General features: G+C 46.3%; 2 protein-coding genes across 6 annotated transcripts; one reads left to right on the plus strand and one right to left on the minus strand.

Moving 5' to 3' along the window:
- Positions 1-605: 605 nt before the first annotated feature.
- On the plus strand, positions 606-38751 carry VILL (villin like). 4 transcript variants are annotated; one of them, XM_037383958.1, is made up of 22 exons: positions 10132-10619; positions 11908-11950; positions 13632-13713; positions 15241-15315; positions 17378-17574; positions 19410-19518; positions 19829-19939; positions 21879-22078; positions 22166-22244; positions 23617-23715; positions 25960-26113; positions 27127-27227; positions 27906-28043; positions 28560-28718; positions 29616-29795; positions 30536-30681; positions 31390-31534; positions 32195-32383; positions 34616-34684; positions 35307-35318; positions 35567-35824; positions 37037-38751. In XM_037383958.1, the coding sequence occupies exons 2-22, from the start codon at positions 11922-11924 to the stop codon at positions 37148-37150; spliced, it is 2646 nt and encodes an 881-aa protein (XP_037239855.1). In that variant the 5' UTR covers positions 10132-10619; positions 11908-11921; the 3' UTR covers positions 37151-38751. The 4 variants fall into 4 exon arrangements, with proteins under 4 accessions (XP_037239858.1, XP_037239855.1, XP_037239856.1 ...); XM_037383961.1 differs by lacking the exons at positions 10132-10619; positions 11908-11950 and adding an exon at positions 606-895; XM_037383959.1 differs by lacking the exon at positions 35307-35318.
- Positions 38752-40630: 1879 nt separating this feature from the next.
- On the minus strand, positions 40631-96636 carry PLCD1 (phospholipase C delta 1). 2 transcript variants are annotated; one of them, XM_037383963.1, is made up of 15 exons: positions 96348-96636; positions 82306-82470; positions 71205-71433; positions 66199-66328; positions 62120-62348; positions 60801-61002; positions 58679-58823; positions 57481-57630; positions 50554-50721; positions 48582-48738; positions 48150-48266; positions 46103-46281; positions 45444-45576; positions 42191-42340; positions 40631-41816 (listed from the first exon to the last, which is right to left on the minus strand). In XM_037383963.1, the coding sequence occupies exons 1-15, from the start codon at positions 96379-96381 to the stop codon at positions 41725-41727; spliced, it is 2280 nt and encodes a 759-aa protein (XP_037239860.1). In that variant the 5' UTR covers positions 96382-96636; the 3' UTR covers positions 40631-41724. The 2 variants fall into 2 exon arrangements, with proteins under 2 accessions (XP_037239860.1, XP_037239859.1); XM_037383962.1 differs by lacking the exon at positions 96348-96636 and adding an exon at positions 87232-87509.
- Positions 96637-107402: the final 10766 nt, after the last annotated feature.

A 107402-nucleotide genomic window follows, 5' to 3' on the forward strand; every position in this document is an offset into this window, starting at 1 on the left:
GGAGATGGTTTGTCTTCAGGTCACCCTCAGCCAGAAGCATCAGGGCATCTGTCGGAAGAGGTAGCTGCGTATTACAGCTGCCCTTCACAGATACTTTTTTTCTTAACGCTAAGCTATGACATTGCAATGAGTATCAACAGGTGCAGCTTTCCACTGCAGAAGGTGGCTGATGCAAACGCTGCCAGCTCCGCTGGGTTTTTCTGGTTTATCATTCATCACCTTTCTCCCGGGAGGGCAGCCTGGTTGCATGCTCCAATGCTCTGTCACATCCCCGTGTCAGCCAGGCACCTTGGTGACAACCCTTACCCCTGCTCCCCATCACTCTGGGCTGCTGCACACCCAGGGCCCCAGCCAGGCCCAGTTTGGCCTTGCAGGGAGCGCAGGAGCCAGCTGAGCCCCTCTCCCCTCAGGCCAGCTGTGCCAAAATTCTGGACAGAGTCAAGGACGGGAGCTGGGACGTTTGGCCCCAAGGGTTGGTGTGGCACCGAGCAGCACCCCACCGTGCTTTGTCCAGCAGAGACAGAGAAAAGGGAGGCGGGGGAAATCCTCTCCTGCCCTTTTCAATCTGGACAAAACAGGTTTCTAATTAAAGCAGCACTTAATCATTATTGCCTCGTGAATGCAGAGCTGGTGGATATTTGATGCAAGCAGAAAGTTGGTTGAAACTCTCTCACACCGGCTCCCTCTGTGAGCCTGGGAATGGGTGTGCTCTCCGGGTAGGAGTGTCCCTGCGGTTAAGTAGAGGATTGAATTACCGAACACTGCTGTTCCGAGCTGACAAGGTAGCAGAACAGCAAACAAAAAGTGCCTTGGAACGAGCTCACTGAAGAGGACAGAAGGCACGGGGGCTGTGGAGGAGGAAGACCTGCGAGGACACCGCGCGCTTCCCAGTGAGGTAAGGAGCTTCCCTGCACCCCTCTTAGATTTATTTCTAAAGGCCAGAACTGTTTAAGGACTTTTGTTCTGCGGGATAGTAAGAAACAACAACAAAAGATAATTAATGGATTTCATATTTTGTTAAAAACTGCTCACCTGGCGTAAGCCAGGATGTCTTTACTGAAAGCAGTGAGCCCATCCTGGTCCGCGCTGTTCAGGGCTGGAACAAGCAGCTCGCTCAGCTTGCCAAGAACCCACCCGGGCTACGTACGGGCTCTGAGGACACATGCTTTTCATTTAGCTCTCTGCACAAACTGGCTTTGATTTCATGCAACGAGCAATTAACAGCGTTCTGTTTTGGCCTGGTTTGTTCTATGCCTTGCTGCTGTGGGGATTTGCTTAAAGCTCACCTGTTTTTTCAACCGGTTACACGGCCAGGCAGTGACAAAAAGCTGTTGGAAGTTCTCGTCAATAGGTCGTGTTGTGTCTAATCGATAGATCTGCTAATGGCTGAACTGCTGGGCTGGTTCGCTCTATAAGCACAGAGTGTTTTCTCATCCTGTTCATTTGAGATGCAAATCGCACTGAGATAAAATTGACTTCTAATGGCGTTGAGCTGCGGGCTTACTTGCCAGTATTTTTCTTAGGTGTGCCTATTAAGAACATAAATATTTAACACAAAGGAGAACCAATATGAATTAGCATCCATGGGAGGTTCACACTTATTCAAGGCTACCATAGCACAGGTGTAAACAAATGTTACGACAGCAGAAGGGAACCGGCCCTACCAGAGCAACACTTGGGCGGTGAATCATCCAGGTGCTCTTTACAGGCTGCCACTAAATGTGAAGAACAGAGCCTGCAAAACAGAGATTAGACCATCGCAGAGCATCAGCCTTCCTTTTTGGTGGGGTTTTACCGTTCCCAGCTGCATGGGCTGAGATACCAGTTGGAAGCAAATGCTAGGACAGGCAATAGCCTGCATGGTGCACATCAGGAAAGCCCTGACAATCTTCCCTTGCCTTCCTCCTGGCAGAGCCAGGTGAACCTCACAATCTCCTCCTACTCCCTGCAGAAGCAGGCTGCCCCTTCCCACTGGCAGACTTCCTGCCTAGGAAGTAACTCATGATGTTACTTCCTAGGCAGGACTTTGCAGCAGCAGTTGCCAAGGTCTCCCAGCTGGGAGCAAAGGTTTCATGCCATGGCCGCAAACAGTGTCACCCTGGTCTCCTGCCTTCCCCTGTATCCTGGGGCTCCCGGTTAGTTTGAGATAATAAAACTCTGCTCTTGCATGGCCAAATGAAGATGCTCACAATGTCTCCTGCTCCTTACTGTGGAGCTGCACAAGTGTTTCTGGACTTTAAGCAAGGAGGTTGTTAGCTTTTCTGCTACGGACCCTCCGGGGAGCTGTGGGACACGTCATGTGGATGAGATGCACCATGGATTCTGTGACTCGAGGCTGGACCTGCCCTGCAGCCCGGTCCTCCAGCACCACCCATGCTGTGATCATTCATCCCCAGCTGAGGAGGAGACCGGCTCAGACACCTGCCCCATGTTTGGAAGATGCGGGGGCTCTGCTCTGTACTGGGCATGTCCTGCTGGACCAAGGGCCTTCCCTCAGTTTTAACAGAGCTAAATACCTGGCAGCCCACTATCAGAGCCCTGGAATGCCCTGTGCAGTGAGGAGAAGCTCCAGGCACAGTGAAAGCCTTTGTGCTACCTTTGTTCTACCTGGCCCGGTGGCACTTTAGCCACCCCTGGGGAACACATGTGCCACCACCATCCCTCCTCAAGGTCCCTCCTTCGTCACAGGGAATGGGCTCTTTTGCAGCCCTCTGAGATTTGTCCTGGACTGACACAAATCCACAAGTTGGGCTTTCTATGTATGAAAAGCCCAACAGCACAAGGAAGGACTCGACACACACGCCAAATATCTCTGCTCCAGCTCTTTGTTTTTTCACATATATTCTTCACCTTCTGTTGGCTCCTCAGAGAAGCAGATCATACAGTCACAAGGGGATATACGCTCCTACGACTCATTAAAACCTCTCGTGTCCTCCCTCTCCCCATAATATAACCTTGGAAATGGGCCTAATTATGATTTATCCTGGATTATTATACATTTCATCCCATTCTGGGTGTAAAAGCAATGCAGAAAGAAGTGCTTATTGTCACTAAGTCTTTGCCATCCTTGTCTGAGAAGTCCTGTGAGATGTAATGTTAATTTCCAGCATCAGATGATGTGCATTTGATTCAGTTGCCTTGATTTCCAGGGACCTCTACTTGAAACAGAAATCCTACCGTTTGTTATCTGTCTTTATCTGAGCCTATTCATGCTTATCTGAGGCCGTGCTGGGTAGAGTAACAGTGAAACTTGTTATTACTTTATATCCACATCAAAGACATGAGACACAGGGGATGTTAAATCCTATGCTTGAGCTCCGTCCTGGGCAGTGCCTGTGGAATGAGCTATTCAGAGCAGCCGACCTCCCCTCCCCTACCTAAAAATGTCCTGTTGCCATGCCCTGGGATGAAAGAATAGGTTTCTGTCTGGCCTTTTATTTAAAACTGCTCTTAAACTGAGCAGGGTAAGAAATAGGCAGCACTAGAAATCATGTTCTTTTTTGGGTGATGGAAACTATGTAACCACTCTCCCTTTGGGAGAGTGCTAGAGCCTGAATTACTATGCTTTGTTGCTGCCTATGAAATAGCTGTCTGGGTCCGGGTAAATCCCACCCATCCCAGTCTTTCAGATGCCTGGTTCCCTTCCCTGTGGTCAGACAAAATTCCCATTGGCAGCTCTGGGCGCGAAAGGCCGTTCCGGATGTATGACTCTTTCTAAAGCTGTTTGCAGGATTTGCAGGGATGTTTTATTCATTCGGCTTTGTGCAGTTGACGTGCTACTCTCTCAAAGCTTGCCTTCATTTCTGCCAAGAGGGGATCACACACGCTTCCCACGCTCGTGGGCTGTGGTCCTGCGTGGACGGAGTTTCACTCCTTATGCCAAGCGAGTGCCAGACGTGCAGCCCCCCGGGCCGGGGCTGTGCTCCTTGCTGTGCTGTGAGTGGAGAGCTGTGCTCAGGTGTGCAGCAGCCCCAGAGCTGGGCAGCATAGGGTTTAGCTCACAAAACCTTGGTGCACCAACACCATCCATCATACAGCACATGATACCACAGGGGCAAAGTTACACCTCCTTATTGCCCCATGTCCCTCTGCCTCTCATTCCCAGTAATCCACCCCATCTCCATTTACCCCATTGTCTCCCTGGACCCTTTTCCTAGCACAAGAGAGAACAGCCACCAAAATTCACCTTGGGAAGGAGACACAACCATGGGGACTCTTGAGGATGAGATGGTGCTCCTCAAGGAGCTTAAAGTGAGGAGAGGCAGGTGGAGACTGAGTGGCACCCACAAAGCCACAGAAGGACCAAGAGTGACCTTGCAGCTCATCCTGGGCTGGAAGGGCTGGATGAAACAGTAACAAAGACATGACATATGTGGTGCTGAATGCAAGCCTAGAGGTTAACACTAGTATGGGTGACTGCTACCAAAAAACTGGGAGTTTCTGGTGTTCCCTTGAGAGAAGATGCTGTGAAGGGCTGGCTCTGTTTCAAAGACTTAAAAGATCATGAAAGGCAACCCATACCTTGGCTCAGCAGCCCGTTCTAGTGGAAGCCTGGGTTGGGTTGGTTGCTACCTATTTGTTTTGGCACAAGCATCATGGTTTAACCCCAGTCGGCAACTCAGCCCCACACAGCCGCTCACTCACTCCCCCCCAGTGGGGTGGGGTAGAGAATGGGAAGGGTAAGGTGCAAAAACTCCTGGGCTGAGATAAAGGCAGTTTAATAGGTAAACCAAAAGCCATGCAAGCAAAGCAGAACAAGGAATTCATTCATCACTTCCCACGGCAAGCAGGTGCTCAGCCACCCCCAGGACAGCCGGGCTCCAGCACCAGTAATGGGGACTGGGGAAGACAAATGCCCTTACTCCAAACATCCCCTCTCTTCCTTCTTCTTCCCCATCTTTATGTGCTGAGCATGACGTGGTATGGTATGGAATGTCCCCTTGGTCAGTGGGGGGCAGCTGTCCCACCCGTGTCCCCTCCCAGCTCCTTGTGCCCCCCAGCCAGCGCTAGTGGGGTGGGGTGAGGAGCAGAAAAGCCCTCGGCTCTGTGTGGGGCCTCAGCAATAACAAAAACATCCCTCTGTTACCAACACTCTTTTCAGCACAAATCCAAAACATAACCCCATATCAGCTACTGTGAAGAAAATTAACTCTACCCCAGCCAAAACCAGCACAAGAAGTTCGGTGTCTTTCCGCAGAGGTATGTCAGCCAACATACACAAAAGGTGAGCTTTCCTTTGCAGCTCGAGAAACAAACCTTCCCCCCTGAATAAATCTGTTGCATTTCATTGGGCCAGCGATGGAAATGCAGAGTTACGCACAGAGCACCATGCTTAGGTTCAGGTCGTTTCATTTGCAATCTGAAATGTAAACCTGGTGGGGTTTTTTTCCAGAAGTCTTGGGTTTCTCTTCCCAGTTTTCATGTGATGCTTGCAGGTCTGACCTGGAGCAAAACTGCAACAGCCCCTTCCTTTTGATAGTTAATATCAGTCTTGCTGCTTTCCACTGGGAAGCCAATGCTGTAGGAACCAGTTCTTCAGCTGGTCTGAGTGGAGCCAGACTAGCACCCCTGCTCCATCACCAGCAAACAATGGTCCTGATAGCAAGGGCTTATTCAGCTCCACTAGTTAAACTGTGCACCAGGGAAAACCTGCTTTTTATCTTGCACACGTACATGTATGCACATACACACATGTGTGCGTTCTCACAGTAAGTATAAAACTTAGATGCAGCAGCAAAAATCATAACTCATACTTGGGTTTTGAGAAGGATGGGCCAGGTGGGCACCGGTACTTGGGTTTAACTGCAGCTTTATTGACGGTGTTTGGCTGAGTTCACACTGACAGGTCTGGCAAGCAGAGTCTTGGGGCATGATGGATGGGATGGAGCTCCCACACCCGGAGGTGAAGGGCAGCCTGGCATGTTGGGCTCTGCACCCAGGGGGTCCCCATAGGCCAAGGGGACAGTACGTCCCCCCTGACCAAGACCCACTGCATCTGCCCTAGACTCAATGTCAGGATGAGGTGAACCACTCAGGGAGAGTCCTTCTTAGACTTAAGCACCCAGAATTAAGAGGCCCAAGTGAGGATGGATGAATCCCAGCATCTCTCCCCCTCTCCTAGCCTCCCTCCAGGCTCTTTTAACCCTACATAGGAAGCAGTGGCCTTTCCTCAATTTCAGCTGGAAAAATGCCTTCTTTTGAGGCTCTCTCCTCAAGTCCCAGCTGTCACACCCTTCCCCTAAGCTTTTGAAGTTCAGGTGCTCCCCAAAGCTCAGGTAGGTCTCACACAGGTGACCCAAACACCCATGCTCTCCTCCCTGATGTCTCAGCTCTGGCTTTACTTAGCTGCAGTCATTTGCTTAAATAATGCTCCATTAAAGTGCTGGTGTAGGAGAGAATTGTAACTTTTTTCTTGGAGGCGGTGAGTCATTAGAAGTTAGTTTGTGAGAATATTTCTAACCTTAATGACTTCTCTGGAAACCAGGAAGAGGAATTAAAATGGCTTCAGCTTTGTTTTCCTCCTGCGTGCATCTCCTGCCCTCACTGTGGCATGAAGCCCTGCCTTCAGATGCAGTGCTGGTCCCGAGTCAGCGATCTCTCCTTCTCAACAGGGGAGAAAGAGCTGAAAGAAAGGAGAGATTTGTTCGTAACGAGTTGGCAAGCTACACGCTTGCCTTTCCCTTGGGATGGCTCCATACCGTTACTGACTCAATAGCCTCACAAAGAGGAGCCAGAGGTGAAATGGATACCTCTGAAGTAGGTGTGTGCCAGGCTGCATTTTATTATTTGAAAAGAATTCACCTGGCACCTTAGCAGAGGTAACGCTGCTGCAAGGCGCTTGCACGCAGAGTAACAGCTTCTTGTGCCACTGTTTTTTTCTCATGGATCTTCAGAGAGAGGTGGGTTTGCAGCAAAAGAGTTTGTTATCGATCACTGGGGCCGATCTCGGGGGGAAGTTACTGCAGCTCAGACTCTGCTGCTGCTTCTGAAAGCTTTGAGTATAACAGGGTTGCCCTCGCCTTGCAGAGATGCTACCTGCCTGGGAGAGCATGCTGCTTTCAAAGACATCCTGGGGAAGAAGGACTTCCCAGGAGAACAGCCAAGAGCTGCATGGGTGCTCTAACCTTCTTTATAGGACACCCAGGCAAGGACTGCCAGCCTCCACGTTCAGCCAGTTTGCTCTCCCTTTCCCAGCGCCAGCCACTGCTGAGCACTGGGCTGTACATCCAGTGGGATGCATGTGGAAACTCAGACTGCATGACTTGGGGGTTGTGGCTGGTGTTAAGGCTTTCTGATTTAATTGTCAGTACATTGTTCTTACATTGTTGAGAAGTTTGCTGGGACAATACAGCTCTACTGTTCCCAGGACAAATAGTCAGTTGTTAAAATTTTAGAGGGGGGATTCAGAAATAGCAGCAGTTCTGGAAAAAACTCCTACAAATCAGTTTCCCAAGACCATCTGCTTGAAGATCAGACTGCTGGAAAGCTACCAGCACTGAGATAAATAGAGAGGACAAAGGAGGTCATAAAGAGAGGTGTGGAGAGATGAGAAAGATCTTCTGGATGGAGTGAAGCATCGAGCTAGAATTTATGGCAGGTGGAAATTAGGCAGCTGCAGGGACTAGTCAAAGTCAGAGGAGATAAATCGTGCGTTGCCTGCCCTTTGAAATCAGATGTCCTCGGAGAAATTTGAGGAGACAGATGAGATACAGACCAAGGGCTGTTGCAGCTGGGAAAGTGGTTATTCCCCAGGAACCTAGTATTTCCTTGTGCTCCTTGCTTTTAAGTGAGGATCGATGGTAGGATAGGAGAATTAGTGCCCAGCCCATCTGCATGTGGCTCACAGGGGGCTGAAAGGGAAAGGCTCAGCACCAGCAGGTTTCTGGGAAAAACTATGTATACACTACTAAGTCAGAGATGCCAGAAAGACAGAGGGCGAAGGCACGGGTTGTAAGAAGACACCCTAAGCTAGAGGTCTACTTCTTGGGATGGTGGTTGGAGATGGGGTGGATTTCCAGGGTTCAAGAGACACACCAGGTGGGTCCTGCAGAGACTGGTCAGCTTTTTTCAGACAGGGCAAAATGGTTATTGTTCTTGCAGAACTTGAGAAATTACTTGGTTAGGTGGATCCAGGTTTGTGCATCCTTCAAATTTACTGAAAAGGGAAATCAAACATCTCCTGGGATGTAGAGCCCTTCCAGTTTGAAAGGCCATTATTAGCATAAATTCATCTCAGTGGTTCTCTTCACCCCAGGCTTTTCGATCTTCGCTCACACCCTGAACAGACTTTAGCATCTCAGTCCTCAGCATCCCAGCCCTTGCCCCATGAGCAAAGAACAGAAAAGACCAGTCACCTGTGATGGCAGGTAGCTGCTTGGATGAGACGTGGTCTTGTGATCCCTGGCAGCCACTCATGGAAAAAGGCAAAACCTGCCCATCTGAACCCAGTGAAGTCCCTTCTTAGCTCCAGAGCCACTGAGCCTGAGAAGGTGTGCAAGAAGCTTTTTCACAATCTTAGTTCATCCTGTCCAACACCCCATCTCAATTTTTGATCCACCTTTACTTAAGAGAAGACTAAAAAAGCCCTTCAACCCCTTTCATGATCCACACAGATGATTTTGGTAGCATGGATAGGGGATCTTTTCTGACCAGTGGGGGCAGGTGAAGCATGAAGGTCAGTCCATGTTATTGCCTTAATGCCAACCTGATGGGAGGGCAAGGCTTGCTGAAAGGGCAGTATCTGAACAGGGGCTCACAGTCACCGACCCCGCGGAGCCGAGCCAAGAGAGCACATCCCAGCCATTTCGCCATCTCATTTCAAAGACATTAAGTAAAGGCAAGCCTGCCAGCTTCCCTAATAGGCTGTTCCAATATTTAATTGCCCACCGTGACCAGAAATGGCACTTTATTTCAAGGCCTGTTTTATGTGAATTTTAGCTGCCATGCAAGAGCTCTTCCCAAGAAGGCTGAAGTGCTCTCTGTGGTCAGTCACGAGCGTTTGTGCAGAGCCCTCAGCATGCTGGCCACACTGAGCTCCTGAACCTTGTGGGACTTAGAGGAGGAGGGTGCACCGAGCTGGGCTTTTTCCTCTTTTGCCACTCCCCAAAACTCATATCCCATTCCCTGCCTCATCATCGTGTCCCAGCACATCCAACATGGGTAAGGCAATTCAGCTTCTCTGATTGCAATCCTGCTTGTGATTGTGCAAGAGGGTAGGAGCCGTCACCGACACACACATAGGCATATGGATATGTATGTTGCAGGTGCTCTTGCCTATGCAAACTTCGCCTTCCTGCCAAAAAATTGGAGGAGGATATTATATGACGGTGTGACAACACGGGAGAGAAGCCCCATTGCTGAGCCTCTCTCCCTAGCATTTCCACCTGAGATAAAAGCTACTTTTTCTCCCCTTTGCAACGAGAAAATAAGACAGCTTCCATTGGCTGAGTGCTGTACTTCTGGACAGTCACTCACTAGGGACAGTCACCGTTCAAAGCAATAGTCCTGAGCTGATGCTGATGAGCCACACAAGGTAACCCAACGCTGAATTTCATTCCTCTGGGCAAAACAAGAGTTAACTGCTGTCCTCTCTGCAAACAAAAACATGGCACCTACTTGGGCCCAGATGCCCAGCTATAATGGAGACAATGAAAGCAATTCAACAGCCCTGGTTTACCTCATCTAATGCCAGTCCAAGTATTCCCAATAATTAGGCCTTTCAGCCTGGAAAGGCTGGAGCCACAGCTGCTTCCTATTTTCCCGAAGCTGTACAGAGCATTAGTCATTTCACTGGGGTTTTTTAATTACCGTGACTACAGCCCAGTAAGTGTGCCGCCAAAACCCAGACAAGCCAAATCAGGCTTAATTCAGAATGTACTTGGGGAGTTTGAAATTATCTTCTATCCCCTTTCAGAGTCCTTATTTTCCCTCCCCACCCAAACAGCCCGAGTCTCCGTGAAGAAATGTCCTGCTAGGTCTGCTTTCTCAACACATACCAGGTGGACAAAACGAGGTCATGAATGCTGGCACTTCCACCCCAACTGTTATTCATTAACTGATCTTGGGAGTGACCTTCACACTTAATTAGTCATCTAGTCCTTCCTAAAGGCAAAGCTTTTCCCCACGCTGTGCTGACTGGAGAGGGGATGGAGAACATATTTAGCAAGCAGGAGCATGGCTGTGGGTTTTGGCAGTGGGTGAAGGGGAGTGGGTGTAGCAGAGACCCATCTGCCCTCAGCCACCAGCTTTCTTACCTAGACCACATCAGGGAAGGCTTTGCTTTTAGCTCTGGAGGCTTCAGGTTGTCCTGGCTGTGACATCCAGCTAAGAGGCCAGACACCAACATTTGGTTTCCAGGTCCTCAGCCCTCACCCAACAGCAACATTTGCTCTCTACAGTTTGATTTATACATCTTCACTGAGGGATGGTGACCCAGCAGAGCAGCTCCAAGCCAGAAGTTGTCTTTGCTATGTAGTGGCCATGTCTCAGCCTGTGCTAATGGTGTGAACCTGTCTCTTCTTACCGTGGTTGTGGGAGTCTCTGAAGATGGTGAAAATAGAGTAGGTGGCCCTGGAGGTGGATATTGGGCAGCTGCATATTACTAACATGGAGGCAAAGAGGTAAGCTACAGCTGCTTTAGTCTCTCTCTCCCCTCTTCACAGGTAAAGCCGTGTCTGTGTACAAGGAAGCAAATGTCCGTCCCCGTAACCAGTTTTTTTGCTGGTGAATTCCTGCCCCAGAGGCAGTTGGCTCCTGCTTCTTGCCAATCAGCATTTTACCTGGTGCTGGACCAAACTGGTTTGATTGCACTGACTAGGCCAAACTAGGCACTGACCCAGACACTGCTGCTTAAACCCCACAGTGAACCCAAGCCTCTGAATACCCCCTTTTTATTTTTTTTAAATTAGAAAAGTTTCTGCCCTTCCTCCTGAAGCACAGATGGGAAGTTTGCACTCCATAAATACTGGGTTTTGTGTCTGGTCAGGAGTTGAATTATGGGATCATCTGATTAAAAGCTCACATTAAATCGTTAATGAAATGAGCTGTCTGATTATATAAGTCATATTCCTATTATTTCTAACTTGGCCACCAACTGAAAGAAGCTGGGAAGTCCAAAGAAACAGCCAACCATGTCTGCTTCACGCTCCCCCCAGCTTGATGACTAAGGAGCAAGGGAGGGACAGCATTTCCCAGAAAAGTGGGGACCAGCATTAATGGACAGGTTTCAGGAGCAGAGAACATCCAAGATTCCTGTTTTGAGTCAGAGGTTTGGGTGGGAATTGGTAGAACACTGCTGGCTTTCAGGGGGTTTTGTCCAACGTAGCTGTCTCCGCTCAGAGGAATCTCAGCATCCTTTGGGTTAACTTTTCCAACGGGAGAGGCTGGGAGAAGCAGGGAGCCAGCTGTGTCTCACAGCTGGCCAGCTGCTGGTTTCCTGCTGCCTTTCACAGGGAGCAATGTCAGTTTTGCTGAAAAACTTTACCCCCCTGCATCCTCCCTCACATATAAATGTCTTTGCTGGCTTTGTTTTCAGATTGTTCCTATTTTGATGCTGGAAGGAAAAACCCTAAATAAATGTAAAAGATGGCTGAGGGAAGGAGGCTTTGCTTGGGTTTTTCTTTGATAGGGACTTTTTGAATGCCATGCTAAAAGAAAGGAAAAGTCTTTTCGTTAAAGATCTGAACAGGGATCATGTTTTTGGCTTTAGTTTCTGATAGCCCTGGGCTTCACAGTAGGTGAGTCAGGATGCCATTCAGAAAAGTGTCTAGGTCCTCTGCAGGCGCTGAGATACCTTCCTGGATCTGGCTTTTAATCTGTGTAGCTCTTAATTACCTTTCTGGGAATTGAAATGAAAAATGTCTTTTTTCCTCCTTGCTATTTGTCTTCTTGCCTGGATCCTATCTGGAGGACCTGAGAGGGAGATGAAGGTTGCTGAATGTGCTCCTGATAGGTACATGAAGACATGTGGACTCAGTCTTCCAGAGTCCTTCAGATCTGTGTTCAGGACGGAGTGAGTGCGTCTGACTCCTGCTACAGGGCGCTGCCAGGCCGTAGGTGCCGGCTCAGTTCACACAGCGGCGCTGGGGCTGTGCTCAGCAATGACTTTACGGTGCCAAGTGCAGCACGTCTCTCCATGCTCTCGTAACACGAGCAATAAAGGCGCTTTCTGGCAGGGGATCATCTGCCTTTGTTCTTTTCCTCCTTCAGAAGTTTATTCCACGGCTTTATGCAGTTTGGTTTTCATCTTATGGCGGCTCCGTTGCTGTGCCGAGCCGTGGCACCGTTCCTTCTCGGAGGCGGTCTCCTACAGCTGAGCAGAGGAGCGCGGGGGGGGCTGTGGCCTACAATCAGGGCAGCCTTTTCATCCAGAGACAGAGCAGAAAATGCAGTCAATCAAGTTGTTTTTCACATAATACAATCGTTCCGTCTGTCATGAGCAAATGCAAATCAGGGGAGCGCACTGGCGAAGCGAATGAGTACAAAACACAGGAATCAGTGAGCCGTGTTTTCTCTCGAAGCCAGGCCTCGATTTGTGAGCAGGATTGACTCATACGGGAAAGGCTGATACGGGTCTTGCCCCTACACAAACACAATGTGTCCCGTGGCCACTGCAGCGGAGCAGAGCTGCTCAGGAGGCACCTGCGAAGCCCCCTGGGCCAGCCAGCTCTGCTGGGGTGTAACTCACTGTTTTCATCTGCGTTGGGCTGGGGTTCAGTTTGTTTCAGGAGCTTCCCCTGTAAACAAGCTGGGTTCAGAAATTGCTTCTTGAGCAAATCCTCTGCTATCCAAGCAGTAGGAACAGGGAGCATTGTGAATGGTAGTCCTTTTTTCTTTTCACAGATAGTAGATAGGAGAGAGGATGGATAGGAGACCTTTGCCCATCAGGGGGGCAGCTCGAGATACCAAAAACATGTCGAATGGCCCCAGGCACCTTTGTACAGGCAACTGAAAGCCACCTCTCGCCCATACAGGCAGCAGAGCCTAGGAAACTGCTTGGCTATGTGTAAAGTAGACACCTGGGTCATTATTTGGATCACTCCATATGCTCTGGTGACTATGCTGTGCCCATTGACCTTTACGAAGCTGAGAGCCTGGTGCCCTGCCCTGAGATACCTGTCTTAATTTGGACCTGAATGCCATCCTGAAGTGGAAGGGCTTCATTCCTTAAGCTCCCAGTGCCCCAGGGTACCTGACCTGACCTCCAGTGACTGCTCCAGGAGGGCATGGGTCTCCTGGAGGTCCACTGTTGTCTCTGCCACCCCTTGTGCCATGGTGGGAACAAAGCAGTCCTGATGTCAGGTCCAATACCCCAGCAAATCCTTTCAACCTGTTCAAAATCGCACACCAGAATAACAGTATCCTATCCAGTCTTTGCTGGGCTGTGGTCCCACACTTTGCTTGCCCCACCTTGAGCATGGATAGCCTGGGAATGGGGGTTCATCCCACCTAACTGTTGATAACTAGAGCTGTGCTCTCTTCATAGTCAGCACATAGATATAGAGATACTTCAAGGTGTGGATTATCTGTAGTAAACCTCCACTGACAGTAAGAGGAACCCAGCCGGCTAGCATACTTACTGTTGTATCCAATTATATAGTTATTTTGATTTTTCTTCTTCCTTTCCCTTCTAGCTCAGACTGCAGGATGACAGACGGTGACACAAATCTCCCAACTATCGAGAGAAAGCTGGGACTGCAAATATGGAGCATAGAGGTATGTCAAGAGGCAATGATTACATATGTCCTCTGTGTGTGTGTTTCAAGAAAGAGATACTCCTGAAGTAATCTGAGTAGGAAAAGAGGGTCTTACAGACAAGATACAGGCGGGAAACAGGAGACCCAACGTCTCCCTGGGCAACTTTTAGCATGTTATTGCTTTGGTTTCCTGCTCTGTAAAACAGGGATAATATTGACTAAGAAAACATGAACGTGGTGGGAGTGAAGCTGTTCCTCCAGCACTGGAGGCTTTCTCACCTGCTTCGGAAACCAATACAAGGCTGCTTTAGCACACCAGAAGTAAATTCCCTGTCTGGCCAAGAGGAGGGGTTGTGAATAGGTAACCTCAGCCTATACCAACAGCTGCTGCGGGGGAGGCACCCATTTTTGCAGCAAAGGCATCCCGTGGGGTTTATTTGCACTTCATCTTTCTCTTTCCCACTCTGATCAATGGATCATTGCATGGAGGGATACTGCAGCCTGCAAAGTCACCTTCTGCTTGCGTGGTGGTTGATTTTTGGATTGGATGTGGGCTGTGCTGAATTCTGCCTTTTTCTGGCCCCATTCACCAAGAACATCCCCCTGCAATAAGAAGGGGTCCCCTCAGTGAGAGGGAGCACATACTGAGGTGCAGAGTCCACTCAGGGGAGCAGTGGGAAGGGGCATCGACACAGGTCTCCAGGTCGTGGTGGCCCTCTACAGGTCCCACTTATGTTCCAAATATCACCGGGTTTTTGCCTTTCCATTTCTCTCCAAAGCACTGTACTAAGCTTCTTTCCAGAGGATCTGTAACTAGAGACGTGTTGGTTCACAAGGGTCAAGCTGGTATGCTGGGAAACAAGTCAGGCCACCAGAAGAATGTATGTCTCTAATTCCAGGGAACCACAGAGCCAGTTCAGGCCCAGGAGCTGCATGTGTACTGGTGGGTGGCACATCCAGGCACCTACAGTGGGCAGGCATGGCTGGTTAATTGTGCACTTGCACCAGCTGAAGTGTGCAATTAGGGTCTGGAGGGGTGAGGCACATGATGGTGACCTCAGGTCTGTCTTTTCTCGGCACTCCTAGTTGCTGTGAATCCCTGGCAAAGTGGTCATCCTAACAAAGCTCTGAAAGTTATCCTTGAACTTAAAGGTACTGAGTAAAAACCATGTCACAAAACTAAACTTAGGATGAGATGTGCTCACTCCCTTGGAAAATTCCCTATAAATGCAAGCTCTGGAGCACTCCAGCCTGACTTCCAGGTCTCCTTACTCTGGACATACAGGACTGCAGAAGGGCAAGGAAACTAAAAAATACTTGTCAATCTGTCCAAGCAGCATTATCATTCGCCCCCTCTTACCCCTCAGTACTTCGGCATTTCCCCCAGAAGTGGATTTTCCCAGCTCACAAGCACATTCCTAATTCTTCTGTCTCCAAACCCTGATCGTCACCTTAATATTTCATGCACCCCAGCTGTCTTGCTTCACACACATCAACTTCTGGCTCTGAAGTACTATCAATGACCCAAACACTCATTTCCTTACAGAATATGAAGATGGTTCCTGTACCTGAAAAGGCTTACGGGACTTTTTTTGAAGGAGACTGCTACATAATTCTGCATGTAAGTAAGGCTGACAAGCATTGGTCTCTTTGGTGGGCAACTGGGTCGACCCTTTTCGTTTAGCTCCAACTTGGATCCTAGGTACCCTCACTGTGGGTAAAGTGGTTGTGCATGTACATCCACCACCTTAATCATGCACCTGAATTTAATGTGGCTGTTGCAACACCACCGTGTGTTTAGTAAATCAGAACTCCAGAGAAGCCATTAACTCAGTAATTAGTTGATTAGAAGATATCTAATTGTAATGGAGTCATGTCCGGACATGGCGAAATGGCCAGTACATTCCTGGCAAATTAAATAAAGGCCCACATTTGCATGGCTTATTGGGAGTCTTTTGAGGATGTGAGAGGTGGCCAACTGGAGGGTCTCATTTTCAGCAGATGATGTGAATTATGGAAGTGTGCCACCTACTCTGCATCATGCAAGCAGCAGACAGGCTTGCAGCCCCTCTCATGTCCCCATTAGGATGCTTCATCTGTCCCACCCAAATCTGATCCAGACCTACTTGTAACCAGCTAAACCCAGGCTAGCCAGAAGCATGAGGAACTTCTGAGAACTAACTCTACTCTATGACCTTGTGTTCCCAAAGCTCTGTGGAAGGATGATGTGTTGCACTCAGCTGCTAGAATTCTTTCCAAATCTCTTCATCTGCATAGAGAAGTCCAGGCCCCCTTGTATCAAAAAACATCCGTACAGTGGAAATCAGAATCATTTCCCTCTTCCTCTGTCTAAGTGTCCCTCCTGCAATTGTCTCCATCAGTCGAGACAGCAAAGCCTCCCCTATCCCACAACAAACAAATGCACATCTACTATATACATCAAGCTGGGATAGCAACGCAGAATGAGTTTCCTGCTCTAATTCACCATGTATGTGCCTTTATGCTGCTGCCTTTCAAGCGCTGAATCAATGTGGTGGCAGGTACCCAAAGACATGCTTAGAGCAGAATATGAATGTCCTTACAAGGAGCTGACTGTAGATATTGGTATAGATTTTGATGCTCACAGACTCGGCTTATGTTGCAACAGCTTCCCCAGGTAGAAGAGCTTGTAACCAGCCCACTCCTCTCTTTTGCCCCTGCAGATGGGAGGGTAAAAATACTCATCTTTGCATTCTCATCTCCACTGGAGGCCCTCCAAACAAAGATTGTCCACAGCACAATGGGACTTTGATCATCTTCAATAGAAAAGTAATAAATTGAGTGATTTTCCCCAAAATTAATTATCTGTGCCTAGAGGAACAGAGGAGCTGTATTTTATTCTTCTACTGTGTTTCGCTGTGGTATCGCTGCATAAAGCAAATAAACAGAATTTAGTGTCAAATCCAGTTTATAAAATGAGCTTTTATTGCCTTTCCCAGATGTCCATGATAGGGTTTAACACAGTAGGTGCTAAAAAATAACTGGTACGACTCGCATAACGAAACACACACCTGTTCTCAGAACACTTGCCTCCTCTTTCTAGGCTGTTGGGTTTTTCTGTAATAAGGTGCATCACAGCATGCACACACAGGCTCAGCTTCATTTGGAGTTATGTCTGTTTTGCAAGTCAGCAGGATTTCAGAGGCAGTTTGTGTTACTATGTCCTGTGACATGAGAAAGAGAACAACAAGAAAGGTAAGAGAGTATCTCCAGGCAAATAAATAGCAGTGTACATAACTTTTTAAACGGTGATCTGTGAGAAGAGTAAAGTTTAAACATCAAACTCTACAAAAGTAGGACAGGTTGAATGCATTAATTTTTGTAATTGCACAGGTGCTCAGTTTTCCTTGATAACAAGAGTTAGAAAAGAGGATCAGACAGGAACACACTTCAGTTCAATATGTACGTAAAACCCACAAATGCTCTCCTGAGCAAGGCCCCTGGCTCCAGGCTGAGCTCCCAGGGAGCATCCTGAGGATCCATCTTGCCTCCCCTCGCTCAAGACAAAGGCAGAAGTGGGAAAGGCCCTGGGAAAATGCTGTATGGTCACTTGGTTTTGCCAGGTCTCCCTGGCCAGAGATATTATTTGGAACGTATATATGTGCTGTGTCTTCATCCCACCTCATCTTTCCCACCTCTTCCAGACCAAAAGAACCTCTCGTGGCTCTGCTGTGGACTTGCATTACTGGATTGGCAAGAATTCATCTCAGGATGAGCAAGGTGCCGCGGCCATGTACGTCACCCAGATGGACAATGCGCTCAGGGGGAACCCTGTGCAGCACCGGGAAGTGCAGGAACATGAGTCTGAGACCTTCCGAAGCTATTTCCGCAACGGCATTATGTGAGTAGCACAAAATACCCTGCACCATGGTACGTCATGGTCCCTGGAATTCCCTCTGCTTCTCTACATCTCAGCCATCAATAATTCAAAAATCCAAAAAATATAGATCAGCACTGAAGTTGGTCAGAATTCAGAAGGAAAACTTCCCATTTTGAAAGAATTATTAATAAGCATTGAGTCTGGAACCATGTCATTCTGTTCTACTGGTCATTTTCCCAGGTGGTTGCAGTAAGTGCATCTTAACCTCCTTTTTGCTCACCCTAGGGTCATCCTCTCCTCCACACACTTCATATTAATATGCTTGTACAGGGTACTTCAAACTAACATCCACCTTGAAGAGAAGTGCTAATTTGGTTCATAGTGGGAGTAATAGTCCTGTAGTGGAAGGAAAGTTTGACTCTGAACTTTTGCCATCTAGAAGATACTGTTGAATCCAGCCCTGTGGTCTTTCCTCACTTTGAGGTCTTCAGCAGGTGACTCAGATAGCCATCCTCCAGGAGGACCTTCACTGGCAATTAACAACCAGAGTGCTGTGCTTTTAAACAGCTGAAGAAAACTCAGATGAAAACCCATCCTTGGTCAATACCCTATATCCCAGTCTGACTTCTGCTACTCTGCATTGTGCATCTCTGCTGAGTTTCCTTAGGACTTTTGTGAGATGGAAGAGTGCTTTTACCCTCATCTTAAGGATTAATAAGGGACAATGAAGAACTAAAGTTCAGGCCTTCAAAACCACGTAGGTTTAGAAGTCTATTTGGAAGCCTATCTGCCTGTGAAATGAGTTAGACTTCATCTTGGTCTAAACCACATCCTTAAGGTCAATTAGGAAGCCTGAGGCAGAATGAGAAATTAAAGCAGGCTCTTTCCACAGCTTGATAGGTGGAGTAATCACCAGAGTATCCTTCTGTGGACATGTTAAACTGTTCCACACAGGTCTAAAGTACTGTGAATCACTCACATGCCTGGCCACATTTGCCAGTCTCTTCTTAGCTGTGATAAAATACATATATTACCCACATGGTGAAAACTATACGACTCTCAGCAATTGTCTCTTTTTCCCATAAATGGCCATTATGTTGCTTCACTTATTACTGTAGTATGAACATTGGATCTGTTTTTTACAATGGTCTAGAATATGTGGAAGTGGGTTAGACTTGCCCCAAAGCCATTTTAAAAGCTCTGGGACTTCCCCGGGGGACTGTATCCTCTCACGATGTGATTATGGCTTCCTTGCAGAGTTGCCCAGAAAGCAGGGAATGGTGTTGTGCAGCGAGGCAACACAGTGCTAGCAGCAGCTAGTGCAAAGTGTGTGTTCAAGGATGGAAGAACAAAATTCACAGATTAAATCTGAAAGTGTTCTCTACCTGTTTATGATAGCATTTTTCTGTTTATGGCAACAATTTCCTATCTAAGCTACTTTTAATAGAATAGCTATTTTGAATAAAACCAAATTTTAGCAAAAAGTATGTTTTCTGCAAAATCAATTCAATTTCTTAATTGAATGTTTATGGAATAGTTCAGTGGTGAGATGCCATTGCCATGGTTATTGGGTTCTTCAGTTTGGTTGTGTTATGTTTCTGTTGCCATCCCTGACCTTCCTGTCCATCTACACACCTTCTCCCAAGATGTTCAACAGCGACGCAACACCCATAACAGCTGCATGGACACCATGAGAAGTCATGGTCTGACCAGGGACCATGAACAGTAGAATAAGGCAACACAGCATCTGAAATTCTATTTTTAGGATTACGTTGGCTCTGGAATTTTTAGTTGTTGCCAAAAACTTGAGGTATTTTCTAACCAGCTCTAACTCTTTATTCCCTGCTACACAACAGCTACAAGAAGGGAGGAGTGGCTTCAGGATTTAAGCATGTGGAGACCAATATGTACAACATCAAGCGTCTTCTTCATGTCAAGGGGAAGAAGCACGTGTCAGCCACAGAGGTAAGAAGAAGAAACCTCTTTCCTTACAGATCTTTCCTCTCCTCCTACACTCATTTTTGACCAGGTTTGCCTGCTAGATAGCTCAAGAACCCCTACTACAGGATAGTTTTCAAGACCTCATTTGGGGGGTTGGTATTGCCATGAGAGAAGCCATTGGGTTCAGTGAATAGCTGAGCGCTAGAAAAATGAGCATGTCATTGCAGACCACTTCTTACACACCCAGGGGCAAGTTTGCCATGGCTGCAACATGTCTTCTGCAGCTCTTGTTGTGCTCCCCAGCCTGCCAAATGCTTTCATTTCCTTGTGACAGGTAGCGCTTTCCTGGGACAGTTTCAATAAGGGTGACGTTTTCTTGCTGGACCTCGGGAAAGTGCTGATTCAGTGGAACGGACCCAGCTGCAGCATTGCTGAGAAATCCAGGGTGAGTACAGGCAAAAGCCACTTCATTTACCGGCGGTCTTTTTTAATGCCTGGGGGAAAAAAAGTAGAAAAATAGCACCCAGTGTTTGCACAGTGAAAATCTCAGTAAAACCAGCAGCACAGATGAAAGTAGAAAGTAATTGAATCATAGAATCTTCTGTTGGTTGGAAAAGCGTAGGCTGGAAAAGACCTTTAAGATCATCAAGTCCAACCATCCACCAAACACTGCCAAGCCCACCACTGAACCCTGTCCCTAAGCACCGCAACTACCTGTCTTTTAAACACCTCCAGGGATGGTGATTCCACCACCCCCCTGGGCAGCCTGTTCCAGTGCTTAACCACCTTTTCAGTGGAGAAATTTTTCCTAATATCCAATCTAAACATCCCCTGGCATAACTTGAGGCTGTTCCCTCTTGTCCTGTCACTTGTTACTTGGGAGAAGAGACCCCACCTCACTACACCCTCCTTTCAGGCAGCTGTAGAGAGCTATAGGGTCTCCCTGGAGCCTTCTTTGCTCCAGGCTAAACCACCCCAGTTCCCTCAGTGGCTCCTCATCAGCCTTGTGCTCTAGACCCTTCACCAGCCTCATTGCCCTTCTCTGCACATGCTCCAGCACCTCAATCTCTTTCTTGAAGTGGTAAATCTTGGTAAAAAATCAGCCTAAATCTTTTACTTGCCCATCTGCTGGTATCAGAGGCTCAGGGAAGTGCTGTGTTCCAGTTCGAGCCTGGCCTTAGCTTGGGTTTCGTGGGCAGCCATGGGCACATCACCAGCTCCAGCTCCAGAAAGGCATCCAGCTCCCTCTGGAGAGAGGTCCATCTCCATCCCTCTGTGCCCCGCAGTTTGCATGACATGGAACTAAAAAGTCAGCAACACTAGTAGGTTTAGCTGCAGTCACTACTCCAGGAGTAGATGAATTTTAATATTTTTTTTTACAGCATCACAGGGAATTCCAGCTTGGTCAGTATGAGACAAGTAGGAATACATAACCCAAGTGGTGACATGTCAGGTCCTTTGCAAAAGGGGTCATTATCCTTATCTTACTGATAGAGGAACTGAGATACAGAGATGTAATAAAACATGATATGTCATCAGCAAAGCTGGTGGCCAAACTCATAGCCAATTATTATAAATATTAAAAGTCAGGTGGGTCTGCTCTTCACATGGTGTCACTTGATGAGCTAGGAAGGGGGAGGCCTCACAAGGAAGGCAATTTTCCAGGAATCAGTGGCTAGAGAAGATCCAACAGAGTGGAGAAGAGACAAAGAACCCCTCAGGATACAGAGGAGGGGGAGCAGGTAGAGGAATGGCTGCAGTGAGGACCAGGTCATGGTTCATCTCAGGCCTGGCAACCAAGCAGGTTGTTTCCTAGGTCTAACAAAGAGGGGCCTCTTTCAAAGCTATTGCGGTAAGAGTCATGGGGAAAAAAAAAAATCAATGGAAAATGGAAATTTCAGCCTAATTAGTTGCTTGGCATTTCACGCTGCTTTTTCACAGAAAACATCCATGGTTTTTTGAATACTTGAATCATTTAAATATAAAATGTCACCATGGGGCACCCAGGGTCCTGCAGCTCTGCAGCAACAAGCCTTGCTGTCCTCAGCGTGTGTGCATCTCTCTCCCAAACCATCTCACAGGATTATTGGAACTGCTTATGTACAGTCGTACATTGGCAACCCCTGTTGTGGCTACCGCACGCCTGTGCCCGGCAGGAGCAAGCACTGGTAGTGACTATAATGAGCAGTATTTTCCTGAGAGATAGTTAATAAGCAGGCAGTACAGACACATCTGCTTTGTAAATAGCTAAATTTGGAGGACACTAGAAGTTTCAGAGAGCTGTGGTAATCTGGCTTGGAGCAGTGGTGCTCAGTCATTGCTCTAGGTCAAAGCTCACTCAATTTGTCTGCATCAGGATTTACCACCCACTGATCTTTGTGCAGGGTCTGGCGCTGGCTCGCAGCATCAGGGACAGCGAAAGAGGTGGCCGTGCTCAAATTGGCATCATTGACAATGAGAAGGACTCCCCGGACCTCATGCAGATCATGAAGATGGTGATGGGTGAGAGGCACGGGGAGCTCCGAGATGCCATCCCAGATACCAAAGCAGATGAGCTGCAGAAAGCAAATGTCCGGCTCTACCAGTAAGTCTGGGGGTGGGCTCCAAACCCTGCCCTTCCTCATGATGAACATTGTGGAGCCTGACTCCACTCCGTGGCTCTGTCTTTCAGCGTCTACGAGAAGGACAGTGACCTGGTGGTACAGGAGATAGCCACCCGGCCCCTGACACAGGATCTGCTCCAGCACGAGGTGAGAGAAAGCCACCAGCCTTTACAGCGGGAAAAGGGTGCTGTGGCTTGCTTTGTTTTCATCTGAGCACCTGTTCCAACGGGATACCCCATTTCCTGAAAATTATCAGCCCTTGCATCGTTCAGATTTGTCAGGTGTCCTCTGCAAACAGGACAGCTTAGCCCTGCCACAGCCTCGGTGGCCAGAGGTCGGTGGTGCACTGAAGCTGCTCTAACAAGAGATGGCAAATTGGTCTTCTCAGCCGAGGATGTTATTAGCTTGGCAATCAGAGTCAAGGAGAGCTGCAGGCCCGGAATAAATTCTAGATGGAAATAAGGCTTCTTAATACTTGATGTCTGGGGATAGCCCTCCTCCATCTGCAGAACTCGGAGCAAATAAATATTCTGCTCACAAAATGATGGAGATGTTTTCCTGCAGTAGCAAGTGGCTGGTCTCACTGACCCACCCTGGGAGGACACTCCTTACAGACCCTCTGTCCAAACGCTTTCAGAAACAGCGGCTTTCCTAATATCCTTCTGGCTAAAATCTGGCAAAGAATTGCTTATCCTTAATTCTCTGCAGTGCAAACCAACCTATTCCAAAACAGCGTTGTGCTGCAAGGCTCCAGCTCCCTTATCCATCCTAGTGTCAGCCTTGTTAAATCTCAGTCTCCTTTTACAGGCATATGAAGCTTTTACTTTTCTTGTCAAAGTTCAGTCTGAAAAATGAGAAGCCTTTGGTCGCACAGTGTGGTGTTAGTTTGGAGCAGCAGCTCTCTGCAGCGGAGACAGGCTGCCTGGCAGCCATCTCATCCCCTTCGGGTTCAGGATCCTACTGTGTTCACAATGACGGAACACTTCTAGCTCCACATCAAGGACACAAAATAGACACGCAGAAGATATCTAATTTGGACTTTTCCTGCTCCTTTAGTAGCAGATGTAGATTAATGAGCACTACCATCAGCAGAGCTGAAGCACAGCAGGCTGAGGCTGATATTTCAGCGTGCGCTTCTCCTGGAGCCTATTGGAGCTGGTGTTTCTGTTGGTTTGGGACCATCTCTCATGAGATGGTAATGGCCAGTTTTGAGCAATGCCTAAGAAAAACACATATTTTAACTCATTACAGTTAAAGTGTCCTTGCAAAGGTGGTGTATCCCCAAACCCCTGCCCTGTAGGGTTGGTGGTAGCTGTAGTCCTTTTATAAACCACAGTAAATCCATCCTCTGTTGCCTCTGCTAAGGGCTGCACCAGGCTTAGAGCTCTGCAAGACAAGCAAATGAGCTAGATCTACATCTAATCTAAATCTTCAAAAAGGATCCAACCTGAGTAGGCTACACATGAGGACCTTTGCCTGCACGGAGTTTTTTATGCCTGTTTTTTCTGTTTAATCTCAGGACTGCTACATTTTAGACCAAGGTGGTTTTAAGATTTACGTCTGGAGAGGAAAAGCCTCCAGCCCAGAAGAGAAAAAAGCAGCCTTCACTCGAGCTGTGGTGAGTTGTAATATATGTCATATTGTATATAAGTGCTAGTCTAGGTCTGACCACTAATTACAATTAAGCGTAGGTCTTGAGGAGCTGGTCTGTGTAATAACAGAGAGAGAAGTTAAACCTCTAAGGGAGGCATGATAATGTAAACACACAATTATCAGTCACCAAATTGCACTAGAGCTAAGATCTGCCACTAAAACTAGGAAGAAATTTGTTAAAGAAAGTACAAAAGAAAATACTTCATTACACAGTAAATGGTGAACTTCTGAATTCATTGATTCAAGAGATGGTGGGGGCAGAGAGTGTCAGCAGAGTCAAGGTGGGATTAGACAAATTCATGGTCAACAGGTCCATAAGGATATATTAAAGGGGCTCTTATATCCTAACATCCATGATCCAGTACTGGGGACACTGGGGAGAGTGAAGACATCACAGTGAAGACAGCCACCAAGCCCATGGTGTGCTCACTGAACGGCATCTCTTAATGCCACTGCTCAGACCCTGAAAGGCATCTCTTGTGTTCCCAAGAGTAACATCTCGGGCAAGTCAGTGGGAACCTTGATTATTTGGGCTCTCAGGAAAAGCCAGACCTTTTATGTAGGTGCTACAGTCCTTAACTGCAAGTCCATCACAGGCAACAAGTCTTTGCACACCATCAGTGGGTCGGGGCCCAGGTTCTGCATGTGAATTTGAAGGTGATACGGGGCTCTTCCTCTGACTGGGTAGAAAGAGATCTGTTATTAACTGCTATTAATTCAGATTGGCCAACCTGAGGCAAGACCAGGGCTCATGTTCAGGTAGAGCACACCAGCATCGTGCCCTGGTACACATGCTGCTCCTCCAGATGAGCTGCCATGCAGTTATTTTCTGGCTCAACACCTCCTTTCACAAAAAATTAGCCTCAAGGGAGGCTTAGCAAATGAGGTATTTGGTAGTTAAGTTGGCAGGCTGAAGTGAAGGCTACAAAGGAACTTAGCTTTTAATTCATCTGTTCACTTACATGAAGACCATAAACAGCCTCATCTTCAATGAGATCTTACCAGGAGATACTGAACTTCGCTGGCCCCACCTTCAAAAAAGTCTTACCTGGAGACACCCAGCTTTAATACCAATCACATCTATTGTCTCAGAGAAGAAAAACTTAGAAATCTTTGCCTTAAAACTTATCTTACAGTCCTCTATGCTCCTTTCAAAAGCTTAACTCAGATGCTTTTTAGTAGGCAATCAGCTCTGCAAATTCTGGCCCTGAGCTACACATGTAGAACAAAAGAGATCTCTTTCTTTCAGTGTGGCAGGTGGGAGGGATGGGAAGACCATCTGCTCTGCTTTTCCCTGGGGGTAATGTGTGGCTGCAGTATTTACAACAGAAGATGAATGCTCAGAAGCCCATGATCAGGCTCCTTCCCCAAACCAGGGCTGTCAGCACTGTACCTCCAGATCATGCTGGAGCCCGCTGGGATAAACAGAAGAGCATTTCCCAAAACCGAACAATGACTTTGGCATTGTGGCACAATGCAGATAATTCTCTTCCCTTTCATATTTTATCAAGCACCTCTGTTGAAGTAATCTTTAAACTCAGTAGTAGCTCTCTTGCAAAGAAATAATTTCTTTGGGGGGGTGGCAGGGGGAGCTGCAGAACAAAAACCCAGAGACTTGTGAGAGTTTAGCCCCTTCAGGACACACATCATGCACTGGAGTACTTGGCTGCCTCCATCCCACCACTACCTTGGCATGCATGCTCTCTACCACACTACAGGGAGGAAAGTCTTCCCTGTTTGAGAGGGACAAACAATCTGGAAAAAAAACTAAGAACTGAACCAGGCTTTTGGGTGATGGGCACACTCAATCGCTATTCCCTCCTCTCTTCTAGATCCATCACTAGAAGCCATCTACAGAGCTGTCTGAGATAGAGGAGGAGGCTATTCATTAGACCTATTGAGTGAGATTTTTTTTCAAGACTAAAGTGCCAGGTAGAGATTAAGTTTAGGATGTGATCCAGGTCACCAGCCTCTAGGGAAAGGGGTCAGTCACCTAAATGCAGAAATAATGGATGCTGCAGTGAGAGCTTGCAGACACCTCCATTTATAAGTCTGAATGCAAGTCTTGGGGTGAATCCTGCTCTTGGTCATGCCACTGTGTTCAGTGGGGGATGTTCACTCTTTGGGCTGATTCAGGTCCACATCCCTCTTCTCATGTCTGTAAAAAGCCCAGTGTGTCTCCACTAGCATGCTTTTCCAACCCCACTAGGGTTTTATGCAAGCCAAAGGCTATCCTTCATCCACCAATATTGAAGTAATCAATGATGGAGCAGAGTCAGCCATGTTTAAACAGCTCTTCCAGAGGTGGACAGAAAAGGACGAAGCACAAGGACTTGGCAAAGTCTACACTACTGGCAAAATTGGTGAGCTTGTTTGTCCTGGATTGGGCTTTCCTACCTGTGCTAAGCAACAGCTGAATCCTTCACATTAACTGTCTCCTGCCTTTAGTGTCTTGAAAATCCAGTGCACATGCTTCTCATGCCTTGTATTTTCCACTTCTTCACTAGATGCAAAGGATTCAGGAACTGAACAAAGTTCAGAAGTGCTGAGGCTTCTTATATGAACCAAACTGCCACTTATTCCAAATGTAAATGTTGGCAGAAGATCACTCTTGTCTGAAAAACTTCTGCAAAGTTTCACCTTTGCAGAACTTCCTTATTTTCTTTATAAAGGGCTAATGCTGAACCTGATAAGGAAGTGCTGAACAATATTCTGCTTTCATTTACACTGGCACCCACCCAACACTTTCCTGACATCAATAGAATTGTTCCGTATTTGCACCAGGTGTAAACGGTGCCTCAATTTATCATGCTGCTGAAATGAATATGACAATGCATTAACCCCAAAGAGTAAACAATACCAAAGAGAGAACCTGTTGGTGAATGATGGGATGGTGACAGAGATGCCGAATGTGTCCATCAGTAACAGTACGAGAGCTGCAAATCTCCTTCCCTTGCAAGTTCTCTTTTAATTTTTTCCTCTGTCTCTCTCGTTGCTGCCCATAAATACTGTTTCTTTATCATGAGCTGGAGAAATATAGCCATTTTATTTCTGAAAGCAACTTTTTAAAAGGAGGGACATATGTATAGATTTTGAAAACAATTATGATTTTTCAGTCAGGAGACAAGTAATATTTTTACAAGCCAATCATCACTGGAACACACTATATGGCCAGTTGCCAGCCTGTAACAGACCAACACGGGAATGTGTGAGCTCTTGCATATTCCAAATTCAGCATTGGCTTGCTGGCTTCTTGGAACCATGGACCAGGTTTTTCTCGCATGTGTAACGATTGCGTGCATGAGGGTGATGCAGAGGGTTTGTGTTTTATTGTACATTCACTGGGTTCTTGTTTTTATTTTGCTGGTGCATGCAGCCAAGGTGGAGCAGGTGAAGTTTGACACCACGCAACTCCACGCCAGACCAGAGTTAGCTGCTGAGCAGAGAATGGTAGATGATGCCTCTGGGGAGATAGAGGTAAGAGAGGTCCTTTTACTGACAGAGGATGCAATAATCAGTGTGTTTCCAAGCATCTCTGCCTTTTCACACACAGCAGCTGTACGGAGCTGGGAAGGTGTGCCCAGCTACCCTCCCCAAGGCAAGCATGGCTGTGGCCAGAGCAAAGTGCTTGCAGACTCTAATGCAGCAGTTACAGCAGTTCAGGGGCATTTCTCCTCCATCCCATGACCACTGGAGCAAAGCAGTCACCAAGATGACTCCTCTCCTGCCATGTGCTTGGGTTATGAAACCAATACAGTCAATCTCCTTCTCATGCTATCTCCCAGTTAGGTCCACACCAACCAAACTTGTGCAGAGCAGAGGCCCCTCTCCAATTCTTGTGGCCTCCCATGGAAGATGGAGCTGGTTGAGAGATGGTCTGTGGGGATGAGAGGGACCTGGAGGCTGCTCCTCCTTGAGGGCCACTGGCTGCTGAAAGTCCATTAACGGCACATGTATGGCGACAGTCACTGGAGAGGCCCAACTTGGCCAGCAAGCACTTAATCAAGCCAGGGGAACATAGGTGACACCCAGGAGAGAGAGGAAGTGTTGTCTTTTCACCTGAAGACCCAAACTTCAGTGGTCTACTAGCAAAGGGGCTGTGCTTTGTCTTCACGTTGACTCTGCTGCTGCTCACCAAGATGTTTGTTTCACTAGGTGTGGAGGATTGAGGACTTGCAAATGCAGCCGGTGAATCCCAAGACGTACGGGCAGTTCTACGGGGGTGATTGCTACCTGGTCCTGTACACCTACCAGAGATCAGGCAGGCCCCACTATGTCCTCTACATGTGGCAGGTATGTCAAACCGAAGCAGAAGGGACTGAGCTGTGTCTGCTGGAAGCCTAAAATTGACAGAAGCAATTGCACACAGGAATCCCAACCCAAGCATCCAGAAGAACTCAGCCACCCTTCGCTCAGCAGTTGTCCATTGCAAATATCCCAAGCTGTGCTTTGTAGGCAGCGTGGACACTGAGCCCAAGCTGGCATCAGACAGAATGAGTGATTATGGGGTCTTACAGTGCTGAGGTCAAACTTTGCAGTCTTTCAGATTGTCCCTTAAAGCCTCAGCTCCTGGAGTCATGTGGGTATATGAATTAAAGTGTATTTTCCTCCCCGGAATGCAGAGAGAAGCTTTGAAAAATGGGATGCTAAAGTCTCCAAAAACAGAATGCAAGTGAAATTTAAACATCTGGAAGTTTTAACTTTGGTCTCATGATATCATATGCAGGGCCTGGTGTTGGCAAGATGTTGTGCAGAGCTTCATACCCTTCGTCTCGCCACACTGCACGTGGCATCTCCCTCTCCCCCCAGGGTCGCCATGCCTCTGTGGATGAAATCACCGCCTGTGCCCTCAATGCCATCGAGCTGGACAAGAAGTACGGGGACGAGGCGGTGCAGGTGCGCGTGACCATGGGCAAGGAGCCCACCCACTTCCTGGCCATCTTCAAGGGCAAGCTGATCATTTACGAGGTAAGGTGGCTTTGTGCGCCTGGGCAATGGAAGGTGCAAGCACCGACGGTGGCTCGGCAGTTGCAATGGAAATAGTCCAGAAAAACAGGCTGATACTCGGGAAAGGAGCCTGCCAGGTCTTCATGGGCTGGCAGATGGAAGAGGTGGAACATTTCTGCTACTTCTCCCAAGTAGTCTGAATACTGTGTGTGTAAAAACAGTGCTGGACTGACCCAGACTCAGCTGTCCATCCCCAAGCTCCAGCATTAATGTGCGATGTTTTTTCCAACTCCATCCCCAAATACTTTGCAGTTGCAATAAGACAATCATCCCGTGAATTAGATATCATTATCCAGAGAGGGTCCTCCAAAATATCCTACAAACAGTTACATTATTTGAATTGTCCCTGCCTGAATTACATCATGTTAACTACTAACCCACTTCACCTGCTGCTTTGGCTGCCGACATCTGTGGTGGAGACATTGTAAATGGCTGGAGAAGAGGGGGATTGCCCCCAGATCTCAGTGTTGGTTCCACCAAACAGGATTCCATGGCAGATGTTCAGCTAACCCCAGCACAACTGGAAATCAGAGTCCAGCTGCCTTGCCCAATTTACAGGGCAAATGCCTTGCAGTCACTAAGATCTACTCACATTGAACTTGAGCATCTTGATGGAAGCTGGTCAAGAGTCAGAGTAATCAGGGAGAAATGTGGAAGTTATGCCATGTGGGTTTTATTCTCACCTGGAATCAGAAGTTATTTGGATTTCCTCACCTGCTCTGCACAAGACCATGGTCCGTCATTGCAGCAGCGTGGAAGGCTGTGAGCCTCAAAGCCTTCTTCCTCAAATCAGTTGTGCCCTGGATTTGCATGTCCTCCTCCCCTCCCGATAACATCCTTCCCTCTGTTTCCTTGCAGGGCGGCACAAGCCGGGCTCAGAAAAGCATGCCCGAGCCAGCAATCCGCCTCTTCCAGGTGAGGGGCACAGATGAGATGAACACAAAAGCCACAGAGGTGCCAGCCCGGGCCTCCTCGCTTAACTCCAATGACGTCTTTCTGCTGACGACCAGCCAAGTCTGCTACCTGTGGTGCGGGAAGGTGAGGATGCAGTGAGTCCAGGGGAGGAAGCCAAAGGGAGCCAAAATTGCTGATGTGGGGCTTGAGTCTCCACCTCCACGGAGCTGTGGATGTGCCTCCTTGGGTACATAGCCCGTTAATGTCAGTGGAGAAAGGTACATCCAGGAGAAGGCTCTGTCCGTGGAGGATCAGCAGTAAGGCAGCCCTCTGTCTACACAAGTAATCCATCTTGGGGTTCATCTCACCTCATTTTAGATGTTCACACAGCTTTCAGCTGAATAAAGCACCCCAGGTTCTCTAGCTGTAAGAAAATAGCCAGGATTTGAGCGTACTCATTTGCCCTGCTTCAGTCCTGTGTTTCAGGATGAGATGGTAGATGAAACCAAAGCACAAAGAGAAGTTGCAGATGCACCATCATTTCAAGTGTTCATGGCCAGGTTGGATGGGCTTTGAGCAACCTGGTCTGGCAAAAGATGTCCCTGACCATGGCAGGGGGGTTGGAACTAAATGTTCTTTAAAGGTCCCTTCCAGCCCAAACCATTCTATGATTATCTGAGTTTTACTCTAGATGCCATTGGCTGCACTGAATGTCCCCTCAAGGACTAGAAATGGATTCTGAGTAACCAGCTCAGATGAGACCCTCAAAAGCATTCAAGCAGTTCTGAAATTCTCCAGAGGGTAGGACCAAGCCAGCTTTTACCCACAGATAAGTTTTGCCAGTCTGTCCCTAACTCCACCTCAATCTTATGTCCTGAACACAGGGATGTAGCGGAGATGAGAGGGAGATGGCAAAAATGGTAGCTGACATCGTTTCCAAACGGGACAAGCACACCATTTTGGAAGGACAAGAGCCAGCCGAGTTCTGGGAAGCCTTGGGAGGCAAAGCACCTTACGCCAGTGAAAAGAGGTAATAGTGACCTGCCTGTTCCTCTGGGCTTGGCCAGGCAACTTTAAGCAAGAGATCAAGGCTTTGCAGGGAGTAAGCACTTTGATACCGTGTCCTTGCTAAAGGGAGCATGAGGTCACAATATCCCCAAAAGCTTGGTCAGAACCCACACTGAGATGCCTCTTTCCTAGTTTTTGGGTCAGGCCTTCTGTGAAGTAGGAGCTGCAGAATCAAACCCTGCAGTCAAGGGTGTGCTACATCCTCCTTTCCCAGCAGTAAATCCATCCCATACCTTGTCATAAGGGCCACATGAGCCACATGCTCCATTTCCAGCCTTTATTAGCTTTATGGGCAGCCCCAGAAGGTTCATGAAACTAAATTTGCTTGTGAACAATCTGGATTTCTCCAACCCTCTGGGCAGGTTGATGGGTTTCTTTGCAACCAGGTGATCTGATGTGGCTTTCACCTGACACCAAGCTCACCTCCACAATGAGAGAAGGGGTCTGCTTTTGCCTTCTTTGGATGGAGAAGGAGATATCTTTAAAAACTGTTAAAATGGTCTGAGAATCCCAGAACCTGACATTGCTGACCTTCAGGCCCTTATGAGTGTTGCCATGTTCCCACCTCTTCCATCAAGGTCATGACAAGTAGCGGCAGGGCCCTGCAGTAACCACAAGGGAAAGGTTTCCATCTCTTGTGCTTTTTCTTTCCCTGCCATGCATGAGGAAGGTTTCAAGAGCAGACCACACACTACCAACCTCGCCTCTTTGAGTGCTCCAACCAGACGGGTCGATTCATCATGACAGAGGTGGTGGGTTTCTGCCAGGAAGACTTGGATGAAGATGACGTCATGCTGCTAGACACATGGGAAGAGGTCAGCACAGACTCCCCCTTCCCTTCTCCCCAAACATATTTTCCAACAGTTTTTGAATCCCTCGTTGAATGTGAAACCAAGAGCAATATATCTTCTGCCCCATCTCCAAACCCTCCACGACGCTTGGTCAGACAAACAGGACTGTGCCCAGTCCTTCTCACCCAGGTGCAGAACACACGGGTGAGGTAGTGTTGCTATCCCTGTTTTGGGATGGAGGAAATGGATGCACCTGGTCCATGCCTTGCTCCAAGGGCAGAAGAACTGGACCTGCTCCAGTCTTTGCTGCCTCATACAACAGGGTGGCACACAGGAACTCTCCCCCTCCTTTCCCAGCACCGGTGGTGACTTGCTTTAGACTATCGGAAACTGTCTCCATGTGGTTCATTTTCTTAGTTGGAGTTTTGGCCCATGCAAAGACTGGGTTTAGCTACCTTGAAATGTACAAGAGCTGTTTCCTGAGTTATTTATGCTTTATGCCTGTCTCAGAAGTAAAATCTTTCTTGGCTGGGATTAAATCTGGGATCAAAATCCCAGGGGACCATTGGGAAACACCATTTCAAGTGGGAAACACTTCTCTCTGCTCCAGCTGGCAGAGACAAACAGCCACCTCTGCACAGGTCCTAACTCCTCACTGATCTTCAATACCTTCTGTCCTTGCAGATTTTCCTTTGGATTGGCAAAACCTCCAACACATATGAAAGGAATGAGGCAATTGCCTCAGCCAAGGAGTATCTCAAGACCCATCCAGCAGGGAGAGACTTGGCAACTCCAATAATTCTAGTGAAACAGGGCTATGAACCCCTCAACTTCACAGGATGGTTCAACGCTTGGGACCCCTACAAATGGAGCGTAAGTTACTGGAAAAGCCCTGAGACATGGACACGTGCTCAGCGGTGCTTGAAGGGTGTTATTGTCGGCGAGCACATCCTCTATGGTGCATGGAACGAAATCTCACTGTGATGGTCCTGAGCTTCATGGTTTCCTGGTGCTACCTGAGCAGCTTCTAACACCTTCACCAGCAAGAAGTACCTGTTTAGTGAAAATGAGGCTTTTGTAAATACATGTAAACGTGCTTGAATTCACAGTATTCAGATTTTTATTTTAAGAAAAGATCAGGTTCCAAATCAGGTTTGTGATTTCAGCCAAAAATGCATTGGGGCTGCTAGTAGTAAAATCAAGTTCAGAGTGAAAACAGAAGCACCCCACATCATAAAGAAAAACGAAAAAAATATTTATTTTTCAAAATGCAGCCACAGATAAAAAAATATGATGCAGTTTGAAGGGCAATCTTCGATGAAATGAAAGATACGAGCAGACAGGTATTGTGTCCAGGTTTGTATCTGCCCATCCGAGCCCAGGAGCTCCCGAGCAAGGTCCCTATAATATACAAGCCTCCTTTTCAAAAGCTGATTTACAAATTTACAAATACCAGCTCTTTGCTATATAGAAATGGAGACCTGCCACATGAGATGCCTGGAAAAGAAGAAAGTCTTTTCTCTCTTCTCTCTCAAACACACAGGCTTCAAATCATTTCAGGAGTATAATGCGGAGCTGAGATTTGCTTGTGTTGCACGAGGCCCCACCGTGCGCTGTCAGGAGCTCCATGCAGACCATGCACCAGCTGCTACAGCCAGCCTGGGGACTCTGTGCTGCACCACAGGGTATATTTGGAATAAAGAACAATCCTGGAGGGGCTTTGGTGGTTAGGAGAGCCAGAGCATCAGTTTATAGTGAACAGGGAGGTGGAAGCAATGCTGCCAGGCTGTGCACCTACATTCGTGCCACCCGATGGCACTGGTGCGCACGGCTTAAGAGGAGGGGAAAAAAAAAAAAAAAACCCACAACCCACCACCACAGAAAAAACACAGAAGATGATGGGCAGTTGTGAAAAGCTCAGCTCCCAGGTGGTGTATTCCCGGAGCCTTCCCCAGTGGGCTGCCACTGATTGTCCCTTCTCTCTCCTGGGCTGTTTTTTTTCTGTGAACGTTGGTGTTCAGCCAGTTCACAAGCCTTCCCATCTTCTAGTTGCCCAAAGGGCTGTAAGTGAAGTCCCACGCTGAAGCCTGCGGGTGGGACAGCTGGGACAATAGCGTGAAGGTCTCCAGGGGACTTCACACTGCAGGAAAATTCATACAGAGTATTTTATTTCCTGTCACTGGGTTTGCATCGTCTTTCTTTACAGCTGGTGTGGTGGTACAGAGCCTGTCTTGACAGCAGGCTTTGGACAGATAAGACAGCAACTCCCAGAGCAATGACCCTTAAAACAATGTTGATGCTTAGAACAAAGGTCAAAACCTGATATTTTTTTTCTGAGGAACTGCTGAAAAACAAGGATACAGCTCATAAAATATGTGCCTGTAAAAATATCCCCTGTAGGCAGCTTCAGCAACTGCAGAGAAGCAATCCAAATTGTTGACATCCCAGAAACATCTGGTGTGTGTGTTCATTGCTCAGTTTTGGGTCTAAATCTGTTTGCTCTGCAGTCCATGTGTTTATGTTGTTTGTTCTTGTTGGGGAACTTTGTTGGATGATTCTGCTAAGAACTGACATCTCCTGGCTGCTTAGGAAAACACAGTCGTGAGCTTTGCCAATGTATCTAGCATATTCCTATTTTCAGGAAAGAAGAGGTAGCTGGTAATGCATGGCACCAAATTACAAGAAGTCAGGGACTGAGGCTATGAAAAATCTGTTGCTTTAGCTAAATGAGTCAGGGAAGGGAGAAAAAGGAATATTATTTTATCCTAACATTTTCATGCACTGCAAGATTTACTTCAAATGTAAAAGATTTAAATCCAGCAGTAAATAAGATTTCTCTTCATTTGCCTTCTGCTCTCTGAAGTCTTTAAACTTCCTATTTTCACAGACTGGCGAAAGTCCATTTGTTTTTGTTTTCTAGTGAAAGCTCAGATTCTGGCACAGTCTCCTGATTCCAGGAGCTGGCATTTGCAGGAGGCACCAACTGCCACCTCAATGGGCACCACTGGGCTTTAAAATTCATAAGATCTCCTGATCTCATTAGAGAACAAAAGCATGTGCTAATTAAAGGCAGCCCATGCTTCTTACAACTCTCTTTACCTTTAGGATGGCAAGTCCTATGAGGAGATGAAGAACAGCTTAGGAGATGTGTTGGCTATATCCGAGATCAAAGTGGTGAGTTGCTCCTCAACCATACAGGTGGGAAATACCTGAGTTTCAACTCCCCTGCATCCCCCCACCAGTTTGCATGAAGGAGAGGGCGTGACAAGGGGACCTCAGGCTGTCAGGGTCAGGCTGCTGCGCTCCTCTGTGCAAAGCAGAGGGAGACGGGATTAATAACCCCTAAATGCACCCAGATCTCCTGGGCCTTTTCCAGCCTTGTGCAGAGGCATCTGTGAGCAGGAGGTCGGCCAGCTGCTTCCCAAACTACACACGCAAACCAAAGCGTGCACAGCTTTGTGTGCTCAGCGTTGTGTGAGCACTGCGCAGTGGTGGGGCTCTAGAGACGCCTGACAAGGGGCTCCTGGCCAAGAAGGGCACAGCCCAGTGAGGGATCCTACAAACCACAGAGAAAACAAGGTCCCAACAGACCCGAATGTAACAGTCACATGGGATCGGTTCTGCCCTGGCCAGGGGCAGGAGGAAGGCTGGAAGGAAGTGTCAGGGGCTTTGAGCAAGGAGAAATGGCATATCAGGGAGGGGTATGCAGGTAATGCAGAAGTTTTAGACATGGTTGATATCTAATCTCACCTTCTGTCCTCCCACATGTACCTTCCCCTGCTGTTATCTTGAGAAGAATGAGACGACTGTAAGTATTTTCAGTTATTTCTAAGGGCTCTCATCAGCGCTGTGCTTTTAGCAGTCCTAACACCAAGATGCAGCACTGATGGAGGTGTGGGACTGGTGGTTTAGCTCAGAATTTCTCCTTGCATCTTTGGACCAACAAGACGGCCTGTGCCAGAAACAGGGGCCCCAGCAGAGAGAAAGATTGTGGGATAACCCCCAACTTGCTCTGCCAGAGCTTCTTGTCTTGACATGTTTTCCTCCATTTGACAGGACCTTAACAACATCAGCCTGAACCAGAGGACCCTCAGCATGACCAGCTTGGCTGGTTCAAGTACAGCAAGTGCTTCCCCAGATTATAAATCACACTACAACCACAGCGAGAGCAACAGCTACAGCAACAGCAGCAACTACAACAGCAACAACAGCCCTTCCCTGGTGCCCAACGGTGAAGGAATTTACTCCCGAGAGGTGCTGATGAACAAGACGGTGGATGAACTTCCAGAAGGCGTGGATCCCACTAAAAAAGAGGTGACAGCATTGCTGGTTTGATGCCTTTGTAGCTTAACCTGGAACATAGTCATTGCCTAAGTGCACTAGTACTTTATTAAGTCCTGCTTCAGGCTCAGGGAGATACAGCTGGACACGTAGGTCTCATCAAAAAGCAGGAGCTTCACATGAGAGGAAACTGTGGTAGTTTTACCCTAGTTGAAATATTTCTACTTTTTTATGGCAGAAAAATGAATTTTAAATAGTCATTTAAAAAAAAATATTCTGGTAGAGTTGTTTTATCCTGCCACCCAACGTCCCTCCTTGGAGGGACAGAGAATCAAAAGCACCATTCCCCTGCGACACAAGGTGACACAGCTGAGAATGAAGTTTGGTGCGGGTGGGGGGGTGTCAGAAAGCTTGCATTTCAGCAGATCCCATCCAGGGGCGGGGAGGAATGCCACATCTCATATTCTGATCAGCCCAAGGATTCTGGCAACACCTGTAGCTGAGCCCAAGCAAGCCGATGAGAGGGACAGAGGGGCTGAGTTCCTCTACTCTCTACAACCCACATCTGAGCAGTGTCTTGCCCCAAGAGCTCTCCTGGCAAAGGCCGATACGTGCAGCCAGGGAAGCTCATCCACAGCTGCGCCAGCAGCCCTGGCCCATGGCAATGCCCACGTGCTGATGGCTGTACTTCAGCTGGGCTGTGCAGAAGAGCTTTCTTCTACCCAAAACGATGCCGAAAACTCAACCTCCATCTCCCACAGGGTCTTTCTCAGTATCACTGACAAGCCCGCTATCTACAGAACTTTCTTTCTTTCCAGGAATAGGAGTGAACATTTCCAGTCGAATATTTTGGGGGGCTGGGGGTGTAACTGAGCGAGGGGAAGATGCTTTCATAGTGAATCACTACCCAAGAAACCACTCAAAGCTTCACCAATGCACCATGATTAATCCTGGCCTCAGTATGTTTAGCAGGGACCGAATTCCAGCCAGAGCGTGCTAACCCCTCAAACCGAGCATTGCTTTGGGCTGGTGGGCTTTTATTCCCCTGGTGCTTTGGGAAGTGGGATGCAGAATGGTTGCTGGGATATCCCCCCATGAGGACAGGCAGCTGGACAGGAGGACAGGAGCTGCTGGCCTGGAGTCAGGGCTCAGCACTGGCACAGTGAGGAAGGGATGCAGCTGATGGAGGTGTCCCAGCCTCTGTAAAAGCCAAAGCTGACCTCTCCTTGCTCTCTCCCGCTGCAGTACTACCTCTCTGATGCTGATTTCCATGATATCTTTGGGAAGTCCAAGGATGAGTTCTACCAGATGCCCAAATGGAAGCAGCAGAACGAGAAGAAGCAGTATGGACTCTTCTGAGACCGCAGGGGCCATCAGGACTCTGGGACCAACCCTCGCTCTCCTAGGAGCTTCAGGGAAGAAGTACAGACACTTGCTCAATGAACCCACTTCGACATCTCAGTCAGGCCCAGATCCGACGCAGTTATTCCAGCAGCCACTGCTCAGGGGATGGCTCCTCTCTCCCTGCAAACCCTGAACCTAAGGAGGCAAAACCTTTTGCAGGAATGATTTTGCAGGATGGTTTTGCCTCTTTTTGCCACTTTATTGCTGATAGCCATGAAGACATGCACGTGTCACACAACTGCATTGTAGCCTCTTCTTTCCTCTCCCTTTTGCAAATTGCCACGTGCACAAGGTCGTTATCTTTCTTCATTTGTAGATGTCTAAAATTGGGTAAGACAAGGGCTACTTGCAACTGCTATGTAAATCCTGGGTAGGGAGAGGACAGGGGGAGCCTTGAGGTCAGGAAAAGGTGATGGGGTAGCCAGATGTGTGATGGGAATGCACATGGAGTGACATCAGGCAGTTCTGCCACTTCTCACCTTGTGGAAAAACTACTCGCCAAAGAACAGCAAGAATCAGTTGTAGCACATGCATAGCCCAGTGCAGGTAAAACAAATGAGAACCTGGCCTAGAAAAAAAACCACTTATTAAGAATATATTTATTAGCTGATCTGTTTCAAGGGAATGATGAGCCTGAGGGCTAGACACAGCTGTTGATTTTGACTGCCAGAGAAGACTCTATTTTTTTATTATTCAGACAGCATCTCTAATCTCACCTGGCTTCCCTGAGCATGACCAGGTGAATGTAAGAGTCCACCTGCCCACAGACCAGAGGGTTGGGGAAGCCAGGAGAGATTTGGGTATGACCTGAGGCAGAGGGTGTCCCAAATGAAGGTTTTACCAGGGCTCCATCCCTGTGATGTCCGTGGGGCTGAGAGCGCTCATTCCACGGTGCGAGCTCAGTCTGACTGGGGAGGGAGGGCAGGGGGAAATGTGAGCAATCAGTGTTTAAGGGGTACAACTGTAAACTAAAGGCAGAATCACATAAGTTTAAGAAGATGTGGTTTTGCAGCTTTACTCCATTTCCCACCTGATCAGTGATTTCAAATAAACAGCCAGCATCAGCACTGTAAGTGTCCTTGATCAGCATGTGGGGTAGGATGGCAGTAGATGAAAGCTCTGCAGGGCCACCAGTCCTTCAAACACCTGGTCTTTAATGGAACTGGGGATTTCTTTTTAAAAAGAAAAGAACAAACAGAGGAGATGGGGCCCCTTCTGTTCCCAAACATGACATAGCCAGAACCATTTCTCTCCCCATACTCACACACCCTGCTCCTGAAGCCCCCCGTTGCCCATGAACAGGACTACTTGGCTGTGCAGCGGTTGGCCTGGCTGCCCACCACTGCTGCAGGGATGTGGGCCTGGAGCTGAAGAGCTGCAGCTTCCTTGGTTGAGGAGCTAAGGGCTTTCACTCAACACCCAGGACCATGCAGTAGAGGTGAAGTGTCACCATCTAGACGGGCTGGAGGCAGGGGCCTCCAGGTGACGGGGTCTTCTGGACAGATCTTTGCGTTTTAGAATTAGTACTTGCTTCAAATAAACCACAATGCCATCGTTACCTCCGTGCTTCTGCCACCACTGCAATCCCATTTCTGCTTGAGGGTCCAGCCCAAAGCCCACTGCAACCTCCCCGTGCAGAATAAGGTAAGAGTCAAGCAAAGGCACAAATCAGCTGAATTACCCACGTGATTGCTCCTGTTGTGTTCACGCTGAATACAATCAGGGCACATTATCCCTGTTTCAGCCTCTATTGCCACTGCTGGAAGCAGCAATATTGGCAGGAGCATGCTGCAGCAGGGCAATGCAAGCTCCGAAATTAAGGAATTGCTTGTGCACCTCAATAAAAGGCAGGAATGCCACCTACCAGCCCTGGCTGCGGGCCCAGCGAGCACCACGTGATCAAATGGAGACCAGCGGAAATATAGTCGGATTAGGGAGATTAGGCTGGTTTGCTACAAATTGCTTTAATTCCTGTTGCCGTGATGCTCAGCCACACACGAGTGCTCCTGCTAGGACTTGGAACCAGCATGGCATTTTACAGATAATAGATCCTTTGGATATCTGGGCCTCTTGGAAACGGCTGCTGCTCTTCTCTCCTCATGGGCAGAACTGTTCATACTCTCTGCCTCTGATTTCTAAAGAAAAGATTCTCACACACATCATCCCTTTCACGCTGTGGTGTCTGGTGGGCCATGTCCCACTTCTGCTGCTCCCCTCACCAGAGCTCTTCCCTGTAGTGGGGCTCCTGTGCATCCTAATCCGATGATGAGTTCCCTTGACAACAGCATGGACCGTGTCCCTTTCTCTGTGGACCTTGCAGCACTGTCCATCCCATCTCCACCTCAGCTACCTTCCCACCTGGCTCCAGTAGTTTTCCCCCAACTGTGCCCACCTGATGAGGGATGTTCTCTCTTCCCACTGATCTTGCCTACCTGTAAGTGCACAACAGGCAGAGGAAACCCTGGCCTCTCTATGCAGTCCATCTAAGCACACCCTGGCCCTGGATAGTGTGGTCCTGCCCTCACATCTCTCCCCATTCCCTGTCCCCTACTCCTTCAGTACTGGCCGCCGCAGGCAGGTAAGGGCTGGTTTAGCTCGATAATTCAACCCAAATCCAATCCTGCAACACCAAAAATGCAAATAATTTTTCTAAGCCAACTCAGGGGGCTGATCTGACTCACCCCACAAGAGCTGGTACCGACACGAGGGGGCAAGAATCCCCTGATCACGCCCACTCTCAGGCTGCATGGTGCAAGCTCCCTCCATGGTACAGGGCAGACCTGGGTATCCTTTGTTCATGCTTTTTACCCCATGTCTCCTTAAAACAAAATGCTCAGAGCATCCAGGGAGCAGGGACCGAACGTAGGCTGTCTCTGAGTTGGAGTCAAGGATGCCCCGGCCTTCACCTTCAAATGCATCTCCTGGTACAACACGCCCCATCCCAGAGGTGAGCTGAGAGCCAGCCCATGTCACTGCAGGACACCCTGTTCCACCTCGGTGGCCACTGCCACTCTTGAACTCTTTCAACCGCTGGTTGTTAATTCAATATGAGCCTTGGAGTTGTGGATATAATTCACATTTAATCTGGTAACAGCTTATAACATCACACAATATTGTAGTGAAGAGGAAAAATCAATGTGCCCAGCAACGCTTACTGCAGCACAACGAACTCCAGGTAGGACTAAATGACACGCAGTTATGCAGTGGCCCCAAGGCTCACTAAATCCAGGCTATTTTGGACTCAAAAATAGGTGGGGGAGCGAGTTGACTGGAATATGTTTAAAGGGACATTGGCCTCTTTGATAACAGCTCATCCTCCCCACCATCAGGCATGAAAAACCCCAGAAAGACTGACAGCCTTAAGAAATTAAGCAGGTCTGTCTCCAACTTCATCTTTGTTGCGTTCAAGTAAGAAAGGCAAATAGCGACAAGTAATTGGACGTCTCCAGATTTTTTTTTTACCTTTAATAGTCTAACATGTTGTTAGTAATATAGTTGGCACTTCAAAATATATATTATTTCAACAATATTCCCTTAACTCTTTAGTTGTACATGAAGAAAAATCACTTGTTGCCATAAATACTGTGTTGCTGAACACTCCTGCCTGCTTGTGCCAGGTTACCTCAACAGCGCAGCTGGGACCAGGCTAACATTTACGACAGTTCCTACTGCCACTTCCTCTGTGTTAAAAAATGACGTTTTTTCTACAAAAACACCAAAAAAAAAAGTTCTACTGCATTAAAAATAAGTCCCACTGTCAGCTGAGCGTATTTCCACTGTCACTGGCAAAAGGCATTCTCTGAGGTCCCGTTGAGTGGGTTTTGCTTTGGGTTAGAGGGAAATTTGCCGTTCGGCAGCCTCTTTCTCCTTCCACAGGACGAGAGCCAGGCTTTGAACGCAAAGCAACCTGGCTGAGAGCCAGGCACACAGGCGGAGAAGTTTTCATGTATTTTTTATTATAATACAAAAGGAAAGTTGAGTTATATAACATGGGCCTTTGTAGTGCAGCTTTCTTTTTTAATCTGCTACAGAAAAGAGGAGAATTGCGTCCCCAATTTAAGACTTCATACAGTGAAAGATGGCTGACATCTGAAGTTACAAAAAGTCACCTGGCATCTGGCCACTAATTTCAGTGGTGGGGTGGATTCTTTTCTTGCGCAGATGTTGGGTGTTTTGTCCAGATGTCTGACCAAACCCAACCCAAGAGCTGTACTTTGCTAAAAAGGAGTCCCTATCCTCTCGCTAAAAGCAAAATTAAAAAATCACACTAAATAAAGTGAACTAAAAACACAGCTGGATTGGTCAAACTGGTACAAAAGGGTTAATCTCAACAGCAGCATTAGGATGTCTCCAGCATGCAGAAGGGAGAGGGTCGATGGCTATTTCACATCGGGGTCCTCTGGAACACCATGTGCTGCTCCAGAGAAGGCACTGGGGATTTGACAGGACCCTGACACTGGCAAACTTCACATGCTGAATTCCTTCTAGGTCTGTAACCAAGTTCACTGTGCCCTAAAAGAGCTGGGCTGCTAATCACAGTCCTGGATATTGATGTACACAAAGAGGGTGGAGGAGGAGTACGGGTCTCCATTCTTGGTTAGAAGATGGATGTGGCGGTACCCTGGAAGCAGAGACACAGATGGAAAGTGGCTTTTAGTCCAGCTGGAAAAGTATTCGCTAGCATTTGCCAAGACCCTGCAAAAACATCTCCTTGCCTCAGAGCGTTTCGCTCCCAGTAGCCCAGAGAACAGGTAGGTCTGAGAGGCATGGCTTTGAGCATTGGTGACATTGTGCCCAAGGCCACTGGTGACAAGAGGATCCCTTCCCCAGCGACAGTGTTAACAGCTGCCCAATAAACCATTTATCACTTTGCTCCTACCCTAGAGAGAGGACCTGTTCTGACTCGAGGTGTGATGGATCTGGACCAACTCATCTAGGACACTGGAGCCCCCCCAAGGGCTCAGGGGTTGTGATGAACAGGGAGCAGGGCCTTACCTTGCTTCAGGCTAGTGAAGGGAAGGGTGTACTGCCCGATGAAGTCATTCTTGGTTGACATGTCAAAGTCTTCCACCACAAACCGGACCAGGGCAAGTGCAGGGATCTCTATATCGAATGTAAACTCTTCGTCCCATTTTGGGTTAAAACCTGGGCAACATAGACAAGGATGGAGGTCAGAGCTGCTCACGGTCAAGGAAGGAAGGGAGAGATGCTCACAAGCGAGAACGGAGGTCAGAGGTGCTTGCAAATGGATGGAGACTTTGCCTGACTGACAACCTAATCTGACCCAGGCCAAAGGTCTTAGGAGGTGCCGAGACCATTGTTCCCAGCTCTGATACCGATTTTCTACCTGGTATTAATAAATCCTTCAGCTCAGGCTGCTCAGACCTCAGCACCATGGCCCCAGAAGGCAGTGAGGAGCAGGAGGGAAGTGAGCTCAGCTCCGCTCCACAGGATCTTGCTGGCTGATACATGGACGTCTTTGGTTGCTATTGGACCAGCTGCAAATTCCTACAGCCCTAAACCAGGGGAAAGCAGAGAGGACAGCTGTGCCTTTGTGTCATGACAGCCTTCTGGCACCTTAAGCCTCACTGAGTGCTCAAGGTACACCCATCTGTCAGCACTCTGTGCCTCAGTTTCCCTGTCTGTAAGAAAGGTTAATGAGGAGTGTCTGATTACAAAAAAAGCAACATCAAGTCTGTGGACAAAATGTTTTATGTCTCCCTGTATAAGGGCAGTGGCTGAGACAGCCAGATTAGCCCCACTTCTGTTACGGATAAGGATCTTGTGGTCTGGACTCAGAAAGCAAACAAAACTGAGACTGTCACATCAGAGGAGAGATGAAGAGCAATCTCCGTGCTCGCTCTCCAGGTCACGGCAGGTGCTCTCTGCAGTGTCAATAAACCACTCCCCAGAAACAAACAGGAGGAGAGCACATCCTGTTGGGAATCCTGCTGCCCTTGGCCCAGCCTGTGCAGAGCAGATGCCCAAGGACAGCAAAACATCAGCTGAAGCCTGTCGGTCATGGAGGGTTTGTGGATGATTCCGGAGGAGGCAGGGATCTTTCAGCTGACCCTGAAGGTGCTGAGATGGGCCTGTGGACAGTGCTGCAGCAGAATACCTGTGCTGGGTTGGTGCACTTTATTTGGACTTTCATAGGATTAAATCAACTGGACTGTTCAGATAACATACATCTGCTCCTGACCTCCTTCATCTTTGGGGAAAAAAAACAACCCAGTGTTGTTGAGTCCACGGGAGCAAATCATGAAAGCTGAGGGAAAGTCATCAGCCCTGGGACAGCAGGTTTCACATCTGTCGGGGATTTTCAACTCATTCCAGAGTCATAGCAAGACGATCAGAGCTGTTGAGCCAGCAGGTTCCCACAGCCTCTCTAGCTCCATGGCTGCACCACTGTGACCTGATCTGTGCCCACAGCCTTCAGTCCCACCAACACAGCTCATAGAATCATTTAGGCTGGAAAAGACACTTAAGATCATTAAGTCCAACCATAAAATATCAAACCAGGTGAGCTGCTGAAGCATGGTCACATACCTGAAACCTCAGCCCATGAAACGCAACCCTCTCCCTGCAGCTGCTCCTTTCCAACATTGATGTTTTCACTGTTTGATTCACTTTCCATTGGACAACACTCTTCACACCAGCATGCCTCCAGTACCACTCCAGTACCGCTCCAGCCAGCCAAGGGCTGGCTGTGGGGCTGGGTGTGCTAAGCAGCCCTGAGGAACAGGCCTGGCAGGTCTGCAATGTTGCTTACACAGCTTTGACTCAAGACATTACAAAAATTATTGTAGGTGACGGAAACGGCTGTGAGCTTTAGGAGCTAGGCCAGATTTACTCAAACAGGAAAGAGGAAAAGGGAAACACTGTTGGCAGGGAGGAAAATATGCGTTGGCTTTCTAGTGCTTGGCTCTTACTCTACACAGAAAATGGGGGTGGGGTGGGGGTAGGGGGTGGGGATGTCTGTGTGTACACACATGCCTGTGTGTTTGTCAGCGGGAGGGTGAGGACGGATTTCTCAGACTCCTACTGTCTCGTTACTCCCATAGGAGGAAGGGCTGAATATGCCCTCTGCAAATTCAGAAGGCCACACTATTCAGACCCTCACTGCACAGAGGGAAATCACAGCCACGTTTGACCGATGAGAAATGGTCCACAGGGATGTGAAACGTCTGTCTGATCTCTGAGGTCAGTGCTGGGTAAGGCTTGAGCCCGGCTCCTTGGAGGAGGGGGCTTATGGCTTTCACCCTTCACCTGTAACATTGCTGTGATGTGCATTAATCTACCACCAGTGCCACTGTGGCCAAGAGGATGAGCAGATGCAGCGTCCCTGCCTTGCGAGGAGGCGAGGAGGCACAGGAAATGTTCTCCTGCACAGATTATGTTACATATGAGAAGAGGCTGAGAGAAGCTGAATTATTCAACCTGGAGAAGGTTAAGGGGATTATTACTGCTATCCTCCATGACCTCCTTATAGAGAAGACAGAGCCAAGCTCTTCTTACAGGTGCACAGCAAAAGCTTGATGCATAAAGACCACAAACTGCAACAGGGGAACTTGTGGTTTAGAATAGAGATACCTTATTTTGTCATAAGGTCAGTCAAAGACTGGATCACTTGAGAGAGTCTGGGGAATCTCCATCTTCAAAATTCATCTGGGCAATACCCTGAGCAACTTGAGTTGAGTATGGCCCTGCTTTAGGCAGGGGCTGAACAGACACCTCCCGAAGTCCCTTGCAACCTCTTTTTTTTTTTTTTTTTTTTAAGTTTTTGACAACTTTCAGGATAAAATCAGCCTCACAAGAAGCCTTTTTTAGGGAGATCTTGGTGGGGACCAGTCCATCCCAGGTCACATACAACTGCATGGAGGCAAAGAGCACTTCCAAAGCTCTAGCTCTGCCAATTTGGCAGCCAACCTCAAAACTGACGTTATTTTGCAGGGAATGTCTGTCTCCAAACATCTTAGAGAGAGAAGAGAGGAAAGAACCCCTGAAAGCAATTCTCCATAGGGATATCAATGTGTGGGGCTAGTTGATGCCACCAGCAGTCTATAACCAGAGTCCCTGCACTGAAGCAGGCCAACAGGACCTCACGTATCTGCTTAGTGTGGGTAGGCTTGGGTGCACCTGGGCAGGTCAGGCCACAGGGCAGCAGCCTTGGCAATAAACACTCTACTACATGGAATGAAAGGGTTACTGCCCCATGGAAGCAGCAGTGTGGATGAAAACCCCTTACCATTGTTTTCAATGACTTTGGTCTGCTTCTTGTTGTTATCCTGTTGGACGCCATGGATCTCTACTGTTACCTTAGGATCAACAATGGAATTTTTGCTTTTGTTCACCTTGGGCAGCTGCTGACCAGAGATGATCTGTGAAGGAAACAGAGGAAGAGGTCAGGACATCATTAGGAAAGAGGGCTCCCTGGCACATTTCCCTCTCCTTCTCCAGGAGTGCAGGACTTGCTGTGACAAGCTGATGCTGGTCTTTCAGAGCCAGTGTTGTGACATCCTTCAGAAGAAGTTGTCATGAGTCAAAGCACGTAACGAACATTGCTCCAGCCCAGCCAGCTGGCTAGGGGACAGGCAACTTTTCTAACTGTCCCCACAGTGATCAGATGATACCTGGAAACAACAGTGCTGACTGTTGACTGCATGTCTGCCTGTATGTTTCTGTAACGACAGTGAATGTTGTCATTAACCTCTCCTGTTGCCAAGCATTAAACATGTGAGTAAGTCCCTGGAGGATGAGAGCCCATGCAGCACTGAAGCAGAGACCCCAGCAGTGGGAAATGAGTAGGGGTAAGATAACATTGCCTAGGTGGGACCAGAAGGTACAACCTACACACCCCCCCTGAAGGTGGATGCTACTGAGACATTTTCTGACTTCTGTTCTTACTTTAAGCAGAAGCTTCTTCTTTGTCCCCCATGTTCCTTCTGTGATGGATTTTGGATTGAATTTGGTTTGTTCATCCCGAAGGAATTCCGGCTTTAAGACATACCCAGAAAACCCATTGTCCTGGAACCGACCCTGGTAGACATCCATTTCTGTGCCTGCTGTCTGGAAATTTAGGGCAACTGCAACATAAATAAATAAATTCAGTCACTTTTAGATAAATCAATGGGAATCTTTTTATACTGATTCTGTTCACATGAAATTGCACTTTGTGGACATAAACATTGGCTTCCCATGCTTCAAAGAGCAGTGATAAAACTCTCACAGCCTGATACCCCTAAGGATTTCTTGCATTCAGAGATGTTAGAGACAGGAAGAGCCATTACAGCCACCCCATTTGTCACCCTGCCTTCTACAGGATCAAACAGTGTCCTGCATTGAATTTATGTCACCTGGTTGAAAATTGCATCTTTTAGATAAACCTATTCATTTCTACACTGAAGGAGTTCTGAAGGAGTTATCTCCTGCAGTGAAGACAGCAAATCCTTCTCAGATTGTTTCTCTGGCTACTTAGCCTCATTATAAAACCTCCTTTCCAGCCCAGATATGCCTGTTCTCATTTGCCATCCTGAGGGGCACTGACGCCTCTGCTGGTTAGACTAGAGAGTTCCTCGCTGTCTGAACTCCTCATGTGGGAGCACAGAAGCTGTGATCAAATCACCTCTTCATTGTCTTCTGCCCAAAATAGATCAAGCCTCACTGGTGTCCTAACACCAGGCAGATTTCTTGTATTATTGCCGATGTGCCACTATCTTTTTAAAAGCATTAATGTCAAATCTGGAAGCAGTCTCAGTGAACAGTCTCACTAATACACATAGGGAGCACACACGGACCGCAGCATCTCCTTAGCACTCCATTGATTTCTCAAGGGTGATGCTAACCCCTTTAGCAACTTCTAAGACAGCTCTAGGACAGACAGTAATTTATGTTGATCCTGGGTCCTACATACCCTGTAATACTTGAAGGCCAAAAACATTTTAAATCACTCCCCTGCTTTTCCACCTGCAAGCAAGATTTTAATAACTCCAGTATACTGCTTCTACTGGGAGCTGTAGGTACTTGGGCTTCTGAAAAATCTTACTTTGGGTGCCCAAATACTGAATTCAGGTCAGATAAGGCATGCAGGTCTAGCTTTAGTGTACCCTGGGGGACCTGATGTTGCCTTGCAGGGACTCTCCTGAGTGCTGGGAATACAAGCCCATGGGGGCTAGTTGTGGCCCCATGGGACTGCAGAACCCAGCAAGTTCATATGCTGCCAGGCACATCCAGCCCATGCATATCTACACAGCTGGGGACAGGGAGTCCTGCATCTGCAGCTTCTCTTGTCTGGCTGGGCCACATTGGCACAACTGGGACATTTCCAACATCCAGCATCACCAAGAGAGCCAAGCATGTCATCGCCACCCTGCCCACTTACCACTGCACCAGGTTTCCTGGATGACAGCTACAACATAATCCACTTAACAGGCTCTGGGACCCTTGTTTTCATGAAATCTCTGAGACAACAACATACCACCAGGGAGGGGCCTCAGTGCTCTGGGGCTAGGTATTATGTGGTGCTGCTCTGACTACAGGGAACAGCTCAGGCCACAGCTTGGCCTTTGTATGGTTATGGCCTTGCCCTAGGGCCCAAGAGAGTTGAGTTTAATTTATCTCTGCCAGATAATTCAGGACACTTTTCAGTATGGGACTGTAACTCCTGGCTCCCTCCTCCTTTGTTAAATGGCAGTAACTCTGCTTCTCGTGAAACTGCAGGGATGCACACATTAATGTGCAGGAAAGACTCTCCTAACAGTTTTGAGGTGGGCCAGAAAGTGGTCTAGGAAAAGTCACTGAGCATTGGCTGAAGAGCTGATCCCTCCCAGTGACCAATGAAACTGTCTGCAAATGGCTTGAGATCACACATCCACCTCAGCTGAAGCCCCTTCCTAGCCAGGTCATGGGTGACCCAGCCAGGCTGACCCTCTCTTGATGTCCCAGTTGTACCCACCGATCTGGCAGCCGACATTCCAGAGATCGATAGGGTTGTAGTTGGAAGAATCTGTCCTCCAGCCTGCAGGGTAGATTCGGCTCAGATGCCTGATGTTGTGATGAATAAAACTGGTTGCTACAGAAAAAAAAGAAGAAAATGTCCCTTTCAGTGATGGGGGCTACTTTTATCTCTTGTTGATGCTGCTGTAGACACTCCCCCTCTGCCTAGTGAGTCTGGCTACATGTGAACTACCTGCATAAAATGCTCTTCTTGGTAATAGCCTCTATGATATTAAGTTATTCCCACTGTTTCTCAGTGACATTCATGAGCAAAGAGATCATAGCCCATGTCTTTCAGGATGCCTTTTTCTCATGCTCAACCACCACTAGCTGGCCCTTTATGGGGGACTGGGATAGGGGATGGCCTTTTGCTGGGGCAGAACACACATACCAGACTCCTGGGCTAGTTTCAGAGCTTTGCTTTCTGTGAACGATGACATCTCGTAGAAAGCCCGAGGATGGCTAGGGTCCTCAAAGCCATTGAAATGGACACTCTTGCAGTAGACAACTGTGTCTGACAGCTCCTTGGCCAGCTTCAAGGTGTCACTCTAAAAGCAGGAGAGATTTGTGGAGAGTTTCTGCAGTCATACTCAAAAGTAATAATCATGTTTTCCCTAGGACCCCTGGGGTTCCTCTTCTCTGCCATCTTCACATGAAAAGGATGCATGCTATCAACCTTCAGTGGCACCTCTATGCAGAGAGGGGATGATAAAAGGGACAGGCTGCCCTTGCCATGTCCCTTGCCCCGTATGGAGAGTGCTAATCCCTCCTCCCAGAGCATCACTTCCCTCTCAGGCCCATCCTGGCCTGTCCAATGATATCACTGACTTCCCAAGTGTTACTACCAAGAATATTTCATTTCATTTCATCTGGCCCATCTCTCCTTCTGCATTTATCTGCACGTTATTATGTGAATAAGTATTTTAGCTTGGCTATCACAACTCATTAGTGATTAGGGCTACAAACACAGTAGGAACCAGCTCAGTCAACCTGTATTAGTGAGCTAAGAGAGGATTTCACACAACAGATGCTTTGCCATCCCAACCCCCCTGTTGCATGATGCTCTCCAGATGGATTCTCTCTTTGTTGGTAGGGTAGCATTTCTGTGGCTCTCTGCATGCATGATCACTTGTATTTCAGCATCCATGGCTGTCTTCAGTTGGTAAACTTTACAACAGAGCCCTAGCAATGAGTTTTCCATACTGTCCTGGTCCCAAGCACGCAAACCTGGGAAGGGAGGGATGCTTTGGCCTCCACAGGGCTAAGGCTTTTTTTCCCTTGAACTAGGAAGTTCTCACAATGCTTTGATGCATCTCACTCCATAGCCACATTCATTGGTGCAAGGCTGATTGAGAGCCACTAAGCTCCCATTAGAAGCAAGAAAAGGAGACACTTCAAAATTATACACATTATTGACTACAGTTCAGAGAAAGAAATGAGACCCTCACAGAGTGAGCAAATCAGCAAGGGGAAGTATAGAGCAGACCAGATCCAGAGGCAACATCAATCAGCTTTGCCATCAGTGGGACTTTATGTATTTATATGACGTGTGAACCTTGTCTGTAAGGGATTGGCATTCACAATGACCTGCAGTCTGGAAAAATGAATGTCCTCACATGAGGGAGCATAACACTGGTATAAAGGCCAGCCTTTTCCTCCCAGAAACAGTCATCCCAATAGCTTTTGTATTGAGCCACCCCTTCCCCATAGATCTGTAGCTCTTCCCTCTCTCCCTTCCTCCCTCCTCTGGGTCGGCAACACAGGGCCCAGTGAGGGTGCAGGTATGTCCCAAAATATGACTAGAAAAGCACCAGTCTCTGGTAATAAACAAAGTCATGACGGTCCCATGACAAATAGATTTCTGGTAATCAGAGACAGATTGAACATGTGCCCTTTCACTGTTTCCCTAAATGCTATATGGTCTGTCCCAGATGTGGGTCCTCCAGCCTCATCTCAAGGGAAGAGGCCACCCTTCACGCTTGGCTGGCTCTGCAAGATCTCTTGTGGTGCTTGAGACAGAGATCATGAAGCGGAACAAGGACCAGGATCTTTAGCTCCAGCAATTTCAACAACTCACCCTTATATATCCCCAGATAAGTAGCTGAAACCACAGTGAAAACTTAGTTGGGAACGTATTAAAAGCATATTAAAATCGGGTTTTGGTTTGTTTTGTTTTTTTAGGCATGGTACAAAACCCACCTAGAAAAGGGCTTCCCAGCATAAATTGTGGGATAGACTAACAAAACAGGATCTCCTGATGTAGGACTTCAGAGCCTTCTGCAATAGGCAAAGATCTTTTTTTATAGCTTTTCTGTCTTTTCAGGTCTGCCCCTTTTTGGGACTCAGTTACTTCTTTTACTTACCTTCCCCTTCTGCTGTATCTCAGTCTTTACAGATTCATCTTCAATTTCAGCTGCTTCATCTTCATCAGAGACATCCTCAGCCTCCAAGTTGTTGTTCCCATTTGTTCCAGTGGGGTCCTCCTGCCTACTCAGCTTCTTGCCTTTCACAAGGATCTTCCCTTTCAATTGCTGCACAAGGAAAAGTGGACAAATTAGCTGGTGAGTAGAAAAGGTTCTGGCCCACCCTGAAGGAGCAAGGATATAACAGCCCCTCAGCTGTAACCAGGGCCAGGGCCTTTTAGAGTTGCATCAGTCACTGGATATTATCTATAGATATAGGTAAAAATAAGTCTGTTTTTCCACTGAGGCCCTTCCCTGCCTCTGGCCAGCCTCTGAGACTGCAAGCCACAAGTTTGAAAACCCCAGATAGCCCACTGATTCCCCTCTGATACAGAGCTGACCATCCCCTCAACTAGACAACTTAAACTATTGTGCTGTTAGAGGCATGAAAAATCTACTATTTTTTTCAAAACTGAATGTGGCTTAGCAAAAAAGGCCAAGTCTGCCCCTCTGTGGGGCCCTGTTACTTAATTTACCCCAGTCTCTGCAATGTATAGTTATAAACACATGCACAACTTATAAAATCGTATGAGATCCGTGCACAGACTGAAACAGCGCAGCCCTCTGCTTCACTGGACATTTCAGTGGGGAGAGAGGTCCATTAAGTTCTGGACCTGTGCTTCATGCATAGCAGACGTGGAGGGTTAGTATGTATGGGATCTGGCAAGTGAAATCTTAGGGTGCTGACAGCCTAAGGGAGCGTTCCCAGACCCTTCCTAAAGATACCTCCTCTTCTGAAAGGAGCTCCTCCTGTGACTGCTACCATGGTACAACACTAACCATAACCAGCAGCGTGTGCCAATGTAACGCAGCTGGCTGCTGAGCTAACCCCAGGAGCACATTTCTTGTGCTGAATCAACTCTCTCCAGCCTCTTTCAAAGTCCACATAAAACTCTTTGGTGAAGGAACCCTCCAACAGTACGTGCTTGCTCACAGACCACCTTACCACTGATGTATCTTGTGCAAGATCTGACTATGGGAAGAAAGCTGAAGCCTGGAGAGGGCTGACTTTGAACCCAACCAAGGCAGCAGCGATTTTGGCTGCAGGGAGCAGTACTGAGAAGGGTGACTGCCTGGGTCCAGTCTCTAAGTGAGCGGGTTATGCCTTAAAATCAGGAACACCCCTAGACCCTATAGCTTTCAGCGAAGTCAGTGAGAGATTTGCTGCCAGCTTGGATCTGTTTGGTACTCCTGGCTTTGGAAGGTTTTAGTTATTCCAGAAAAATGCAATCTCAGAATTAGTCAATGCAACCCCTCAGTCTGTGTAGTATGTTCCCCCTTTCTCAGAGACACCCTGTATTTGCCTTTTCCACTACAACAGCAAAGGCAACAAACCCCACCATTCTCAAATGACAGGACTGTGGAAAACCAAGGATCTTTTATAAAGCAGCACAGGCATTTTCAAAGAGCACCATTCCTGCTTTGTGGGTACAAGCTAATTGCATCACATCTTTACAGAGACCAGCCCAACCCCTCAGCACCCAGCAAAGATGTGGATGAAGCCTGGTTTGAGCTGAAATTTGGCACTGGCACCTGAGACAGCAGTCAAGAGAACTTCAGCTACCACAAATAATCTGTTTACATTGGGGCACTTTCCCTGTCACTCAGGGACACAAAGGCAGCTGGAAGGAATGTACTGGTTACTGGAAATAAAAGGCCCAAAGGAGCAGTCAAAGCACAGCAGCATCCTCCTCCCCATCCCCAGACCCATCTTCCCTCCTTCCAGCCCCTCAGCTCTCTTCCAGGCAGAGCTGTGACCTGCTTCTTCACATCCATGGCCAGGAGATGAGTCAGCTCATCCTCAGAGTCTCACTTCAGTCTGCTCCATGTCTCTTCCCACCGTCCTGCCTCAACACCCAGCTCTCCACTGTTCTTCCACAACACTCACTGGCAGCAGGTGAAATCCAGTTCTGTGTGAGTTTTTAGGCTCCAGCCAACACTTTGAATGGACAAGCCCGGAGGGATTGCACTGGGGACAGCGAGAAGGGGCTCAGAGAATCCCCTCTTGTCCTTTGCAGGCTGCAGATAGCATCCTGATACATAATACACTAGCTGCGTCTGCTTTCTAATGCTCCATAAGAAGTGTTACTGCCTCACCTCACAGGTCAACAGTAAAGAGCTAGGGATAAGGTACCTGGGGCAGATTGCTTGATTCTTAATTACCAGTAGGGCTACTATCCCTTTTTAAGCATCTTCAGTTCAGAACAGCCTGTCCAGCAAGTGGGAGGTGTAACTTCTGGCATGAACCCATCCTACCTGGCTGAATAACACCAGCAGTGAAGGCACAGCAACACAGCCTCCACCTTGTCTCCTCACCACACCCCATACCAGGGCTGCCAGCAGTGGGTCCTTGGTGCTGCTGTTATCCTGTGTAGACTGTGGCTACTCTGTGAAACCTTGGATATGCCCCAGATGCTCCCCATGGCCACAGGAACACTGGTCAGCCCAGACTGTGTTGTACAAGAGTCTCCATAGGGCAATTATGGTGGTCCCCTTTGACCTTGAAATCCCCAAGGCTGGCTCCCTTCTGGAGTCCTGTTGCATAGCAGAGTTTTAGGATCCCCTATACAGCTAACTTCCACCATGACTACAAGGGAGAGCAGCCCATGTGCCACTTAACTCCAGGGGAGAAGCATTAACTTGGTCCACAATAAGGGGTGAGATTCAACCCAAAACAGAGCATTTTCACCTCCTTTTCCTGCAGAAGATGCTATTCTACAGTAACATTCCACTGAACCCACCCTGCAGAAGCTGCCAGTCCCAAACATTGTCTTCCTTCATTTAATATGGGTACTAGGAAGCAAAGTCCTAAATTTAAGAGCTTATCTTCGACAAGGCTTTAAATGAGCTGATACACACAGACACAAACACACACATGCACTTCTTCCATCTCTCTTGGATCCCCATCACGTGATACTGTTTCTAGCCTGAGGCAAAGACACTCACCTCATCAGTTCAGCTCTGTTGAGCAGATCCCTTGTCTTAGGAAGAAGCATTAGCTGAAATACTCAAGAAATACTCTCCAAGTAGATCATAAAGGTATCCTGACTGCCTGTGGCATGTCCAAGGTTGAATACAGGTGTGCTTGTTTTCAGCCTTTCTTTTCTCGTGTGGGCACTGGACACATGGTGTAGCATTGTTTCCAGTTCTGTCCTTGGCTATGTGGTCTGCTGCTCCTGGGTGGACCAGGTTCACCCCCTTGCCATCAAGCACAGTTATCCAAGTTGTTTCCATGTGGTGATACCACTGAAAGCCAAGGATTTTTAGGGACAATGCTGTGGGGAATTTGTAAGCTAAGGAAAGGCTACAAGGACACTGGACTCTACTGTGAACATACAGTGGAGTGGCTGCTGGAATAGATCCTTTCCTTTCCTATCCTTTTTCCTTTCCTTTCCTCTCCTCTCTTCTCCTTTCCTTTCCTCACATGCCCTGTAAATCACATTGCCTTAGTTCTGTGCAAGTGGAGCTCTCCTGCTCTCCCACCTTTTCTACTGCATGCTCAACAAGTTCAGCTCTGCAAGAGAAATGGTTCTGACACATGGCTTTACTTCCTTTGGGATTCTGTGACTTGGGACATGGCAACCATCTTAAAAGCACTGTTGATTTTATCAGAAGGAGCAAAAGCTGTAAAGAGCAGAGGATTTTAAAAGATCCGCATACACACATTTAACACACCTGGAAGTTTCCTACGTAGATGTTCAGTCAGGCATAAGGCAGAATGACTTGAAGCCACGTTCATGCCAAATGCATCGTGCCAAAGTAATCCTCCTGGGCTGCCAGTCCCTGGGGTCCATTGCTGGCTTAAGAGACCTGTGACTGAACCCAGCCTGGACTTACCTGAGCCAAACCCAGAAGGGTTTGCTGCCTTGCGGTGAGCATGGGGCACAGCAGCTCAGCCACTCTGCTGGCAGATCAGTAGTGCTGAGCCCTGCACCACCACTGCTATACTGCAAGTGGTTCCTGAGCTGCATGGTTCCAAGTGGTGTTGTATGGGGGCACAGGACACAGCAATGAATGTGACTGATGGGTCAGCTAGTGGGACAGTGGAGGTGTGGGATAGCAGAGACACCTGCCACTGCACTGCACCTCCCAGTTCATGTTCCTAAGGGTCACTTGGCAAGGCAGTTCTGTTAAGCCCAAAACCACTGTCATTGTAAACAAGGAAGTCCAGGAACAAAGATTTGGAGGGGTTTCAGATATGACTGATATGCTGAATAGTTACATGCAGTGTTGGCAGCTGGTTTTGTCTTGTTCCAGGGCTGGGTTTTTGCAGCATTTCCAGCTGGAATGCAGGGACAGGGGAAGGGGCCCTAGCAGACCCCTGTGCACATCAGGGATGGCGCAGAAGGGCCTGCAACAAGCAATGAGCTGCAGAGACTGGATCAGCAGTTCTCTACAACCCTGGTACTGCCCGGCACCTTTATGTGACTTTTGGCCTTTCATCCTACAGGCTTTTAATTTACTATTGGGACCTAAAGACATCAGCTTGAGGGAGATATTTAGATGCTCTGTGTAGCCCAACACTGTTCCCAAAGGGAGCCTAATAAATCAGATGCCCGCCCTGGGCTACGGTATGAATCGTTAGCATGAATCCAAACTGTGTCGATCTTCCTTTAATTACTGACACTGCCCTGCTAACACACCCTGTAGCAATGCTTCGCCTGTTTTTATTTTACAGCCTTTCAGCCCTCTTCCCAGTGACAGATCCCACCCTTTTTCTAATATAAAAAATACTACATTGTCCTGGGCTTCCCCATGTCAGCTTCACAAGGAAGTGGAAAACCCAAGAGATTTCTGGTTTGTTTGATTTTTTATTTTTTTCCTTAATGTTTCAGCTTCAATGTATTTTCCAACAAAAAAACCAGCAGTCCAGCCCTTTTCACATTCTGCCAGTTCACATAGCAGGAAGGTAAAGTACCAGCGAGAAAAGGATAGGTTTTGCTACATTGGCAATTTTTCTCCCTTTAAACTAAATGGATCACTCCTTCCAATGGAGCATATCAGACCAAATCCACTCACTAAGGTAGGTCTGGGCTGTTTTGTTCCAGCTGGGGCCGTGTGTCTGTCTGGGCAACTGGAGCAGGAGGTTAGACAAGCACAGGAATGGGAAAAACATCTTTGGGAAGCTGGGGTCATTCCTTGCCACACACATCACACATTTCTTTCCCTGGTGTTTCTCCTTTCTCTCTTCATATCATTTCCCTAGTCACAAGGCAGTGTTTTGAAAAGCCATCGGCATCCTTCCTGATCCTGCATCGGGAAGCCAGGAGGTGACAATGAAGACTTTGATTTTTCCAACTCAGGGAACAGCCTGCAGAGACCTGTCTCCATGCTGGGCATATTGTCACCCTTATAGTCACTTCTTAAATGGAGGCACCTTGTCTGTGGCAGTGCAAATGTCCTGCTGAAGCAGCAGCATTAAAAATTATGATTCATCCTAATTTATTGCACTGGTGCCTAGGGACCAACCCAGATCAGCTTCCCTCTGTGCTAGGCATTGTATCAAGCAAGGCCATGACACTCCCAAACAAAAGGGGAAAGTCAGAAAGGAAAAAGAGAAAAAGGCAGAGAGACAACAAATATAGAAGACATTTTGCGTGGATCGTTTCCCTATCCTTTCTCCCCTGATGACTGCCAGCTTTATCCCACTCACAAACTCCTTCCAGCTCCAGCTAGGCATGCTCATCCAATTTTTGGCAAATTATTTCTTTAGTAAAGAAATGCAATTTAAAGGGAACTCTAGCTATCTACACAGAATTAGATTTCTGCAAAGTGCTTAAGAGAAAAGAAAGAAAACAAACCGGAAGGATGGAAACAGATGAATGTTTCATTTTTACATATGTTTTGGAAACTTTCTTTGTTCATATCAAGATTCCATTTCCATTTTTTTCTAGTTGTCAGCTAATGATTTTATAATCAAGATCCACTGTTGAGGGCTGTAGATCTACTTCCTCCTGCAGGGCCCAACCTCAGCTCCCAGCTTCCCAGCTGCCCTGATTCATGGGAATCAAAGGGGCATCTCTCTGCAGCCTCCTGCCTCCCCTTGTCCTCCATGGATATCTTCACCCACACCACCCCAGGCCGTTCTCAGAGGGAGGACACTTCATGCTTGACACAGTCTTAGATTACCTGTACTAGTTTTCCCCTTGAGTTTTGAGGGGCAAGCAATCACAGCTTTCAGCCCTCATCGCTTCCTAATCAGCAGCCTGGATCTCCACAGTAGAGCACCCAAGGCATTAAAGGAGGAGGAGAGCGTATGCTACAGAGCTCAGCACAGAGCAAAACATTTCACTTACCATGGTATCAGGCAGTGTTCAATCTTGCTGAATTAAAAACATTAGACACCTTGTAATCACTCCTTGTGGTGCTAACCTTCCCTGCATGTGCAGCAACCTAACAGTGCTTCAGAGGATTAGCTGGAAGGAGGTCATATTTAGCTTTGGGGTGTGGGGGGCAGACACAAGACAGACCCTTGGGATTCAGTTCCTCTGGGGCAAGCCAGAAAAGCAACCACCTCATGGGATGAAGGACATTCCCTGGCCTTGGTAAATGGACCAGGAATATCCTCAGTCCTGTAGGGATGTCTCCTCTGAGAGCTTAGACAACACACAAGGAGCAACAGGACATTTTGTGCTTGAGATGCGTATGTTACTTCTAGGTACTCCTGTGTCTTATTTCACCATTGCCCACAGACAACTTCAGTTCCTCAGCAAGTGCAGTTCCCACCAGTTTTCAGGCATATTATCCACCGCTTGGCACCCAGTAAGAAGACAGACCTCTCTTCTTCCACTCTCAGAAGGCAGAAAGTGCTAGAGTGGCCTTGCTTACCTCTGGGGAGGGGAACTGGGATTTATTTCCATCAACTGGGGCAACCAAGAGCATGTCCTGCAGGATCGTCGTCATGTGCTGAGCCATGACCTTCTGCTGATCGACACTGCAGTGGTTCTCCAGGGAGATGATGACAGGGTATGGTGAGGTCTACAACAAGACGGTAACATACATCATCAGTGAACCATGTAATTTCACCAGTCTATAGCAATTGATATAAGCCCAGTGCTGTTTTGTCTGGAAATGAGTGCTTCAACAGTAGGGTCTAGTATTCTGCTAAAATGAGCATTTGTTAAAAATGGACAAATTTAACTATGCAGTAGCTACTCAGATCTCTGCTGGCACCTTCCAGAGATGATGATCCAATGGACAGGGCACCAGGCTGGGTCAGGATGCCTCCCACAGACTTACTGGGGCCCTTTGATGAGGCTCCCTGTGCCTCCATTCTCCACTGGCACTGTGGGCCAGAGCACCTTCCTACCTCAGAGGAAGGACTAGGAAGGGAGGCTTTGAAATCACTGTTTGCTCAAATCCTTAGGTGACTTGAACCCTTCTCCCATTCATGCACAGGCCTGATCTGGTTCCCTGTGGCCCCTGCTAGTCATTTTGTGTGCTGAAGGCATTGTTGTTGTCACTGCTTTAAAACCCCAAAGGAAACTTGATACTAATTCTCAAGTGCACTGAAGGAAAATAGGAGAAAGCCCAGTGAGCCTGGACAGACCCAAGGTTTTTAAAGGCTGCTGGCCCAACGCTGCCATACAAGACTCTAGGCCTGCTCATTCCTTTCAAAGCAGATTGGAAGCAGTCCTTCGCATCAGTCCCTCCAAAACACATGCATATGGGTTCCTCTAAACTCGGAACGGACCCAGAGACATCAAAGCCAACAAATCATGAGCTTGTTTGCATTTCCCACCAGGTACACTCAAGATATTGGGCATTATTTTCATTGCAGTGGGGTCCAGGATGCTGGTATAGATCCAAACTCATGCTCAGATAGGGTGCCTGTCCAGCAACTCCCAGGAATGGATCTCTGCAGAAAGCAGAACATGGATGCCCAGACAGAAGGACACATCTTGTACCCATGAGAAATGCTAAGATGAAGTCTTCATTGTTTATGCTCTCTGCTGGGAGAGCAGAGACCTACGATCAGTCTTGGACTGTGCAATATGAGAAATCTTAGAGGGTCCCTCATCCTTACTTTGAAAGCATAGTTCTTGATGGCCTTAATGACATCGCTGAAGAGGATCTTGGAGGTGAGAGTGTAGCCATGATAAATGATGGGCTCTGAGTTAGGGCCATCCCAGCAATCCAGTTCCACACAGCGGCAGCCTTTGGTGAGGGCTCTGGAAACAAAGAATGGACCTGGTTGGGTACTAAACCTTCTGCTCCATCTCAAAATGAGTGTGCGTGATGCACAGGAAGGTTGACAGGAAGTTAGGGGAGCAAGGGAGAAAAGAGGAGCTTGGAAAAACAGGAAAGCAGATGGAGAAAGGATGGGATCAGGAGGGCTCAGAGGTTGAGCAAGGAAAGCACAGTGGGATCTGAGAAAGGAGGCAGTGAAAATCCAAGGTAAGAGTTATCCAAAGAAGACATAGCAAGTGTCAGATAAGAAAGGACACTCATCATGACTGTGCCCCAAGTCTTTTCCTAAAGATGGCGAAGAGCAGAGAAAATCAAGAGTGGCTGCATTGGAAGAGACAGTAAGACAGTCAGCCTTAGAAGTCAAGTCACAAAGTGTTGATGATGCAACTTCTTCATCTAGATCTGACAAGACATGAGAGATGAATCCTCAGAGCTGTCAGGGAGGGAGATGTGGGAGCCCCATCATAGCTGGGGAGACTGCTGAGGGCCAGTTTTCTAAACTGAATCTACAGACTGAATTTCCACCTGCAAATCCCACCTCTACATACCCATACTTTCATTTTAACTTACTCTAAAATGTAGGTTCCCCCTGTACAAACTTGTATTGTCTAGGAGGTGATTTTGTCTCTTTTACAGTAACTCCCTATATGTTTCAGATAACACAACTCCTTTAACTCATTGCAATAAGAATCATAGAATCATAGGCTTGTAGAATTATAGAATCACAGAACCATATAACGGTTTGGGTTGGAAAGGACCTTAGAGATCATCTAGTTCCAACCCCCCTGCCACAGGCAGGGACATCTGCCACCTGCCCAAGTTGCTCCAAGCCCCATCCAGTCTGGCCTTGGACACTGCCAGGGATGGGGCACCCACAGCTTCTCTGGGCAACCTGTTCCAGAAACATGGGATGTTTGGGTTTTTTTAACAGCCAAAACATAATAATTCTGTTATTTTAAGATACTGTAAGAGGAATTCAAATAGCTACTGAAAAGCAACTTGTGCCAGATTTCACTCTCTACTCTTGAGGTTGTGACTCAAGACAGCCATTGTTCCCTGAGAATCAGATAAGTAATAAACAAAGAACTGTAGTCACTGGCTTGCTTGTAAGGAAATACTGTCTCACTTAATAAAAGTACAGGTCATAGCAGAAGTAATGTAAGATGGCTGTGCAAATTAGTAAAGGCCAGTGCAAACATCTAGCCATGAGACATCAGACAGCATTTGTTGTTAAAGGGAGAATTAGGCAACATGTGATTGATTTTCTGTCCAGGGACACTGCGGGAGTATCTGAGCTGCTAAAGAGGGACCAGGCATGAGTTTCCTGATCACCCACACTGCTTCATTAGCTCACATCCCACCTCTTTTTTAGGACTGATCCAGCTAGGTCTCTCCAAAATAAACCCCACCATGGCTCTAGGGATAGTCCATGCCAGGGGCAACTCTCCAAAAGCAGTCCAGATTGTAAACATCATGACAGTATGCATCATTTTGGCTCCTTCCAGTACCTACAGAGTCCTGCAGCTCTATCCCAGAAATCTTCACTCACTGTAAGCTCCTTGCACTCTCTCAAGCCATATTCAGAGGAATGCAACATACCCCCTCAGCATCATGCTTTGAAAATGCCATGCTAGAGGGCTGGAATTCAGCCTCCACATGATGGTGGATATTTTAAACTACTCCCAAACGTAGTAATTATACATCTTACAGTTGGGTGGACCCCACATGGGCCCAGCAGAGACCCAGGTCAAAGTGCTATGAAAAGGGGGGGCATGGCCAGCCTGGTTTAGAAACAGCTCATCCTAATGTGAACATGGGCCAGTCCACATCACCTGGTCTTGGGGTGGGAGATTGCTTCTTGGTCCTCTCACATCTAGCGGTATAGAGGCACCCTATGTCTTCTGTCAGACAGAGGTCAACCTCTCACACATGTATAAACACACACACACATACTTTACCTGATATAGGCTTCTGTGCTGCTCGGACCTGTGAGCTGGTCTTCCATTAGATAGGTGTTGTGTGAGGATGACACCAAGTAGTGACTGAGAGGTTGAGTCATGTCCTGGTAAACTTTACGGTGGGAGGAGTTGAATATATTCCCATCATCGGACAGCAGGTACATCAGGAAACCATCTTTGGTCATGGCGTTACCCCTCTTGGCTGCCAGATAAATAGATAGAAACCCCATACTGAAAATCTGACCCCAACAGCTTGTGCCATCCTCTTCACCATGATGCCTGCTGCTCTACAAAGGCAAAACATGCTCCCTAGGCGTTCAGCTAATAGTGAAGATACTGATGTTGTTTAGACAATGATGACAGCTTTATCTGCCTGAAAGTGCTTTTAAAACCCCTTCACAAGCATGGGTTTTTATGACACTTATTGTCCTTGATAACACCTTATAAGTGTCAAAGACAGCCCTTACCTCCCCTGTCTCTAGAGATCTACAGTATAAAAATCTCCATTCGACCACTTCAAGCTTCCTTCATGGCAACACAGAGAAGCTTTCAGATGTCTAAACACAGCCAGATAAATCCTGTCTAGATTATCCAATGAATACATGATTTGGAAAGAGTAAATGCAAAATTACCAAACTTTGGGGAGAAACTGAGATCTCCCCAGCTTGAGAAAGTGAGTTAGGTCCCAAGTCTGACATCTGCAAAGCACCATCCCTCTCCTGAAGGACAGCAGATCCTTCACCAGGATAGTGCCAAACCAGTCTGTGGTGCTGCATTCATTCCTTGAACATGTCTCCGAGGTGCTCCAGACTGACAATTCACTTAACTTCCAAGGAGAAAGACAGTTCTGTGATTGCTCTCCTGAACAGCTGCCACCTTTTTGGCCCTCTAGTCAGAGATCTCACCACCTGATGGCTTTTCAAGTGCCCACATTCAAAAACATCTGCCTCCATTCCTGCTTCTGGAGAACAGAAATGTTGCTACGTTCTTAACCCTGCAAAGCCACATGAGGTCTTGGCATCTGAAAAAGCCACCAGAGCCTTTCCCTTAGGAATTGCATCACCCTCTAGCCAACTCTATAGCAACCCCTCTCCTGCTGCTCACTGTAACCAAGCCAAAATTGAAGAGAAATATTTCCCAGGCTCTCCTGTGCCTCCTCTCCTACAGCTGCTAATGTTGCCTTAGAAGACTGGTGTTTTAGAAGCAGCTCTAAGGAGAAAATGACACACAAGACTGCAGAAGAAAGCAGCAGCAAAGCAATTCATAGTTCATCAAGAAAGCAAGATTTTGAACCAAACCAGCTAGGGTTTCCAACCTACCTCTTTCGTTGGGCTCATATCTCTGAATTAAGGCAGGGGCAGCAACAACAGCATCTTCTTCTTGCTGCGTCTCATAGAGGAACCTCACCAGGTTTTGGCAGGACATGAACCCTCCTGCATCTGAGTATTTTTGGAAGATCTTGTCTATTTCCTTCCTCTCTGTTAGTATCTTGTAAAATTCCTCTATCTCATCATCCTCCAGAGCCTCTGTTTTGGACTTGTCACAGTGCTGTAAACGTAGAGGGGAGAAGGAGTGAAAACCTTCTTTCCTTCTGGCATATGCCAGCCGTAATCTGCACCAGGGCTACACAACGCAGAACACAAAATAATTGGAAACAGTTACTGGCCAATGAACAAGAAGCACTTGTTCAATGACAATGGCTTTCATTGACAAGGCCAATAGTCACATAACAGTTACAATTATTACTATTTACTCATATTATCACTGTGCTGAAAAGCACCAGGCATGCCTTGAGCTCCACTGCACTGTGTACTGTGCAAACCATAAGTTCATCAATCTAAATACAAATCAAGGCTCAAGAGAAATGTAACTCTTGATCTCAACAGGAGGAGGAATATAGGGAAACAATTAACTTGATGCATCTTAAACTACTGATAGAGACTGTGGCCTAAAATCCAGTAAGGCCTTCTCCTTGACCTTAGTGGGTCTGAGCTCAGGCCTCAAGAGACTGTCAAGGCTAGCAGTAGGGCTAGTTGCAAAGATGACATCAAAACCCACTTGAAAAAATTGCTAAACATGTACATATTTAGGTATGAAAAAAATCCCTCTTTCCATGGAAATTTTCCATTCTTATCCAAAACCCAGTAAGTAATAAAATCTCCACAAAATTTCAAAGCAGGTATCTTCTCAAGGAGCTGCAATTCACATTCTTCATGCCCCCATGTTCCTCTGCAGTTTGAACTATTCCAGTAGATAACAGCTCCGACAGAGCATGACAGTCAAAGACTTGACTGACCATGAAAGATTAGGAGTTTAAGATATGCAGGTTAGTATCTCCATGAAGGACAACAGCTTTTCCAACAACAAATACTTCCAGTTTATTTAAAATATTCCCGGTTCAATTTTTCATCAGAAATTACAGTCTTTCTATGGCAAATCCTGATAATAATTCTGTTGTTTTTTCCTAGCAGAATTCTTCATGGAGAGGTGAACAACTATTTTTCAGTCATCTCTGGGATATAAATCTCTGCATTAAATATGGACTGAGAAAAATAAGCTGAGATGGAAAACAAGAACCTATCCCAGAAGAATCACTTATTGCAGGGAGCATTATATCACTTCCAAGTGGTTTTCCCTGCAAATTTCAGCAGTCAACTTACTTCTAGTTAATGCCTTGTTGTTATGATTTTCTCAATATCTAAAGCAGACAAACAGACCCTTAATAGTGGTGTCCCAATCACACATAGCTCACTCACATATTTCAGGTAAGTCTGAAAAACACCATTTTTTGCATGGATGCCAAAACCCCTGCAGGACAAGTTTTTGGCCTAAAAACTCTCCTCTTCAGGCCTGAACTTGGAATGGCAAGTGTGGTCCAGGTCACTCAGAGGAGACCATTGTGCATTTCATTTCACCCTCGCTACTATCAGTTACTACAACTTAGCTGACAGATGGTAACTTCTCAAACCAGAGGAATTAAATTGTTTTCCCTCTTTGATCTCCTATGATAGACAGAGCCATTGTCCTAGGTTTTATGACCAAAATGTATGTCTCAGTTTAACCAGTCATCATACCAATCTCAGCCTAACTCAGCTAATGATCTCATTGATAACCATGGTGGCTTTGGCAGTGCTCCAAGCGAATGACAATGAGGGACTTTCATCCGCTGCCAATCCTCCACTAGAGTCCTTCACTATCTGTTTATGGTGCACATATAAAACCAAACAAAATTATCATGATGTGCAGCATTTCACAAACTGAACCGGTAGCAAAAAGTTCAACTTGTCCTGACTTCAGAATCCGCTGGGTAGAAGCATACTCCAGGACAGATCAGATGCACAGTATAAAAGTGAGTTCCTTCTGCTTGGGCTACAAGAGCTCCAAATTAGAAAGAAGATCTCAACCCAAAATACTGTGATTTACCTCACTTGTATGGATCATGAACCATGAGTCCTGAATGAACCTTGGCCTGCCAGAAAAAGGCAGAACCTTTGTGATGCACCAGAATGAATATTCAGGTTGAAAAGATGGGAGCAATTAGAGAAGCTTCGTGCAGTTTCTGGTTGCATTGCATATGTCTTACTCAGGTATGCCTAAAACCTAGATGTGGACACAGAATTATGTGATGAAAAGCAGTAATAATGTAAGAACATGCCCTGTAGCACTCTCCTGAATCCTTGATCACCCGTGCTTCCTGTGACTAAATGAAGAAAAACTCACTAAGACAGAAAAGATCACCCTTTTAATATGCTGTAATGTCTCTCAGTCCATCTAACTTTAGGCAGTATGTAAACTGAAAATGTAATTGCTTTAGGAGCAAGACAGACTCTTCCTGGAGGCAATTCAGCCCACAAGCGATCTGGAAGAGCCTCTCTTTCCAGTGGCTATATAGGAAACTTACAACAATTACATGCCTAATGAGGGTACTTTAACTAGCTGCCTGTGTTTAGATGGGTTGAATCAAGGTTTAAAAATTACTTGGAGTCCTTCAACAAAAAGGGAATTTAACTTCATCAAGTTTCCATTCCTAGAGCTCCGTTGTAACTATTGCAATAGCAAGAGTTTCATTAATGAAGAGGAGACTGCATCTCTAAAAAAAAGGGGTATCTTTTCAGGTTTTTGATGTTTGAAGATGTAGGGAGTGATTCAGCTGATGAATGTGAGATGTATCCTTTAGGACGAGGTGAATCACACCCCGATCTCCATTATTGGCCTGACCTACACAAACAGCAAAGGAAGTGTAAGTGTTGGTGACTACTTCCAATGTAGAAGTCTGCACTGGAGGCACCTAACTCAGAGGAATCCAAGCCCTATTGCTATTCTTCCAGGATCTTCCTGAGCAGGGAATGAAGCACAGGATATGCCAGCCAGAGCAGGCAATACATTTGGAAGATTTTGCTGAAATTCTTTAAGATCTGCTGACGACCTTCCCCCAGTTCTTGCAGAGTTACCAGGGAAAGAGAGACCTCTGTAAAGCAAGGATTAGGAAAATTGTATCTCCTCTGGGGGAAGGTCCTAGTGAGATCTTGCCAACCTTCCTGCTATCTGCTTACAGGAAGGAGCAGGAGAACTATTGCCCGGTGCCCAAAACCACCCACATGTTTACTGCTGATCAGAAAAAGCATTTCTGAAACTGCACACCCATGAATTCAAATCCTGCTTCAGACAGGATGGAATCTGGAAATTATCCAGATGTTTTATCTCACCTCAGCAAGAAGGCTTCTTTAGAGAGAAACTAAAAGCTCAACAACTGAGAAATTTTCATCCCTTTCTAATCTTCTCATAAGCTCAGCCAGCAAGCCGAATCTTGCGAATTTAGAAGTGTATGTCCCTGACCAGATTAAATATGCCTTGGGTTATTAAATCAACCAGGCTGGTTCAGGCTTGGGTGCAATGTTACACATCTATCATGAATCTGGGTGGGGTTTTTCCTCCAGTTTGATTTCTTTTTGTTTATAACTGTCACTTGGCGTGCCCCACCTCTGAGAAGGTGAGGAACTGGGTTCATAATTGTAACAAAACCACTTTCAGCCAGACTCAGGCACTGACATGTGGTTGTGGCATGCAGAACTCCTGAAACACCTGGGACTCAAACTGCACTTGAACTTAGCTTTTCCCTTTTTCTCACATTACCTATGTTTGCATTACATCTTCTATGAATCCTGGCAAAATTAGGCATCAATGGTAAAGAAAGATCTTAACACACCTTCATCAAAGCATTGTGCTGACCTAAGTTGTTAGTGGGGATCTGCTGAGCACCAAAACCCAAGAGTGCTTCCTTGGTACAAGAAAAGATGCTAGGAGTTCACTTTAGCTTAGGTCTCCCACCAAAGCTGAAAGCTGTGGGAGACCTTGACCTGAGCCAATAGCAAATACTTTACTGGCTTGTTCTTATTACCTGGAAAATTTTCTTGGCATGATAGTCATCAACTTCAATGTTTACTTCTTTCAGGAAGTTCTTGAGCTCTTTCAAGCTCATCTTGTTGTCTTTGTTTTTATCAGCTTTCCGCAGGCAGGTATGAATCCAGCTGTGGGATGATGTAAGGAAATCTTTACAGGTCAGTGCCTAGCCTAAATACCACCCTTCTGCTGCCCTTGGCAGTCTGAAGACTCTGAACCACCTCTCCAGCTGCTGTAAATCAGCATGCTACCACTGAACAGCTTACATCATCTCACCTTCTGCTCTGAAAGAGCAAAATGGTGCTTTGGCAGAAGCAAAATGCACTGTAATACAAGCAATTGTGACCCAGGAGAAGCTTTTTGCCATCTGGCCAAGGCTGGATCTGCTCTCTTTACCCTGTAGGAGTTTCTGGCCACAGCCAGAAACAGTCTGATTTCTCTTTTATGACATTCTGCTCCAGATGTATAAAGGGGATAGAGGAAGGATGAAAAGCTCCCAAGTGGAGCTTGGTAAACTCACTGTTACAGATTTGCCCATATTCAGGATATCAAGGCAAACACTGAACAGAAATTCTCCAAAAAGAATCATTAATTTTTTGACTCACCTTCAGCTTCTGTATTTCTTTAGGGATTTCTTCATATATGTCTTAAGAGCTTTGTTGTGAGCAGAATAAAACCCAACTTCGTAGGTCTTGGCTTCCCCTCATGAAATGCACAGGGTCTATTACCGTATCATACTGTGGTAATAGTTCCTAAGAGTCTGGTTTATAATAACTTCAATATATCTATGGATCTGGAGTGTTTACTACAAAAATGAGCTTTTTAATGTGATTCCAGATAATTTGGACTGGATCTCCCATGTTCTTTCAGTCTCTTGGGAAAATAATGCTAGACAGTTGAGATACCTTGCAGTTTGAAACCAAAAAAAAATAATGCTTTTTGCATCATGAACTGCCTCTCTCTAATTTGCTTTACTGTCAAATAAGAAAGATCATCCAGAAAAATCTCCTATTTTTCAATAGAAAAATTATCAAAGTACCAGTTTGATCTCCACAAATGCAACCTTTGACATCTTGCATAGGAAGCATTGCTTCAAACTCATTCTAAAAAATTATCTTTAAAAAATGCCCAATCTGGATGTTAAGCAGAGTAAATCTCAGTGTCAGGAAATACCAGCTGAGGCATGTAATAACAGAACATTTTAACTAGCCCTTTGAAAATAACCCCCCAAAAGGGCATTAACTAACAGGCTTAGGGGCTGTAGACATAACCCTGAAAGAGATTATTCATCACACCTACCACTACATCCAAATATTTCCGAATTATGACTATGGAGATATGTGTAAAGTGTTTGTAAGTATTGTTTGTCTCACGGAAAGTTGAACTTTCTGTCTTTAAAAATCTTGGCAGGTGCTAAGCAATGACCTCACACTGCATCCATCTTAGCCGGGTAATACTAATATTCCCCTTCTTTAGACAGGGAAACCAAAATAAAGAGAGGCTACATTTCCCCAGCTCCCAGGGACACTCTAAGGCCTTGAACCACGGTCTGGCTTGGACTGATTCTTCCCAGAAAATGAAGTTTGGGTCCAGAAGCTCCCATGTGCAGAGAATGCTCTGCTGGGAGCACAATACCATCCATCCTGGGGTAGAGAACACCCCCTCCACCAGCTGTGCTCCAAAGAGCGTCTGCTTAGCGTGTCAACATGGTGCCAATAGTAGTGCCACCCATTCATACCTGACCCCTGCACTTCAGCTCCCCTTCACAGCCTTCCCTAAAAATAACAGGCAGGAGTAACATGCAACTCTAGAGAGCCAAGAGGCAATCTAGTCTGTCACGGCCAGAGATGAGTAGCACAGCTGGATAACTGTGTGTAGAAACTACTCTTTTTGCTCTAACCACTGTAAAAACACACCTGTTTTTTAAAAGTGCAGTCATTTCCGCTGATCATGAGCACCCAGAGGTCATGCACATACCCAAAGGCAACTCTGGAAGGCAACATATGGGCAGTAAATGCATCTGCAAAAGAATACGCCCGGGTTCTGCCTGTGAAAGGAGGGTGCTTTCCTGTTATAATCCTTCCAGGGAGGCTGAGCAATGCGGGAGGGAAATCAGGGAGCCCATGAAGAGCACAGGCACACAGTGGGGCCCCTCCCCGCAAGGGCAAGCAGCAAAGAGAAAAAAAGGAGACTACAGACAACTGGGGCCTCAGCCTGCTGTTTCAGCAAGCAGCAGTGACCAGTCCCCAAAACACCCAAACTCCCCATGCATCTGGCTCCCCTCAGGTTTAAGACAGCTTAGCAGAGCTGGATGAACCAATTCTTCTCCTCCAATACAAACAGCATTTTGCAGCCCTGGTTGTGGGTCTTCCTTTCACCCAGCGCACCTATTTGGACTTGGGTGGACTAGGAAAAAGCTGGTCCCATTCCTGTGTACATCCAGAGAGAGCCTGCTTCCTTGCCTCTTGTTTTTAAAGGAACTTCCAGCTCCAGGGCTACCAGCTTTCTATTAGAAACCAAAGAGAGATGACTGAAACTATGTGGCAGATATCCCATGAATGTGCTCAGAACAGAAACACTGTAAAACTTCTGTGCTTCCCAACCCAAATAAAAGCTCATACATAAATCCCAGAATCGAAGCAGACAGTGCCACACTACTCAAATGAAAAGTCCCTTGTATTTTCTGGTCTAAAGGCTTCCCTGAACAAATACCTGCAATATTTGCTAAATAATCTATGCCAGTTTATTGCAGAGTTGAATCAGAGGCTTAATAAAACAGTACTGTATGTACAAGAACACCAGAAGTACTCACCAAGCATGTGGGAGTTTTATCTTTGTAGGCATACAGGACTGGAAAGGACACCTAAGACACTAAATCGAGTCCCTTGCTACCACAGGCAACTCCATCATATTATAAACTGAACAAACCCCATCTGAAACTAGCAAAATTTTTGCTTTCAATACTTGTTTTCAAAGTCTTGCACATTCCTTACTTGCTTTGCAAGGTTTTGGAGGCTGGAAAAGATACATTGCAAGGCAATTCTCTGGCCATGGGGACAGGCAGGGGACCCAAAACTTCTCATCTACTGACTTTTCTTCCGTGCTTACAGATGTGGAGAACACTTCTGAGGTTTAAAGAAGATCTGAGTAAGCCCACGCTGCCAAGCAAACCCAGCGAAGACAGACTAAATTTAAAATCCCAGGCTTTAATTAAACATCATCAAATTTCAAATGAGAAATCATGCTGTTCTGTAATTCCAGGTTACGTTAAATGGTCTGAGACAATCCCAGATTGGAAGCCAGCACTGCACAGTAATTACTCTTCCAGAAATACGGCTTGCCTACCCACCCTATTTAGCTTCGATTCTGCTTTCCAAAGACAGAGAGGCACTTTTCCACACTGGAAATTTACAGCCTTCTTCCCTTGTAAATGTCATTGTTATTTTTCCCCCCTTAGCAATTTTATCTCTTCTTACGGGGAAGTTTTTCAGCAATATATTCAATTTGACACACTCCAGGGACAACTTTCTGTAGTACAGATTTTCCCCACACACTGTGGGGTGGGGGAAGCCTTCATATTGAAAAGTAAGACTGCCAGGCTGCAACATTTCCAATAACACCAAAGTTTCAAGATTTCAACTTGTCTAGGGACTGCTCCCTTCCACCATGGACACACAACTGGTAACACTCCTGAGGAATGACCTTACAGCCCAGAGCTTGAAAAACCATCTAAGACACTCATAGTGCAGGAGATAAACACAGCATCCCATGCACATCAGAACCAATGGAGCCTGATTCCTTTAAATGAGCAGCACTATTGTTGTGCAAGAGCTTATTAGACTTCAGAGAATTCACAGAAGAGTAAAGCCTGATGAAAGATCATCATTTATGGGCCACCTCCATCATCAGTACCTTATTACCCAGCAGGGAATCCACGTGGAGTGAAGCCTTCACTGAGGGCGAGACTCCCTGGTGCCTGCTCAGGCTCAGACTCCAGCTTTGTGATTTCCCTTAGCTAAGGATTTTGTATCTCCCCTCCTCTCCACAGACACTTTGATGTTGAACAAGGCATGAAGCTTACACCACCTTCCCTCACTGACAGCGCTATCCAGTTTCCTCTCTGATAGCTGGATGGCTATCTTTCTGGAGCTTAAAGGAACTTAATATTTTATGACTGCTGAGGCTCTGTCAAATCAAGGTGAAATCAGCCAACAGGTTCATATGTCATGGTCAGGGCATCAGACACACAGGAACTGCAGAAAATCCATCAAAACTGCACCCACAGATATTGACTCTTTTTATATGAATGTGAGACCTGTGATCACAAAGCAACTTACGGAGTGAAATGCAGCCCTGGGGAAAATTCCTTGTGAATTCAGAGAGCCAGGATTTCACCCAGTAACTCGCTCACTCCCCATTTCACAACTAATCCACTCTTTTCCTGCTCTGCTACTTTTCCTTTTTGATGTCTGCATTGTCACTACAGCAATTGCAGATTCTTTCAGTGCAAAACTTCCTCCCATGCTGAGGCAAATAAGAAGTAATTTTCACTAAAGTCAGTGGAGCTACCCCAGAATAAATTTGGCAGTCAGAAGAGGAGAATCAGTTCCCTCGCCTTGTATTACTGAGAAACACGATAAACAGTACAGGCTTTTTATGCCTTGCCAAGAAGTGTCTGTCCTGGAGTTTACTGCAATGCAAGTGAAACCAACCCCTGATGAACACAAAAAATAATGATTGTTTTATCTGGAGCCCCCTGAAAGAGGTGATTCTTTGCTTAAGAAGCTATGTTAAGCCTGAATCCATTTTTTCTGGTACCACTGTAAACCAGGGGGGGAAAAGCATTGGAAAACAAGGAGCTTACTTGGGTGCAAAAACAGTGTGAGAGAAAACTTGGTGCCCAGGGCCAATAGGAAAAAAGGGGGTTAGTCTAGTATCTCCACCCACAGAGAAAGACAAGTGCATCTTTGTCTGTGATTAATCACTTTATAAAGCAAAGGATACTGTTGGAGTTTCTGTTTCTGGTTCATGGAGTTGCTGTGGGCTATAATTTTCCCAAGGCCAGAGATCCAGTGGTTGGCATCATCCTCTGAACTTGCAATGAGGTCCAGGTTTTTCCGCTGGTCTTTGAAAATGATGGAAAAGCAGCGATACTCTGGGACATCCTTGGCATATTTTTCCATACCTTCTGTTTTATGACCTGACCTCACATCCCGAATATCTTCAATGGAGACTGTGGAAAGAAAGCAGAGCCTGCTGTCAGCAGGGGTTCAGTCAGCCTTATCTCTGCTCAGTGAGGGATATTAAGAAATTACTCTCTCCTTCTCCTGCAGCCTCTGAGGGATTCCCTCCCCTTTTCCCCCTTCCACAAACTTTGGTACTAAATAAAGTTCAAATCAAGAGGAGCAGAAAGAGCAGGAAAATGATAATAATTTTTAAAAAAACAACCACAATTCTTTCCCCATGTGCTTTATGTACCAAAGAAGCAGAATATGCACTAGATGCCATGCAGAGATTATCATGTTTATGAGATAAAATCATTGCCAAGAATTTGGTTCCGTCCTTGCAACATCCCTGACTTGATCTCTGCCTCCCTGCAAACATCATCTCACAGGAAAATGAGAGATGACTGCAGTAAGAGGAGAGCAGAGACTAAAATAATAATTCTTTAGTTTGCAATAAACATGAGAACGTATAATTTAAAATCCCATATACTCTTCTCAGTCACATTAGTGCAAATCAGGGAGGCAAAGACCAAAACTTCAGAGCAGTTTGGTGTCACCCATACTCTGTCCTCACCCCTGTCAAGAGTAGACTTGATCCCCTTTGCTGTGAGAAAGCAAAACACTGCTTTCAAGACCATCCTTCCCCATTTCCATCTCTGCCCCTCAGCTAGTGGAAATGAGCCCTGAAGTCACACCAAGTTTGCAAAACGCACACACAAAGCAATCCAGAAGGAGCAGTGCATTCAAGAGACTATATTATTAAACAAATACAAGTAACAGGGACATCCATACATTGCCCCTGAAAGCATGCAGGTACCCTCAAACTGTGGTGAAATCAAGCAAGCTCCTAGCAGCCTGCACAGCTTCTTTTTGTCTTTCATGGGCCACTTAATACATCTACAAAGGACTGAAAGGGCAGAAACCACTTAATCACATTTGACTGCTGAGAAACTTAACACCAAAGTAGGGATGGCACCTTCACACAATAAATGGCATCAATGTTTGCAAACAGTGTTGGAGTCCATAACTAAGAAAGTCTCATTGCATTTTTCTTGGGTGGGAGACAGGCCAGTTAACATTTTGCAAATATCTACCGATACCATCTCAGGGCACACACACAGACAAGGCAATACACTTGAGATATCCAGCCATCTTCTACAACAAGCTTGCCAAAAACTAAATATAACCACAGGACTTTGAAAAAAGAAAAAAATTAGCTTAACCTCTCCTCTACCTCAAACTGTAAATTACAGGTAAAAATTATTTCCTGTAGTGCAGATGTGTGAGATTGATTTTGTTTGTGCTTATCTTGAAGGAGCTTTGTTGAAAATCAGTATGTAAAATCAGAGTGTAAAATAAGAGAAATTTGCCTTTAAGCATCCATTTTATCAGCTTCTTCATTTAAATTGGTGTAATTTCACCATTAAAGTGCCTGGTTCGTTCAAAGTTAACACTGCAGAAAAACACCAGTCAGTATCCACTCTCCACTTTTTAGCTTGGCTGCCCTGGGATCATTCAAAATTCATAAGATGCTCATTAGAGTTTGAAAACTTTCCTTTTTTTCCCAGGGCAGTCATGATACTGCTGGGGGGGGGGGGGGGGGGAGAAGCCACTCAAAACCACACAAAACTTCAGTCTTCAAAAATCAGTAACTTTCCAAAACCAACACCAGCCATTTGCTTTAAATTCTTACCACATGTTGGGGTGGTCAAACATCTTCCACAGGACTTCGTTGGTTTGGTTCCTATACAAGAACATATCATGAGGACCTTCCTGGAGCTGGCAAAGTTGCTCCCTGACGATTATGAGCAATTATCTTTGTGTGGTCTTTTATTATCACTTCATAAAGGCCAACAGTTGATCAGTCAGAGAGGAGAGGAGGAAAAGGTTGGGTTGGGCTGCTGTGGAATTACATTATCTGGCCAATTAACTGTAGAGTGAAGGTTTATGGTTTTGAGTACTAAAACCATTCTTGAAAGAAAAGGGCTACAATTCTGTGGCAGCTGGGCTGCTAATGGAGAGCCTTGCTGGTGATTCTGTCCGTTAACTAGGGCATTGGGCAAATGATAGTGATTGTGCCTTAGGCAGAACTACACCCTTTAATGTAAAGGATGCTCTCATATTTGGACAGATCCAGCTCAGTCCAAAAGTCTGAATTTTAGTTAGGCTCCTTTTATAGCCAATGGGAAAAAAAGAAGCTTTTGGAACACAAATGTTCTGTCCTGTTTAGACAAAAACTTTATGGTAAGATAAATCAGACCTTTAATGCATGGCTGCAGCGGACCCTTGACCAGAAAGGAAGTCCAGCCTGAGCATCTCAGATGCAGACATGATAAGTAGGTGATTCTCCTCCACTCCCGGTCTTTTCTGGTTATGGCATCGCAAGTGGAAGGATCATCCTGTCATTCCTCATCACTTGCCAACTGCTCACCACTGCTTGGCTCATACCAGTTATTGTCCCTTCAGAATGGCTAGCTAGTCTGCTTGTGCAATCAATCCCTAAACTTTGGGTTGGCAAGGACCTAGTGTTTCCAAGACTAGAAAAACTGATGTTAAATATTGGAAATTTAGAAGGGATTCTTTGGAAACCATTACCTGGCAAAGTGAATCCACTGGAAAAGAGAGTTGTGTGGGAGGAAAAAAAGATTGAAAACCTGGGTCTGGAAGGGCTGCCTTGATCTCTTTAGGGTATGCTGAGAAGAGGATGATAGAGGGCACAGAGCTCCTCGATGCAGAAGAGGTACAAGGAAGGCTGAATAACAGCACTGGTGTCTACTATAGTCACGCAAGAGACAAGGAGAGAAACTATCAACACAGGAACTGTTAAAAAAGCAGGGTAAGGGAGGACACTTTTTAAAGCTTTCCATAGCTTGGTCATGTGTACTGCTTTCATCTGTCAATAAAAAAGCTGAAGCCAAAGGAGTTGGCCCAAGCCATCTGCAAATGTTACCTCTTTTCTGGAAAATCTTAACCCAGCATGAGTACATTATCAGCTGCTCCCAGGCAGTGAGTGTACTGTATTAGCAGTCCCAAACTAACTGTGTGCTTAGCTATCTGCAAGGAGAAATCAGAAATAACTGGGGGACAGAGACATTTCACAGCAGAGGAACACTTATAGCAAATACCCATCAATCACGTATCACTGCAACCTTCCTGTTCCTTCCCCAACACGCCACAGTGAGGAGGTAACCACAAGCACAAGAAAATCTGGAAAGTTTGCATCTACTTCTCCTGAGTGTTTACGTCTGCTGAAGAGGTGGTTTGTGTAAAGCCCAAAACGTGAAGCACAAGACAAGGAAGCTTGTGTCCATCCTGGCCTCCAGACATTGAGTCAAACAGGTTACGTCCCGGTCAGCCCTCCCAGCTGCTGCAGATGCTGCTCAGCCAGTGCCACAGCCAAAGGCTCCCCACTGACATGAACATACAGCAGCATTCCAGTGAAATATTCCTGTCTGAACTAGTCTCGGGGATATGTTGAGAACTTTGCTTTTTAATTCTCCTTTCAGTTTTCATCACTGCATACTGCCCTTGTGCTCCTCCCTTGGTAATTCTCAGTGCCATGCCCTTCTCCCATTTCACGCGTGGCATTAGCAGGCAGGTATGAGTCAGGCCCGCAGGAGGCCAGTTGTGACAACCGTGATGCTTTCAAGCAACCAACATGCATCTTTTGGGTGTCTCTTTTGATTTGGATTTCTCTCTTCATGGCTTTCAAGGAACTTGCTGTTACACTTGCAAACTCATCTGCTCATGCAGAAGGAAGACAAACACCTCTCAAAGGAAAACAAAAGCTGTGATTCACACTGGTGTGTCTGTAATCGGACTTGGGAGAGTCTGCAAGTACCCAAGTCCAAAACAGTGACCCACAAAACCTTGCTGAGCAGGTGCAGAGCCTCACCTGTGCCTCTGCCTGACCCAAAAGCTACCCCATGCCCCAGAAGTTAGTTTCTTCGCTCAAGTGGCCCATGCACAAAAGGGTCCCTCCCCACCTCCCTCCAGCAGGACCTGGGCTGGCCTGACCATCCTCCATGAGGTGCCCTCAAACACACCCCAGTGCAAGGGTTTCAGCCCTACATGCATGTGGGGAGAGGATGACCATTTGTGTGAGAATCATTCATGCAGGAAGCATTAGGGAGAGGGACATAAAGTCAATCTCACCATCACCTTACAAGCTGTAGCCCCAGAGCTTTCAGGCTTCAGAAGTGCATCCAAGTCACATGTACGCACTGTGAGCCACTGAGCAGCCAAAAATACAAGGGCTGAAGAGCCGGAAGGACAAGCCTGGTAAGGTGTCTAATAATCAGTGCACTTATCTGAGACATGAGCCCTTGCCACTGGCCTCTCCACCTCTTCTCCCATCACTGCTCCACAGGTAAAATGTCCAGACTGTGCTGGGAGCACCGACAGTAAAACATTTTGGTAATCCTAAGGAATACAGGGAAAGGAGCAATGGAGGCAGAGAGCAATCACCCTTTGCCTTCCTCCTGTTTGATAGGCAGCCCTCTGAGAGGAGATATTTTGTCAAGTCTTACGGAAAAGAGAGACAACAAGGAACTGAACCCACATATCCCGGAAACCACTGAGCATATGAAGGACAAGGACTGAAAGGTGCTTCCTCCCTCCTTGTGTCTTTGCTGATAAAGAGGGAGAGAAGGGTCAATCTATCGACACTTGGAGGCACTGCCAGCACAGCTGTCCTTGAGCTACTCCTCAGGAAAGAAGGGCAGTTTTTTCACTCTGGGGAAATGCTCCTCAGATCCTCTTCCTTCCTTATCCTACCTCCCTGTCATTAAGTAGTGATCTCTGCAATGTGGCATTCAGTCACACTGAATTACTCCATCCCGCTCTAATTGTCTCAGTAAGTCACTTCTGTTTACTGTCAGGAAATGCAGATGAGAAATGTACTCTGCTGTTAATAGCTTGCACCGCATTTGCACACAATACTGCATGTCTGCAGAGAGATCAGACCTTCAGCAGCTGCAGCTCAGCCAGGCTGGCTTAGCATCTTGTCAAGAACAGACGAAAGCTGCTCCCTGACCCCAGGACTGCCCTGCCAGCCAAGATGACTGCAGCAAGACTTACACGGATTGCACAACACGCAGAGCACGTGGGGCAAACTGGCACTACTGGCTGCTTCTCTTTTTGGTTTCACCCCAGAAAAAGCTGTTTAGTTGATTTCAGTTTCACTATAGGTGGCTGAAGCTAACGGCCAAACGCAGTTGGGACCAGGACCTTTATAATCAGCGGGAGCTGGAGCACTGTCAACTTGCTGGACTGGGAATGCCAAAGGTTATCCATCACCCTCATCCCTGAGGGATGCTTTAACATAATGATTCAGGGGTGGGTTTAGCATGAGCCCCACTGTGCTGTGCTTTCTTAGCCCTGACCACACTGCACTTTCATCTCCCTCTGCGTGAATTACTGCAGGTCCAAGCTGCTGATTCCTCATCCATTCTCTTCTCCTCTCCCCCTCCACTGATTTGCTCAGCACATTGTTTTAACTTGAGAGCTGCTGCACAGCAGTCAGTCCTCAGTGCTGGTGTGTGTCAGCAGCTGACAACCAGTGATGCAGTGCACATGTAATTTCACAGGTTGTTTGGAAATACCTTTTAATATAAAGTCTTTACCCAATCTTTCTGTCTACCCAACACAGCCCAGGGTGTTGATGTAAATAGAGTGATGTCTATTTACATTCCTTCCACACATCACAACCAGGGCCCTGCAAACTATTTCTGAAACTAGTCCCTACTTCCGCCATTACAGTGCCATTAAATTTGGATCTAAGGCTCTCAACACTTCTGTCTTTGCATTTAACATATGCTATGGAGAATAAGGTCAATATTTGTCAGCACGCTGCCTGTGATGAAAACTGTCACAGCAACGCATGCGGTGGCCTGATTCAAAATTAAATCGAAAAAACAGGCAGCTCTGCATTTGAAATGACTTGTTTTATGGGTTGGTGATTTTGATAAAAACTAATGAGACCCACAGACAGGCAGTTTTATTTTCACAGCTGACTGGTGCCTTGCATAACACATTCACATCAGCAAATATTTTTCCAGGGACAAATATATGTCTGACCATGAAGCAATGATTCCTAAAGAAACTGCCTAACCAGCTCCAGAAGGAAACTGTCAGTGCAGCCAGCTGCCTGCCGCGCATATACAGGTTGCTGAGAGTTTCTGTTGACTTTAGGCACTTATCAGGAGCAATTTAAAGTTTTCACTTCTTGACTTGAGCAAGCCCCGAGTAGTATCATGTTTTTTCTGCTCTTCTGCAAGCAAGTTCAGGGCATTAACTCAATGGAGACCACTGTTCATTCTTCCATAAAAATGGTATGGTATGTTCATCGCATGGCATTTTAAGAGCATTCCTAAATTTCACAAGAACTCAAAAATGAAAGAAAACATTTTCTGCTCAACGCTGGTAGTGGGCTATAAACACAAAGCCTTTGTACTACATTTAAATCATGCAAAAATATCCTATAATTGGCTCAGAAGTCAGGGGAACTGGAAGAAATTCTATGCATTTTTATTAGTGAGGATAATTAATCATCACTTCAAAATATCAGTTTCATTACTTTAAATAATAATACAATCATCACTTGCAACATTCAGTTGTGCAACTGAACTCAGTTTAGCTCACCTCTGTAAACTTCCCAAATTGATTCTTTTAACCAAAATACAGGGAAAAAACCACCAAAATACAGGGAAAAAAACCTAACAACAGTGGTTTTTATGTAAAGCTTTTGGCCAGAAATGGAAATATTTCAGCCAAAACTCCTAAATGTCTTTCTTGACTACACTGCTAGTGACTCAACAATGCACCCACAGTGAGTCATCCTTGGTGCAGTGTCTGAAGCTTGCTCACCGCTGTCATGGAATACGTCATCTCCCTGAGTCTCCAGCACAGAAAGAGTGCAGGAGGTAGCAAAGCACCAGCTTTCCCAGGGCTCCACTGTAGCACCCCTAAATCTGAAACAACTCATTCAGTCTTTTCCTTCTGGCTTTGAGTATCCTGCTTCTCCACCAAACGCTCAAAAGGACGTTTCGCTGGTAAGTTTTCAACCATCCCTACAAATCCCCAAGCTCATGGAGTTTTACAGGGATTGAGTCTGGCTTAAGTGAGCTCATGCTAGGGATTTCAGGTGGTTTAAGAAAAGACTTTCAAAAATCAATTTCACTGAAAGCAGCACATGCCTTTTTGATCTTTTTTTCACATAGGTGAGACCTGATATTTTACCACAGCTAAACAAGAGACTGTTGCTGACAGGCTGCTGCTCTTTCAACACAAGACCCTCTGCTCTTCCCCCTTTGGCTCTCCTCTCTCCCACCATATTGATGCTCAGGAGTGAACTAGTTTTGATTGAACTATTTACCAGCTCTCTTGCACAAACCTTTTCTTTGCCCTCAAACTGTTAATCCTGCCACTAGAACCCTATTTTCTTAGCCCAGGGAGAATGCTGTCCCATGTGTAAAAGCCTCATGAGCCAAACAAGGATCCACCCTGACCATGGCTCTACACAACATTTAAGATAACAGAGAGCAGCAGTGCGTTTATAGGCCTGGTATGCAGCTCAGATACAGGATGTAGAAGGCTATGGTGAAAAACGGATTTTTAAAGGTGCCTTTGTACAGCTCTTTGTGCCCAGCACTCCTATGCTTCTGCTGGAGCTAACCAGACATACACACAGGGCGTAACACATTTGTTGGAAAACTGATCACTTAAGATGCTTCAAGGGCTTTTGGAAAAAAAAACCTCCACCCTTGGGCCTAAATGGAACACACTGAAAAATAATGGATTATGGACAATAAGGCACAAATGGATTATGTTCTACCTTCGTAGAACCATATTGGCTATCCCTCAAAAAGCCCTGTGGGTAATAGCTATCAACACAGTATCCAATCTAAATTTCCAGTTGTTTAATATAAAAACAGAGGAAGGTATTGGCTGTACCCTGTGTATCTGATCCAGATAACATCTGTGTCTGTGACAACTCTGATGTGTTGGGGTTTTTTAACTTCAAGCATCTGAGATTTGTCTGTCTAACCTTGGCAGTCCCCAGTTTTATCTACTAGACACCACCACACAATGGTTTACAAATAGCTTTTCTGCATGATTATACGAACAGTAACAGAAATAACAGGAAACTGTCCAAAGAAAAATAAAACTTTTACTCTACCCAGACTTCTCTGAGGTGCCTCCATCTGCTTGCTGTCAGCAATCCTGCAGATAAGATTAGACCTGCTGCTAAAACCTCCCAGTTTCCATTCTGCTCATTCTTTTTCCTTCCTAAAAAAGGCAGCTTATCTGCAGTTTCAGAAAGGCTTTGTACTGGAGGGCAAAAATTACTGTCTGTTAACAAGAAAGGGTGACCCTCTGGAGAGACTCATGTTGAAGTCCCTGATTTTGAGTATCAAATCATGACCTTGCACTCTTCCTCTCATTTGATCACCTCCATACACTGGACCAAATGAGAAGGTAGGTGTAGTGACAGAGCCCTCCGTAGGACACAACACTAACCAGGGGTAATCTTCTCTATACCTAAATCCAAAACAGCCTGGTGACGTTAAAAGCTCAAGAAAGAAACTCAACCCCAGTGATCACTCTGAAAACTTGAGAACGGAAGGTCTCAGAGGAAAAAGGCATGGGAAAATAGATGTCCTTGGGGTTACGCCTTGGGACTGGGCAGGCACCAGTCCACTCAGTACTCATCTCTCTTGTTGACTTCCAGGTTCAGATGCATCCAGAGCACCTGTTGAAAGCAGCCCTGAGGTGCCCCTCTGAAAGCTTAAGCCACAACTGCGGCACAGCTTCAGACCCTCCCAGAAGCATGTGGGACACAGCCTGCCCCAGCACACTTGGTAGGTCAACCCAGCACCAGGCATGCCTCCGCAGCTAGCCCAGCGTACGGGTGCGAAGCCAGTCCAGCCAGAGCCCTGCCAGAGCCTGTTTTTTCAAAGCAGCAAGGACAAGCTCTGTCTTAGCTGCCTGGTCCCCTTTCCTGCTATCCTGATGACAAAACAGGAATCTTTCTCTGGGGAAAGGTGCGCATGCATGGAGGTGGTACAGTGCACGCAAACGTGGGTGTGAGTCAGTAGGCAGTATCGCTCCACCGTCACTTAGCACTGAGGACACTCCCAGGGCACAGCAAGCTCTCCTTCCTGCAGCGGCACTGACTCCGTCTCCAGGAGTGTGGCAACATCGGTTGTGCCCAGTTAGCAAAGTGTATCTTGAGTGCTGTAAATCCACACCCACATAGACACACTCCCAGCCTGCGCCCAACAGCCAGCACAAAGGATCTGATCTCGCTGCAGGGCTTTTATTACAGCTCAGTATATGAAAGAGTTACAGTTGTGCCAGGTCTCAATGCCACTGCCCCAGCGACGGGGGCAATAGGTTTGATCAGTGCTTCTCCAAGCAGACAACAAGGTCCCTGGAGCCACAGCCCAAGGATCCTTTACCCTTTACTTCAGAGGACCAGGCGGTGTCAGGATTGTTGCTGGAGGTGTTCTCAGCCCCCATAATTTAGAAACTGCTGGCTCAGAGCAGAGGAAAGAAAGCTCTGAAAGTCATTCCTCTCAACTGCATCCTTATTTGCTTTATAGCAAGACATTATCTGGGAAAGGATATGGGACAGACCTCAAACATTCACTAAGGCCTCTGCATTTGATGTTGTTATCATGGGTTATTGCATTGGTACCTAAACAGCCTAGCTGAGCCCAGGACACTGCCACGCTGGGCATGCAAGCACACAGTAAGGGACCACCTCCAACCTAAAGCCTTTTATAGCTAGATAGAGGAGAGGAAAGGAAATGTGTGGGGAAGGATGCACCAAGAGATGGTGCCCAAGGTCATGTGAGACGAGTGTGGCCATCAGGGTTATAAACCAAACATGTTTTGCCCTGCTACCTTACTCCTCCTACTAAAAGTCTTATCACTGCTTGTGGGAAGCGTGTAATTTGGAAGACCCACCCTTCATTTAGTTAATATGATTGTTACCAAAAAAATTGTGTAAATAACACAGACAGTGTGTTCTACATTTCAGCATGCCACAAAATATATTGCACATTATTAATTTACCTCCTGGATTTATAAGACTGTGATGATTAGTGACAGAGAAATATGCCAGAAGAATACCAAATGAAAAGAAAAAACAGATATAAACAGATATAAAGAGATACACACTCTACTTGATCCCATTCTGACTGCACAGTTGGGCTCCTGGTCCCAGTTATGGCCCCAAGCTGGGTGATGCTGGCACAGAATGGTTTTCCCTGTTTCCATATAATGGTAACTGTTGTATCTGGACTTGTTACAATGGGGCACATTCTGGGTTTCCAAGATAAGAATAAGAACAAGCCTTTCTTCCCAGAGATATCTCCTGCCAGCCCTTTGATCTCCACATCTCTGTGGCTCCCTTGTGAGGCTTAAATACTAGCCTTCCCAGGGGCTGCAGGCAGAAAAGAAGTTGTAGACTTCTGGCAGAGCCCAGACCAGCAGCCCAAGCGCACCATACCACACTGAAGATGCTCAAACCATGGCTCACACTGAGCATTAGGGCCCGGACACTTGAGTAACCTGAACTCTTGCTTTGGGGAGGAAACGAGCCAGGCAGGGACGCTGACACCAGCGTGGTCTGCCCCACAACGATTTTAAGCAGTAGCTCATGAGCTTGGGAAATGTAGCCATTCCTGACATGGCAGATTCCTCCCAGCTGTCTCCAGAGCTGACACCACTGCTCAGCTTGTATGTTACAGGAGGTATGAAGGATCTGGTCTCATTGCTCCAAGCCCTACCTCCACATCACAAGTGTAATGGTCCTGCTTCACCCTAAGCACCTCTGCCCACAGTGCCCCACGCCTATGATGAAGCAAACTTACAGATCTGTGACTCTGGAGACCTCAGCATCTTCTTTGATTCCTGCCATATGGTTTTGCAGTCCTCCTGGAGCTTATAAAACCGCTCCTTCCTCCAAGAGCCTGACTTCACTTTCAGCAGCTGGCTGCCTTTCAGGAGGAACTTCAGATCCTTGTCATCTTTCAGGCCTGCAGAGAAACAGTAGTGATAATATTATAAGTCAACTCAAGAAATTATGCTTATAGGGTTTTCCCTTCCACAGGACACCAATCACAGACATAGACAACCACTGCAGTGCAGCCAGGTCTGGGGAGGACAGCAGAGGAAAGAGACCAAGAAATCCGCCATGCCACCCTTTATGCTCACAAAAGAGGCTGAAGCCTTGTAGATTTCTTAGGTTGACTCCAAACACAATTCTTAGTTGGTTTACAAACATAAAACACCTTCTTCCCGGCAAATATAGAGTAAACTTAGGATGCAAAAATTACAACAAACCAACAACATGTCAGTAAAAGCAAAGGAAAGCAAGCTGTAAAACTTGTAATTGGAGTGCTGTCAGGAACTTTGAAGTGATTTCAAATCTATTTTCTGACAAATTTCCTTTGTGGAAACAGGAATACACAAAGATATCGCTCTTCTTTCTCTAGCAAGCAGTCCCTTCCCATCCACATGGGAATTTTGAAGATCAGTGTCATAAAGCTTAGGACATACACAGGTAAGTTTGTTGCAGGTACCATCACATCAATAAGGCAGTAATAAGGTAGCAGCCATGCTCTCCTCATTGCCCAGCCAGTATCTGAGAGGACCTTTATCTTTCTTACCCTACTAGGCCACCACATTGCCAAGTAATAACAAACAGAGCTTCTGGCTCCAGGAACTTCAGATTTCACATCTTAATCTAGATTCAGAAAAGCACTTAGACATCTAGAGAGGCAACAGGCATCTACTGAGACTTTGAAAACACAGATTTGGCATTCTACACGGTTTTGAATGTCTCAGCAGCATAGGACTTCCACATACCTAAATACTATGGAGAATCTGTCCCTCAAAACAACCATTAATTACAGATCTGGAGTGTGTGGGCTGGGGAGGGTGAGAGCATGAAACATGAGAAACACATCCTGGGCTTTCTGTAATAGGCACCTTGCATCTCTCTGACACTGCATGAAAGGCTGTTTCCAAGCCGGTGAAACAGCATTCAGCTCTGTAGTACTGATCAAGCACATCCCAACTCAATGGGATTTTTGCTCACCTTATCTTCACAACACAGCCACCTGACACTCACATTATGGGAAATTTCCCAGTGCTACGTAAACATAACGTGGGATCTCACAAAGCAGAAATCCAAGTTAACTGATTTATGCAACAACATATATATTGCAGTGTGGCATTTCCTTGTGACATTGGGTTTGTCCTCCTCTGGAAGACACTGCTGCCTTGAATTGTTTTTTAAACAGGGCAAGGCAATAAATTACTAAGCATCACTTCAGACCTGCTTGAAAAAACAAACCCAGGATGAGATCCAAGTGTCCAAATCCCCAAACTCCTGACAACTCATACAGGAAACTGAAGTGCCAGGTGCTGCAGAGCACCAAGGGGGGTCATGGTAGCAGCAGCAAAATGCAGCACCATGAGTTTGTAAGTGGGATACATTGGCCCAAAGAGAACATTTTAGGTTGCCAAAGAAAGCCTGCAATCTCCACCAGAGATAAATATTAGGGGAGTCCAGTGTTCACTCAGTGGGGCGCTCATACCATTTCACTGGTTTTGCAGATACTAAGGAGCACACCCAAAGCTGAGCCTGAGTTGAAAGCGCCACAGTGGGAGCTGGAGATCCTGAAAAGGTGGATGTGGCCTCTCTCCTTCCTCTACATTCAGTTAGCCATCTCATTAATTGTCTTCACATGCTACAGCATCCCCTGGGCATCTTGGCTTGTCTGGTCTGGAGGTTCTCAAGGGGAGAATTTGAATGCTTCCTCCTCTAGAAGCCTCAGAAAGAAACTCACAGAGAGAAGAAAAAAGTCACCTCCACAACACAGAAGAGTGAAAGATTAACCCCAGCCATAAGATCTGGGACACCCTCCGGGGTTTGGTGAGATCAGGCATACCCATGGGTTGACAAGAGGCCAGGCCAACCAGAGGAACAACAGACATCACAACAGCTTCACAGGTCTCCTGACTTACAGTGTTAAGGTCTCCCCTGCGAGGCAAAGGTTTTCCAAGTGCCGAGAAGGTATCACAAGACTTAGGCCTCACTAACATCTCTGTGTATCCCTCAAGAGTTCTGGAGAAGAAACAAATCTCTTCCTTCTCTCTATTCACCTACAACATTTCTGTTCTGGCTCCCAGCCTCATTCCTTCTCTTCCTTCAAATCCCAACCATGCAAGACATCATGGGACTAGGAAGAGGACATGCCATCCTAGGGTGACATGAGGAAAGCAGGAAAGCCATCAATTCCTTTGGGTGTCTATGTGCATAAGTGTGTAATGAGAAATCCCTGTGAACTGGGGCATGTTGTGTTACACAGACACTGCATGCAGCATGCATAATGTGTCATGCTACCTAGACACCCCAAAGAACGGCATCAATGTAATACAGGCAAACCTGGATGGGCACAGGCAGCAGCCAAGAGCAGCTTGCCCTCCTCCAGGCTGGATCTACACAGGCCAGACACAAGCTGGAGCTCAGAGCCCTTTGCCCTGCTCACCAGCACAGCCCAGTCAGTGCATTAATGTGGGTCAAAAACCCCCTTCCTCTTCAGAGGATCTAACTGTGGGTAGGGAGCAGCCCTCCCACTCATTCTTGGCCACCATGCCTGAGGATCAGGCCAGGTTAAATGACTCAGCAAAGGAGGCCACTGCACTCTGCAAGAGCAAGAGGGAAAGATGAAGAGGGATGGTGCATGGTGAAAGCATGGCAAAAATTAAAGATGGCACAGAGCCTGAGTCAGAGGGCAGTGAGAGAAGCCAGGGATGGGATGGAGACAACCTTGCCTCTAGGAGACAGCGAGTTTGCCCAGGAAAGGGCAAGAGGGCTAGTCATGGGTGTCTAACAGCTCCGTCATTCCTTTGATGTGGGAGGCCTTTCAGATAGAGAGCAGTCACCCAGAGTTGACCTCTGCTGGTGGTGACCCCAAGTACCGACTGAAGACCTGACGGTGGGCCCAGAGGAAGGAGTGGCATCCCCTTAGCCAGGTGGGCCCAGTCTGTTTCAGGTCTGCTTTGTGTCTGCCTAGCAGCAGTTCAAGCTCCGACACCTAAACCGGCCAGGAAAGAGGGCCAGTTTTAAAGAGGGCCAGTGTTTTGGGTCCTGCCCCCTATACCCAGTACAAACACTGCCACAGACTCTTTAAATGACCTTGGGTGAGTCACTTAGCTTCCCTACTCCTATCTACAAAGCACCAGCGTTTTGTTACATCAGAGATGGAGCAGAAGATGCTCTGATCTGCTGAGACAGGAATGACAAACACACCCCTCATGTGCCAGTGGGACATTACTCTCTCTTGGTCATTTCAACTGCTTTCTAGAAAGAAACACCTTTTCCCAGTAGAAACCTCATTTCAGGTTTTGTGCCTGAACAAGCTCCTGAGGATTTCTGTCTAACAACCCCACAGAGCTGAGGAGGTTTGTGGTCCAGACCTTCATCTCACAGCAATGGAGACTTGCATGAAAGAAACCAGAGTCATCATACAGATATATGATTTAAAATTTTAAAAACACTGGGCAGCTGGACAAGGGTATTGGTTTCCAACTATATAACAAGACTAGGCATGAGAAGCATAATCACCACACTGAAATAGATGTCCAAACCCTTCCTGAGACATGTGTCTTGCTTAGCATCCTCTGTGAAATACCAAATACATACTTGGCATGCAAAATTGCAGAGTGCGTTTCAAGGGTCAGGCCCCCCTCCTCGCAAAATATCAATCACACACTTTCTAGACAGAACATATTTAGTGTGCAGTAATGTTCAGAGTGAAAATCATGTTTGGCAAAGGTAGGAGCGCCTCAAGCACACACGGCGCTACAATAACTGTGAAGTTAATATACTGCACTATGAAGCTTCAGGCCCTAAGACATTGAAAACGTTAACCTTTGTCTTATCAATCTCAGGTTTACAGCAAGCAGGAAACAATAAAACAATAGCTGTCACGGTAGAAGCGAGACTTTGAGTTCACTAAGGAGATCAAATGATGACCAGAGAAGAGAGTGACAATCCATATTTCTGCATTGCTCACTCACAAATCTGCTGATCTGATATAAACACATTAATTACAATTGCTATAAAACAAGCCTCGTCCTGCTTGCTCTCACCTCTCCCACCTGCTTTAAGACCAGACATAACTCAGGTTTGCAAGTTTAAAAGGGCAGAAAGCCTTTCTGATTAAATCTAAAGAACTCGAGTGCGTAAACGGTGATTTTCCATTTCTACCAGCCCTGTGTAGCCACAGAAATCAAGGGACTGGCATCCACTTGTGCTGTCTCTCCAGAGAGCAGGAACCAGCAATAAGTTCATAGCCACACACAGAAATATGAAACTCCTGAGTTTCCTCTTTCTTTTATCTGGTGAATGCAGACCTCTGAGTGGTTCCACGGGCTCTTACAGCAAGTGGCAATATACCACTGAGAACTCCTAAAATCAGGCAGGAAAAGGGCACTGCCTTCCCCAAACACCCTCAAGCCACGACAGTTCAGAAAGCCCAGCAAGAGATTTGGAAACCAGCCCTTTGCCAAAGAGGTCCCACGTTCTTTGATGCCTCAAACGAAGCGGTTTAAACATCTGGCGGGTGGGTACAGGCAAAGGAAAGGAAAAGAAACCTCGGGAGTTTAAAAATAACCTTGGAGTTGCCTTTAGGGTGGAGCACTGCCTCTGCGCAGGGAAAAGAGGCAGAAATGAAGCGGCTGCCAGCGTGTGGAAGTGCCGAGGGTCTGGCCAACTTGTCCCTTACCCAGCCTGATGCCGTTCAACGCGGCCACTCTACGGCTCTGCTCCCGCAGGATGTTTTCCTGGGACACGCTGCGCTTGGGCTGCCGTCGGATGCACTGCATGGTCCAGCGCCGTGCTCAGGGACACGCGTGGGGCGTCGGGCAGGATGGGGGGCCACGCCACCCCCGCGGGGATCCCAGCTCATCCAGGAGCCTCCGGCGTGCGCGGCGTGAAACGGGGCTCCACGGAGGGAACGGGGCAGCGGGAGAGCAGGCAGGGGAAGGCAGGGGAGGGCAGAGTCCAGCTGGGGGTGGGACCGCGGGAAGTCTCTCCTCCTGCTTTGCTCACCAGCACGCACTGGATGCAAAATTACAGCAAGGAGCCTGCCGGCAGCTGCCTAGGTAGAAGGAACATGTTTTCCTACAGTCATATGCCAGTGGGGTTTTCGGCATCATTTCCAGGGAGCTGGAGGAGTCCCAGATACTGTTTGCGGCTCCTAATCAGTGCCCAGGGCACAGCCCTGCCTGCCCACAAGCGCCTGGATCAGGGGAAGGCTGCTCCACCCTTTCCCTTCTGTGCAGAGCTGCTCCCTGCCGTTCTCACCGACGGGCACTGGAGAGGGAGCTAAAACCACCTTTTAGCCAGGCCAGACGTAGCCCAAAAGCTGCTCGGAAATTGTGCTTTAATGCTTTTCCTTTTCCACCCAGAGAAGAGCATTTTCCTAAGCCTCTGGAGCAGATCTTCTCTGCCACCGACTTCCGGTATGACTTGGGTGAGTCACTTATCCTTCATTTCAGCATAGCTCTGACAATTCTTGTCATATTTTTGTAATTCGAATTTATCCCATAGTCTGGTACAGAAATATGTCCCCATCGTGGTTTCATAAGTCACTGATAATGCAGAATCAGAGAATAATTCAGGCTGGAATGGACCTCTGGAGCTCTCTAGTTCAACCACCCACTTAGAGAGGTCACCTTCAAAGGCAGATTGGGTTGCTCACAGCCTTGTCCAGGTGAGTTCTGGATATAGAAGGATGGAGACATCACAGCCAATCTACATCCCTGTTCAAGAGTTCAGATGTTCTTAGTGAAGAATTTGTTCATTACGACCAGTATAAATTTCCTTTGCTGAAACTCATGACCATTGCCCATTGCCCTAGCAATGGCTGGGACTAAAATCCGTCTCTTCCCTAGCCATGACCCCTTCTGCAGTGAAATACAGCAGCTATGCTTATTAAGCTGTTCCATCCTAGGTCAGACCTTGTTACAGACTAGGGCTTTTTTGTCATTGCCTTTGCTGGCTGCTGCCCTGCCAGGCAAGCCAGAGGTGAAGATACTGCAGGGAGATGGATGTCACCACCAGGGGTGAATGTCCCTTACTGCAGAATCAGCATATGCCCGAAAAATGTCACAGCAAACTACATGTCACTGTTTCTGCTGGAGATGTTACTGAAGGCTCTCCATCGCCAGCCCTCCATCATATTCAATACAGGTTTTAGAAACATAATCTCTATATCTGGTGACTGGCAATCCAGCCATCTCCCTCTTCTTTCTCCACATCCTGAAGGAAGCCCTACCAACATTCACAAGCAAGCACAGAGGACAGGATTATTTGACTAGCACAAGGACAGGATCAGAATCATTAATCGCTGCCATATGCCGCAGGTAAGAAACTCTCTGGGGACAAGGCAGAGCCATTGCATGGCCTTGAACAGCAGTACAACTAATAACACCTTATTTACACATTGCAACTACAAATGACAGGCAGTGAAGGAGAATAAAGGCTTTTTCTGGATGGGACATTTCAGAACACAATAGCCAGGCAGTCAGTAGATGTCTGAGGAAACACCTCCAGCTTTTTCTGAGCCCCCTACACATACAGGGGCTGGGTGTTGGAGCCGTAATCTCTGTAGTGCTCCCCTGAGAGCTGGGAGCTTTGCTTTTCCCTGGCTAGGAGGTGGGCACCATGATATGTAACGGCTAGATGATATTTATTAGCTAGCAGTCTCTGAGCACTTCCCATATTTCACATTGTACTGAAGAGAACTGAGCCAATTAAATGAGTGGGGAAGAGTGGTCTCCCGTACTTGCCTTAACAAAACAATTTGCTTCTGTGCACCAGCGCTCCTGTCCAGAAGCAGCCAGAGTCCCATAGGGATCCATTTGGGAGCACACAGAGCCCCTCTGCTTAATTTTCCTCTTAATTCCTAATAAGTAGTGCCAGTGACAGCACTGCTCGGAGCTTTCCAGGCCCTCAGAGAATATTTACCATACTTATCCCTGAAATCTGCACACACGCAAAGCACAGGGTCGGCATTCACCGAGTTTATATACTTCTCCAGAACAACAATGTGCAAATTTTACTGTTGTGAGGACTTCAGAGATGTAAGGCAGTTAAAATCGGCTTGTTTTTAAAATGACCATATGATCATTGGGCCAGAAATGCCCTGCTTTGGGAAACAACAGATCTGGATGTATTGTGGTCTTGAGGTCATTCAAAGACAATCTCATATCTCATAGATGAAGCCTGATGGGTAAGCATGACACTGTGGGTTACATGGCATTGCTTATTGATGTTACATGATGCTGCGTCACGCTCCACTGCTGGAGGAAGTGATTCCTGCAAATGGCTTAGGGACAAATTCTCCAACCCTTATTCACTGCAGGTAACACCTAACTAGGTCCAAAGCCTGCAAACACTCAAGCATGCAGTTTTACCTATATAACCAATCCCACTGAAATAAATGGCACTAGTCACATGAGTGAAGTTATTCATGTCCCCGTGCCCAGGTTAAGGGCTGTGCTAATCATCCTACTGATTCCAGCTGGATTACTCACAGAGCAAATGGAGATCAATGTGAACGAGGATGTCAGAACATGGTCCTAAAGTCAGCAAAATGCTTTTAATATCCAGGAAACAGGCACTTGAGATAGAAAGGCTGTAGAATCTGGTAGGAAATGTGCTATGTGAGAAAACTATTAATGCACAGGCTGCTCTTCAGACGGTTTCCAAAATGAATTAATCTCTATCGCATCCTTATACAAAGAAGCTAAGTAAGCACTATTACCACTTCACAGAGGAAGAAGCAGATTAGTTTTGAGCTCTTTGGGGCTGGACTTGTTCTCCCATCACCACAGCGTTTGGGCAATGCCAAAAGCAGTACAACCCTAATACTGATTACAGTTTCTTTACACTACCCTGACACAAATGACGTGATGGAAATCAGTTGCTGATTTGCCCAAACTTGTGATAATTTAGGACTGCAATGAAAATACCTATGCTGGCAATGACCTCATCTTCACTTCCCCATTGCATCATGCACATGATGTAAATTATTATGACTCATAATGCCTGTGACAGTTACATAACAAATAACAAGTGTCATGTTATTTGTGGGAGTGGGAGATTTTCCCACTGAAAAGGGCCAAAGGCTGTGCCTTGCTCTATGTTTGTTTCCAAGAAGAAATTATCTCTTACATGATGCCATTCTTTGCAGAAACACTGTAATTTCATCTTCCCTTCCAGTGAAATTCAATACAATTATTTTAATAATTGTAATGGCACAATCAGAGTGTCACTGCTTATTAATGAACTGTAATGTCTATCCCTACATGTTTCTAGTCCTCAGCAAGTGTGAGACCAATACAGTCCAGGTGCACTCAGAATCAATGAGAGTTTGGAAAAGCTGTAGTTCAGCTGGTCTGTAGTAAAACAACAACCTTCCATCCCTTGTCAGAGTGAAACATCAGTCAGAAACTCAAGTTCCTGATGGTAAATAAAGTTCAAGGATTAATTCTGCACACCTAGTATGAGACATATGGTCAGTGCAGCAGATGCTTGGAAACAAGCACAACCAGCTGCAGTACTGGGCAGTGGCTGCTGTTCAGAAAAGCAACAAACCTGTCAAGTGGCAAGGATTTTGTAGGTTTCTCCAGTGCTTTTGCAAATCATTGATGTCACCTGTGAAGTGCAGAGGCACCTTTTGGTCATTTGCCATCATCCCATGGTTGTATTCAACCTGGCTTTTGTATAAGCTCTTTAGCAGTTTTGTGCCTGGTATTAGTGTAGTACCAGCAATGGCAAGTTGCCTTCCAGCCAAGACTCTGCCAGAAGGACAGGACAGCGAGGCTCCTTCCTTGCCTGTAGGGTCCCACCTGCCCTGCCTTTCCCTCTGGAGTCCATTCGTCACTTCATTCGTGCCCTCTCACATCCCACCCATAGAAATCTTGCTCCTTCCTTGTTACCTCCAGGACACCACTCGCTGCTCCCAGCTTTGTTCTCCCCAGCCATGCCTCACACCCTTCGAGGACCAGGCCTTGTTGGCACAGCAGAGCTTGAGAACAGCCAGTTTCTCATCAACAACAAAAAATGCTAATAGCTCCTCTACGCCACCGCTCCCCTCCTTGCTCCATCCAGGGAAGTGGGGACCTGAGAGTGGGTGCTGAGACCATATGCATTGGTGCATCTCAGCCCAAAGATGATGCTGCTTTACAGTGGGTGTATCTCTGGTGCATGTGCTATGTACCAAGTTCCACCTTGTGGCGACACTCAGAATGGGCTTCTCCACAAAGCCCGTGGCAGCACCAGCAAACCTCCTTCTATTCTTTACATTGGCTTTTCTTCCCCGTTCCCCTTCCAGGATGCTTGACAGGTCCTGCTGAGCCAGGGCAGGATGACCTTAAAGTTTCAAACAGATATTCTCCCCAGGTATCATGTTATGGCTGTCCTTCAAATCACTGCTTAAAACCTTCCTCTCCTGGTATGCTGGCAAGAAGCCTTATGACGGGCAGGTTTCTGATGCACTGAGGTGACCACTGCCACCTTGCTCGGTATTTCTCAGCCCCACTTTCTCTCTGTATCCTTTGGCTGTTTAACCTTGTGTGCAAGGTCTCTGGGAGGAGAATGGTCCCTTCTCCAGCTCTGCTCTGATCAGTCCACGCAGCCCGACCCTCTTTCCCCAAAACAGGCTGACTATACCCAGACTGCCTACTGGGAAGGATTGCAGGCCCACACTGGATCATGCTATGTGCTAGCTTGCTATGGATCAAAACCAAGTTGGGGAATGTGCTGGCAGTTAAACGGTGCAGAGCCCTGGCCCTGGTTTGCATAGATGAAGCCAGGCTGCCTGCTCAGCAATTTCACAGACAATTCAAATTGTGATCTTTATTCGTGAAAATCTTCATAAATCTTTGTGCCAGTCTGGGTCATTCAAAGGGGAGCCTGGATCCATGCACAGCACAGGCTGTGACCCATCAACAGCTACTGCCCTGCACTCTTGATGAAATCCAGGCAAAACACCTAACTAAAAAGTTCATTGCACTCAGGAACGCAAAACCACACTGAAGGTTTGGTTCGATCCTTCCACTGGTCCCTCCGTTACAGTGCACACCATAGATTTGGCTGCAGTCAGAGGCACTAAAACAAACGCTGGCTTGCAGTAAATTACAGCTTTTCCAGTATTTGGTGTGAACAGTGCGGGAAGAAAGTACCTGAAAAGGACATCAACTTGATGGATAGGACCAGCATCAATAGCCAGGAGCACTCATGCAGCTTAGTTGCCTGACTCCTAAGGCATGTTTCTAGGCACATGCTGATGAAGATGTTCTTTTCATAAAACTGAAGTCAATTGTAGGTAGGTCCCAGGTTCATTTTTATTAAGGACACTTAGCAGCTTTTCTCAACATATTCTTCAGAAGCTGAAATTTCTTCCACAGATGAAATGCAGGTCACGCTCACCATTCTGTAGCAGGAAAAAATTTGTGCAATAATTCAATTGCACAATTGAATTATGCAAAACTAGGGAAAATGTCATTTTTTCCCCTCAAAGTGATTTATCTGGAATTTCAGCACTCTATAAATTTAGCCAAAAACAACCAACTCAACTTGTTTGTTGAGTGTGGTGTCTCAATACAGGGCTTTAAAAGGTACCCATGTGAGGGGCAGCCTGAGCTGTGAGATTTTTCACACACACATTGTCTAAACTGGTTCGTTTAATGCATGGAAGTACCTCAGTTTAGAAGAAATTGTGGCAAAATCTTCTCTACCTGCATAAAAAAACAAACAAACAAACACACACACACAAAAAAAACCTCCACGTTTGACCAAGGTCTGCAGCTTCCTGTTCTGGTGGGCTTGACAGAGCAAGGATTGAGACCCTCCACCCATGGTAAGGACCTAGGGGACGCAGGGGCTGGGGATTAGTCTCGTAGTATTTGTATATCTATAGCACACTGAACAAGGGGCCAGGAGAAGGCAAGATACAATTCACCTGTCTAGATTGCTATAAGCCTAAAATTTCTTGCAGGTACCTACATTTAGCCAGCTGAATCCCACCCTGGATGATCAAATCACCAAGTATTTGTCTGCAGCTATCATTCATAAATACCTGTTTATATATGTCGATCTCCCTGTAAAGGAAACTATACTTGGCTCCCAAATCATCAACACCTTTGGCTCCCCAGAGCTGCCTCTCCAGTCAGCTGAGTTTCTGGATCTTGCACAAACCGTCTCTTCTCCACATACCTCTCCCTTTTGTTTTTCCCTGTAGTTGACTATATCCTTTCATCTCTTCTACTTGCAACAGCTTTCCAAGCAACTGTGTTTCCTTCTTCCTCCTCTGTCATTTCCTCTTTAAAATCTATTTTTCCCCAAGCATCCTCTTGCCCAAACTCATCTGCATTTGGGCCTGATGCTAGGGCTTTGCACACCGGCAACAATTTCAAAACCAGCTGCGGGCTTTAGTTTTACTAGAAGACATTGCTTAGATTGGAAAACTAGGAGCTTTTGTATCACAATTAAAAAAAGACCCGAAATGAATTTTACTTATCCTGTCTGAAAAAGAGACAAGTTGTATGTTTAATGCACTGAGAAGTGTCAGTATCACAAATTCTTCCGCACTACTAGAAACTCTACAGCTCAAAAAAAACCCATGTAACGCATCAGACACAACCTGCATCAAATTGGGTGTGCTAGAAGCCTTTTGTTTGTAGGAAACGAGATTAAGGTCACAGGCTGCTTCAGAACAGATCCCAACTGATCCCAAGCAGCATTATCTCCACCCACGGAGGCTGAAGTCAGAAGGTGCTTCCTCAGTGCTCCCAGCTAAAAAGGGCAGGTGGAGATGATTCACTTGGAAATTTAGAAGTTAATCCTCAGGAATACCTGACAGAAGAAACAAGGAAATGGCCTGGTTTGTAGGATTTTACTAACCCTTCCTGGCTGATTCTCACCCTGGGATGGAGCAGAGGGCCTTCCTATAATGGGGCTGTGGCATTCCCTGCACAATGTACACACTGTCTTGGATGAAAAAGTCAGTGTATAAGAATAAGGCATAGTACAAATTAGCTATTCTATAATCTGTGTGAGCACAAGGGCTCCCAGTTCAGAAACAAACCAACTTCATGAGGCAAGAGAAAGATTATTAATAGCCCACCAAGTTTAGCAGATGCATTGCATACTAAATGTAGATGACCCCTTTATAAAATAAGCAACAAGAAACCCATCCAGCTGAATTAAATGCATTCAAAATAAAAGGCACAGACCGCTAAATCACAGCAGCTGCTGTGGCTCTGTGGGTAAGGGAGCATGCTCAGTTTTCTTCCCTGCTCAGATCTCCATCCAAATGCAGAGTAAACAAAACCATGTAAACTTTTCAGAAACTCTCATCTACAGTAATACCCACTTCTGCTACCAAAACGTATCTCAGGTGTCTCCTACTGACTGTCAGATATTTTACTGAGACTGAGCCACGTGCCTGTGGTTAGTTCTGGCATGGTAAATACAGACGTTTTACCTATGTTGGGAAAAAAAAAAAGAGAAACTAAAGAAACTGAGTTTCAACATACAGCCATAAACAAAACATATCTGTCTATAAACCACAGTATCTGAGAAATTTCTGACAAGCTACATAGCACAAATCTGATCCTGCTAACGAACAAACATGTGAGCAACTTTTCTTGTCTAAGTAGCCTGGCATTCAGAGTGACTTTGGCACTTGTGCGTGTTATGTGTCAAGGAATTTCAGTAAATACTTTTTTAAAAAGCTTGGCTCATTCAGCACTTGTGTATTTTTCTGCTTGAGACAAGAAAACAGATTAACAAACAGCCACTGAATTCTTCTTGGTTCCTAGCCTCAGAAGACTCAATAATAGTCACTGAAAAATGACCCACAGGCCAGAATAGGAAATATTTTAATAGTTCCAGATGTATTTCTTAGCTTTCTTTCCCCAGTGGTTATATAATGAATGAGATGCCTACAAAAAAGTGTAACATTAACCTCTGTTTCACCTTCCTGTCCAATTTCTGGCATCTGGGAAAATCACAGCAAAGATTTATCGAGCCTGGGAGAATCTTCTCACATTTCTCCTTGTAGTGCTAAACTGATTATGTTCATGGTCAGTCACTTATTGGTCTATTAATTTTTTTGTTTCTTTGTTTACAGCTCAGCTACAGTAAGAAAGCAGCTATCTCATGAACTAAAAATAAGCACTGCTGACTTTCCCCATTTCTGTGGGATCACAATATTCCATTTCAACCTGTAGCTATCACAGTCCTGAGTTGTTTCTTCTCATCTGAGTAAGTAAAATACAATGAAGAGGTAACAAAGCAATCTATTAAAAGTCCATCAAGGGAATAAAGAATATTTCATTACCCTGTCTATAAGACAAGCCTCCCAGTCTTGGTACCAATTGAATCTTCCTAAATCTCACTTGCTAGAATGGCAGAGAGGATTTCTTCTTTTTTAGAAACATTACTTATTTTGTACTTAACATTTATAGTCCTGTGGACAGACGTTGAGCTGAGGTGATTTATCCTGTCTCTGCTGTCTTCACCAAAACCCATGAGTTTACTCAGTTGAGCATCAGTCTCACCCAGTTTCACCATAAAGGGGAGGAGATCTGCATCAACTTTTCTGGACTTGCAGACACGTATCCAGACAAGCCACCTTTCCTACCCACACAGCTAACCCTACTAACAGAGAAAAATCTGTTGTCTCTCTCTGTAATACCGACAAAATGCTGCATTGCTTCCGAGTGAGAGAAAGGGGAGGCAAAGGAGGCGGGGAGAAGAGGGGAAGAAAAATAAAGCTCTTGGACGAAACAAGAGAGCCGAAATGCAAGGACATTTCTACAGACTTACTGTTGCAAGCGAGGAAAGTGCCATTCAATTCCATTGCCGCAAAACAAGTCGATGTGCAGCAGCAGAAAGGGCTCCGGGAAACAGCTGTGCCCAGATGTTAGCACTGGCGCGGGGTGGAAGCCAGACCTGCGAGGCTCCCTCTGCTCCCGTAATCCCCAACGTCAGCTCCCTTCGGAGAGGCCTGCTCCTTCCTCTTGGCTGGAAATGCGTCTTCGCTATGACTCCTCATTTATTTCCCTCCCGCACCCGCACGCCGCCGGCCCAGCGCAGCGAGTGCGGCCGAGCGCCCCAGCCCAGCGCCGGCGGCCCCGCCCCGCCCCGCTGCCCCCCCGCCCCGTGCCCGCTGCGGCCTGACAGCGGAGCCGCCGCGCCGGGCTGCCGGCTCGTCCGCAGCCTCTGCTCCTTTCCAGCAAGGATTCCACAAGTCACAGTGCTGCAGATCTGTCTTTCCGGCTCCCCAGGTCATGGGAAGGGCCTTCAACAGATGCCGGTGGTCGGGGCCTGGGTGTAAAGAGCTTTTAGACCCTCCTGGGGGCATATTTCTTTTTGCAGGGAGCGGGGGAACCAGGTCAGAAATTGCCAATGTAGGAATAGAAGCTGTAACCGCAGCTCGCAGAGGCATGAGTTTAAAGCCGACGAAAAGTTACAAGCTTTGTATTTGAGACAGCGAGACAGAAAGCAGGAGAAACTCCACTGTCCTGAGGCTTCTACTGAGTGGCACTTTCTTCCACTCTGTCCCCTACTCTTGAATTAGATTTTCAAGTGTAGAAAAATAATGCTGGCAAACAGGGAGGGGGAAAGAAAGGGAATCCAGTGTGGGAAAGTAAAGTTTCCCTCTACTTGAATGTTTGGGGGAGATTTTCAGCTATTGTTCTGCTGTTGTTTATTTCCATTTCTGGTTATTAGGTTATCTTGATGCAAACAATTGATGGAGTTGTTGGCAGATTCAAAGCTGTCACTCCTCAGTAGCTGTAAACCCGCAGCTCCACTGATAAGGGATAAGTCCCTCTCTGATGATGATAGCTCTGGGAAACACATGGTAAAAAATATTTTGGGACTGGGACTGTTTGTCCCTTCCTGACAGGAGGAACTGGGCTGCTCCTTTGAGAGCCCAGACGTTGCTCTCAGATAGTTTTACAGTCCACAAATAAAAGGCTACTGCCACTATCCAAGGAAAATTGCTATAATATAGCAAAGCTCCTTGTGCTAGTACAAAACTAACAAAACCAAACAAGTAGAGAAAAAAAAGAGCAGATTCCACCCCATGCCTCCTCAGAAACACACTCTTCTACCTCACGATCACCAGCATGGCATGGGGGGGGGGGCTTATCTCCTACTAGACACTTTCCAAAGGACCCAGAAAGGAGCACTCCTTTTGCAAACCCAAAGACAAAGAGACATTGACTTGGACAGGGGCAAACTTGGCAGCAAAGTCAGCTGCTGGCAGGCAGGACAGCAGCTGGAGGCACCGAAGAGATCCCCCATACAGCTTCAAAAGCTTCAAGGCAGGAAGATTTCTGGAGGACAACACCAAAACCTATTGCCCTTTCAGCTGATGGGGAAGCGTACTGGAGGGAGTGTACAAGAGGCTGGTGGATGAGTCATCCAGACTGGAAACTCCAGTAAAGCTGAGGTGATGAGGGCACTACGGTTTTCACAAGGGAGTAAAAGTAGAGAAAGGCAGTTTGAAAGCGGTGACGGGAAATGGCATTATAGTAACTCCTTTGCTCTTTATATCACACACCATTGCATGCTGACGTTGCCTAACACAAGCCCCTTAGACATGTACTGGCCAGTATCCTTATTCCCTCTGTGGCAAAGAGGGGAGATGTAAGAGATCTGCATTAATCCAAGAAATTATGAGGCCCATAATCTGGATAGAACCTTTCCACAGCAGCGTAGGGCATGATAGCACCAAGACATGACCATCACTCCCCTGCACCGCTGTGAACACCACCATGATAGCACTGACTGCCTCAGGTTGGGCAGAGCATCGCTAAGCAGGCAAGACGGAGTTTCTCTGCCATCATCCCTTGAGATGTGACGATGAACCCCTGCATTTACCCCTTCATCACAGCCCACTGTACCTTCTTGTGCCTCCTTATTGCCATGCTGCCTTCTCCATGATTGTAGCAGAAGTGGTACCAGAAACAGTGCTGTCAGAAGCATTCACAAAACTTTGCCCAGCTTTTCACTTTACCCCATTACATGTACTCTCCATACTTCTCTATACACCCAGAAGCAACACCATTTAGGCTGCTTTGAGCACTGTGGGAACTTCTGCCACCTTAAACTATGTCATCAGCGTTCCTAAATCCTTGATGTGCTTAACGTTGTAATGTGTGCTCAGAGCAAGTCTGGCACTGGCAGACAGCCTTGCATTTCTCGCATTCATCAGAAAGTACAGCAATCACCATCAGAGCCAGTGACACCTGGCAGCAAACACCCAGAAGCTGAGATCACACAGCACAGGTCTCATCAGAGCCTTGTTTCAGAAGACAACAGCCCTTTTAGTGATATTTCTGCATGCACATCATATGCGCTTGAATTCCCTTTCCTTTGCATTACTGAAACTAGTGAATGTCCAGAATAACAATGAAACCAAAGTGACATGAGGATCTACTGGGCTCCTGTGAGCTGCAGAAGTCCTACTAACAAACAATATTCTAAGAATAATACAACAGTTTAAGAATGTCACATGAATGTGCCTTTTTTCTTGTCCACACCATCATTTCTGAGCTCACCAAAATGCAGAGTCAGGGCATTTCCAGGACTGGAGACAGGCTGTGGGGTTGGCATTGCTTTCCCAAAGCAAAGCTGCCACCTAAAATAGTACAAGGTCAGCGCCGTGATATTTTACCAAGGGACGAGTCCTAAAGCCAGGACACACCTTGATTAACCCCTTTGCTCTGTAGCCATGTAAGTGAGCTTGGAAAGATTTAAACGTCAGCTGGGCAGGGTGAGAAGCCTGCCTCCCTCTGTAACACACCCTCCAACCATTCATGTGCAGAGGTACCAAGATATCTGCTGAACTGGAGTTGTGCAAAGACAAGGAGCGCTCCCTTTTCTCGAACACCTACACCCCTTTGCCTTCTCCTCCTTTGTGCACACACAGCCCAGCCCAGGCAGCAAAGAACATTTGCAGAGTTCAAAGCCAAAAATGTTTGGAGGGTTTAATTCAACGCTGAACCATAAATCATAGCAAACCCAAAGCAAAGCAGTTTACCTGTCTCCACTCCAAAAGCATGACTCAAGTGTCGATTTAATTGTATGAAGTGGAATGAGTAGCTTTTCATCTCGGAGGAATGCTACACTGCCTGATCACCAAGTATTTCCTATGGAGACGATGCCTCCTGGCTCCCTCTGCCTTTCAGGCTCTCACACACACCCTCCTCATCGCAGATAATGTTCCCAACAGCCTCTCCCAAAGATAACAGCAAAGTGCTTTGTTTGCTTTACAAAAAGGACTCAGGATTTCTGCCGCTGTGACACAGCAGGAGTGTTAAGAAGCATTTGGGGGTTATATGGCCAGCAGGGAGCTTTGGTAGCCATGTGGGGGTCTTTTGTCAGCAGGAATATTACTGAAAGCAGCACAAAAGAAAATGTCATATTAAATAGAGTTCATGTCAATGCAGAAGCAGGACTGGAATTTTTCAGTCACTTCTGTTGTGGTCTGGCTGTTCACAGAAAAGTTTTTCATGTCTTTCCCAGTCTGTTTACTGTTTTAGGTGGGATGTTTTGCCATCCTCAGATCGCTGGGTCTCTACATCCAACTGTCATGTAACTAAATTAGTAATACATGGACAGCAAATGTAAAATTTTCACTTGCCTTTTACATTTTGGGAATTGCTCAGGGCTTTTATGAAGCAGTCTATATAGAATTTGGAAGGCCAGCTCCAGTCACCTTGATGACATCTTTTGTAAAGGTATCGTTACTCTTTTGTTATCAGTACTGTCTTTCATTAGGTGGACATAGTTCTTGTCGATAAACACCTTGTGCTTCCTGCCTGTGCAAGATCTGGGATTGAAAGGACTGATCCTGCCACTGAGTGTCCTCTACCCAACATTCACCTATCAGCAAATTTTTCCACAACTGCCAGGTTTCTGTCAGCTGCCAGTCCTTCACCTACAAGAAACATGTTGCAGTGTGGGGAAGAGCAGCCTCACGGCTCAGCAGAAGCTGGCAGAGCTCAGCACCATTGAAAATTAGGTTCCCTTAGGAGATAAATTGGAAAAAGCTCAGGAACACGATTAATGACTCTTCTAAGAGATTACTGGGTTTGTGGACAACTCACTGGGCAAAATAATTCACTGGAGTTTATAAACTAGGGTGGAATGGAATTAACACAACACAGTATCATAACGTTCAGAGAAGGGGTTGAGCAGCCAGATGCCTTCTTTGTCACCGTGGACAGCTGTGCCAAAATATCTTCAGACTGAATGATGTTGATCTACATATCTTCATTTAAACCATTTATTGTCACTAGTTACTCCCATGCAGGAGGGTAGTACATAGCCACAAGAAAAAAAAGCGACAGATGCTGGGATGTGTAAAGCTAAACCTGCTGGTGTCATAATCGTGTACAAGTCCCATTAGAACTAATGAGGTATTGCTGCTTGAGCAGAAGATAAATTTCACTTACTAAGCCAGAAATACACCTATTTGACTCTGCATATCTAAAGTATTTGGAGGGCTTTTTCCTGAGTATAAGTTATCAAGAGCAGTTCTAACCACCAAATAAAGCAATAAAACAATTGAAAGAGTCGTCTATTACCGTATTGGTCACAATTAAAGACTTACAGAGTTACCAGCTCAACAAGTCTCACATTGATTTCAGACTGAAAAATTATATGAAAATAGAGGAAAAAACAAGATTATGCATAAGATTTGGGAATAAAAGACCTAAGTTTTGCTAGTTATTCCAAGAAGTTCATTATAAATAGGAATTTCAGTATAAAGGAGACAAATAATTTGACCTCTGTCCAATAGTAGTAGGTATGATTTAGATATCTCACTAATTTTGTCTTCAGACTAATTTTAATCTGTGTTGAAAGTTTTATTTCATGTCTGTTTACCTAATTTCTTTATGAGTGTCTGAGACTAATTTTTGTGCATTTCTATGCTTTAACAAATTTAGGTTTAAGTGAGCCCTCTAATGTTGAATTCCCTGACTTTAAATATTTTGATTCTGGGATAATGAAAATGTCTTTACCAAAGAGCTATACAGAAAAGTACATTTAGTCTTAAATACTTACTTGCAAGATTTTTTTTTTTTTGGGGGGGGGGGGGGGGGCAGAGACTTCTTTTAAAGCTATGAAAATCTCACCTGTCAAGAGTGAATGAGAGGCTCAAAGAAAATGTCACTCACACATTTCATCAAATTCTCAGTTCAGTGCATCAGTAAACAGCATGGAGCAGCCAATACTAGACAACTGCATATGCTTTATAACTGTGTGAATAATTCAGTAAATCTGAACATTAATATGAAGTTAACATTGTGTGAATGAGAATAACCTAACTGGAGAACCTAGTAATGTACTAGACTTACTGGTATGAAAACATTACTTGGAGTGATTATCACTGTTAGGAAAGAATAGCGGGAGACTGGTATCAGGATCCTGCCACTTTTATCCATTAATGGCTCCTTCTGATACATCCCAGATTATAACAGAGCTGAGACACTGAGCTTCATAACCACTAACATCCAGGTTAGCAAGCACATTTCTAACTTAAAAGACCACAGTCATTAGGCCAAGTCATCTGCTGTCAGGAATGCTTGCCACACATCTTGCACCGCTGCCTCTTTACAGCCAATAGGACTGGGGGTACACAAGTTAAGTATGGAGGAGGGTTGATTATTAACATCACAATGGTTCCTTTTAATATGCTTCATCTGTCAGCTTAACTCTCTGTAACTGGGATAATCACAATAATTGGATGCAATTGTTCATATCATTACCTAATTGCAGCTTTTTTTCACTGCAGCCAATTCATGTGAATTTTAAATGTGCAGAAAATATGGGAAGTCTGAATTACACTGACATTTTAGAAAATCCTATTATGTAGAAGATGGTCCCACAAGTTTAAATTGCATATGAGAATCTTGTGATTCCAGAGTGTGCAACACAGGCAATCAGTGATGTTACAGGTAAGGCATTTTTATTTCTGATCCCAAAGAGTTAAAACTACAATTCACACAAGCTCAGTGACATCAGACTTCTGTCCATGCCCATCAGAACAATTCATGTGGAGTACCAAAATGTTACTGAATTGCTAACATCTCCAGAGCAGATGTTTATGCAGAAAGTATGCAAGGAATTCCTGTGTCTCCCAGAGTCCCAATGAATAGCCAGCATTTTTGGTGTTAATTTATAATCAGCCATGCTCTTTGAAAAGCCAGACAAGAGATGAAGAGAAAGACATGTACTGAAATCATTTAGGACCGAAAAAAAAAAAAAATCAGACAAGGTGACAATTTATTACGAGATTAATTTTTAGATTAACTTATTTCCTAAATGAATAAAAGGATGAACTTGTAAAATCTCATCAAATGTATTCAAAAGGAGTATTTGTAACCTCTAATTTAGCTTCTTTTAATATCTAGTTTCATTTCATAAGATGAAAGTTAGGAGCACAGTTCAACAAACTGTCACTGAAGACAGGGGAGCCTTTGAAAAGAATGAAGAGGACCAAATTAAGATGCTGAAGTATCTCAAAATAGACAAAGTGAATACCCTTCAGAGAGGTAGTGTTGCAAGTCTGAGATCACGTGCTATATCTTTATTACAAAGGGAATAATGAACCTTTGCTTAAAGTGCAAAGTAGAACTCTATATAAAGGTACAACTGCTACTTCCAAAATCACGCATTTATACTCTTTGACAGAAGCAAATGCAGCCACATTCCTCTGGCTGGTGGTGTTATTTGGATTTTTAACATGAAAACACGAAGAGGATATCAGGGTGCAGAAAGAACCATAAAAGTTGCCCATTGAGGAAGCATTTTATTGTTTTTTGGTGCCTCCTCATCAGTTCTGCAAGTCTGGTGCAGCCAAAGCAAAAAGGTTGAATGACTCATTTCCTTCCTGCTCCTGCTGGAGGGCACCTAAAGCAGCAAAGCCTTTACACAGATGTGCACCCCCTCCAATGTAGACCTGGTTTGTGCAACTACATGCAGACGTGCCTGTGGGAACAATACCCGGAAACTAAGGCACAGAGCTACCCAATTGCTATTAATATATACAGTCCCAGCTACGAGCTTGTGGGCTGTACAAGAAGGAGAGAATAAAACCCTGAAGCTGTGATCTGGACCTTGCCTTCCAGTTTGTGGCACCTCAGGCACCTCCCTAAGCTCCCCAGGGCTTCCCTCATCCACCTAGTCCAAATGATGCCATCAGCTACCCTTGTACACAGCATGAGATCCTTGAATCCTGAAAACTTCACCCTCCTCTCACTCTGGCCATTTATTTGGTAGAGCAAAAGGTGAAAATCCTCACGGACATCTATTTTTCTACAGAAATTGCACTTGTAGCTGACACACTCCAGCTTATAATAGTGGTAGATCTCTTTTAGATGAAAAGTAAAAAGGTCTGCTCTATGAAAACAGAAGACAACCCAACAAACAAGCTTTGGCTGCTTATTGAACATTTCACTCAAAAGCGTTAAAACCATATGGTGTCTCAGCACAAGAACACACCAGAAGGACATGATGGGACATGTTCTTGCTGTTTTATGCCTTATATTCTTCAACCCCAATGAGAATGCAGACCTGATGCTTTTAATCCCAAGGTGCCAGCTGCAGCCCAGGTTAAAATGAGCTTTTGAAGGGTTTTGCTCACTTTCTAATGTATCAGAGAGAATTCTGGGCTGCACTTTGAAGATGCAGGGTTGTATATTTTTAAGGCCAAGTGCAATTAAAAAGAGAATTAACCCTTTCTGCCAAATAGGAAAAATACAGTGAAGCCCCCAAAATTTTTTCTTGCATTAGGAAACTGGTTGTTTTCAGGCCAAAATTAACACTGTAAAAGATTCCATGCTAAACCCGCACTGAGGGTCAGGCCATACTTTGTTAATCTGTCACTGATAGTGTCTGGGGGCTCCTGTGGGGCAAAAGTGCTGCTCCTTGAACTCAACAACTTTAAAAACAGTACTTGGGTGTTTAAACACAGAATTCTTCACATCATTTCAAGTGCTCCGGGATGTCCCTGCTGGCTGCCTGCTTCTGCTCCAGAAGGCTGTCAGTCCCCAATAGGTCCTGCATCAATGTCTGCCAGTCCCTAGCAGATGTATTTTGTATCCATGGGCATCTTATATGACAGGCACCTAAATGTAGGCAACTGTAGGCAACACTGTCCTAAGAGCAATATCTTCCCTTGGGAGACCTTGCCTTGCTTACCAGCATGAGGAAGCCCCTAGCTTAGAAATTAACCCTGAAATGTTAAAGGATTATTTAACTAGCCCCTAGAATAGCCTATCTAGAGTTATGTTGTAATACAAACACAAGTAATAAGCTTAATAGAAGAGTTATGTGCAGTTTACAGCAGGGCACAATGGGGAGAAACACAGTTGTTCTGGGACTTCCCCACTAGTCTCAGTGCCTTAGATGAAGGCCACTTAGACGGCAATAAATGAAGGTAAATGGAAACAACACAGCCCTTGCTTCACGATTTCCTGGGCACAGTAAAGGATACTACTGAACCTGTCTTGCTAGCCTGGGCAGAAAAGAAGATGCTGATTTCGTAGGCAGGTACCAGTTCATCTGGCTGGTGAACCAAGCTGTTTCCTCACTTTCTTTGATCTACTGCAGGGCTCATATGGAAAAGCATATGCAAGCCTGCCGGTTTGGCTGAGCCAGCCTTCTCTTTCCCTACCAGCAAAAATGATGTAATATGCTAGGAAAGCGAGGTGATAACACAGCTATACATTTTTCTGATGACAGACTCTGCACACGCTCAGGACACCACCACTTCTCACACACTCCCATCCCAGTGAGAAGGATTTTCTTTCTTTCATACCAAGTTCCCCTGACTGTATTCCCACAGACACTATTTCCAGTGACATACCTCCCATTCTGCAGGATCTAGGGCACAGCTTGGAGCTAACGTGGCCAGCAAGAATCAAAAATGAGCCCAGGCTATCTTCAGGTAATCAAGCCACTTCCTTTGCAGTTCTGCCACCAGGGCATGCTGCAGCCATGAGCCCTCTGTTTCTCTGGAAGGTGGCAGTCAGACACCCCTCTCCAACAGCACAGCCTATATCCTCTCCCTGCACTCCAGCTCTTTGCAACAGATGACATTGTGCTGCCTGTGATCAATTTGCTTATGTCTCATTCTACCCTTGCAAAGGCTTTGGAGGTAGCTCTAGCACTCCATATTCATGTTGTCCCAAAGTGAACAGTCTCCTTGAGATTATCTTTTGGGACTAAAGGAAGATGTTCTTGTTCATTGTGCAGCCCTAACTCAGCTGGCCTTCTGGGTCATTTATCTGTGCCCAAGTTCCTGAGGATATAGGGATGAAGATATATTTAAACACACTCCATTTGACATCCTGAAACAACATAGCCAGGAAAGACACTGTTTGGTGCTTGGCCTAAATTACTGGTTTCCAGGGAGGTGAAAATAACTCAATTGTAAGGTAAAAATTAAAAATAATGTCTCCTGAGGTTCACCTTAGGAACTTCCTTCTCACCTGGCCTGATGCTCCTATAAGCTTCATCCCCAGTGCTCTCAAGTGGCTGCCTCCTGCCCTCAGCACGCTGACCAAGAGGGAACACTGGGTTCAACAGTTTACACTAAATGTAAGCTGTCTGAATCTGGGACTGTCAGGATCACCATCTGCTGCAAACACATTTTTGCTCATGCTCTTCTTAAAACAGAACCAAGAGCTGGGGACAAATCCAGATGAAAAATCCTAGGTATAGGGGTGTTTGGATTTCTTTTCCTTCTGAATTGGGTGGCAGTTTCTCATTGTACTGCACTTTACAGAGTGCGTGGTGGGTCTTTTCCATCTTCTACTCCAAAGATTCAGATCTCATCCCACCCTCTGCCAGGCGAGGGCCTTGCTCAGCACATCTTCGTATGATAGACATCTAGAGCACAGAGAGGTGTGGAAGAACAATTTTCGGTTTTCCCTTTAACTTATTCACCCAATGCAGAAACCAGGAGAGCAGGGGAATATCTGCAAACACATTGTGTCTGAAAGTTTGCTGACAGGAGTCAGAGAAAAAAACTTACCGGATAAAGGTAAGAAAAAACCTGTTCAATTTCTTGTGCAAAAGATTTCAAGACAAGGAAAGAAAGCCTGATAGCCTGATAAAAGTACTGAGGGCACTGAGACAGCACAAGACAGGCCCAAGCCATGCTTTTCTGACAGCCATGGCTTGGCTGAATGACCCCAGCCAGATAAGTCACAAGCGGGTAAAAAGTAAGTAGTAGAGGGGGTCTTGGACAGGAGCTTCCAAGGGTAGGGAGAAAAGTAGAAGGAACAGACTGGAAGTTTCTCCTCTTCCAAGGATTCTTTGCATTTATAGAAATCCTGGCTGCTGTGTAAGGAAAAGAACCTCCAAAAGAAACTGAAACCCAGAAGGCAATCAAGGGAAGAGAGAATCTTATTTCCTATTAGTAAAGTCAATCAATGGGTCATTCCCAGTATCATACATTAGCTGTTGTGGAGCTCTGCCATGCCACGCTAGATTGCTTCCAGGACAGAAGAGGCTCACAAAAACCTATTCTAGGAACTGGTATCTGCAGTGTAGTTATGGGGTACAGACATCTCCCCAGTGATGCCCCTGAAGGGTAAAAGAACACTGTTAAGCATCAGTTAAATCTTTTTGTTTACTGCAGTCTTAAGGTCTGGAGAGGTGAAGGCTGTGGTCCACCACCATGTAGATGATGTGCCAAGAAACAGATTAATTTACCAAAAATAGCACTGGGAAGAGCCTTTATGACCACAGAAAAAAAAATCTTGAGTGTAAAAATGCTAACCTTATTCTTTAATTTGGTGAACAAAGGCATATCCAGAAGCAGAAGCCAAATATTGGGTTGTGAATCTACCAGGG

This window comes from Falco rusticolus, chromosome 4 (genome assembly GCF_015220075.1).
Source record: "Falco rusticolus isolate bFalRus1 chromosome 4, bFalRus1.pri, whole genome shotgun sequence".
NCBI classification, from domain to species: domain Eukaryota; kingdom Metazoa; phylum Chordata; class Aves; order Falconiformes; family Falconidae; genus Falco; species Falco rusticolus.

Bases quoted from the DNA above. Each gene is read 5' to 3' on its own strand.
- VILL (XM_037383958.1), top strand. From the start codon at position 11,922: ATGAAGGTTGCTGAATGTGCTCCTGATAG. The intron at 19,940-21,878 runs GTGAGTACAGGC...ATCTTTGTGCAG, and splicing joins GCATTGCTGAGAAATCCAGG to GGTCTGGCGCTGGCTCGCAG. The intron at 28,719-29,615 runs GTAAGGTGGCTT...GTTTCCTTGCAG, and splicing joins GCAAGCTGATCATTTACGAG to GGCGGCACAAGCCGGGCTCA.
- PLCD1 (XM_037383962.1), bottom strand. From the start codon at position 87,331: ATGCAGTGCATCCGACGGCAGCCCAAGCGCAGCGTGTCCCAGGAAAAC. The intron at 48,267-48,581 runs GTATGTGTGTTC...TTTTTTCTGTAG, and splicing joins GAAACTAGCCCAGGAGTCTG to CAACCAGTTTTATTCATCAC. The intron at 46,282-48,149 runs GTGGGTACAACT...TTTATGTTGCAG, and splicing joins GAATGTCGGCTGCCAGATCG to TTGCCCTAAATTTCCAGACA.